The sequence below is a fragment of the Centroberyx affinis genome, unplaced genomic scaffold, assembly GCF_046629955.1.
Source record: "Centroberyx affinis isolate AG114_WGS23_722 - 3 ecotype Tasmania unplaced genomic scaffold, CSIRO-AGI_Caff_v1 ptg002360l_1, whole genome shotgun sequence".
NCBI lineage: Eukaryota > Metazoa > Chordata > Actinopteri > Beryciformes > Berycidae > Centroberyx > Centroberyx affinis.
The window spans coordinates 1-140841 of record NW_027280620.1 but is presented as its reverse complement, the minus strand read 5'-3'; the positions used below and the strand labels follow the sequence as shown (position 1 = coordinate 140841).

The 140841-nt window shown below is 43.4% G+C and overlaps 10 protein-coding genes and 1 long non-coding RNA gene across 17 annotated transcripts; 4 read left to right on the top strand and 7 right to left on the bottom strand.

Moving 5' to 3' along the window:
* Window positions 1–5758: 5758 nt before the first annotated feature.
* Window positions 5759–33334, bottom strand: LOC139655911 (Na(+)/H(+) exchange regulatory cofactor NHE-RF1-like). Its single transcript, XM_071533325.1, has 6 exons — window positions 32403–33334; window positions 14998–15168; window positions 12891–13044; window positions 10055–10098; window positions 8011–8130; window positions 5759–7576 (listed from the first exon to the last, which is right to left on the bottom strand). The coding sequence occupies exons 1-6, from the start codon at window positions 32949–32951 to the stop codon at window positions 7439–7441; spliced, it is 1176 nt and encodes a 391-aa protein (XP_071389426.1). The 5' UTR covers window positions 32952–33334; the 3' UTR covers window positions 5759–7438.
* Window positions 33335–35311: 1977 nt separating this feature from the next.
* LOC139655901 (ras-related protein Rab-37-like) lies at window positions 35312–45388 on the bottom strand. 2 transcript variants are annotated; one of them, XM_071533309.1, is made up of 9 exons: window positions 44731–45387; window positions 43317–43427; window positions 40985–41026; window positions 40298–40364; window positions 39981–40033; window positions 39370–39435; window positions 38548–38604; window positions 38350–38426; window positions 35312–36638 (listed from the first exon to the last, which is right to left on the bottom strand). In XM_071533309.1, exons 1-9 carry the CDS (start codon window positions 44839–44841, stop codon window positions 36533–36535), a joined length of 690 nt encoding a protein of 229 aa, XP_071389410.1. In that variant the 5' UTR covers window positions 44842–45387; the 3' UTR covers window positions 35312–36532. The 2 variants fall into 2 exon arrangements, with proteins under 2 accessions (XP_071389410.1, XP_071389412.1); XM_071533311.1 differs by lacking the exon at window positions 43317–43427 and having other exon boundaries at window positions 44731–45388.
* Window positions 45389–52810: 7422 nt separating this feature from the next.
* Window positions 52811–74668, bottom strand: LOC139655908 (xylosyltransferase 2-like). Of its 2 annotated transcripts, XM_071533323.1 has the most exons (12): window positions 74536–74667; window positions 66131–66227; window positions 65684–66064; window positions 64918–65093; window positions 62340–62542; window positions 61390–61470; window positions 60818–61034; window positions 60179–60355; window positions 59704–59960; window positions 59376–59571; window positions 55327–55660; window positions 52811–55120 (listed from the first exon to the last, which is right to left on the bottom strand). In XM_071533323.1, the coding sequence occupies exons 1-12, from the start codon at window positions 74665–74667 to the stop codon at window positions 54798–54800; spliced, it is 2574 nt and encodes an 857-aa protein (XP_071389424.1). In that variant the 3' UTR covers window positions 52811–54797. The 2 variants fall into 2 exon arrangements, with proteins under 2 accessions (XP_071389424.1, XP_071389423.1); XM_071533322.1 differs by having other exon boundaries at window positions 65684–66227; window positions 74536–74668.
* A 1204-nt stretch (window positions 74669–75872) lies between these two features.
* On the top strand, window positions 75873–81470 carry LOC139655907 (uncharacterized). The gene is made up of 5 exons (XM_071533321.1): window positions 75873–76052; window positions 76764–76873; window positions 79349–79441; window positions 79723–79896; window positions 81276–81470. Exons 1-5 carry the CDS (start codon window positions 75911–75913, stop codon window positions 81468–81470), a joined length of 714 nt encoding a protein of 237 aa, XP_071389422.1. The 5' UTR covers window positions 75873–75910.
* A 2532-nt stretch (window positions 81471–84002) lies between these two features.
* LOC139655942 (butyrophilin subfamily 3 member A3-like) lies at window positions 84003–89835 on the top strand. Of its 2 annotated transcripts, none has more exons than XM_071533366.1 (10): window positions 84003–84071; window positions 85762–85844; window positions 86343–86441; window positions 86804–86905; window positions 87134–87268; window positions 87381–87518; window positions 87642–87693; window positions 87799–87825; window positions 88793–88819; window positions 88915–89835. In XM_071533366.1, the coding sequence occupies exons 2-10, from the start codon at window positions 85785–85787 to the stop codon at window positions 89472–89474; spliced, it is 1200 nt and encodes a 399-aa protein (XP_071389467.1). In that variant the 5' UTR covers window positions 84003–84071; window positions 85762–85784; the 3' UTR covers window positions 89475–89835. The 2 variants fall into 2 exon arrangements, with proteins under 2 accessions (XP_071389467.1, XP_071389466.1); XM_071533365.1 differs by lacking the exon at window positions 84003–84071 and adding an exon at window positions 84073–84193.
* A 1308-nt stretch (window positions 89836–91143) lies between these two features.
* Window positions 91144–103425, top strand: LOC139655927 (ATP-dependent DNA helicase Q5-like). Its single transcript, XM_071533350.1, has 19 exons — window positions 91144–91237; window positions 91471–91592; window positions 91690–92211; window positions 92868–92967; window positions 93051–93162; window positions 93263–93425; window positions 93525–93607; window positions 98103–98324; window positions 98471–98567; window positions 99380–99416; window positions 99553–99611; window positions 100265–100335; window positions 100463–100553; window positions 100665–100844; window positions 101123–101763; window positions 101850–101895; window positions 101975–102202; window positions 102317–102389; window positions 102476–103425. The coding sequence occupies exons 1-19, from the start codon at window positions 91144–91146 to the stop codon at window positions 102598–102600; spliced, it is 3066 nt and encodes a 1021-aa protein (XP_071389451.1). The 3' UTR covers window positions 102601–103425.
* Window positions 93743–96969, bottom strand: LOC139655947 (uncharacterized). Its single transcript, XR_011696084.1, has 3 exons — window positions 96681–96969; window positions 94898–95016; window positions 93743–94763 (listed from the first exon to the last, which is right to left on the bottom strand). It is a non-coding gene; the product is annotated as an uncharacterized lncRNA (long non-coding RNA).
* A 1014-nt stretch (window positions 103426–104439) lies between the features above and the next one.
* LOC139655918 (cerebellar degeneration-related protein 2-like) lies at window positions 104440–111624 on the top strand. Of its 2 annotated transcripts, XM_071533337.1 has the most exons (6): window positions 104440–104518; window positions 108851–108963; window positions 109708–109856; window positions 110206–110370; window positions 110662–111403; window positions 111443–111624. In XM_071533337.1, exons 1-6 carry the CDS (start codon window positions 104440–104442, stop codon window positions 111596–111598), a joined length of 1404 nt encoding a protein of 467 aa, XP_071389438.1. In that variant the 3' UTR covers window positions 111599–111624. The 2 variants fall into 2 exon arrangements, with proteins under 2 accessions (XP_071389438.1, XP_071389437.1); XM_071533336.1 differs by having other exon boundaries at window positions 110662–111624.
* Window positions 111625–112945: 1321 nt separating this feature from the next.
* Window positions 112946–128968, bottom strand: LOC139655919 (rho GDP-dissociation inhibitor 1-like). 2 transcript variants are annotated; one of them, XM_071533339.1, is made up of 6 exons: window positions 128914–128968; window positions 118352–118547; window positions 116325–116408; window positions 115535–115611; window positions 115319–115382; window positions 112946–114890 (listed from the first exon to the last, which is right to left on the bottom strand). In XM_071533339.1, exons 2-6 carry the CDS (start codon window positions 118539–118541, stop codon window positions 114688–114690), a joined length of 618 nt encoding a protein of 205 aa, XP_071389440.1. In that variant the 5' UTR covers window positions 118542–118547; window positions 128914–128968; the 3' UTR covers window positions 112946–114687. The 2 variants fall into 2 exon arrangements, with proteins under 2 accessions (XP_071389440.1, XP_071389439.1); XM_071533338.1 differs by lacking the exon at window positions 128914–128968 and adding an exon at window positions 124106–124126.
* Window positions 128969–130717: 1749 nt separating this feature from the next.
* On the bottom strand, window positions 130718–133832 carry LOC139655917 (THO complex subunit 4-like). Its single transcript, XM_071533334.1, has 6 exons — window positions 133476–133832; window positions 131835–131984; window positions 131557–131704; window positions 131403–131466; window positions 131131–131323; window positions 130718–131035 (listed from the first exon to the last, which is right to left on the bottom strand). The coding sequence occupies exons 1-6, from the start codon at window positions 133713–133715 to the stop codon at window positions 131021–131023; spliced, it is 810 nt and encodes a 269-aa protein (XP_071389435.1). The 5' UTR covers window positions 133716–133832; the 3' UTR covers window positions 130718–131020.
* A 380-nt stretch (window positions 133833–134212) lies between these two features.
* On the bottom strand, window positions 134213–138548 carry LOC139655938 (mapk-regulated corepressor-interacting protein 1). Of its 2 annotated transcripts, none has more exons than XM_071533361.1 (5): window positions 138461–138548; window positions 137644–137742; window positions 135600–135718; window positions 135120–135224; window positions 134213–135018 (listed from the first exon to the last, which is right to left on the bottom strand). In XM_071533361.1, exons 2-5 carry the CDS (start codon window positions 137649–137651, stop codon window positions 134954–134956), a joined length of 297 nt encoding a protein of 98 aa, XP_071389462.1. In that variant the 5' UTR covers window positions 137652–137742; window positions 138461–138548; the 3' UTR covers window positions 134213–134953. The 2 variants fall into 2 exon arrangements, with proteins under 2 accessions (XP_071389462.1, XP_071389463.1); XM_071533362.1 differs by having other exon boundaries at window positions 137644–137704; window positions 138461–138526.
* Window positions 138549–140841: the final 2293 nt, after the last annotated feature.

Here is a 140841-nt window from a genome sequence, read left to right as displayed (position 1 = left end):
CTAGTCTTCAATTTTTGGACACTACTTGACCTTGCACCCAGCTTGAAGTGTTATACTTTTATTTGAGCTGTGCACACAAGTTCTAGTTTGCAATGTGAAAAACCCTCCTCACTTGCACTCCACCCTCCCTTCATCTCAACCACTAACCATGGATTGGAAATGTGAAACTATGCAATGATAGCTATTGCAGTAGAGACTATTATATTCCAGATCCTGTGTGTGAATTTACTCCCCTCTCCTGCCATCCCAACAATCTCTCGCCTGAACTCTCCCTGTTCTGTGTTCCTCCGGCGGCCCGTGATGCCTGTCCTTCTCCCGCACGCGTGTCATCACTCTGCCGCCACGCGCCCCTCAAACCGGCCCTGGAGGCTCACCAAGGCCAGACACACACTAACCCTCTCAAGTAAGTGTGTCCCTGGGCGAGGACACACTCCATGCTCTCGTGTTGCTGCGTTATGTCACCAAATCTCAGACTGACTCCCCCCCCTCCACCCTCTGTGTCTCAGTGAGCGGTAAAGTTTCCTCCAAGGAGACGTTAGAACCTGATAACGGGCCACTTCCTCCTCTCAGCATCTGTCTGTGCTTTGCCATGAAGCAGAGCCAACATGACCCAGGAAATGCACGCGCGCACACACACACACACACACACTCTGCAGCTTGTCTCCAAGATCTGTGTTGTGGTCTTGTTTACAAATGCCTGTCCAGTCTCTTTAACACTTTACTTATGACGTAAAACTATGACTCACTGCAGTGATCATGTACGAGCCATTTACATCTCTGAACAGACTTTGTGCTTAGCGTTTGTTATGTCTCCTTATGAAGTATGGAAACTAGTCTATCATGCTATCATGGCTGTAATTTAGTCTAGTTAGTGATACACGGTACTGTGAGCAACTGTGTGTTTTAATAATGCCACATCTATACTGTAAGGTAAGTACATTGATAGATAGATCTTTTATTATTAGATCTTATTTTCTAGATGAGTCTTTTAAAATGTTATCCATTCTTCCAGAAAATGAGAAAGCAAAAGGCGATAAAGACAGATAATTTATATCAGAATTCACAGGAAAAAGGAAAGCAGTTGCTGCTTTACTTTGTCTGCAGTGAACTAGTTGCTTCAAGACCAAGGGCCAACTATTTGAAAATCATTTCATTGATGATGGATACAGGTCTCAGTGTTGCCCTGCCACAGTGAACAGTAAGTGTTTTAACTATCCTGAACTCAACTCACTGGCTGCCATTGATGAGAGAGTTCAATGCACTGAAGAAAATCATTATGCTAATTAGCTACTGAGCATACCTGTCTAACTCTCCTAGGTGTGCACCAGTGTGTGCATGCGTGTGTGTGTGTGTGTGTGTGTGTGTGTGTGTGTGTGTGTGAGAAGCCCTCTGGCCCTTGCTGCATCTCTCAGTGGCAGGTTAGTTCGAGGAGCTTGGCATTCCTTGGGTTTCAGAGTATATTTAACCCTGTGGCTCCCCGGCCGGATGGCCCCGCCATATACGGGCCTGCGATGGTGCAGGGACACACACACAGGCCCGGAGAAACAGTAGCGATGACAGGATGACGGATGAGTGGCGGTCGAGATGGAGCGACTCCACCATGAAGAAGTTGAGAGATGGAGGCGAAGGGTTCGGAGGACAGGAGAGCGAGAGAGCGGCCATCAGTGTTTCAGTTGGGTTGTGAACTCTTTTATCATTTCCTCTCTCGTTTGTCGTCAGCCTGCTACAAGTGTGTTAAGTCTCTCCGGCCTATTTATTTCCTTAGCAGCTAAAGTGTTTTCAGAATGGAAAACACAGACTGAAAACTGGTCAGCTACCTGACAAAGTGATGAACAGTATTGACAGACGTACCAGCTGCAGCTGAAATGGACTTGCATTTGACTAGAGGCTTTTCTCTATTTCAAGCCTACAAACAGACACAGTCCACTGTAACACAAGAAACACAAACTTTGTCTCTCTTTCCTCTCTCTCTCAATCTCTCTTCTCTCTCTCCACACACATAGAAAGAGAGAGAGAGAAAGTGAGTGAGAGAGAGAGAGAGGCATATAGAGGCCTTGATAACTCAACAGGAAGGCGTAGGTCCCATTCTTTATGCTCAGTTTATTATCATACAACAGTTCATAGCACACACACACACACACACACACACAGGCCACAAAGAAGCTGTTTTCAGTATGGCCAGTGTTAGAAAAACAAGTGGAACACTGTCCATGTGAGAGAATATAGAAATGTGACCTTGCAGACACAAGTGTCAACATTTCTGAGCATGTCACAGTATGTTCAAGTGTGTGAGAGAGACAGACAGACGGACAGACGGACAGACAGACAGACAGAGTGTATGGTATGCGTCAGACAGGTGTGTGTTTGTGCATGCAAGTGTGTGTGTGTGTGTGTGAGCGTGCACACGCACATGCACGTGTGTGTGACAGGTGTTTAGCTGGAATGGTGCTAAGCTTTAAGTGCTGTCCCAAGCCCTATTCCTGGGGTATTGAGCTGCTGGAGTGTGCGTGCGCGCACACACACACACACACACACACACACACACCATAAATAATAATCATCAATAACTCTATGATAAGCTGAAACTTAACTTAACTTAACTTAATGATCCCTGTATGGAAATGTATTAATAAATTGGGTAATTATTCTTATTCTCATTCGTATCATTATCTTATTTGTAGATAGATTCTAGAAATAGATTCAACAAAAGCATACAAAAGCAAGTGCACACACACTCACACACTCACACACACACATGCACACATTTAGATAACAAACTGTCACAACATACTCAGCCACCATCAGTTAGAGCAGTTTTGCAGTGCGGTGCTCAAACAAAATTTGAAACTTTTTTGATAAAAGAAAAATTAAAAAACATAATCTTTCAGCTAGCTGTATAATGGTTAGCTCCAGATGAAGCATGGTATTTAGTGTATTTACATGCAGTAGCTCACTGGTTACTGTTTTAAAAAGGATAGTCTGCTTACTCTATATGCATATGAATATCCCAATCATAAATAATTCAGTATTTACTGTCAGATCTTAAAAACCAATGGTGAATGACTTAAGGTGTGTACATGCCTATTGCCTTTGTACCTGAGCTAACCCTGCACACTGTAAAATCAAGGTATTCTCTCATAACTAGGATAAAAACTCATCTGGGTAATTGTAAACAAGACACACTGCACATGTGCCACTTCAGAAACAGAATTCTTATCAGAATTCCTATATAGCATATTGAAAGACGTTTCCATGCAGTCAGTGTGTAACAGCAGTGGGGTGGCTGAGGGCAGGCCCGCTGCACGGCGACCCCAGGGCCTATAAATCACCTGCAGTATGCACGGAGTTCGCTTACCACTCCACAGCCCAGCCAAAAGAGATGATTGCTGAAAGAGGAGCCAAGTAAATAATATAACACTGATTCCATCACTGCAACTCTGGAGCAATTCTCTGGAGGAGCGCATGTTGGCCGCGCAGAGCCTAAAACAATGGCCAGACCCTTGGAAGAAGAGAGTTGATTTTTTTTTTTTTTTTTTAAGCTAAAATACATTTTCATTTTTGTTTGTGAAAGTAGGAATGTCATGTCCACTGAATATGGTACAAAACATTTCATATTTGTGTTTTTTGGGGGGGATTTATTAGACAAATTTAGTTGAAAAGAGGTAGTTAGAATGAAGTCTTGAAGCTGACTAGGGTTATATATACAGTATATATGTATAGTCACTTTTAATGCTCTTTTTGTAGTATTACAAGTATTTTTCTTCTTGGAAAAATTGAAGTAATTGACAATGGAAGGGGTCACGGCTACAAAGGACCGCAAAAATAGTTAGCTACACAGAAGGTCCCATTTCTCCAGAGCCAGTTGACAACACTCCCTAATAATAGTGAGGGTTGTCCTTGGGTATTTTTATAAAAGGAGATGGTGTGTGTGTGTGTGTGTGTGTGTGTGTGTGTGTGTGTGAGTGTATGCGTGTGCGTGAGAAAGTAAGGGAGAAGGGGATGAGGATTTCCCAGAGAAGACAGAGGGAAAAAGCTCGTATTACAGCAGCCTTCTGCACCACTTGGCTCCTGCATCAGACGCTTTCATCCCTTCAGCCGTTTTGCTTTCTTTCTCTTTCTCCAACTCTTCTCCATCCTCCCCATGTTCTTATTGTCACTTGTTCCATTATATCTCTGTTTTTGTCTCTGTCATTTTCTCCACTGTCTATCTCTCTCTCTCTCTCTCTCTCTCTCACACACACACACACTCTTGTGGTTTATTTTTAGCCTGTGTGGAGTTTGAAGGTAGAGCTCTGTCGACCCCTTGTCTCACCCCAGCTCCAGGCCTTACAAGGACCCCCCGATGGACACGGTTGCCTAGCAACCGGCCGTGTTTGCACCTAAGCTGTGAAGGTCCAGCGCACGACCCGCACCTGCCCTTCATCATCCTAATTATCACCGTTATCATCTCCTCATCTTCCTCCTCCTCCTCCTCCTCATCGCTCAGCGTGCTAATGCAGCTCCTCGCAACATGGATAGAAGCAAAGTTGAGTGTCTTCATCTGTCAGCGATGTAATGACAGATCTGGGTGGAGCGCAGTTCTGAAATACTGAGCATCACAGATTTGAGCTGCCAGCTGGCTAAACTGTTATGTGGCTCTGCTTTCTGTCTTTTTAAAATATTTAACCCCTAAAGGTTCTTTAAAACAAATAAAAACACACAGGAATAAATAACATTCAAATATGTGGATAACTAAATTTTTTGATAAATCAAGAGAGTAAAGGTTGCAGAAGCAGACCTGTATCAAGGAAAGTATACAAGGAACACCAACTTTTATCGCTATTTAATCAAAGGAAATATTTCATTATCATCACTACAATCATCACTGTAGTTACTATCACCATCATTATTATCACCTTCAACACCGCAATCATCATCACTGTTCCTGCAGTCATCCTGACCATCATGTTCATCATAACCACAATTAACATCATCACCATCGCTCGTCATCATCACCATCATCATTCTATGCAGTGTCACCGTTTTTAGCGTTTATCTATTATTATCACATGGTCAAATTAGGTTATTATAGGTCATAACTATCCCAAAGAGAAAAAGAGAGTGTGACAACGAGCTGTGATAATGACGGCAAGGCCAGAAGGGGAAGAAAGGAGAAGAAAGGTCGAGGCCATTAGTAAGAAACAGCTGCTGGAGACACGGTGACAGGCTGGAGGACGAGACGGAGCAGCAGCACTGACAGCTCCGTCACAAGGAGGAGCCTCGCTGTGTCGTTACAGCAGATACAACAAAGTGTTGGGACTAGCAGGAACATCTGATGAAGTACGAGAGATTAACGCAGGAAATCTGTGCTAGCAGTGTGTCGACACGGATGGAGATGTTTCTGAACCAGCTTAAGTATCTGAATTGTATAAAGAAATTGTTACACTACTTAACAAGGAACCAACAAGCTGATGTTCATCACTGATGTTGATACTCTTCGATGTCAGATTACCAACTGATTACGGTTCCAATCTGGTCTAATCTGCTGATAAAATGCTTTTAATTAACCAATATATAGTTACATTGCTGCATATTTTATTCCATTGATAAAAAGAAACTAAGGCTTTTATATAATGGATCATTGGCAAATTGTGTTGAAGAATGTCAGTGGTGCATTCTGTAATCTGTCATTTTCTCTCTATCATATTTCATTCCTATTTTGACATAACTAACCAGTTGACTGTTTTTCATGAGGAACTGAGCATGAAAACTCCCTGATTGACCAAATGAAAGCAGATTACTGGTCATACTGTTTTAATGTAGGCAGCTTTTTGGGGGGTTTGTACAAGGGAACAAGGGAAATGATTTGCATTTGTTTTCACAATGTGAATATAAATCAACATAATAGGACAATGTTGTTGAGATGACCAATTTATTACAGTATAGAAATCGCATACTGCTTACACAAGCTACAAAACCTCTCCATATAATTCAATAATATCAATCATTTTGAAACTCATCACCGTTCTCAATACTGGACAAATGCACAAAATCTAGTGAAGCACAGACATTCGTTTAGACATACATGGTATCAAAGTTACATACTTATGTTTTTAAGATATCTATAGAAATGTGTAAAAATCTCATAAATCATTTTGCCAGTAGCAATAAAAATATTGAACACGCTAGAAATGTGAACAGAACAGCCATTTACAAGGGTCATGATGGCAATGCTATAGTGTGGACGGTATAAGTTACTTACATATTTCACATTTAATCAAAGACTGGTATGGAGAAAATGCACCAACTGATAGCATCTATCCAGACGAAGCATGGATACAAAGCGGTTGGCATTGTTGTGACATACAGTGTCAAAGTTCAATTCACTTTCAAGAGTTTAAAAAAAATATACAGCATGAAGGGTTTCATTCCAAAGCGCTATACATCCATTTTGCTATCTTAAAGTCATAAATCAATATTTCAAAAACGCAGATGATTATATTCTCAAAAATATAACTATTTTATAATCAAAGGCCTTGGAATGACTTATGTGCTTTACTTTCATGCCAGAAACAATTTTGTAAGAATAGGCAATGGTGGATATCATATTTTGGAATGAACCTTATATAATTTATTCAAAATATTATGAAAATATATTGCTGTAACATTCAATCTGTAAAGAAGTTAATGAGAATGGACGCTCTAGCCATATGAAGTCCTTTTGAAATGGATGAACTGAAAGTGAATTGAACCCCGTCCTGAGTCAGATGTTCGATCCCTACAAACTGATAGATAATAAGGTAAACTAGAGCTAAGTGACGGACTGATTGTCAGGCTGGTTTAATGTGGCTGGTCCCATTGTCATTCTAATAGAAGACACTTTAATGTTAGTATGCACAAGACAGGAGGAGGAGTGCGTCATTAAAACTAGCATGACGACCAACCGCTCCTCGTTTCCACAGGCACCAGACTCTGGCCAGCAGGGACTGTCAGGGTCCACTGAGCACACACACACACACACACACATGCACACACGCACGCACACACACGCACACACACACACACACACACACACTCACACACACACACACGCACACACACTCACAAGTTTTTAATCTGGTCTAGTTCTCTTTCCAACATTGGCATATGCGTCTTTCTTTGTTAGTAGCACATCATATATAGCATCTGGAATATAATAATACGAATATGAAAAATAATATGAATAAGAATACTATATTTTACAGTCTTGAATTTCTCTCTTGCCAATAGTTAAACTGATCTTTTAATGCGCAAATGAGTCATGAAAAATACGAGGCTTATAAAAACATCTTCCCTCTGATGTCTATGTAAGTATCGCTACAATAAAGATGCATGTGTCTGTGTGTGTGAGTGTATGTGTGTGTGTGAGAGAGAGTGTATGTGTGTGTGTGTGTGTGTGTGTCAAGTGAGCTGAGGTGCCTTATAGGTTGCTGAAGAGTTCATTTTTCTTGGTCCAGTCCATGGGCGGGGCTCTCTTGTTGGAGCGTTTCTGGTGAGCGCGCTCTTTGACCTGCTGCAGGGTCAGGTTCAGGGCCGGGATGGCCTCCGCGGTCACCTGCTCCGACTCCTTAAGAGCGGAAAAGAGAGAGAAAAGATGGAACGAGAGAAAAAGAGTTTTGTGTCTAATTGTTAAGTGCAATTCAGCAGGAACAGCAACAGAGTTCCTACACATTGATTTGATTGACACATTTGATTGAAAGTTCAACGCTTTTTCCAGACAGTGATACATTTTGGTCCGTGTTCAACATACTATAATATACGCCAATAGTGGCAGGACATTACGACTATCAACTGTGTGAAATACCAGTGTCTCTATTACGTTATAAAATATGTAGTCATGTGTGTACTGGAGCTGAACAACAGGTTCCCTGCCACACTTTTCCAGACGTTTTGTGCAATTTCAAAGGTGTTTGAGATGTGGAAATGATCAAGTTCGTTTTCAGTCTTTTCAGATGCATGCAGGACCCAGTGAAACAGTGTTAAAGGACGCACCTCAGGAGGGGTGTTAGTGGTCGGGGTTATGAGCGAGGTGTTGGAGGAGGCGTTGGACGGAGATGGACTGACTGACAGCTTCGAGTCCCTCTCTGCCTCTTTGGCCACTCTGCCATTCACCTGGGAACAGAAACACTCGTCACTTAACACTCATTAACATCGCTTAATTACATTTGCTGACAGATTACAAATGATATTGATATGATAATGATAATAATGATAGACAGCAACGCTTAATTAGGATTGGCCTTGTCGTGACACCAATGCTGAACTCTTCACAAATAAAACAGAGGATATAAAAACAGAGCAGCAAGGGAGATACATTTCAACAAGTGTGAGTGGGGCTTTAAACTATAATCTCTTTCTTTGCAGCCTTGGTGCAGTATTACACCTAACCACATGGGGGCAGCCTTGCCTATGAGTTTGTCTTTCTTCTGTACCTCAGTCTATGTTAAACCGCCTGTTAAGTGACATCACCAACAGTTTAAACATTATCAAACATGACTTTTCCAGAACATAATTGGCTTAAAGGGCAACATGTTGGAAACAGCTTGTTCCTGCCCATTAAAACAGGTACAGCTGTGCATCTGAACCTCATTTTGCCTGGGAATGTGACTGGTGGAGGTGCAGTAATTACACATCACTTTATCAAATAAGCACTTTTAATAGTGTTTAGCAATTTGAATGCGATGACCAGGTCACAGGAGGAGGCCTTTAAGGTCCTGCAGGCTCAGTGGAAGCAGCTGCAGCTTAATGAACATAAGCCTGCTGGACCTGTTGGGCTCAAGGAATTAAAGGCGACTCCCCCTGTCCTCTGGTGACAGCATCTCTCACCTCAGAGACACCTTCTGCCTGACCTGCCGCCCCCCTCTCACCCCTTCAGACTTGTGTTACGCAACAAATGGAAAAAGTCGAACTTTTGCTGCTACATATACAGTCATTAGCTGATCAGAGGCTTGGATCAGGCTTCATTTTGCATATTTGGCAAAGCTCCCAAGCTGTAGGGAGCCGCAGCAGACACAGTAGTCTTTTAGTTTGTGTTCCGGTGTCTTTATACCGGCCTGAATTTATCTTATCAACACTGATTTACACGTCTCGTCTGTTCACCTCAAAACTATACACTCTGGTAACCTGAGAGACCCTTGAAAACAATGAGCATCCTTGTGATGCCACTGACAACAGCAAGGACAGCGTTAGCATCTCTTTAGTGTCTTTATTTTTTAGAAAGCATATATTGTAGTCACACATACAACTCATACTTTTATAAGAGTATAAGTGTGTGTGTGTGTGTGTGTGTGTGTGTGTGCCTCTTACAGTAAGTGTTGGCCAGTCTGTCCCTTTGGGATTATTCCCAAATACTTCAGTAGGATTAAAATGAAGCTCAGTGTGTGGCTTCTAGCCTAAAACTATTCCCCAAAATCCCTGACCTTCTATATAAACTGTGGGTCAATTCACCTCATCTATTGGAAGACTTTTATTTTTAATAAGCAGTCCGTTCACAGCCGACCTTGGTCAAGTAGTTTCAAATAATTCAAAGCTAATGGAGTTGTAGCTGGGTGGGGTTTTCTACACAGCACCATACAATGAACCAAGACAATCACAGGAAAGAGTCAGAAAGTCAATTCAGTACACTTTTCTGTGATTAATAACTTACTTTATGAGCATCTGAATTCTCTGATGTGGTAAACCCCACCCATCTGGTATGCCAAGCAGCTTAAGCAAAGGCTAAGCATTATTTGCAAACACTGTTTGACCCTGGCCTGCTTGGTGGCAGTCTACACCAAACTGGGAGTAACAGAGTATCAAAGCGGGAGGCTGAACTATTATTGACCTCCGCTGTGCCAGGAAGGAGAGACTACACCAGTGAAGAGGGAAGCTGCCGCTGCGGGAGACCGACAGCTCTTCCCACACTTCCCCAGCTCGTCCCTGCCAGGATGTCTCCTAAGGATTTCAAAGCCAAATTGTAACTCAAATTATAATGTAGAGTGTGATTCTGTCTTTCTCGCTCTCTCTCTGTGAGATATTTGCTATTGGTGAATCTTACCTTCTCCTCCATATCTCCATTAATGACAGGGTCAGGCAGTGGACCTGTAAGGAAAATAACACAATGATCAGTCATGGCCTCTACAAAAACAGTTGTCTTTCCAATTAAAAGAAAACATGACTTCTGCCTTTGTATCTCCGCTTACAGTGCGGTAAGAAGGAACACACACACTTACAGATGAAGATGAAGATGAAGAGAAGACCACTAACACACCAGCACTCCTACTTACAAGTCTCCACGTTATCAATGCCCCAGATATATCCTGTGTGCTCACCACTGAGCTTACTGTATCATGCTACAGTCCTTCAGTCCCACTTTAGACTAGTCCGCTCCACTGCAGCTCCTGAACCATCAGAGCAGAGAGCTCCACTCTGCTAGATCAAGAGTCTATCTGCAGCTCACCTTTCATTCCACCAACACCTACTCTATTACATAGCACAGGTATGTGCAGATCATCTATTATTCACACAGGGTTCATCTTCACTGAGATGTTCACTGACCCTGCTTAGCTGCTACTCCTGGTCCACTCTATATCTCAACCCCCCCGCTCCCAATGAATCCACAGGCCTTCTCACCTGCCTATCAAATAGCTGATGGAACGTTTTCCACTAGGCTTTTGTCACAGAAACGCAGGACGTTTAGATTTCCAGAACAACATTTTACCACAGACAATACTTAAATCTCACTTCAACAGGTTCTCAATGTACACTTGAGTCCATATAACCACAAACAGAGCCAGGGGCCATTAGACGCCTGAGGCTCCCCATCATCAGAGGATGGATACATCCCTTACCTTCCATTCCTCTGATCCTCTACCTAGACGTGGAGCAGTCTGGACTGATGACCCGTTATTGCTGTAGATAGCAGTCGGTCCTTCAGTGCTAATCTGCGAGCAGAGTCCTCCTCAGGTCTTTGCTGTGTGTGTTTGTACCCTGACTCTGAGAGGAGCCTCTCCAAGTCCCAATGCAGCTCTAGCTACAGGCTGAGAGGCCACTTGGAGCTAGCGCCTTGGAAACCAAACAAAGGTGCTGGCCAGCCTGGGCGGTGAGAGGGAGGCGGTGTGTGTGTGTGAGTGTGTGTGTGTGTGAGTGTGTGTGTGCTGAAGTTAAGAGTCAGAGCAGGCAGGTGCCCTCTGAGTGGGCAGCACATGAAGTGCAGGCAGTTACCTGGGCAACACCCCACTGGAATCTCTCCCCTGCAGGGTTTTTCTTTTAATCCTGGATTGGAGGACCAGTGTGGAAATATGGGAGTTTATAACAGTTTGAGAAATCACATGAGAACTGCCTCTTGTTCAATGAAACTAATTCAGTGCGTCTTTAAACTTACCATCCTCCTTACAAACTTACCATGAGACAAGAGTAGGCCTACACAAGTGTCACCATGCTCCATTACTAATAGAAATAATTAATTTACTAATAATCAACTGGGAGCCTTTCTGCCAATTCTTCCAAACCATCAAAGCTGCAATAAAATCTCAAAAATGCACGGCTCTCAACAAGAAAAATCCATTTCCTCTGTTCCTGAAATGTTTACTTTGTGGAAATACAAAGTTTCCGCAGGACAATACACTTAATACACACACTCAGTCTTCCTCTCTCACTCTGACTAACACCTCTGTCCCGGATACGGAGGGCAGGGTCTTGCCCCCCTGCCCCGACTGTTGCCATGCCGACAGCTGGCAGCGCCATGTTTATAAGAGAGCTTGCGGGTGCAGAGTGGCACTCAGATGCCCGGCCAAGCTTTGAACACACACCACCTGACTGAGGATCAGCCAGTGTTACTGTGGAAGCAGCTGGGATCTGAAGTGACGGGCCTCAAACACTGAAACCAAAGCACAGACTAGGGCTCCCCCTGGGGACTCTCTTACGTATAACAGCTTTGCTAGTAGCAGGGTGGTGTAGGACAGTGGCTCTCAACCTTTTTGGCTTGTGACCCCTTAAAATGAAGCAATGCCTTCCCCTGTCACAGGCTGCATATGCAGAGTGGTGAACAGTTCAGCCAAAGAATGATTTTCCAATTTTCCTTTTCTTTTCTTTGTTTTATTTGATTATCAGAGGTGGTCTGGAGGCTGAAAACTATTCAGCATATCACAAGAAAAAAAGCAAAAATAAGACAAAAATCAGAAACATGATAATAAACTTGGATGTCAGAAACATGTTTTTTTCCTATCATATAAATCATCTCGCGACCCCCTAAAATGATCTTGAGACCTCCTGGGAGGTCCCGACCCGCAGATTGAGAAGAACTCGTGTGAGACCACCCCTTTCCCTAATTGGATCAATAATGTATCAGATGTATTATTGTTATTATTTGTGACTGGGAAATGACAATGCAAATTTACACTTGAGTGAGAAACAACACTATTATTGAATGGATGCAATCTGGCCCTTATCTATCTAATCTGGTCTATTTCTGTCTAAAAGATTAACTTTCTCCCCAGAGCATCAACATGAGGGGACAGCAAGCTGATGAGCTCAGTGCCTCAGTCTGCCTCTGTCTGTCTGCGTTGCTTGGCAGAGACAGAGGAAGAAGGGAAAGGGAGATAGAGTGAGAGAAAAGAAGAGGAGAGAGAGAGGCAGAGCCAAGCAAACTGTGGAGACAGACTTTGAACGAGGACAGCGAGGAGAGGGAGAGCGGAGACTTCTGAAGAGGGCTATAACAGAAACAGAGGCTGTTGAAGGAGAATGGGATTGGAGTGAATCATTACGAGCTAATTGCGGTCGTTCGCTCGCCCCTCGCCAGACAATTGCGGTTCGAAAAGTGACTCGCATGTCTGACGGTGATTGTGAAAGTGGTCTGTCTGTCTCTCTGTCTGTCTGTCTGTCTGTCATCTCACCGGTGAGGTGGTCCAAGGCGGGGGCCACTCGGCACTTCTTGAAGAAGGCGTCTGTGTCTGGGTCCACCACCAGCAGACGGGTCTCATCCCCGCCCGCTTTAATGACAGCCACTACTTCTGAATGTGTCTTGCCCTCCACCGGCACACCGTTCACCTGGGGAAAAGGAGAGAGCAAGAGAGAGAGAGTGTCCAGATTATGCCTTCTTGGAGCACGACTAGAAATCCTTCAAGGTTAAATCAGCCACCGCTATTTTTTCTTCTTTGATTGTCTGTCATTGTTCCCACAGAGAAGTGAACAAACTGTTTATCACTGTCAGGATTCCTTTCTTAATATTATCACTTCGTCTGCCAGCAGTTCCAGGACGGGAAATCCTGTATGTCCACACACACACACACACACACACACACACACATATACTCACACACAGCTGTTGCTATGCCCGTCGAACAGTACTAGGTTACATAAGAATCTGCATAATATGCTTAATAGCTTACACTCCCCACTAATTTTCATTAAAACCTTTTGATTTCAGCTAGATCAACTATTATGTTGATTATGTTCACTATTATGTTCATGTCTCACATGGTATTTCATGGCGTCCCACTACGACAGCTGTGAGGGGCTTTAACACACAACTCACTGATATATCTCAGCATGTCAGGTGGCCCCCAGACCAGCTGAACATTCTGGGATAAAATCTCCATGGGAAAGCACATGTGAAATGTCTGCAAGGGTGTGTGTGTGTGTGTGTGTCGTGCATGAGTGTATGTTTAGGTCATAGGGTGGACCTGCACGTCTAAGCCAGTCCCACAGAGGAAGCCGGACAATAGCGGCTCGGCCAGTAACAGCAGTAACAATGGCTGTCCGCTTCACACAAAGCCCCGCTCCTCAGTGGGTGGTGAGGCTGCATGGGGCCCTCTGGGGGTCTGGAAAGCCTTCTCCAGACGCCCATACAGACCCCGACTCAAGACTCTACAGTGCTTTCGCTCCCACCGCTCGCTCTTCTTCCTCTCCTCGCTCTATCTCTCACTCCTCACTCCTCTTCTGATTCCTCCTCTTCATTTTTGTCTGTTTCCTATACTATCTCTCTCCTCTCTGTGCTCTCTCATGTCAGGCCACAAAGTTAGTCATTCACTCACCAGAGAACGGACTGTGGGGAGGCGTACAGACTCCTAACCACACAGCCACCCCTCTGCTCTGATTTGAATGTGTTATAAGTATATTGGGCTGAATGAGTCAGCAATGCTCGTTCTTGCTTCTGCTTCTGCTGGCTAACTAAATAGTGGAAGTGCAGCCTAGAGGTCTGGAAAAACATTGTGGTTTAATATCTATGACAGGACAATAAAAACAGGGAAATGAGGTCTGTGGTGGGCCTAGCAGTTGTATCACTGGAAACTCTGACCTCTAAGACATCACTCACACTCACTCACACACACATACACACCTCTCTTCAGGCCAGTCTATACTGGAAGGAGGTGGGCACAGGAGACCACAGACCAGTGACAAAGCTGATTATTCTTAACTACACACTTAACCTTGTTAAAAGACTCGACCACTTCTGAAGGTCTGAGCAGAGCATGTACCCGACCTGGGCGCAAATACTAACTCAAATGTTTCAGGCTGCTGGAGGCACCAGATGGGTGGGGTTTACTTAAGCAGGGTGAGGTGGGCTGTCAGTTACAGAAGAGTACGCTAACTTCATTTTCAATCGCTTTCCTGTGATTGTCTACACTTTCTGACACACATTGCATTGTCTGTGAGGCAAACCCCACCCTTCTGGCACTCCAGACAAATTGAAACAAACACTCTTATTTGCAACTACTATTTGACATAGCTCTACCACAAGGATACAGTGCTTATCAGAGACAAATTATCCCATAGATTAATTATTTGCAAATATTGTATGACCCAGGGCTGAAATGTATTCTATAAAGAATACATCAGACATCAATTTTGGTTCCTTTTTTACTAGGAGAGTGTTTCTAATGGAAAAATCAAGTCGGTAAGAGTGGTAAGTCAGCTGATCTCTTGATCAGCTGACTTACCGCTCTTAACAAAAGAATTTCCGCGCTGCCACTGTGCCAGCATTGACCTTAATTCAGGTACCTGCACTATCCTGTCCTTGGACTTGAGGCCTGCCCTCTCTGCTGGAGAGTCGTCGTCCACAGCTCTGATGTACTGGCCGGGCCGCGCCCTCTCGCTGTGCAGGTTGAAGCCATATCCGTTGGGCCCTCGCCGGATCACACAGAGACGTGGCCGCAGTTCAGTGCACACCTCCTGGGAGAGGACACAGAGAAAAAACAGCTATGTCAATACACTGTACTGTACGTGATGTGGATCAATACATCGGCTCATTCGCTCGTGACAAATACCTCAACCATGGGCCTCTGTTCTGGAAGAACTAGAGGCACAAAGACAACGGAGAGCTCCAGAGAATCGTTGACCATGAATATGCAGCCTAGGTTGAACATGCAGACACAGACACAGTGGGTCCCTGCATGCTGGTGTGTTGTGCAGGATGTGGACAGTTAGGGCCTTTAACAATCATGAGTGAACCAGCGCTGTTTCACACGTGACACCAGTTTCTCGCCAGGAAGGAAGAGGGTCTCGGAGGAGAATGGAAGCATGTGATTGGAGAGGGGAAGGTTGGCAGGAGGCGCTGCTCTGGCCTGAGGAAGGGACCGGTTCCGGTGTGGTCCGCGGCTCCGAGCAGGACAATGGAAGCTGGGCGGTGACCTCTGACCGGCTCCCTGTCTCTGTCCCGTCCCACACTGCTCTGGGATGGCAGGAAGAGTTAGAGCTGTATTGTCATCCAGGAAAAAACTCTACCTCAGTCCCAGAACCTCCCTTCCGCTGTATGGATGAAGCAGTTTCTTAATTTAGCGAAGAGAGCTTTAATGGCTGGGTCATCAAAGAGGTCGAAACATTCTGTGCGGAGCTAAATACGGGAGTTACACAGTGCAGGAGACAGCAAGGAGGCATGGCCATGATAATCAGTGTCACTCTGACCCAGTCTGACCCGATACTCCCAACACATTAGAGCGGCTGTGTGCTTAGCTCTGTGATCCCACCCTTGGTCAATTGAATGGTCTAAAACAATGAATGACTCACTTTCTACATAAAATACAGGCAGTAGGCTGATCGGTTAAATCAATCATCATCAATGGACATATATTGACTGTAAACATTATAATAAAAAAGGCAGTCCAACTTGACCATTCTCACACACAAAAGCACACAACCCTACACTGCCAATGAGTGATTCTCATTTACTGTATTATGTAAACTGATTGTATTCATGTGTAATCAGGCAGTTCTACACAGAAGCAGTCAGCTGGGTGTTGCCTCCCTCATCGTCACTTTGTCTCAGACAGGAAAATGCCTTTTGTTGAAGCAGCAGCCCCCCCACTCTCTCCACCACTAACCTCTCCCTCACTCAGTATGGCATCTGGAGTTTCCTGGAGGCTCAACTTCCCGTTTTCAGGAATGACAGAAGCAAGGCAAAGATATCTTTTCCCCCCATCCACCCTTCAAACCAAGTCAAGTTGATGCAATCTTTGAGAAAACCCTGGTCATTGCCATGTATAGTATGATGAAGTAGATATGGCTACTATTAAAGCTACACTAGGCAACTTTGCACATTGGCGGCTCCAAATAGCAGCAAGCTGTAACTGTTTGAAAATTTTCAAATTGGGAAAAGTTGGCAAAAGTGGGAAAGAGGGCGGGGGGGTTTATATCCGGCACAAGAATTTAATTTGGGAAAATAGGGCAACTCTCAGGGTCTCAATTAGTGGGGATGGGACGCTCTTCTTTATTGCAGCCCCTCTTAGTGATTTAGGCGGGTAAGACAGACATGACATCTTGCAGCTTTAAATTCCCTTTAAAAGCCCTTGAGTTTTCTGCAAAGCTATCTTGTCTAAACCACTTAAACACAAAACATAATGGGAAATACAAAGAGCGTGGCACACACCTCTTGATGATATGATGCATAAAATGTAACAGCAGGTTTGCTAATCATCACAGAACATCAAAGTAGAGTGCTGTTGACTGGCCCATCTTTCCCAGTCAAGAGCCCTGCGGGACAGAGCTGGACGTGGCTAAGAGGCCGCTGAGCAGCAGGACTGTGTGCACATCGTTCACTCTGCTGATCAGGCACGCTCCTGATAAGAGCCCTACACAGTTTGATCATACTGGCAACTGATTATACAAAAACGGTTGTCTTTGATTACTCATCCTTAGCCTTTTCTAGTGTTACGCCCAAACTTAATGTAACACAACCTTGATTATCGATTGTTTTAAGTATGAAAAACACATTCAAGAGCATAACACAATATAGACTACACAGACAAACAGCAAAGCAGCCCTTCCCAGCTTCCCTCTCAGTTAACTACTGAGCTGATGCAGGATTCAATTAGCTCTGAGTGTTTCTTATTACTGCCCTTCCCTCCTCCAGAACCCTGGAATTAACTAACGAAGCCAGTCACAGCGGTTTCTCTGCCTCCTGCCTTTGCTGTGTAATGGCAGAGTTACTGCACCATTTGCATGGAGGCTGATGCTCACCACACAAGAGATTACAAGCCATTTTCCCTTTGTAATCAACAAAACCCATACAGGAACTGAGGCAACACTTGTGTCCACTGATTAAAAATAACAAATATTTGGGGTCATTATAACAATATGCTGTTCAAAAATCGGATGCTGTATTGCATAGAGCTTCCAGAGTAAGCTATGATAAATAATTATCCAGTTAAGCATGTGATGAAAATTGTAAAATAACAGGCCTGTTGAAACAATGAATTCAAGTTTTTGAGACTAGACAGTAACACCGAGTCCCATCAACATTCAGTGAAGCCTTGCCATCAGTATCACTGACTCTCAGCTGCTGTGGCCAACGTTAGGCGTCCCTGCACAGGCAGCGGGTCAGAGGGACTCTGGCAGGGACAACAGAGGAGGGTTTGTGTCAGAGAGGAGTGGAGCGGGGAGGAATCTCCACGCGGGTATGAAATCTGTGGAATCTGCTGAACACACACAAGCCAAGGCCTTCTCCAAGGAGGAGAACCAAGGAGGACACCGTGATTCACTCCTACTACTCCAATATGTATGTGTGTGTGTGTGTGTGTTTGTTTGTGTGTGTGTGTGTGTGTGTGCATGCATGTGTGCATGCATGTGTGCGTGTGTGTCTATATTACACCTATTGCATACAGTGTTTCCCCTAGGATGGAGTTGTAGCAGCGCAGGTGAAGCGAAACATTTTTTTTTTGCACAAAAATGTTTTTGTGCGCTCGCAAAGCGCGCCCTGCCGGGAGGTTTTTATGTGTCTGCCGGCACCAGAAGGGCTCTTGAGGCCTCAGTACAGACAGTACATTTGTGCACAGTAATGAGCAGGGGAAATGTCTGTCTAGCTTACATATGAGGTGTCTCAAGATTTAGGAAAATACACTTTTATTGAACATAATAAAAGTATAATCTTTAAAACATTTATTGACATTTATTGAACAAAAAATATATTATATCAACAACCACCCATATACAGTAAAATCACATAACACAAATACTACAACAATCCAAAAATAATATGTAACGTTAATGTCTCTGTGAGGGAATGTCAGTTGTCTTTGAGATTGACAGCTTTCGTGCGTCACGGTGGCCCTCGCGCATAGTAAGGCCCGCCTCCAGGAAGAAGAAAACAATCAATGTGGAACACCTACTATCTTTGTATCAAGATGGATCTTCCAAATGTTGTTTATTTTCCTTGCGAGATGTCCTGGCCTACACATCATATTCTACAGACTTAAGAAAACATCTTTGTTTGGTACAGATCCCTGCAAAAATCACACCATAATCATTTTAATACGTTTTTCAATGAAAATGAGAATAATGATGTAAAAATGATCATTCCCTCTAATATCGCAAATCATATCGCAATTGCAATATCAGTCAAAATAATCGCAATTAGATATTTTTTCAAAATCGTTCAGCCCTAGTTTGCTGTAACGTTACTGTGCGATGCTCACGTGAAGTTGCAGGACTGTTTTCCCTTCGGCGAATGATAATCCTGAATCCGTGATCAGCATTGCTGCTTCATTGTTGACATCTACCCGGTGCTTGCTGTTATAATCGTTGTGCTGACATTATCAAGTAAGTGCAAAGTTTCTCGTTTATATGCTTTTCTCACAGGTGTGTGAATTGACCTGGATATGAAGTGTCCGTAGCACAAAATAATATAACGTTAGTTTCTAAAGAGATAAGGCGAGCCCTCTCCTCTCCTCTCCTCTCCTCTCCTCTCCTCTCTTAAAAAAAATAATAATTCAGCAGCGGCGGTCATATTTCAGCAGTGGCATAACGCCGCTGCTAGGTGCATATACGTAGGGGAAACACTGTATGTATTTGCATGCTGCATTGATGCCAGTAAAAACAACAAAAACAACAGAAGTCCTCCACAGCACCACAACAGAAAGCAGATCAGTGCAATTGTCAGTTACAATGAGCTGCAGATAGCCTTGGGAACATCAAAGGGACAGCCACAGAACATTCAAAGGACATACTGTATGTTTACAAACTGATATCATAACTCTGAAAACATACATAACTCTTACACATGCAATCAGTTGAGGCTGGGGGGGGGGGGGGGCAGAATGGCACACAGTCCTATCTGCGGTCTAGTGACACACAAAGCTATGATCTAATAGCTCCTCCATTTACACCCAGACTACAACCAAATATTTGCTTCAGACAGGCTTAGCCTTGACCTGAAGGCAATATGAGTCAGGGATATTTGTATATTTCCCCAGATTCTTTATTTTGTTTAGAGTGCTTCCCAGACCCTAAAGCTGGTTATCAGTGCATAATATGTTTAGGATGGAAAACACAGGAAAGTGCATCTACTTCTGCACACATATAATAATATTAATAAATATATAATATATAATAATATAATACCCCAATGCATCTAATTTAGGACAGTATCACCTCGCCTGTGTGAAGGAACCCCTCTTACTTGGGGCTCATGACAGTTTTCCCCCTTCTTCCCTGGCCTCAGGTGACAGGAGGTTACCACGAACCAACAAGCAAATCATTTGCATTCCACTCTATGTGAAGTGATATCTGGTTCCTTCGGTCAATTACTCTTGCCCCCCACATCTCTGTCTTACGTAACATCCCCACTATCGATACTGCTGCCTGATAGTATCAGAGAGAGATTTCGATTGTGTGAACTGATCTCCTTGGCCCAGAAAAGCACTGACAGAGAGCGAGTGTAGCTTTTCAAGATGAACACACTCTCTTGGTGACACAAACTTTCCCTTTGAGGAGGGAAGTGCAGCACAGGAACTGTTGACACATCTTCCCTCAATATGCTTCCCTCTGTGCTAGCTCAACTTCCTGACATAAAAGAGAAATCAATATACAATACGACACGCACACACATACGCACGCGCAAAGTCCTGGAAACAGAGGCTTTCATGACAGTTAACATGGAAAGGGTGAAGTATCTGAAAAAAGCCATTTTCCTCACTCCAGCTTGAAGAGAATGAGATCACCGTGTGTCCTAACTGTATCTGGCACCTACTAAATGAAGCCAGGCGTCAACGAGCCACTCCAAAATGCTGATTAGCAGGACCACAGGGCAAATCTGACAGGGGGATCTGTGCTGTTTTATGGTTAAGAGGATTGCGGGGGAACACACAGGCGCGCACACTCTCCACTGATCTCCCAACATGAGCGTAAGCCATGAGACGCAGCGCAGGGTCTGCTGAGAGAGAGCAGTGCAGACTCATCCCCTCTAAAGCTGAGACTTACTGTAAGACACGAGCTGAATGGAGGGAGGGAGAGGAGGCATGGAGGAATGGAGATTTGAGCAAGGACACACCTGCAAGCACATTTATCTTAACATGGTCATTAGCTTTGGATACCAATTTTATTACTGTTTCATTACTTTTACCAATAATATTACTGTGATATTAGTCCCATACCTCTGCTGCTGTAGATAGGGGCTGGATGGAGGGGAGGAAGGAGGGAAAGAGGGAGGAAAGGATAGTTAGGCGGCAAACCCTGTAGAGGTACTACAAGGAGATCTTGACAAAGTAGCTGAGTTTACAGAGACTGATTTGGTTTCTGCCATGTGAGAAGAACCATTGCATCATTACTGTCTTAACCACCTTTGGCCAGAGACAGACCACAACATGAGGCAAAGTCACACTTTATTTGTACCAACTTAACTACATTCTAAGGCAAGGATGCGAATGTCTGCTACTGTCATATGATATATTCCATTAGTTTCCAAAGTTCAGCTTTCAACTTTTTCTCAGGGTATCCACATTTTCTAAATAATTATTCTTATGGTCCAAAAATGATTTTGCAGCCTATTGTGTAGAGCTAATTTAGCAAAATGTACCCTGTTTTATGCTACTAACTTCTAATTTCTAACTAAAGAGAAGTTTTTATTTATGTTGCACAGATTTTTTGGAAGGCTTTGGCAACTAAAAATAGGCACTTGCTTTGAATACTAATTACAATTTCAGGACCAATTTTATATTGCTGTAACACAATTCTGAGTCCCATGGCTGTCTTGACAGTTTCTCTATCTTCCTCTCTCTTTTTTAAGATACAGACCTTATAGGTGCCCCACCCAGAGGCTGATGTAACCCTATTTTAGACATGATTCTGGCTCTCCTCAGGAAGCAGTGTTAAGCAAGAGATAAGATACCGAGGCCTCTGACGCAGCTGCAGCACCTCAAACCACATATACGGGGAATTGTTCATGTTCCTGCTGAAGATATAACTCTAAACAAATGAAGTGTTGCATTCCAAAATGCTATATACCCATTGTTGGAAAACCTTTGCTTCCTGAAATGCAAGTCAGTATTTAAAAAACAGATCATTCTAGCTTCAAAAACAGCTATTTTGTAACCAAAGATCCTAGTTGACTTGAGAAGTCCTCATGCCAGAATCATTTTTTCCCTGTAGGTGTAATTAAAATAGTGGATCTCATTTTGGAATGACACTCAAACTTAACGGACCATCTAACAAGAGATCAGATTGGCAACTACTATATGTACTGCAGCAAACTAAAACAGCAAAGATTCCAATGAAGAAGTGACAAAAAATGTACAAAAAGCAAAAGTACATCATACTCAGGAAAGCATGGATACTTTCTACAAAGGTTGTGTGTCCTAAATACAACACAATGGTCTTGTCAGATTACTAATTCTCATTTTAGATCAGTGAAACAGACACAAATGAACCCCGATATAAAAGTTTTAGTATAACATTGTCATTACTTGTGCTCACACAACTATTCCTGCGACTTCAGTAAGGCAAAGGAGCAAAGGAGTCCTCTTGTTTTCCACTGAGGTACCCACAGGTAAACAAACGATTGATAGCCAGATTGATTGATTTGCATTTTCTAAACCCTCCCAGGGGGGATAAAAGCATCCAGCAAACTCCATAATAACCATCCATCATGTTAATCACACTTTGACTCAGCCGTTGGTGATTTGCATCAGCCAGGCTCTCCTGCTGATTCTGTTTGACAGAGAAGTGCTGTGGCTGCAAGCGATTCAGTCACTGGCACGGAAAGATCGGCCAGTGTGTGCGCACGTGCATGTGTGTGTGTGTGTGTGTGTGTGTATGTGAGTGTGTGTGTGTGTGTGATGCCAGAGGTTGCAGCTCTGCCACTCTGCCTGCCAGTTGCTTCATATTTTCCCCATGCTAGGCCAGGGGACTGATGTGTAACTACAGGCCTTATAATGGAGCGCATATAGAGGACATCTATTACTGTAGGCGCGTGTCATTCCAGCACAGCTCCAGGTCTCTGACTCAACTACTCTTTTTTTGGACATACCCAGGAAATAAAACATGATCGCATGCTGAAGTTTCCTACTGGAGTACATTTTTATATGATTATGTAAATACCTCACTGCCATCCTGTTAGGCCATTGATATATTTCAACTGTTTTTTTCTAACCAAACTACAGAAGAGCATTAGGGCCATTGTAGGTGACATTTTTTTTTTACCACAGCTGGTGGCAGGGGGAAATTCTGAGATTAAAGAAATTTCAGAGAAAAAACTCAGAATTTCTGATTAAAGTCAGAAATTTGCAAGGAAAAACCTCACAAATTTCTGACCTTAATCTCAGAATTTCAGAGTTTTTTCTGAGAATAGCCCCCTCCTCCCGGCTGCAGTGAAAAAATAAATCTCTTCTGTACCAAACAGCTGCTTTCTGCCACTGATAATATCCACAGGCCTCGTTCTGCTCTGCACATCATCAACTGAAACCTGTCACAGCTGGGCTCTGCATGCAGATATGTCACCTAATACAGTCTTTCATCTCTCCCATCACTCTGTGTCTCTCTCTCCCTCTCTCTCTCCGCCGCTTACTTCCTCCCTCCTGTTGTTCTAGTAAGAGAGAGGGCAGCTCTCCCGTGAGTTGGGGCCCCTTTGATCAGTATAAAGAATAACCACTGAAGTGACACGCTGCCAGGCACCATGATTACTCAGTGAAATATGACAAATCCTTGGCCTCCCAGTCCTTGTGATTGTCATGTGTAATTGTCGACAGAGATTAAAAAACCCCTTTAAAGCCCAGAGGACAGACCTAATAAATGTTTGATGATCTAGCTCGTATAAACCAGGTTCTGTTCTGCCCTCCTGTACGTTGCTGAGTGTTCGGAGCGCACCACTCTCTCAGGCGGGGTGGGGGTGTTGGATTTCAGAGTAGACCATTGAACCAGCTGCGAGGCAGGCAGAGGGGGAACAAAGCACCCTACTGTCCCCCCCCCTTCCATTTGAGGATGGGACGTACTGGGTCTACAATAGACACTAAAGAAAAGTTCTGTGGTTCCCGTTACAATAGAGTCTTTAGGGGGAAGGTCTGAAAATAGAAAACCGATGTCAGTCATCACAGTGGGGATGCAGATGCTGATAAGACTAAATGGAGGGGTCTTGATTACCAGAGAGGCCTATAGCAGACTCTGGAATACCTTTGGAAATGGAGCCAGCAGGTTCTGCCTCTTCTCAACGCTCATCTGTGGTGTCCATCTTCAGCTCGTCCATTCCTCCAGCCATCTGTCTTTATCAGTGTTGCGTTAGACCAGACCAGCACTGGCCACCGGTCTTGTCCAATCACAGACTGGCACTGAGGCGTCAACAGAGTTTATCTCCCCGACCAGTCTTCCTGTCCCTCACCCTCCACCCCTGCTGAGCCGAAGCCCGCATCGGATCAACAAACTGCTCTCAAACACTCACAGAAGGGCATCTCTCTCGCTCTCTCTCTTGTACACACACACACACACAAACACACACCAAACCCAGAGCTATGCAGAGATTAACAATGGTATGAGGAAATGCAATAAGAGACAGAGGGAAAGGAAAAAGAAGAGCGGAAAAGGACCTCATTGTCATATATATGTAACATCAAATAGATGTGACAAAATGCTGTGGTCACACTGAACACTGCATTTATCCAAGTGGCACGAGCAAACATTTTACACAACAGCTGCTCCTTTTACAGCCAGTATTTCCTGTATCTGAATCTCTTTCATCTTTTCAGTCAGGGACCTACAGTACATGAGAAATTCAGTCTCACTCACATAGCCTACTGCTACTCTTGTAATGCAGGGATGACCAGAAGTAGCCCCCCTATTCATTTTGGGTCTTGGTCTATAATTTAAAGGAAAATTCCCCCCTCAGATACTTTTTCACTGCAATATATCATCAATCTGTGATGTTCAGTGCATTCAGGTTATTTTGTGAAGTGTTGCAATTAACTTTTTTATTGTGTCCATATTTCATCCACCTGCCTCGTGTACTTCTACTTCAGTTAGTGATTTCCTAAATTTCCCAGAATGACTTTCGACAACCTCCAGTGAACTCACCTGGACCTTTTTCCTTTTCCGGTTTTATGCATAGCTGGAGAGAGCAATATCAATAGTGACAGTGATAGTAACGACAGGAGAGCAAGAGTTACCAATTGAGAAAAAGGGAGAGCTGTGCCCCTTACTCAAAATGCAACATGTGATGTGGCTGTGTTGCAATATGGACTATTGATGCTACTGTCAGTGGAGAAACTGGTATCTCTCTTCTATGATAGATTTCTCCTGATATGATTGTTGAATGTCGGAGCAAAATGGCGAATCTAGAAAGAAGCTCTTTGATTCTGAGAGACTGACACCAAAACCTGATGTTTACAGTTGATGTTTTTAGATTGTTGTAATTTTCTCCTATTAAACTCCATTGTAGTTGTGCTGGCAAAATCTCAACATGACGTCACATCATTTACACATCATGGGAATAAGAAAAATACACTACCAAACAACCAAATGGACCCAGAAATGCAAAATACATCACCAATAGCTGGTTTTTAACAGTGTTAAAGTGCTTTAGGGTGGATTTCAGATTATTTAATGAGTGGAGCCAGTAGTGCAACCACTCAGCATGAACAGGCACATACGCCATGTATGGCGTCTCTGTCTTGGGCGGTGGACGCTGGTCAGAGGGCGACGGGGGGTGAGTCTATTTCAGGGCGAGCAGAGTCATTTCCCCCCCTCCGCCCCTAGCAGGGCGCGGCCCTCCGGCTCATTGTCAGGCAGGGGTGGTGAACCTTTGGGAGAAAGGAATGGGAAATGGAATGTGGCATTGTAGCTGTCTCCGTCCAGCATCCCATGGGGCCCTCCCACTGCTGGCCCATTCCCCGGGTCCCAATCACAACCCCCCCACCCTGGGTTTAGGGTTGAGCTTCCACCCTCCCTGCTTCTCCCCCTGACCTGGGCCAGAGTCGCCTTGGCCGTGAGGACGGAGAGACAGTGGTGCTGCTGTTTGGGACTGGCGTCACTAATGCCACTAAGAAGCTTCAATCAGGGAGAGCCAAACTTTGCGCGGCAAGACACACACACACACACACACACACACAAACAGCTACTCCAATAAACGCCTTTGGACTTTAACAGAAGCCTGGTATGTGTTTGTGAGTGTATGTAAATGTCTGGTTAGGGCTGGGCGATATGGACAAAATCAAATATCACAGTATTTTTGACCAAATACCTCGATATCGATATTGCGACAATATTGTAGGGATGACTATTGGTGCTTTCACAAAATATTTACACAATGAGATTTTTGATAAATAATCATCAGTAATGTGGATATAATGACTAAGTGGGTAAAGGCAAATAATAGAACAGCTAGAACAGTCTGGTAAGTTCAGAAAATTACATCACTTTACTGTAATGCAGTCTTTAAAACCAGGAAAAGACAACACTTATGTTATGCCATATCACAATATTACGATATCCAAAATCTAAGACGATATCTAGTCTCATATCACGATATTGATATAATTTCGATATATTGCCCAGCCCCTATGTCTGGTAGTTGCTACTTTGCAGGAACACAGTGCCAACCAAAGGGAGACACTCTGGCCACTGCCTGTGGCTCTTCGACTGGTCAAACCGGGTTACGTAACAAACTTGAAATTGTACTTTTGGCTTCTCGTAAACAAATAGGCAGATGGAAACATCTTACACACATAAAGCCATGAATCTTTGAGTTGAAACACAATGAAGCCTGACACTCTCTCCGCAGCCCTCCACCCCGTCTTGTCATGTGGACCATTTCCTTTGGAACACACAGCTCAACAAAGAGGAGGGAAGGGAAGGGTGACTCCCAAACGTTCTTACATGCATGCACACACACACACACACGCACACACACACACACACCAACACATGCACACAGAAAACAAATATACATGCAAACATATGAAGCCCAAACACATGAACAAATGTCAAACAACAGTGTGAGCCTAGTCAAGCCAGTATAGAACGAACCACACAGTCATACAGTATATCCTGTAATACACAATAACGTGAAGTCCATTAGCTACCTAAAGAGAACCTGAACAATACCTTAGGCTTTGCAACACGGATTCAATTCATTTTACTGTTTACTTTGAAACATGATTTAGTTTCTGTTACCTGAATGACCTGCTGCTTTAACCAGTAGGCTATCTGTTACCTTTTATTGTATTATACAGTATATTCCATTTTCAGTTGGTGCTGTTAAGAGTAGGGGTTCAGTGTCTTGCTCAAAGGCACATCTACAGGATAAATAAATCGAACCAGTGAACCAGCTCAGTGGTTTCTCTGCTATGGGCCGCACTGCCACACCTAGTATATCGTGACAGCAACAAAAATTCAGCTGCAGGGACTCTCCCTGGTCAGGAGGGTGAGAAGAGGATCAAGAGGAGGAGGAGGAGGAGGAGGAGGAGGAGGGGGAGGTGTCTGGCTGATTTTGTACCTCCACCAACAACAATGACAGGAAACCAGCATAAGCGTTCTAGGGTCTGTGCGCTGGCCTGGCCGAGGCAGGCCAAGATTCCCACAGACAGCAGCAACCAGCTAGAAACTCTGACCATCTTGGCTCAAAAGCATATTTACTGTAGGTGGGGCCATTCTGTCACTAATACATGACAAATGATCATCAAAAGATGACATTTTTGTTCTATTAATAGCATAACGTTATCCACAGGCTATTTCAGAAGGCATGACATCAAACAAATGAGGACGTGCTAAAGCTAAACGTCAACATTTTAACACTCAACACTGTAAAATCTCAAGCAAAGTTTGTGACCAGACATTGAGAATTGCATGGTGCAAGTACACCCATTGATTTGCCTTGAAATACATAATTATATCCCACTGAATACGTTATAACCCACTAGATAAATAACCAAACCCCGAGTCAAATCATTCCTGCAGAATGCTTAGTAAAGGGCTGCAGCTGTAGCAAGGAAGACGTACATCAGATCCTGTGTGTTAGTAAATGTCTCGACTATAGAAAAACATGCTTAACTTCAGGGCTTGCTGCAGGCTACAGACATATTGACCTGACTGTTTAAGTGCGTTTTTTTGTTCGCTAGCAGCTGATGCATGGCTAGCACATAAAACCAATTAAAAAAGCTATTGTCGACCCATGTACCAAAGGCCATACAGTGGAGGGTAGACTCATTTAGAGAGAATCCTCCCACACAACAGCCAAAGTGGGATTTGCTTAGGGAAACATATTATGCCATGCAGTTAAAACAACCCTCCTTCTATGGAAAGGCAATGGGGGACAAAAAGCCAAGCGTCTGCGGTAAAAGCAGTGGAGGTTTCATGCTCTTTAATAAGCAGCTTTAATATGAATGGGCAGATTAGAGGCTCTGTATCCGACAGAGAAAAGAGAGAGAGAGAGAGAAGTGACGACTGGAAGATTGACATAAAATCGACAATTATTATTAGGTACTGTGGCTGCTAGGTACTGCAGAATCATATATAGAGACTCATATACAGACAAATACAGAGAGGTTTACACATACACAGATAAACACTTGTCTACATAGCAAATCTCATCTAGTCGCAGTCAATTTCATCTGACACAAGAGCCTTTCCCCTCCTGTAATTAGTGCTTAAAGACAGCCTTATGTAAGCAGCCAGCAGTCATTCAGGAAGACTCCCAAGTCCCAAAACCCAGCGCTCAGAGCCTCGCACCCTCACGAGCTCCCACTGGAATCTCAATGAATCACTGCTGAAGTGACTCTTCCTCGCAAGAAAAACAGAGGCAAGAGCAGCAGCGAAGGGAAAGAGAGTTAGAGTATATTAGGTAAATACAGCTGTTGAAAATAAATAAACTTAGAGGGTTTCATCCCAAAATTATGTTTATGTTATGAAAAATTGAGACCCACACTTGCAAAATGTTTGCCGGCCTGATGATAAAGATGACTATGGAACGTTATTGAAGAACCAAACTTAAGACCTTTGCTTAGAAAATAGTAATATTTTAGAGGATCTAATCAGTAGTATTGTTGAAACAATAATCAACAAACATAAGGGAAAAATTAGTTTCCAAAAGAGGTATATAGCATTTTGGCATAAAGTCTTCCACCTGGATGTTCCACAGCCAACTCAAACATGGCTGCATAAAAAACTCAACAAACTCAATAAAACAGCACATATCAAGAGGAAAGTCACAAATGTAAACTTGATCTCACAGGACTTTCTCTGAACGATGTGATGGATCTCAATCTGTAAAACGAGCTTGCTAATATGAGCTGGAGCAATAGAGAGTCACTTACAGAGAGCATCCATCCCTACTTCACTGCGCTGAACAATGGGAGGGTCAAATTGTTACTGCCTGGTAAACAGAAAATGACCTTTGGAACCAGCGATGTGTTTTTGAATGGTTTGTTCCACAGTGACGAGTCAAACACTCCTATTTTTACCCGGGCCTTCCTCCGTGCACACCTCCATTTTTGACCTTCATCAAGGCTCATTCCAGTATTTTTAACACCTCCCCGGCACTCTCTCACTTCGCCTACCGTCATCCTCATACATACATACACACTCCACATGGATTGCACACACGACATCAGCGTAACCATGGCAACCTTGAGCGAGGCTCCTTGGTTTCCGGAGAGGGCGTTTCTCTTCGAACCCTCTTTTGTGTTGCTTCAAAGACGAGGCCAGACAGGCAGCGTACGGACGTCAGTGTGACTGCTAAACCAACAGTGTGTGTGTCTTCCAAGGCTGTATGTGTGTGTGTGTTGCTGTTGTGCTGTGTGCATGCTCGTGTGTGTGTCATTGGCTGGGCCACAGGGCCCGGGCACAGGAATGCCGGACAGGATGTAGGCAGAAAATTCCAGAAACAGTGGAGTTGGAGCAAAACACGCCCTGAGGTGCTTCTGACTGGAACACAGAGAGAGAAACAGTAGACTCTAAATGTGACTTACTGTATCCCTAGAGTCCAATTTACACATTCACAACTCTACTGTGTCTTCTGTCCCTAAGTAATTTGCTTAGCGGGGCCAAGAAATCTTACACAGGTCTTTGTATACATGGTGCAGCGATATAAAACGTAACCTCACATTACATCTGAAAGGGTCACTGCATTGCCTGATATATATTGGATTCTCATTTTTCCATCTGTATATCGAATTCTGGGCGAATGTGAAAATGAGAATCGGAGCGGTGAGAATGAGTTTGTTAGGAGTGCTGTTGTTTGTTTCGACGCCACCATCCTCTGGGTTGCGTGCCAGTGTGAATTGTGCTGCCACAGCTCCATTAGGCCATCTGTGAGAGGTCGAGAGTAAACACAGGAACAATCGCTGTATATTCCTAAAACACACAACATAACCCAGGGTGTTTCGCAGCAGTGCTCAAGTGCTGTTCACCAACATAGCGTGGGGTCTTGCTATTTTCACTTGAAAACAAATTTCTCTTTCTCGTCTACATACCAGAAACATAATTCCTGAGGCACTGCATATTCTGGATATGTGAAAGCTGTAATTACAAAGTTATTATAAAAAAGGCTGTAAGGGTGTAATGAGTACCCAAAACCTTTGACATATGTCTTAAGTCTTTGCTCAGTAGAGCTCCAGGAGTGAGTGACACTGATATTTCGAGTGACGAAACTGGACATTTGTGCTTTGCTTTGAACGCCCGGGTTCATATGAGGACAGAGAGCTTGCAGATAGACAAGCAATCTCAGTATCCTCCTTCATTTTGAATACATTTCACTTTACCTTTAAGTTCACAGAATAAAAGTTAGTCCTGACCTCCCATTTTATTGTGTGGGTTAGGGTTGGAGCGTTGTTAAAATGTTTCTGGATGTGCTGTTGTGGAAGAATCAGCAAAATGTATACTGAACAGCAGCACCAGTGGATATCCTTGTAAACGGATATATCAGTATTATTTTCATGTGGAACTGCTTAATGTGGGGCTTGTTGAACAACAATTAGATTATAAGTACATACATGAGCCAGTATGTCTGCCCGTCACATGAGTGGGTACGTCCGGTCTGAGCTGGACCACACATGGACGCTCAGACTGTTTAGACACCTTGTGAAAGGCTCTCTGACCGCTACAGTATAACATAAAAACACAAACAAGACAGAGGGGGGGAAACACAGCCTGTTCCATGGCCAGAAAGGAACCAGAGAGAGTGAGAGAGAGAGAGAGAGAGAGAGAGAGAGAGAGAGAGAGAGAGAGAGAGAGAGAGAGAGTGTGTAGTTGTGTAAGAGTGAGACAGAAAGAGAAAGACAGAGAAAAGAGAGAGAGAGCAAGGCAGAGTTTTTGCTAGTCATTGCACATATGATGAAATGCCGGGCACTATAGCCTTTACTCCCACCTAGAATAAACCACCAAGGAGGAGAGTCGGACAGAGACAGAAACAGCCTCGAGGGTAAACATCCAGGACACAGCGAGGGGCACAGATGTTCCGGACTGGAGCGACTCTCCTCTCCTCAAGTGCTTTTTAATGAACCCTGGTCCTGAGCAAGTTCTCAGCCAGGCAGGCCGCGCGGACCGAGATAATAAGAGGGATTTTCAGACACTCTGTTTGGGAGCAGCAACAAGTGACCGCTGCAGAGCGAGAATGTGCCCATAATGTTTTTTACAGACAGCTGATGTTCATCAGAGATCAAAGGTCTGAGAACATAATTGAGTGGGTATCGTTTTGGGGAGGAGATTTAAAAAAGACACCAAATCATTTCCTGTTGTTGTTTGTTGTGGCACGTTGAGCAATGTAAAACATTTGTTATCGTTCTTTTCTTTTCAACACAAAGCCATCCTGCCATTTCTTTCTCGGATGTTAAATATCTGTGTCCTTTGTACTAGCGTGCAGCGTGTGCACAGATAGCCATTATTACTGGCTTAATGCTTAAGGCTTAACATTAGAAATAGCGGTGGCGTCACTATGATAACAGAGATTTTCTTAGGCTGTTGTTAAAAACAGAACAGTTTGCCTCACATTCTCAGAGCCTGAACAGGCGGTCGGTCCTTGAGCCAGCAGAGCAGGCCAATATTGTAAGACGGTTGCATGAAAACACAGATGTATACAGTTTTATATCAAATCTGCTGTGTAATTCAAAAGCCCCTACATAGTAATAATATAACCAGTTGTTCGAGAGGAGTGAGAGGGAACAAGAGGGAGAGAAAGAGAGCTGGAGAGAGATAGAGAGAGCATGACAGACAGAGAGAGAGAGAGAGAGAGAGAGAGAGAGAGAGGGGTCCCAGTCCGGTTCTGTCTCTGTTTACTTGATCCCCAGGCTGAACCAGGTTGTTTGTCCTTTTCTCTGTAGCCCTCACCCACTGCAAATGTCCGGCCAACTGACTCGCCTACAGCCTGAGAGCTCTGCAACAAGGACCATGTGGGTGCAGCTGCCCATATTAATGATGTTATTGACACAGAGCACCTATTCTTCCTGGGACATGATACACTCTCCAATAATGCTTTCAGTTAGGCCACTTACTGTCATTACTACACAAGCGTGCATTGAAGGCAGACACTCAAATCTAATTTATGTTGAGAAGCAAACTGTAGCTGGAGAGAAAGAACATCTGAATTGTAGCCTAAACGACTAGTGACTTGAGCACAGATGAATAAAGAAACTACTGTTGAAGTTTTCAGGCCTGCTTTCAGCCCAAACTGACCCAGAAAGTGACACTTTATGTGTCGGTTCACACTCTGCTGAACTCACCTTCTCGGAGCTCATGCTCAGCTTCTTCTCTACGTGGCCGTGGATTTCCCCGTTGCTCTCCGGGACCGGCGTGGACTCCCTCGGTGTCCCGTCCTCCTCCTCCTCCTCCTCCTCCTCCACCACCACCACCTCCTCCACCTCCACCTCCCTCTCCTCCGCCGGGGCATGCCGCTCATCCCCGTTTTCCGACCCTTCGTCCAGCGGCAGCGGGACCCCCTCCGTCACATACTCTTTGAGACACTTCATGCCGTGTTTCTTCAGCAGCTGCTCGGTGTCCGGGTCGACCACGATGAGCTCCAGCCGGCCCGCGGTGGCTCGTATCCGGGACACGACCTGCTGGTGGCTCTCGGTCTCCACGTCCTCCCCGTTCACAAACACCAGCCGGTCCCCCGCGCACAGCCCCGAAGTTTCGGCCGGACTCTCGGGCTCGACTAACCGTATAAACTGCCCGGTCTTACCTTTCTCCCCGTGGAGGTGGAAGCCGTAGCCGTTGCCCCCCTTCTCCAACACGCACAACCTGGGGCGGAGATACTGGCTTTTGCTCGGCATGGTACGGGCTAAACTGGCGGCGCTTTCCCTCGCCCTGCTGCTCAACCTGTTGCTCGCGCACAGTAGAAATGTCTAGAAACCTGTTCGGGATGCTGGTGCTGAGGAAGGGGGGGTGTGAATGAGTGTGGTACCCCTTTAAAAAAAAAAAGCAACCTCCGCCCTCCTGGGGAACTAGTCCGTGGGAATGGTGGTGGTTAGTTTTTGTCCAACTCCCTGCACTCGTTCCTTACTTTTTTTTTTTTTTTTAAACTCTACTTCTGCCGCTTTAGTTGGTTCTCACACCTCCGATAATCCCGGCCGCTCTCTGGCTCTCTCTTCCAGGAAAACTGTGTCCAATCCACGTCCCGACCCGGACTGAGGCGCCAGAGGCTGAAGTTGATACTCCAGTCGCTTTCCTTTGAGGGTGCGACAGAGTAGAAAAGCCACTCAGGAAGAGGGAGGGAGGTACACTCAATGAAAAGCCCAGCCGCCTGCCTCATGCAAAGAGCAGGGGGACACATGGAGGCGCAAACACACTGTGGCTGTCCATGAACATATCAAATAGCCTACTGATGATGAGGCATGATGAGGCCTTTGAGCCGAGCCCCCCCACCCCAGGCCACCCGACCCACATTAACTGTGGCACTTAAGCAATCCTGTTGTACATTCATTATTGGTACAAAGGTGAACTATTAGGAAACCCTAAAGAGAAATCACCATAGTATTCCTTTAATATTAATACTGTAAGTCCTAAGGGGACTTTTACAGTGTGTCTGTGGTACTCAGTAGTGAGTTTATATTATCTGCCATTTTAATCCTATCATTATATTAAAACAAGTCATTTTTTTTTCCTGTGGTGTAGAATCTGCATCCGAGGAGCTTGTTGCAACCAGTGCATGACAATATAATAAGAGGATGTAAAGATGAGTTTCTAGCAGTAATGTGACGGATTTAGTGACACTTGCAGTCAAGGTGGAGTTTATAAGGCTGCTATTATAAGGAAGGTTCAGTAGATGCTTAATGCTATTCAATATGTCGGCTAGGTTTCATGGTAGGGCTGGTGTTAATGTTAGATATAGGGTCAGGATCAGGGTTAGGGTTAGGCTAAGGGTTAGGGTTACTCAGTCTGTAGAGACACACCAAATAGGCAAGTGTCCCCTGATAGTTGGGGGCACTTGGACTATCATTGGACTATCCAAATTGTTTACCCCCCCCCCCCCCATCATTAGTTCATCATTAGTTTAATTAATTCAAATAATCTTAATTTTAAATTTGAAGGATGTATTTTTGTTGTTTGTTTTGTATTTTGAAAATCAAAACAAGACTTTGTCATAGCCCCTCTGCTATGCCAAACCTCAGTTGAGATGAAATTTTAATGATCGCTGAGCTAGAATGGGGAAGTCAGGGGACCCAGAGCTGCCTTGCAGTGCCAGCCACAGACGGGCTTCTGGCTAACTGCTTATTTACCAACAACAATATATCAGTTTCAGATTTAATCCCTTCAATCCTTTGGAAGCAGTTAACCCAGGGGTCTCCCTTGTCCTAGATAAATGAGTGACATCCAGTGTAACAATGAAACTTGGCAGCTACCTGCCTGACCTAAAACATCAGGGAGGGTTCGACTTTTTCAGCTGGGAATGCTGCCAGACACTCAGACTCGGCCCAGCAGGTGTCAGATAAGAGGCGGATCTCTCAACAATCCCCAACTGGGTAATTTAAAGCCACCAGAGGATTGATCAATATGTACAGCTGCATTACACACAACAGTGACGTCTGCTATTGATGGGACGTGATCCAAATGAATTATATGAATTTTTTTTTTTACTATAATGAATAAAGAACGCATTGGTTACTTTGCTTGCTTCTGCGTTATGACTCATCGATGCGGGTGGGAGTGGAGGCAAGCTACATTCCAGGTATACAGCCAAAGACAGTGAATCATGAATGTGCTGCATGTATAATGCCGACCAATCTACCTCCACCCAACGTGTCAAGACAGCCTCATTGTGTCTGTCATTCCTGTCTGTCAGCAACCACAGTAATAACAAAACAATTAACAGCAAGATACAGATATTGAGTATCCTATCAAAAGCTGTATATTACAGTATGAGATACATTAAAACACGCTGTTACAAATATTAATGTGTATGCTGAGTCTACTCCAAACTGTCCAACTGATAAAACCTTATGCTTTACTCTAGGGCCACATGGTAGAGAGTAAGCAAGGTGCTGCCACACAGTGGCTTATTAATCTCAGCACATCCTGACACACCCTGGCTGCTCCGCCCCCCCCTCCTTGAAAACCCCAAGACATACAAAGACAGACAGACGAGACATACTTCAATAAAACAACACCGTGTACATTACAAAATATACTTTTTTATATAATACGATAACAAAGCACTTCTTCATGGCACTTTGTGATCACTGTGACGCCTCAGAAGAGGGACAAATGTGACATCAAGCAAGTTCGACAAGCAAACATTCATAATGAACATCGTACAAAGAAACATGTTACACGATGCGGTCCATGAACAAATACAGCTCCTGTACAGTATAGACAACAACATCCATCATTAAAGGAGAGACAACAATGTTAGGGAGCGCTGTCTTGTTGCCGTGTGTGTGTGTGTGTGTGTGTGTGTGTGTGTGTGTGTGTGTGTGTGTGTGTGTGTGAATGACACATGATAAAAAGCAAGATGCATGCTGAGGAATCTCTGGGCAAGATCCTAGAAAGAAACCACAAATTCTGAAAAATAATCCAGGGTTTGAATACAAAGTAATTTTTATCGTTGACATCCAGAATCTAGCCTGGTGGGATGGATATGCCAATGCGACAGTGGAATGATCCTCCAGCACATTTACATATACAGTACTTTGAATGAAAGTGTCATTGGCCCTGAATAGAATGTACAGAGAGACACACACGGGGCGACCGCCCTCAAAATGTCGGTTTTATTCTATCTAACACCAGTACATATGGAAACAGATGGGAATATTTTAGCTACAACCTGACTGTGAGACCGAAGTCCACTTGGATGTTCTCAAACACACAAAATTCTCAAAGAATAATGATGAAGACTGTAAGGCCAACAGGGATCAGTTCACAGCCTGGTAAAATTGGGATGAAAAACAAACTAAGAGCTCCATGGCAAAATGCTATATCCACATAAACAGTCATATTGATTATTCATATAAAACTGCCATTTATCAAGTCTTGAATGTTAAATCTTGTTGGTTTTTGTCCCTGCAGATGGATATAGCATTTCAGATTGTAACTCCTGACTTGTAGTTTGATACAACTGTCACCACAAAGACCACACATATTTCTACGCATGACATAATAGATTTCAATTCACATTTCAGATAAGGGATGGCCTCCGATCCAGATTCACTCTCATTCGGCTAAAAGCTCACAAGAGAGGAGGATGTCCCCTCCTCAGGTTTGGGGCTGGGATTGGCTTAAAGGACCAGACATTTTAACCTTCCTCTCCCTCTCCCTCTACCTCTCTCTTTCTGTGTGTGTGCGAGTGTGTTTGTGTGTGTGTATGTGTGTGTGTCTCTCTCTCTCTCTGCCTGGTTGGAGCGGTGGTCAGGATCGGCTACATGAGGCCACAGCAGCCAGACTTGTGCTTCTGAGACTCAATGTAGTCGTGTATCTGGAACTTGGGCTCGTTGGGCTGCTGCACCGCTCTGTGCTTCAGCTCCCTGGTGGAGAGGAGAGAGACGGGAGTTAGATGAAGAGGGGGTGGATGTGTGGGATGGAGCACAGACAGGGTGAGCATATCAAGAAAATGAGAAAGGAAGAGAGAGGGAGAGAGCTAGAGAGAGACAGAGAGAGAAACAACCCTCTGTACTGAGATTTAATCAAAATGCCTATGGCATGAATCATCTAATCTAACTTGCACTTAAAATACTCATCACAGGAAGATAGCAAATCACCCAGATCATTTTTATTTTCATTCAAAGCACTGGGAACAGGCTGTGAAAACATAAGTCGTTTTTACACTAAACAATAATCCTTTTCATATTTCATGCCATTCAGTAAGAAATGTATGCAGCCAGGAAACGACTCCAAGATGGAGTTGGAGACCCATGGGGAACCCCGACACAGCCTCAAAACATGCACAATCCCATTATGAATCATCCAAAACAAAACAAACAACAAATTAGCTAATAACCATTAGCCTACATTAGTTGCAATAATCAGAGATAGGCTTGTGAGCATGTCACCTCTACCATTGTGCTCACACAGGCACACGGGCAAGCCAAAGCAAAGTATATAAACCATGTAAGCTAGTGGATAAAACTCAGTGTAAACTCAGATAGCTAGTCTACACCAAAATGTTGGCTGTGTGTCCAGAGGAGAACGGTAACACTAGCCCTTCATGTTGAACCTGGATGTTCATTACAAAAGAAGATGGACCTGTCACACGTGTAACCCACACTAAATTAAAAATGACTTTCTTTTGAGTCTGTACTGGCCTTTCTATTATAAGCAGAGTAAAGCTCTTTTAGCAGGAATTGTGGGGAAATTGATTTTCTAGCTAGGACTCTTTAAAAGGTAAGGTGGTTTTTGGAGCATAACATACTTGTATGTGGGATAACTTAGAGATGGCACTGGAAATGAGAAAAGGACAAATGACTAATTCTATGTATTTTCCCCATGTTTGTATATTTGCCCCCCTTTCTTTTTCTTTTTAGTTTCTTTTTTCTCAGTTGTTTCTCTCATTTGGGTAGGTGGTGCAGCATGAACAAAACTGTAAATGATGATTGTGAGGAGATGTGACTGACTGGTCATACAAGTTTGGAAATACCACTCCTGTCATTCAGGATTTCTTCTTTTGTTGAGCATTATCTGTAACTAATACCTACATTCACAAGAGAATGTTTCATGTGGGATGGGCCACTTGTGACATGATAAATTAAACATTCTTAAAATTCATTCATTCAGTGAGTGGTATTATCACCATGAAATCCATTCTCCATGATGATTTGTAATAACTTTAAATATTTTTCTTTGAATGCAGTATCTCCTCTTGGAAACTGCCGCTGAACACTTCACACTACAAGAACACATGCAGATTTGTCCAGATTCAAAGTCTGAAAATCAAACATGAAATAACAGAGAGCCTGATAGATGTGCAGCTAGATCAAGAGGCTTGAGACTCCTTGCCACTCATGAGTAATTGTGCAGTAATCGTCCCAAAATTTGCCTAGACAGGCACAGACTAATTCCAATTTTCTAATTTTGATTTTTTTTTTTGTGACGATGAATATGGAGCATGAGCATGAATGTATTAAATGTGGAGTAAAATTATTGCTTCTGGAATATTGTAAATTAACTTTGTAATATAAAAATGATGACACAACACAGTAGCATCTGTTAGCATCTGATTATCCACCTCATAAGACTTACTTTGCAATAGCGAGAAAGGCCAGCTCCACATTGACTCCTGTCTTGGCGCTGGTCTCCATAAATGGAACTCCATATTCCTAAGATGGGAAAACATTAGAAGAGCGGCTGGAAGTGGGGGATATATTGAGGATGTGGCCGCATGGAGCCGTCACACAGCATATTACAGAGCGGTTTGTGGCTTGACAGCCGTCCTCCTACCTTAGCCAGCTTCTCTCCGTCCTCCCTCTTGATGACCCTCTCTGCAGCCATGTCTGACTGTGAGCGCAAATGGGAAGAGAAACAGTCACGGCGGAGGTGAAGGGTCACAGATTCACCACGCCATTAGCTACAGTAATGCACCATCACGTCAGCCCACATGTCCTCTATCTGCCAGCCCCGCCGCTAGCTGCCGTTCCCAGGCTGCCTCAGACTGATGGGATGTCAGAATCTCCACCTCCAGCAGAAGAGCGCCGCTCCCAGAGACTAATGCGCCCTGTCCTACTTCTCCCTGCTCTCACAACAAATGATCAGCGCTGCTGCTGGGTGACATGTACGACCCCGGGAGAGGGTGAGTCCTCCCCGAGCCACCAGAGGGAGCTTTCAGACATATTAACAATGACTGCTGTTGGCAATGAGACATGAAAGTTTGGGTTTTTTTTCATCACCACCAGGGTTGTGCTGAAAAGGATTACATGTCCTGGAAATGTAAAGCCTGCAATCAGTAATTTGTTTTGAATATACCCTTCCCAACCACGGCCATCACATGATATGGAGTAATGGTTAGAGTTAAAATAGACTGTGTTGATGTGGAGTTACACACTATCTCACAAGTACTGATTCTGGAAATGGGTTTCAATGGGTGATTTTGTTAAAAGCAGCAAGTGAGCGCTTTGCATTCATGTGTGTACAGTATAATACGCCTTTGCTAGCCTTTAAGCATGCATGCATCTGTCTGAGTGCGATAAGAGTGTGTTAAAATTGCGGTGAGGGACCATTTATCGTTCTGATCTTTTTATAACGCTAAAAGGAAGCTTTGCTCACCTTGTTGCCGAGCAACATGATGACCACATCCTTCTGGGCATACTCATGTATTTCAGTCAGCCAAGCCTTCAAAGTAAAAAAGACAGACAGATACAGGAGAGCGAGAGGAGGAGAGAGGTGGGGAGAGAGAGAGAGAGAGACAGAGAATGAGAGAGAGAAAGAGAGAAGGACAAAGAGAGAGAGAGGGAGAGAGAATTCGGTACAATAGAGACAGATTAGTCTGTAAACAAAACAAATACCACCACTTAAAGACAGCCACTCTTCAACTCCAGATACCCTTTTCCCTGCACTCTTCCGCTGGTATTATTACCACCCTCCAATCAATCACTCATTCTTACCCCTAAACCCATATATTGCTTTTCATTACTGAAACCGGGAGCTGCAACGGTAGTAAACGATAACATCATGTCATTTCCAAAGGGGACCATCAGGAAACGTTGGAAGCCCATATAGTACTTTGCATGTAAATAGCCGGAGTGAACCGTTCGGCTTGAGTGGGTTTAGGAGCGGGAAGTGAAAATGAGGAGGAAGCACAGAGAGGGAGAGAGAGAGAGAGAGAGAGAGAGAGAGAGAGAGACGGAAAGAGAGAAAGTAATTTGAGACGGCCTTACCCTGATATTGTCGAAAGACGGCTTGCTGGTGATGTCATAGAGCAGGAGTAATGCTGGAGAGGAAACAGGAGCAGTTCAGTCGCACCTTTATTGCTATCTGCTCATTCCTTTATGTAAAACACACACACACACACACACACACACACACACACACACACACACACACAGATACACGCCTCGCCCACACATGCTTTCTATGCATACTAATAAAAGTACACAGCAGCCAGATTGTTCCCTCACCTACGCCCCCCACACACACACACACACACACACACACACACAGCACCAGGAAGTGTGTTATAAAAAGCAGAGGTTACCCTGGGCATCTCTGTAGTAGGCGTGCGTTACGCTGCGGAATCTCTCTTGGCCGGCAGTATCCCAGATCTGCGTAACAAACCACATAATTACACAGTGGCTCACATGGGAAAAATGCAAATCCTAAACAATCCTTTCAGCAAATCCTAAACAGTCAATGATTAAAACGGAAACATACTATTATTGAGTCATGCTGAGAGAGAGAGACTATTTTAGAATTAAGCATAGGACTATTTCATGATTGGGGCCTTTGCAAGAGGAGCTGTGGATTTACTACAGCTAGCAGAGGAATCTAATTTTGGCCCCTCCCACGCATAGTGTTGAATGAACAGGTTATGACGGTAGACATGTGTGTGCTCTAGATAAGCGGTGCAAACAACCCTGTAATACTATCACAACATGATGCTGAATGGAAATCAGTGAATTTGGATTGGCAACCAGTGGCAATCATGTGAGTGTAACGCACAACTGGGTCAATTAATATTTGTAAATTACTATTTAGAGTCTGTTGATTCTCCTTTGACTAGTTGAGTTAGCTGCATAGGACAATGACTGCCAGAAAGATGAGACTATTTGAAAATCCACCACCCATTTGGAGCGTCAAGTAAGTTAAAATAAAAGGTAAAAATTATAGTATAATACAATAATACTATTTTGCACAGATCTGGAGTAAAGATCCAAGCTCTCACCTGAAGTTTGACTTTCAAGTTGTCCACAGTCACCACCTTATTCTGAGGAAAAGAGAGGAAGAGTCAACTTAACTGCGGTGGTACACACACGACAGAGAGAGAGAGAGAGAGAGACAGACAATTTACCATATGCCTTAAAGATTGGAGTGCTGTGAAAGCTACGCAGAAACTGAATGATGAACACCACAGCAGACTAAAAAGCCCATAGACACAGCATGTGGCAAAGGAAACATGACAAATAAGAGTGGCTTTGAATGCTGGCAGAGAAAGCAATTTGCAACACCCACACAACAACAAGGTCTTGGGATTAGACTTAATTACACAATAGTGAGAAAGAGGACTGGCAGCATAACAATTTACTCCCCCATTAATTTCCTGTAGTTGTCAGGGGCGCCCTATGATTTCCTGTAAGGCAACGATTGGCCTAAAATAGTTTAAGGCACCCCAGCTGAAAGACTGAATGTTTTCAATGGTGAATGTGGTGAAAGGGAAAAATTGCTGATAAAAATGCTCTTCAAGTCAGTAAAAAAATGGAAGGATTGGGAATAAAGGCTATAATAGAGCATTTCATCATGCATGCTCATCCACAAACAATGGCAAACAAAAGCACTGTCTCTCTCACTCTCTCTTTCTTTCACACTCTGTTTCAGGGCAAACCACATCTCAAGGGTTTATTGGGTGTCTGTCTGTCACCGTGATCCAGCTACAGCAACAAACCCGCTCTCGTTACCATGAACATTTTTTTTTAAACTTTTTTTTAAGAGAGAATTGTGTGGCAACCTTGCACAGCAAAACAAGATCAGAGAGAGGCTGAGACGCAGGCTGACATGAAGGAAGTGTGGGTAGCAACTGTTCTGCATCGCTTCCTGGATCGCTTCATAACTTCTTTATCAGTGACAGGTCATCACAGACAGACCCTGCTTTTCCTGTGAATGCGCAAAAGCATTGAGGAAGCACATGCACGCACAAAAATGCAGCGAGCGTGACACGACAACAAACAATCTCAAGTGTGTGCAAAGTTATCACTCCCTACTAGAATTGCCACCTGCTGAGTCCTCTGCCTCGGCAGAATGGACATGGTTCAACCCCTGCATTAGTTGCTATGGGTTTCCATTTTTCCCCCCCAATTATGACGTGAGAGGAGCCTGCATGCTGAGTAACTGCTACAAGGAAACATGCCGAAAATAGACCGGCCATGTTACAAGCTGCCACAGCAGCCTGCCTGCCTATCCATGCACAGAGCAGAGGCTACGGACAACCTCAGCAAAAGACTCAGTGAGGCTCATATTGACTGAACTGTCTCCTCTAAGCTGCTTTTGTCCTTTTAACAATACAAGCATGAAAACAAGGGGGTGGGCAGTGTTCTTTACACAGAGCAGCTCCTTATGCTAGTAGACATTATTCCCCTTGATGAATAGTTTGATAGTCTCAATAACAAAACTATGTCGCTATCCCTTTAATGCATCTCATGAATGGCTACTGGCCACAGTACCTGTTGCTTTTGCTTGGGGGGGGGGAAATAAAATGTTCATTCTGCTGGATAAACTGCCTCCATACAGCCCCATCTGTCAGACATCCATGCTCCCTAATGCCCACACCACCATCAGAAGAAGACGATATATCACTCTGCCTAATGCAACACAATTTCCTCCTCAAGCCACAACTACTTGACTTGCCATTAGTGTGAGTGTTTTGCCCTGACTGGAGGGAAATGGGAGTTTGGGGGGATCCAGACCGCTCCGGCCAGAGCTGCCACTCCAAACAGTCTGCTCTCATCCTCATCCCAGTAGGGACATCTGCTCCCAATTCAGTGACGAATCTGTGTGTGTGTGTGTGTGTGTGAGAGTGTGTGTCTGCATGTGGTATATATGAGTAGGTAAGAGCTTGTCTGTCAGCAGTGTGACTCCTCCAGGGCCGAGCAGAGATGCAGCCAATCTCTCCAGGAGGCAGGACGTGGGCAGGCATCTGCCAAGACGTTTATGAAGCCGTCCGCACTGCCTAGCAGCACAAGTGGTCTGTGAACTTGACTGATTGGTGAGAGGGTTTGTACATTTGGTGCTACCATCACAGAATGATTAAGTGTTCAGCATGAAAAAAGGGTGATAATTGGCCAGTGCAACTCTTGTGAATGGATCCCTCGTTGTTACGTAAATATCAATAGGCGGTCTTTCAAATGTAAATTATTAATTTCCTCATTAGAGCAAAAACAGTGTAAAACAAATGACAATTCATTAATGGGTACAGAGAATGAATTAACAAGACAATGGGGGCAATTCAATCATTTGATGATCCATTCCGTGAGTGGAGGGCCAGTTTACAGTATCTCTCTCACCCTAAAGTCTATTCCCACGGTGGCTATAAAGTTGCCTCCCAGAAAAGCCCCATCTTTAAAGCGCACCAAGACGCACGTCTTCCCCACGGCCGAGTCTCCCAGCAGCATCACCTAGAGCAAATCCACCACCAGAGAGAGGCAACAGGTTACAGCTGGTCAACAACATGAGAGACAGCCTATACATGATGGGTAGGACAGAACCAGACAAATGTGGAATTGCAATCGCCTGAAGAGGAAACTCCAGCTTCATTAAGGGACGTGCTGCATGTAAAATTTTGCAATACATTCTATGACCTACGAATAAAGAGGAACATTTCACAACTGGCATCAAGACCTTTGAGTCAGATGATGCTATTGCACAATGTCTGATTTGGTCGGTTACATTTGATCCGTCAGGTTTTCCTTATTTCAGGCTATGCCAAATCTTAAAACCTTGTTCTAATGGTATTATATAGTATGTTGGTGCAAACACAACGACACTACAGTAGGCTACAAATACTGTAGTGTTCAACTGTTGATTGGGCTGGCACCAACATCTGACATTCTGCCAATACTGAGGGGGGGACTCAAATGTTTCCATCCAACTCTGTAATTTTGGTCTCATCATTTTACAGAGGGCATCCTTCTTCAAAACTAATCAATATAATTACTACAGTATGGTGTGTAATTATACAATCCTTACTTAAATTCATTGCAGCACCATGTCATGTCAGCCTCCCTAGATGCTGGCTACATAGACAGCCCCAGTGGTTTTACACTGCAACTCCCTATACTATATAATCACACTGTGTAAATGCATACATTTAGTAATATAGCCAAACTTTTTTCCCTTTTAATTCCTTCACTGGGGCTCTATATAAAACAGTTAGCCTACTGGTGTACCTGAACAGATACAGGCGCTTTTTAAAATTACACAATGGGAGGGTTACTAAGGAGCAACAAGTCCACCCTCAGCAAATATTTACATATCAGTAAAGGTCGATGTAACGCAGAGAAGATTTATAGACTAGGAGCTACTTCTTAATACAAACTGAACACATCGACTGGCATGGTGTCTGCAGTGTCATAAATACACAAATATTGAACATTATCCATTACATTTAACTGTAGGTTAAGACACAAAGCCAATCCCATCAGTTAATAATGATAGGGGTTTACTTAGATTGCATTGTCTGGTATTTTAAATTGCGAAAGCCTTTAAATTGTGTTGAGTAGCCTACAGCACATTCTCCAATTGTGAACAGTCAATATTCATCTTTACAGTGTTTTTGCCTCAGGTACACCCAGTTGTTACTGCCAATCATACAGTAAAGACACCTGTTCCGCCAGTGTTTCCTACAGCTGTCAGTAACACCACTACAATTACAAAAAAAACCCATAATCAACACACATATGACAAGATGGCAATACACACCTTGAAGGCAATATCATAATACTCGTTAACAGAGGCGCATCTCTCCAACACATATTTTGATGTTCCGTTTTTAGTCTGCTTATCCGTCAACGATGCCTTTCTTGTGGACATCGCAATGACAAAGGAGTACAACCTGACACCAAACCACAGGATCTCCGAGATCTGTCCAAGAAGCGCACTCTCTCTGCGTGATATCCGTGACTCAGTCCCAGTCACCGCAAGCCTCAAGTCCCTCAGCTCGCATACTGCGTGGCCAAAATATAATCACCAAGCGCCTCGCAAGAAATTACCCTAATATCGCCTGTCAAAAGATGGCAGTGACAGCGTGATCAAAACTTGAAAAGGGATGAGCGCTCGGGAAACGCATCTACATCCACCAGTCAAGGAAATAATAATGACAAATAGGCGGAAACATTTCTCAGTTTTGCGGAGCAGCGGATCCTGGCGTAGGCAGATGATGAACCGAGTCAGCTATGTAAAGACGTCGCCGCTGTTACATTGGTCCATTGCATTTTCCGACGGACTTTCCACCGAGTGAAATACCGGTCTGTCTTTCAGGCTGACATTCTCCGATAACAGCGACAGAGGTCAATCGTGTCTTCATGGGCAACAGGCGCTGATGGCTGACTCATTCGCCACAGGTGGTGCTGGATCATCAAGAGGTTCAGCTACAAGAGCAACATGTCACCTAGTGATAGAACAAGGGTGAACCATGACCTGCAGGCAGAGTCCTCATCACAAGGCCAACAGCCACCAATGTGAACAGAAGCTTTCAGAAAAGCTTTAATTTATGCCCTTTTCCCTTTAAAAGGTCCTATCCTCATTTAACTAACATTAATTTAATACTACTTACTATGACGCATGCTATGAATTTACGTCTTGAAGATGGGTAAACTCTATCCTAAAAAAAAAAAAAAAGTTAAGGTGTGTTTGTCCTCTACATCCCTGAACACACCCAAAACAATATTTTGTTCCTATATCATACCATCCTATATTACCATAAAATATCATGTCCTGTCTTATTTGATAGTTTATTCAACCAGCTTTGTGATTCAAATACTTTTTTCTTTAATGAACCCTCAGCACACTAGTCATCCTTAGCTACATTAATAAATAATCAAACGAAGATTCTTTCCATAAATATCCCAATCCCTTCATTTAATTAACAGGTCATACATGACTAAATGGTTTCACCAAGACTTACAGTATGTGTGAATGTCCCTGTTAAATCTAAAATAAGACTTTTTTTTTCTACAGTGTTTGTCTCCCCCCAGTGTTCAAGACAAGAGAGATAAGCCAGTCTGAGAAAGAGCATCTCCACTATTCTCAATGCTGACATAAAAGTAATGACACAGGTCATGGCTCATTTATGTTACATAACTGGAATGCAATCTCTTCTTCAAATATATGAACTCATCTTTCCATGTCGCTGGCAGCTGCATGCAGCATCTCACCCCATGTCTTTGACAGAGGCAAACACAAACACAGCCTCGATCATTCATTAGCATACCAAACTGACTGAATGGCTGACTGGTTTACTGCTGACTATGATAGAAGTTGGAGTTATTGTGTGTTTGAAGACGCATGGTGAACCAGGTAAGTAGGATTTACTAATTCAGATAATATCAGTTGTCAATCACAGAAAAGCAACAAATTAACTTTTCATATACAGTATGTTCCTAACTTTCTGGCAGTCATTGTATTGTCTTCTATGGCAATTCCCATCAATTTAGCACCTGAAAAGGCCAAAAAACCATTAAAATGTATTTACAAGTCTGTATGAATAGACTATGTCTGTGAAAATGATAATTTTTTCCTGATGGTGAGCAGTGTTCAGATTCTTGGCATGCTACTTCAAACACTGTTTGACCCAGGTCTGACTGACTGAATGTTTAATCTGAGGATCTGAGGAAAAAGCTTTAAATCCAGTGGACCTATTAAAGAGAATAACTTTGGAAACTTTTCCGGGGTCTTTGAACCTCAAAGCATACAGAACCACAAAACCTGCAAAAATCAGAAATGGCAAAGCCAATTTTATGCTTTCACACAAACAGATTTCTGCCTCCTCTATGCTGCTCTAAAGGCGATGACACAAAGCCAAAGTCGTCACTGTCACAGCAGAGAAAATATGATAGTTGGTGCGTCGTACAATAAATGAACCATATATCTCTCATGGTCTGTTCCTCGTCCAGAGTAAAAGCCCCCACGTGTCACGGGGCATAAAATCACCCTTATTTAAAGCATCGTTCTTCGAAACATCCAGCAGCAAACAGCCTGCCGCCATGGCATTCATTAGCGGTGCTCTCTTCACAGTAATTTAATCATAGCAATGGCATCATTAACCATAATAATGTACTCTCTTTCGAGCAACCCCCCACAGAGTGTTAAGGATCATAATGAATGCAGCGCGAAGAGGCAACATCCCACAGTGGAGAACACGGGCTGCTGGTGCTTGTAGCATTAATTCACGCTGCACTTCACTGAGGGAGTTCAACGCTCGATGGGAGAGAAAGAGAGGAGATTTGCTCCGCTCATCTGTTATGTCACAACCAAAGTGCGAGCGGCCTATCACGGTGACATGTGCTGGCTATCACACGGATGAAGTCAGACTTCAACAGCATATCAGGGAGGGGAGGAGGAAGCGGACGAGCAAGCTGTGTGTGTGTGTGTGTGAGAGAGAGAGAGAGAGTATGGGTGAAACAAGAAAAAGTGGAAGAAAGTGGGTGAGTAGGTGAAACGAATTCGGGTGGGACAGAGGCTGGACTCACGGTGAAGCCGATGCCGACGGTGGCAGAGAAGGATCCAGGGATGAACTTGCCCTGGTCGTACTGAACCAGCAGAGAGGTCTTCCCCACCCCGCTGTCTCCCACCAGGATCGTCTGGAGAGAGAGGGAGAGAGACAGAGACAGAGAGAGAGAGAGAGAAAGAGAGAGATGCAGCATCATCCGTCCAGGCTCCACACAGCATCGCTGCCTTTGCTTTTCGCCCGAGGCCGGTAGCCACACTGTGTGGGAACACTGTTACTGTACATGTTCATCTGTTGCGTCGCACATGCCTCTGCCCTGGCCTGATAGAAGTCAGTAATGTAAAGTGATGGGTGGAGGCTGGCTTCATGCCCTCTGGGGGAAGGGGGGGGTATCAGGGCCTGTGGGATTCAGCCAGCTGCAGACGCCGTGTCACTGTATCAGAGATGGCTGCTGCTCAAATCCCAGGCACATGTTCTGCCTTTGTGCTCGCGCCCCAAGGGGAGTATTAGCGACAGCTCTCCTTGCGCGCTCATCTGAAAAACCTCTTGCACAGTAACATAAAGCTCTATCTCTCCCTCTCCCTTTCTCTCTCTCGCTTTCTCTCTCTCATACACACACACACACACACCACACATACTCACCAAACACAAATCAAGCCACACACACACATACACACAAATAAAAACACCCAGTCAGGCCCGGTGTGATAAACATCAGCTCTCATGGCCGAGGGTCATGCGTCATCCCATCAGGTGATCTGAGACGCAGCGCTGGACGTAGGCGTCAATTGGCCTTGTCGCCATGGTTATCGTCACCGTCGGCGGCCGCTGCGTCCGGCCTGCAGCTCCTTGGCAGCAGATGCTTGCCTCTTTTGTTGACATTTATCACCCCCCCCCCCCCCCCCCCCAGCAGGCCGTCCCCGCCGCCTGCCTCTCATCTGCAGTCTCAGAGAGCCCGCATACAGCAGCACAGCGCTACATCATGCGGCACTTTGCAACTCGCAGCGCGTTCACTTTAATCACTGGCATCCGCAGCTTCGTATCCGCCTTTGCCTTGCCGTTAAAAGAAGAAGTTGTTTGTGACATTTTCAGCAGATGCATAGGATGAGAATCAGAGAGGATCATAGGGCTTTGAAGTGGATCGGTGCTCGATTCTTGTTGCAGATGTAGTGGTTTGCCTGCACTCAAGTGCTGAGTTTAGCAGTGACCTTTATACATACAGACAAAGCTTCAGAAGCCCTTTCCGCCAACAGACACTGACCTTTTCAAACAACCTGTACAGGGTAGAAATGATCCTTTCACAGGATGCAGTTTGTTTTCAACTTTGAATAACAGTCATTAACATGCAAAGTTCTACTACAGAGCTTCATCAACAGTGGGAGTGGATATAAGGCAAAAGATGGCCCACAGGTACACAGCAAAAACCGATGCAGACTGGAGGCGCACCTAGGGCTGGGCAATATATTGATATTATATCGTTATCGTGATATGAGACTAGATATCGTCTTAGATTTTGGATATCGTAATATCGTGATATGGCATAAGTGTTGTCTTTTCCTGGTTTTAAAGGCTGCATTACAGTAAAGTGATGTCATTTTCTGAACATACCAGACTGTTCTAGCTGTTTTATTATTTGCCTTTACCCACTCAGTCAATATATCCACATTACTGATGATTATTTATCAAAAATCTCATTGTGTAAATATTTTCGAGGTATTTGGTCAAAAATATTGTGATATTTGATTTTGTCCATATCGCCCAGCCCTACTTACAACTGAACATTTAGCCCACTTCGTAGAAAATACCAAGATATATATCGTGTATCGCTATTCAGCCTAAAATACCGAGATATGATTTTTGGTCCATATCGCCCAGCCCTGGGCGCACCGCTGTGGATGACTCACTGAGTGAAGGGAGTTGTGCAGTGTGTAGATGCAGGCATGTGTGAAACCAACATATTACTATTTCATGCCTTCTTCATCAAATGTTGATGGCAGCATGTAAACGTCTCATGACTAAGTTTGTTGGGAAAACGAGAGGCAGCGGGGGTGGGGGGGTGGGGGGGGGGGGGGTGCGTGCATGTTGGTGTAAGAGTATAATAAGGAGCGGGTGGGGGGTTTACCCTGTTGCAAGGGCCCTGCAGTAGGGGTTAGAGATGCTGGTTATGTTTCCATGGCAACGTGAGATTTCTCATAGCATGCATGAACTCATCCCCTGAGTTGTTTTAGCTAATCAGGAGCGAGCCCCAGAGACGCCTTATAATTATATACTTACTGAGAGACAGGAAAGGTCCATGTGACTGTACCAAGCCCCTGGAAACCCCAGTCGGTCCCTCATGCATGTCACTGTCCAGTGAAGCCAATGCCTGGCAATTTCCTTCACTTAGTAATGAGAATCCCTCCTGAGGGATTTCCTAGTGGGCCAGTAGATAGCTCATTACGCAGCATGTTTACTTAAGTACCAAGTGTTTACCAATACACAGGATAGTAATTATGTGATACTTTATAGATTCCCACTGGGACTTTATAGAGCCCCCCCCCCTTCACAGTCAAGTCAGACTGCAGGGTCAGCTACAAAACATGACCGGTGGAGCTGATGGGGATTCAGTGTCTTGCTCAAGGACACTTCAGCAGGGTGGGTGCCAACAGGGGTGCTGGGTCCTCCAGTTGAAGGGTGCTCTCCCTATTCACTATGCAACCCTACTTCATTTAACTATCCCTTGGTGTTGGGAGGACGGTCTGTCCATATACTGTTAATCAACTGGGAATATTGTGGTCTAACAAGTGTAAACACTCTATTAATATAAGATGTTTTTAGTGCTTTGTATGCAATTGTGGCATTATGAACTATGCAGTATATGAATTAAGGAGAGCATTGATAAGATTAGACTTGTTAAATTCAACATAAAGACTCACCAAATGAAACTGACACTATCTTACTAAATTAATACCTACATTTATAGATATTTAATAAAATGTTACATGACATGGCATTAAACTGGTGATTTTTACTCTAATTTATAATTGAAAATAATAATAATAATAATTTGCAGCCAAATGTATATTTTGTCTGCAATTCCAGGGGAATAACATGCAGGCCCTTAGTCTCATGTATCTCTTATTCCATTTCCATCCATAAAAACCCACCACACACTCACATACTTCCTGCTATTTCCATTAAAAATGCAAATTCCTTTGGAATAACATCTGCATGGATTCCCCTCAAGACAGCACAGAGTACAGCAAGTGTCTTTGTTCTAATCCTTCCAGACAAACCTAATTTAGAGTTGACTTAAGGATGAAGGATGCTGATAACTTATTCAAAGTGAGAATTATTGTTGAATCAAAGGATTGCACTGGAAGCTAGAAGTCCACGGCGACCCAGGTGTATCAAGTTCATACTGTACTTGGATCTGACTTTGGGTGCCAGTTTCTTGCATATTGCATAATTAATTTTTCAAAGAAATTACTAGTTTTGTTTTAATTTCTAGTTTCAGCTCAGGCTTTATTTATGTGTTCATGTAACTTCATGTCTGGTGGGCTTTGAAGGCCAGCCTTTTTTCAAGATTAGCTCCAAACAAAATATTTTACAAAGCTTCTAATCACAACAGCATTTTCTAAGAGATCTGAAAAATATTTTAAGAAATTAGGGCCATTTTGTCCAATTTAGCTTGCAAAAAGATGCAACCATCTGCAATAAGTAAGCTGTTTATGTTCTACCAGTCTGTCACTTGGCAAAACAACAACAAATTGAACAATTGAACAAATTTCAATATTTGAATTAGTGAGGCTTCTGGAGTTTATGTACAGGGATCAAAACCACATAAATAGTTTTAGTTGTAGTAGTAACATCCACAATCTCTCAGTCTGTGGAGCCAAGTTTGTTTCTTGTAGTCATTGTGTTCTTAGATGTGTATATTACTAATAACTGTGAAATGTGTGTGTGTGTGTGTGTGTGTGTGTGTGTGTGTGTACATGTGTCATATGTACATGTGGACTTGTGCATTTGAGTAGCCTACAGATAAAGATATTATTTACTCTATATATAATGTGGAGTACAATTTACTGATTAATAGTCTACTAAGGTATTGAGACTCTGGTGGAGTGAATTACTAAAATTAATTGTATTACCAACAGTTATCCAGATAGATAGAAACCTTTTATATTGGTATTGGCAATTTTCCTATTGACCTCTAGGGTCAACAGTTGATACCTCACTGTGAAGAAGGCATGTGTCTCTCAGTGTACAGTGGAAAAATAAAAAGTAAACACAACCCCAAAATTATGTAAAGCCTGCTGGGATGCATGCGGATGCACAAAGCTGCAGTCAAGGCTCGACGCTGACGGATTACCACTATCACATGATCTAGAGGGGTCACACTTGAAGCAGGTGAAATGTACCTTTACAACTTTACAACTTTAACGTTACTTGACTTTAGAAAAGTGGATGGAAAGTGAAAACCATCAAAGTAATCTGTATAATTGATTGTACATTTTTTTTTCTCTTTGATGGTTTTCAGTTTACTAATGCTCATCAAAAGCAATGCCAAAGTAGTCACCTTATGCAATAGGTCTTCATTATAGGGGAAGGGGGTCGCTGTGGGTGTCTGTCCGTCTTCTGTGTCCGTCTCCACCGCGGATGACCCGTAGGCGCTGTCCGAGTAAACCATCTTCATCTCTCTCTGGCTCTCTGCTTCATAGATATACTCCATCTCCTTCATTCTTGTCTATCGTTAGATATTATTTTCTGACCAAAAGCCGAGTGAGCTCACTCTTAAAATACGCGTTTATACACGTCGCACAACTTTGTCTCCCCCTGTTTGTCCCGTTTTTCGTTTCCCCTCCCTGCCGCTCCTCACCACCGCCCCCTGTCTGACTCTTCACTCTGGGGAGGTTTATATCCAGAGCTAGAATTTAAATTACCTCGAGTTTTGTTTTTTAACCTCAAACTCGGATAAATATTTATATCAAAGAGCTCCGGTTAGAGGCAGACACGGAGGTGTACAGTATTTATGATATGAAATCATGTCAGGCATGTCTACCGTGACAAGGATGTGTTCAGCACCCTGGAGAGCGCCCCTGCAAACAAATTCCATTTCCACCTCCTTCCTCCCTCTGGTTTACTGCTTTAAAGTAGAGAAAAACTAGCTTATAAAACAGCTGAAAACAGCGAATCCATGTCAGCAAGTCAGCATCCATCAGTGACTTTGAAGTCGTCCATGTGGTATAGCTTGATACCATAACAGCAATAGATTCAGTCAAATACAGATGTATGAGATAGGAGGTCACAATAAAATGCAATATCACATGACAAAAATGATCATTAAAGTGTTTTTTATTGAGCCATCAGTCAAGATTCCTTGTCATATGAGCTTTTCCAGAGGCATACTGTGATGGGCTACAGTTCTCTACTCAGATAAGAGAGACAGAGCCCACAATGACTCACCAACCAAGGCTGCTGCTGGTTACTACAGCAGCAGGGACGGAAACCTTAACCTCCCACTGTTTCAAATGACACTGAATGGGCGGAAGATGACTGTCAAATACAATATAAGTAGACAGTAGTTCTTAACAGTACAACAGAGTGGTAGAGATGAACGGACAAGTATTTCCTCTCAAACCGTATAGAAAAATATCAATATCTCTTACGCTGACCGCTCTGCTTTCTTGTATCGATAAAACTGGGGCTTCACTGAAGCAATTGTGCTGTGCAAGGTAAACAAGGTCACTTGAAAACTCATATAGTGGCAGACTATTAAGAACATAAAAGATTGCATAAAACTAGGTAAAAATGATATTGCAAACTAAGACACAGGACGGGGGGCTCATTATTGTCTAAAAAGGCATTAATTGCACATCTCTTGAAGCTATTATTCTATAGTAAACAATTCATCTTACTAACTAAATAAAGGCAGCTTACATTTTCTTGATCAGGCTGAAAGAAAAACCCCAAACGTATAATGTTGGCCATTTTTGGTTGGTGGACTTAAAGTTAAAATGAAACACATCATGACAAATGCTTGTGAACAATAACCATCTGCTAGGTGACAGAGGGCTTTTCACTGTGGCAAACAAAGTATACAAACACACAGGAGTGACAATACTGCATATAAACTGATACAGAAGAGGTATAATACGAGGTCCTTGCATTTGCAGTTTCATCCAATTTAGCATTTGTAGCATTCTTCATAGCCTTTTGTTCATAGAATTTTGTAGTCAAAGGGCAACTTACAAAATAATTTAGAAGAATTTTGAATGCAACCCAACAGTCTAGGCACTTCCTCTGACCCGACAAACAACTCCAAGTGGCTTTGTTTGCAATGATGGACATCAAAGACAATTAAACATCTTACAGCCAGTTCAAGAAACTAACAGACAAAACAAATACATACAAAAAAATCACACATTCAAAAAAATGATATGTCACAGTAAAGAGAACTAATAATGAAAGAAGACACTGAACCTCTAAACTCAACTCTGCTTTTTGACAAGACAGGACTAGTTCCATATTTTTTCCTAAATCCAGGTTACAAGTCCAGGTATTTGTCGATGTGTCTGTGCAATGGTAAGTGACGCTGCAAGTTATTATACCTTAAAGCAGCACTTTAGAGACCTACTGTAAAGTGAAAGGGTGAGGATGTCATCTGACGTGACGTGACCTTATCCATGACTTTTTAACTTCTCCTCCTTACATGGCAACCAAGTGACCTCTGTGTAACATTATAGTCTTACAGTAAAGTGCACTTCATCTGTCTGCTCCCAATGCTCACTTAATAATGCTTCAAAATAAGCACAATAATATGGTTCAGAGGTTCCATTCTCCCCTGAAATGACGATAGAACACAGCAAGGAGCCTGTTGTTGAATTTTGACATCTGCTTTCCGATTTCATAAAGCAGAGGGAAATTGAACATGTGCAGGGGGTTCTTTTCAAAGTCCAACCCAGACAGACCCTGACTGAAAACGTGTGTGCCAGCAAAAAAACAGAACAATGCATCAGGCATCCGTGTATCACTCAGCAACGTTTCCAAACAAACACCACAAAAGTTTTTGCTCTTGCAATCTTGTATGTGCAAATTTCCAGCAGACGCGTCCTCCTCTCTCGAGTCTGTATTGCCATTTCACTGAGAATGTCTAGACTCTTCAGTGTAGGAAGATGCCTCGTTGTTTATGTGCCCTTGGGCTCTGAGCTGTCCTTGGAGACAATATCCCCGTACACACAGGCTCTATAAGAGCTCTCACACTCTAATGTAGGTCCATCTCTCCCTCCAGCTTCCTATGTTCCTGTGTCTGTTGCAGTCCAGAGTCTCTCCTCTCTTGGGGCTACCTGATACGGCCATCACTTTTGACAGGCCCCAGTTCAGACTTGGGGTCTGGGGACAGGGAGCTCCACGAGGATTTGGTGCAGGGTCCCAAGGCTGGGCAGGAGGAGGTCTGTGTGGCACAAAGGTCCCCTGTCACCCAGAAGGCCCCCACGCTGCTGTCCACCCAGGCCTCCAGGAACTTGCCCACCAGCTGGGCCCGGCGCTGGGCTTCCTGCATAGCAGGCTCCTGGGGAGGCAGCTTCAGCACCGAGCTCAGCTGCTGGAAGCTCTGCTCCAGGTACAGGTTACCTGGAGGACCTGCATGGAGCCAGTTGTCCTCTTCTGGAATGGACAGCGAGGGGACGGATGTTTGGAGACAAAGAGAAATTGCAAGGGGAAGACATTTTTAAACATCATTCAAGACCAAAACAAATATTCCTATTTCATGATGAGGGATCACAAATTTAAATTTACTGGAGGAAAACCTTCACTACAGTGAATGACAAGGAAAAAATTGGAAAATCAAATGCTCTAAATCCATGTCTCACCTTTGCGTAGTGGCTCCTTTCCTTTGAAGGCCAAGGGCATGACAAGGAAGCGGACTTCTGCCACGCGCTCCCATTGCCTTAACACCCGTACTGTCCAGGTCCCGGGTCGGAGGGGGCGCTGCAGTGGCGGTTTGTACTGGGTATACTCTGCATCCACATCCACGCTGATGTCATAGGATGCTGCTACCACCTGAGCTGGGTCGATCCACACAATAGTGGCCGTGAGGTTGGGCCCACGAGCCCACTTCTGCACCGCCAGTGGTTCATCCAGAGGACCGATCACCCCACCGAAGTTCCGAAAGATTCTTTCCTTAGGATCCCACTCAGTGCCGATCTGTCAAGAAAATAGACAAAAGGAATCACAGCCTTTGGAGGCAGTCCAGAAATACTGATAGCAGCCTATATAATACAGTGCAGCTAAGCAACGCTTCACATTCTTTATCAGTCTTCAAACTTTCATATTTAATTTGAAGACAAGGTGAATGAATATGTTAACACTTTCTGCACTTGACTTCTTCACAATATTAGGCTGAGCAGCATGCCTGTGATTTCCTGAACTAATTAAAACATTGAAGTTTTGATCAGATCAAGCCCCGATTATGCCGCCCCAATTTAAACATATCAAGGTGAAAGTCTTCAAACACAGTTTTCCTCAGCAGTTTTCTTGGGGTACCTTGATCTTGATCAAAATTTGTCTGGGACAGCAACTTAAATTACAAATATAGCCGCAAGCGGCGATTGTGGGGTCCGAGCACAATTTGATAAGACAGATTACATTACATACATTACATTACAGAAGGTAGAAAGACACACAAAAACTTACATGTTGTGAAGATCGAACATGCAGTCTAACACCGGCTTTTGTGTTGGCCCGTGACTTCTGTCAAGTTAATCTTTTCATTGTAACCACATTGCTGGAGTTGTTCACAACGGCCAAACTTTCTATTATTTGTCCTTGGTGACTAATGACTTTGGAAAAGACAAGTCTGGATTTGATCCCACAACCTTCCACATGAAAGGCTGATGCTTTACCTACTGAGTAAAACGCCTTTTATAGGTTCAGTGAGGAGAAACTAACTAAAGGGAGAAGTAGTGTGATACTGCAACCTATGCTTGTCAGACTGACAGTGCTAATCACTTTATAGAACATTGTAGTGCTCTCCATTAATGAATAAAACAATAGTTAAGTGACATGGGCCAAAAAACTGCTGCTGCACTGCTCTATATGGGTTGAAAGGTCTGGCCACACCCCAATCAGTGATGAAATTCAGGTATTTTGCCATTGACAGATGATGTCAAACAGCTTTGAGTTTTCTGCACTGTGTGATTTAGTGTTGATTTACTTCTCATGAAACTTCAAAATGGTCAAAGTCCATCAGGGACTTTGACAACCTTGTGGTCCAAAGACCTGGGGTCTCATTTATAAAACTGTGCGTGGATTCCACACTAAAAGGTTACGTGCGCACAAAAGAGGAAAAGTACGTACGTACAAAAATAATCGGATTTATAAAACCGTGCGTTCACACACCTGCACGCAATTTCCCCTTTATGAATCACAATCCAACTTAAAATGTTGTACACGTTCACGTTCCTCATACTCCGCCCCTTAACTCCCACAATTAACCATAGATGGTCAATGAAACGCCCTGAATGAATACTGATGTGTATGTAAATATGTTTGTCATTCCATTCTCCCGTGTGAGAAAATGGCAAAGCCGGAGCCAGGCGAAAAAGATACATTTCCCCGGTGGCCTCAGTTCGGGCGTCACCAACCAGAAACAGAAATCTCTCCTCTTGAACGTTACACCTCGATGACGGGGGAAACCCTATTTAGTGGCATTGTGCCAGGAACACAGCGTGATACTGACTTAACATTAGAGAGGAAGATGAGATGCTGCGACTGACCCAGGTATCGTAAATGTGCCTGTGAAAGAGTGAACGTAACTACGCACTCAGCATTACACATTCATTTGATTTGAATAAAAAACGCATAGACAAGTTCTGCGTTCTCGTTTTCTGACTCGGGGATCAGACAGATCAGTGTGTGACCGGGCTGAACAAGAGGACGCTGCGCCCTGTGCGTCATAACGCATCATTATTTATTACCTTGAGACATCCAGTCCAATTGCCTAACACCTTGAATTTGTCAGATTAAATTGTGACAAACTGGGTCTCTGCTAAAAGACTGTAATGTACGTACTTGAAACTAATTCACACCATGTCAGCCTATAATGACATATAGATGCTTTTTGGACAGATGATCGGGTTTGGAACTAAAGCAACAAAGACGCTATTTAGTTGTAGCCTAGACGTTCTACCGACAAGGACTATTATCATTAGAGGGCTTCTAAGTTGATGTGGAGTCGGCCTGGAAATGATCTGAGTGTAAATGCCATTTTTTGCTTTATTTTACTAATTTGCCATCTCGGTCACCGTTTCCCACTGTCTCCAAAATGTTCGTACGCATGGGTCAGAGTTTACATACAGGTGCGCACATTCTCCCGTCAAGTTTGTTTTAATAGATCACAACTTTTGCGTGGGAAGTGGCGTACGCTTCTTTCAGGCCCTGTTTTGTGCGTACACAGCGGTTATAAATGAGACCACTGAGCTTTACCAACTTCCACTTTGATGTGTGCCACAGTGGGGAAACAAAACAAAGGGACAAGTGATAGGTCACAGGTGCTAGTCCAAACCATATTGAAAGCCTCAGAAAGAATATTATAACTGTACTAGCGCGCCACATTCATCAATTTACACATAACTTTACTGACATCATCTTGACAGACCACTCCAGACATCATTTGTATTTAGTTTGATGAAGATTGATCAAACTATCTTGAACATATCACATTGTCAATTTATCAAACTATTTGCAGCTGCACATTTCCATTTACTGTGCGCTCAGTTTTCAAGATATCATTATAATTTTTGGGCTGTTTACTAATTAAGGTATGACGATTTCAAAAATCATGTTGTTTTTTTCCTGTAACGTACGGTTTAGGAGGACAACACTGTGGGATCACAGTCAGTTTTTGCTATAAACAGAGGGGGGGCGACGTCAGAATCGGGGGTAGGCACCAGTGTACGAAAAATTTATCTCACTTCAGCTGACATGTCCTGAAAATTTCAGCTCTCTAGGACATACGGCTGATTTTTAATGAATTTTGGAAGTTTTGACTTTAATACCAATGGAGATTTGGTTATTATGCAATAAGCCACGCCCACTTTCATCATAAAAATCTATGCAGTCAATTATGAGATATTAACTTTTTGCTTTTGTAGCGCCCACTAGTGGTACAGCTCAAAATGCTTTTGTGGGTGTGTTCATGCAACACTTGTCAACGTGTTTAAAATTTTGGCTTGATTAGATGAATGGTTAATGAGTTATGGCCAATTTAGTGTTATGGCGTGTTTCGTTAAAAGTTTATTGGTCGATAAAAGCCAAACCATTTGACCTATCAATAACCTTTATACAACTTTGAAAGAGGACGGTCCCAAGATTCTCCACACGAAGTTTCATGTGAATTGGATGAATGGCCTAGGAGGAGTTGCGAAAAAAAAAAGTTTCTTAAATAATTCAAAATGGCGGACAATGCAATATGGTGGACATTAAAAGTGATACATGGGTTGGACTCTGCACATTCCAAAAAATCTAGGAACACAAGAATTTTCAGTCTATGACACACGGTTAAGAGGTTATTGGCCAAAATGTAAAGTTGCTTGTTATAGCGCCACCATCTGGCCAATGTGCACGGGCTGCCTTGTCTGAGTAGTGGTGGGCCATAGGAGCCCACCTGCCAAATATGGCTGCTGTAGGACTTACGGTTTCTGAGCTGCAGATACTTTTAGCGGAGAAAAAGAAAGAAAGAAAGAAAGAAAGAAAGAAGCGGAATATTTACAGCAAATACAATAGGGTTCCAGCACTATGTGCTTGGACCCCTAATGAAGTACATGCAGTCTTAGACACACACCACTCTAGTCCTTGATCTCCTTTAACACAAGAACAATGACATATACAAAGTAAAAGCTAGTGTTCAAAGTGTACTTACTTCCAAGTTCTTGAGCCTCTCAAACTCCTTAAGGTTGGTCTCCAGGACAAGGGTGGCATGAGGTACCGCCCACATCTCCACTGTTTCCCTGACCTTTGACCCCGGGGTCTGGACTTCCTGACGCACCAGGTACCCCTGGAAACGGTCGTCATAAAAGTACAGGTGTACTGATACAGGGTAGCCTATTGGCTCGAACCTGCAGTGAGGGAAAAAGCACACATAAAAGATCAAAAACAGTGATATATTGCAATTCCTTGGGGATTCAGTTATAGTATGAAAAGGATGTAAACAGACTGTCTGCAGTCTTAGTGTAAACTCAAGGCCTGACCTGCAGGCCTCCACGTTGCTCTGAGCGGTCTCCAGACTCTTGAGGCCGAGGCGAAAGAAAGAGGTGTAAGCAGTGAGGGCCACGTCACTGAGTGAGCCCACCCCATCTAACTGCTCAAACAGGCTCTCCCAGTAGGCCTTGATGGCAACGGTGCCTGGGGCGTAGTGGCCATACAGGTGGGTGTCCAGGATGTCTATGGCCTCCTGGTTCACTGTCGACTCAAACTTACGAGCAAAGAATGTTGGCCGGGTCAATTGCTGTGGATGGGAAGAGGGACACTTAGTTGATGGTGACACAAAATACATCACAAAATAGCACATACTAAGAAGAAATGACGAGTGAAATGTGAGAGATTGGAATACTACTAGATTAAAAAAGGAATCAATCAAGGAAACATTTTTCCTCCCCGCCAGGTCAAACAAAAGCAATCATTAATGAACTGTAGTTCCACACTGCCCCCATCTGGCTGACTCACCTGGATCCGGATGAGGTCTTGAGGTTTGAAATCATTGGGAGAGCAGCCACACCAGTCAACAATGTGCTTGTACTGGCACTTGCAGCCCAGCTTACGATTCCAGTTGGTGACACGCAGGTTATTGTCCACCAGGGTTTCACACATGTGGCTGTTCCCTAGCACCGTATGGAAGAAGGACTGGGAGAAGGGGCAGATAGGTAGAGCAGGTATGTGTAAATACAATACTTCCTTCTAAGCAGTGCAATAAAACAAAGGGTGCGTTGTGTGAGAGTAAATTCACTGTAAACCTCAGAGCCAAATTTCCCCCACAGACATGCCCGAACAGTTTCAACCCACTGACTCTAAATTCCAAGAGGTCACACCTCAACAGCACCACACAACGGCAAACAAATCACTGCACTTCAATTGAGACATTAAACCACACAGACAGATAAACTCTCAGGTGAACTCAGTGGGACCTTGCTTCAGTCTGGCACCTCTGCTGCACTAGGCGCCTGAAAGCTTAAGGTATTACATTTTTTTGCTGCTAGGTTCTCCTCTACCTTGGCAGGGGAGGAGGGCCTGAGACAGACTTGGATATCAAGCTGTCTGTCTCAGCTACAGGAGATAAATGGGCCCCACTGAACAAGGCTTACTTACCTCAGCAGGGAGCAGAGCGTAGGTATAGAACTGCTTCAGCCCTGACACTAGGTCGTCCTGGGACTTGATGACGTATTCTACGAAGCGGCGGGTGAGTGAGAACCAATCAGAGCCTCCCGAGACCTCCAGGCCTTCTGGGATGCTGCGTTCGCCTAGACGCCACATGTGGTTGTCACACTCATGGAAGAGACGGTCAAGGCCCTGCTTCTTAATAAACCTTGAACACAGCACACAACAGGCAAGGTTGGAATTGATGTCTTGAAAGACAATACAGTGATACTTAACAGCATGCATTAAAGTAAATAATCAAGCAAATACTTGTTTGCTAGTGAGCTGCCTTGTATTTAGTAACAGTAAAATGACAACTCTATGAGATCAGCTTGTCATTTCACTTTTTGCCTCTTTCCTGATATCAGAAGTAATAATGCAAGTGTTAACTTCATGAAAATAGAAGTTAAAAAATTCTGAATATTACAAGTGGAGTCAGATTTAATGCACAGCGGCAACCAAATGTGTGTCTTAGCAGGTTGTGAATCAGAGGTCTGTATGTCACAGCTAACATGCTAGCTCACCTGGCATTCTCTCTCCCGTGGGACTTGAGGAAGTTCTTGTCTCTGTGCTGCGTCAAGAACGCCACCAGTTCGTCATTGGTCCTGTAGGAGGGCATTAGGGTGATAATTGAAAGGAGGAAGAGGGACACAAAGACACAAGAAAAAGGTCAGAGGATTAGTTTGGAAGAAAATGCTGGCTGGAGTGTGGTATTGGGTGTGTGTGTGATGATATTCCTGAGTGAAATTAGCTACTCTGGGCAGGATTTGGGAGACATAGGCTTGACTGTGTGTATCCAAGCAGTCCAAGTTATTCCCCTTGGGAAGGTTCAGGAGGATTGGCAATTGCTTTGATAGGGGCTCAGAGCAGCCCCAGAAATCCAGCCAGAACTGATCAACAAGAAAGAAGGCTATTTACTGCTGCCTCTGTGCTTCAGTGACCAAAACAGTCCAGTTAGTGCTGCTACCAGACAAGGCTTTTCATCTGGCAAATGCTGTGGCCCTTCTTCATTATGTTACTATACAAGTCAAAGTCACTGTAGGTCAGAGTAAGTGAATCAAATCCCCACGCACTACTGAAAGGCTAAGCCACCAATGAGAAAGAGACAATCCAGAACTTATCAACTCAAACTAGACAGTTGTGTAAGAGTTGTGCAACTTCAATACACAGCACCAACTAGCACCACAGAAAATAGATGAAAATAGGTGACTGCATATATATATAATTCACTTGACATATTTAAGATACACTTGAACGGAGCTACCACTGTGAACACAATAAAGGTTATACTGCAGCCAATATAACAATACACAGAGATATTTGATAGTTGCTTGAAATTTGTTAGTACTGTTGTGAACTAGGGAGTTATTACAGAAATGCTCAAACTGTAAATGTCACCTCAGAAACTCCTTTAGGATTTAATTCTATCATGCCAGACCCCTGAGTCTTATATTCTGTACATAGGCTAACCAACCTGGTGGGAAAGTCTGTGGCGCTGAGGTTGATGAAAAAATCCCACTTCCAGTCCAGCATGGAGAGCAGGTCCTGCATGCTGTGTAGGTAGGCCTTCAGTAGGCTGGCACCGCCCCAGATGGTCACCATGCGCCAGGGTGTGGCACGCACATTGTCGTACTGCTGGGCTAACTGCAGGACTTCCCGATGCATGTAGCTGGACCGCTGGCAGAGTTCAAAGCAAAGAGTCAGACGATTAAATGAGTGAAAATTGTGTTGCTGCATCACAAATGATAATCTAGTTTTAGCTGTATAACAGTTTCTGCATTAGCCAGATCTGCTGCTGCAACCGTGCCAAGGCAGCCGACCAAAGCTGGCTCATGTTGAAACAGAATGTGATCTGAGCTAGAACAAAAGCCACATGGCACATCTATTTGTAATGTGGGTTACTGTGATTAGAGAAAATGAAAAATAGTTTTTTGTCTTGTAATAAGTTCAAAAACTATATTTCCTTGTCTGAAATGGCAATAGGTATTTTGACAGCAACACACGACTACGAATAAGAGGAACTAAGCTTAGAGGCTACTCTGGAGAAAACTGTCAAGCAGGGATTAAACATTAGGAAGGGAAAAGGATGAGTTGAAAAAGTAACACTAAATGTCATAGAGCCAAACAGCTGTCAGGCTTTATGCCAAGAGACATTAAAGTGATTAGAGACAGAGCTGTGAGAGAGCAAGTGTGAATACTGTCATGGTACCTGCAGGTTTCAAGAAGCCAAACTTAAGACATTTTTTAAATGCTACCTGGAATTGAATTTAAGACCAATAAAAAAAAAAAAAACCTAAAATAAAGAAACAAAACCAACCTATTTCCAATTGAACATAGCTTATAAAAGTTCTGAAACTATAAATGGACAGTATAAGAAAAAGCCCACTGGGAAATTGATTAAGGGACATGAGGTGTGTGTAAGGCAGATATAGGCCCTGTTCTGTATAATAGGTTCACATGCAGTACAAAGAAACCTGTTATTGCATGGTGAAAATAAAGACATCTAATTGTATTTAAACGCACAGTATGTCATTTCTGCCGCTAGAGGTCTCTCAATCAAAACAATAACAAAAGACGTAGTTTGATGACATCGTGACGTAGCGTGGGATCATGGGAGTTTTTTTATGGGGACAGCTCCGGCGACAGAACGCACAGCAAACGGGAATGAATAATCGTGATCCATCACGAGTGAGCAATAAAAACAATAGAATGAAAAAAACAACAGAGTGGCTAGAGTGGCTAGCTAGCTAGTTCACTGACTTCCTTCCTCACTCTCTGACGTATCATCTGGTGTTTCCCGTGTTTCCCTGGAAGTTAGGGGGTAAAGGGGATATGACACCATTGACAGGCGACCAAATGAAACACACCGTTACCTTGAATAAAATTACGGATTTCTCTGGGTTTGAACATTGTTGGAAACATTTGGGATAATGTAAGTACACAACTCAAAAAAATATATAACATAGGTCTAGTCGTTTTTAGATATTTTAATGCGGAAATGTTACATATTATACCTTTAAGGCATTTGAATACTTTTTAAAGCTTTCAAATTAGCCAATTTATTTTAACACTTGTAACAATCCGCAGATACCCTGGTTGTGTTTGGAGAGGAGTCAGCAGCAGGGAAAACGGCTAGAGAATGACAGTCCTAAACTCACAGCCCTCTCAGTCGTCTGCTCAGCAGAAACCAGACAGCAGGAAAAAAAAGGGGTGGCGGGTGGAGGGTAGAGGAGCCAGTGCACTGATTCCAGTACAACCTGACCTGTTTTACAGCCCCATCTCTCAAACAGGCCCTTCCCTCAGAGACAGATGAGGTTAGGTTGGCTGGAGTGTCTGTGGTGACTGTCCCACTGACTTCTCATTCATCACTGCCTTCCTTCCCAGACTCCACGCTTCCACAAAGCCTCTCCATAGTCCCTTGGCAACTGTGCGAGCCAGCTCCCCAGGGCGGAACAACCTTTCCGGCTATACAGGTGCACTGGCGACAGCCACCTGTTTCTCTATTGGCTTCTGTCTCTGTACTATACACACCTGAGGTCTCTACCTCAACGTTACCAGCCAAACATTATTTCTTTGTCTTCCAGCTGAACACTGTAGACCTTTCCTCCACTAAGTCCAACCCCTATAAATAACCACACAAGCCCCTCTATCCAGGCTAATCCCCATTACCACAGTGAAACCCATGGGATAAATTTAACCTTCATAATGCAAGAAGACCCAGCCTGTAAAAACGTTTGTGAGCTCAGAATACACTGCACCAAGCAGATGTGTCGACTAAACCGCTCAATGTTTAGCCTAACTAACAATAAACATTTTGTAGATGCAGAGGTTGAGGGTAATCTTGGCCCTGACACCAAGGTTCACCCCTGAGTCCAATATCAGTTCCAGTAGGTACTGCCAATGAATGAATGCCTTCTATTTGGATATTTCTATCATGATCCATGGACAAATGGTCTGTATGCAAGCAAGTGAGGCCGAATGTATGGAATGTGAGCGTATTACAGGGATGATGTATAGTGGTCGGGGCACAGTCGCCTCCTTCTAGAGCTTACCTTGTCCACATGGATGTAGTAGTAGTGGTCACGGTGGTATATGGCTTTGATGAGGCGCTTGAGCTGCCGTACAGCCCGGCCATGTACCATCAGAACGAAAGCCACCCTGACAGGGTTCTCCACCTTCGACAGACTATTGTCCAGCTCATCACCGGCCTGAACCGGATTGGATACACCTGGAAGAGGGGCAAAGAGAGAGAGGGATATGATAATGAAGGATTGCGGCAAAGAAGATTCAATAGGGTCAGGAGGGTTTCAAGGAATATGGGCTGGGTACTGAGAAACAAGGGGTGGAGGAATAAGTTTAAGCAGAGCCTGGGGTATACTGAGAGGTGCCAGGGGCAAATGAAACTAAACTGCATCTTAAGCAAATACACTACATCATCCTACCCAATATCTGTTGCTGATGAAATCATGGTTGACAGAGAAGTAGCATCACATTCACAGAATCTAGGCTATGTTTAGATAAGAGGCGAAGAGTGAGACAAGGACCCGAACCACAAATTCTATGCAATATTAATGCAAATTTGGTCATGAGAAATGCTTTTATTAAAAATGTATTGGTGAGTGAAAATTGGTCTAATAAATCATTAAGGATCTGAGAGTGTGTGGGCCGCCTGCACATTTAGTCTTCAATCCCGCAAGGAAGGCTACAAATGAGGGAGAGAGCGAGGGAGAGAGCAAGGGAGAGAGAGGGGAGAGAGAGAGAGAGAGAGGAGAGAGAAAGAGAGAGAGAGAAGAGTACACACTGTGTAAGGCTTCTCACCAAGCTGGGGGCAGAACTGAGGCAGTGCATGCGGCATGAGCTGTCCGGCCTGATGCTGGCACACGATGTTGGCGATCTCCTGTCGACACTGCTGCGACCCGGCGCGATGGAGGGCAGACAGCGCGTCCTTGCCCATGATGTCACATTTGGGCACAAAGTCGCTGCTGGGGGCTTGGTGCGCCCCGTCCACGCTGCCCGGCTCCCCTGGTATGGCAGGAGCGGGTAACTTGGCCGCCCCGTCTGTGCCGCCTCGGGTCTCACTGAAATTGCGGCTGCTGGACGGGTCGTGGGGGACTACGCCATCCAGTCCGGCTCCTGTCATTCCCTGCTCCTGAGGATTCTTCAGCCTGATGCTGGGCTTCCCTCCTCGGCGGCTGGTCCCTCTCCTCAGCGCACTGGCGGCTGTACCCCCCGTCCTCTCCAACCTGGTGCTCCATCTGCCCCTGCTCCTCCCCGACAGAGAATTTTGTCTCTCCCAGGGCGCCGCGTCCCTCTTGGGGTCCTGGCTGTTGTGGTCAGGCAGCTTAGACCGTCGCGTCTTTCTCTGAGGAGAGAAAGGAGAGAGGGAGAGAGAGAGAGAGTAAGAATACATTTCAACTCCAGATATGTTGCCAGTCATTCCATAAGAACATCTTGGACAAATGCTGCTGAGAGGAGGGAATGATTCACACTCCAAGAATGACATAAACATAGAGAAAGAAATCCACTAAGACAACAGCAAAAGGAGCCCCAGAGGGAAGGATGTGTTTACTTGGTTTTGTTTTTTCCCTTTCCCTGATCTGGGTTATTTTTAGCTGAGCCTCTGCCTTTTTGTGGAGGTAATCTGGGAAAGACAGAGTCCAGGGAAGGTGCACACTCAAAGACGCATAATGAAGCCAATCATTCACTGTAAGGACCTCAGCAAACCTCAGTCAGTCCCCTGTGGCAAAGAAGTGCAGGCAAAAGGCGTGCAAATGTGTGTGCATGGCACATGAGCACACAGAGACATGTAGGCCTACACACACACAGACACTGGGCATAAGCCTCAGATACTGAGGAGGTTGCAATGAGAACCCTTATCAGACCACTAGTGTGTGTCTTTGTGTGCGTGTGTGCATGAAGTCCTCATAGGACAGTGACAGGTTTGTATGTATTTATGTATGTGCATGTCTGTGCACATGAAATGGACAAGAGTCCACAGAGGAGTAAACACAGGGGGCCGAAAAAGTAATTGCTGAAAAAACGCTCAGCAAGATTTCAAGGCGACTGAGAACCTCGCTGCACTGCAGCATGGCTCGGTAGAGCTGGACTCGTTGGCAGACGGTTGTCAAGTGATCAGCTTTGAGACCAGCCGCTCTGTTTATCCTTGCAATGTATTATTGGTAGATGCAATGCCCTTTTAAGAGTTTCTGTTCCTATAAAGCAGGAGTAGAGAAGGTCGCAGAAGGCCGTGTGACAATATCTATTGAATTAATTCAATTCAACTATCAATGCCATCCATTTATTTGTCAAATTAAAAGTCTTTTCCTGTATTTCATAAATTCATGTATATTTTTAAGCAGGATGTGTTATATAAAGTAAAGCATTAAAACCATCATTAAAAAAGATAATTTTTAGACCGAATGTACCAAATATATTGCATGTCAAAATACATATTTAGTTTCAATAAGAGAATTATGGTTACACCCATATTCCTATCCATCTTGATAGGAAGATGGACTTTATTATTTATATTTAACCTATTTAATATTTAATCTTCAACTGATAATTTCACCCCAATTAATTTCAAAATGGTACCAGAAGGTGTAAATGTCTCAGGATGGCTACAGCAATCCCAATCCCACATTTATCTCGGTAGGAAGGGTGAGCCAGATCGTGCCATGTCTTATCTTTCTGCCTTCATTTGTGTTTTATTGGGATGTGCATGGGTAAGAGTTAAATGTGATTGCCTCTCACTTTCCATTGGATTGCGAGGACGACCAGTTGTAGACATAATTATTTCTGTAAAATAGAATAATTGTTTGGATGAACAGAGAGGCAATCCACAGAGAGCTTACTGTAAGGGTGCGGACAACTTCTTGACCTACAAAAACTTTGGATACGACTTGGCCACAGAGACAGTGTGGGTTGGAGGAATAATACAGAAGATACAACAAGTCTGTGTGCAAATGTCCATTCCAAACATTGTAACAGTCCCACCGCTGCATAGAGCAGGGAAGTGACTGCTGTTGTTAAGATTAGGCTATTAACTTTTGGAACAAATAATAAATGTAACATGGAAAACTGAAATTGAGTTTAGGCTGTAACATCAGGAGAGCATTCAGGACTTATGTTCTCTCTAAGCTGATATTTTGGTGACGTCTAATAATTTATCACACTCACCAAATAATATCTTGTCAGTCGTCAGTAATTGCTCCACTTGCCCATGGATATTTAATGGATATTAACAAGTCTGGAAGTTTTGGTGGCAAATAATAATAGATGCAGGGACTTTGCCATACCTTAGGGTGCAGTGAACTGGCACACCTAGGGTTTTTGAAATGAATTACAATTTAAAATTAAATTAATTAAAATTATTAAAAAAAAAAATAGTCCAATGCCACAACCTTTTTGAATGTCTAACTGAAGTGAGTTCTTGCATGGTGTTGCACATGCGTACATCTCATGTCCGAGCTTAAAGATAACTAGAGATAATGTCATGTTTTCAACCATTTTTACACCACTGAAATGTGGCATGTATAGCATTTTATAAAAGAGCCATTTGTTTGATTGTGTATTTATTTACATTTTACAAATCGCCTTCCTATTATCATTTAGCCTGCTGTTTTGAGCAGGCAATCTACTGACACAGTGGGGAGCTAATGGCTGTTGGTAAGATTAGGCTATAATGTTTTGAACAAATATGAATTCACCTTAGAAAACGGAAATTTGGATTAGGCTATAACTTTGTGAACAAATAATGAATATACTTGGAAAATGGAAATATGGATTATTAAACAACTGGAAATATGGAATGAAAATGAAGGAAATATGGAATGGAAATGAAGGTATAAACTAATATACCATAATTAAATTAATAGCTATATGTGGTGAGTAAATAGGTGGTCACAGTCTAAAAGTGGCCAAAGGAAAATACTTGTCCAAAACAACTGTCTGCAAGACAGCAGTCAGTCAACAAGCCCAGTCAGCTAGCTGGAACAATTTGTATACAAGTAATAAGAAATAAGTTGCCCAGGAAACCAACTGGGGTACTACACCATAATTACAGAGACCTATAAACGGAAGATAGCAGGAGGAGCTGTAGGGCTGGCACGCTCCGAGCTGACCAATAAGATCATTGTCGGAATGGGGCCAAATGGCCTTATCAGCAGCTACCTGACGGTTTCAGTGCGCCTCCACTCTGCACCGAGTCACTAAGACGCCCAATCACAGATCCTGTCACTTCAACTATACAGCAGTGCCCCTCATGTCACTTAGCCCCGGGCTCCCTGGGGAGAAGTGGGGACATTTAACTTGCATCTCTGCATCTCTCTCTGGGACACTACGGTATTTACCAGACTAGGTATGGACAACTGTGATGGATGTGGGGCAGCATTCCCTGTAGGGCTGCACGATTATGGCAAAAATGACAATCATGATTACTTTGCTACATATTGTGATCACAGTTATTAATCCTGATTATTTGTCTTGGTTTCAGGAAACAAAATCTTTTCATTGCACTTTTGCACTTAACATACATTTTCATTTTTTTCAGTGCAGTATTTCTCAAAGTAGCAGCAGCTAGAAAGTCTTGTTTTCATTCTTACTGTCTCTCTTATTTACAATGATCAAATAATTGCTACTTTATTACTTTAGGGTGCAGCGACAACCCTGAGGCAAACTTTGAGTGTCTGTACTAGTTTGTTGTCATCTGGTTTAAAACTATTTACAAATGACACAGGATGATTCACTTTGAGGAACTAAAACATTTTCACATTCAGACTCGGGAGAAGTACTTTTGCTCTCCAACTTTGTTTGGAGAGTGTTTTTTCAAAAATGGGTGTATGTAAGGTTTCTCTCTTTCTTTCCCAACAAAATGGCCTTAACTGTTATTTTGGTCACATGGATACACATTGTGCATTCAAAGGTTGTGATCGGTCACACATAATGGAAGCACTTGCTATACCACATCGGGACTTTCAGGGGATTTGAAAGTATAAAAAAACACTTAAATATCTGCACATTACTTGATTTAATCGTATAGACATAAACTCCAATATACAATTATCTATGATTAATTGTGCAGCCCTACTTCCCTGTAGAATGTTTTATAGATGTGGACGATGTGGATAATTTTGTCTCTGAGACTCAGATAAGGTTGGGTATCATTTGAGTGCAATTCCACTTCTGCTCATTGAATCCGGTTCTTATCAAATCTCTGTTTCAATTCCTATATCTTTTGGAGGAAAAACATAAAATGTTTCATGAACAAAACTGACCTTTTAAGCATATTGTCAACCATGACATGAATTACATCTTTTTCAATCTTAATTTTGGTAAAATAAAGTAAAATAAATATTAGATATTATCTTTTTAGGAATGTTCAACAGAAAAAATAATAAACCAAATATACTGAATAATGGAAAAATACAACACAATGTAACAAAAATAGACACCGCTTTCACCACAAATCTTGTCACTGCTCGGTGACATTCATCTACTCTTCTCCTTTATAGCTAAACTGAAAGGAGTTTCCCTACTAGAGGGTCTCTGAGGATGAACTGTAGATGGAGGGGTACTGCAAAATATGCATTCATTAATAATTATCATTCACATTGCAATACACACGGAATGTCAGCTGTACAGTGTTGTAACTGATAGTGAGGCACTGACATTAAAACAGCTAGCTGTATCTGGGGCGTGAGGACTGGGAGACCACAAAATGTCGAAAACGATGCATTCCTTCAGATTTACGCCATGCTGAAGCAAAAGGTTTGTCATATGGGAGGAGCTTCCTCCGTTGCATGAAATATGCTGTTACATTTTGCAGGATCATTATATGTTTTCGCAAAGCTCCACCAAACTTTCAAGCATTTACTGCGGTCAGCCATGATCCAGCATGAAAACAACTCTGACATGCTTTGTTGATGCACAACCACAGCTAAATAAATATAAAAGAAACCCTGAGGTGGTGTGTGTGTGTGAATGTGCAGCGCACATCTGTGAGACTTAACCACTGTAGTGAACTTATGTGGTGCAATATGCCTGTAATTAACAAAATACCAGCTACCTACTGGGACAATAATGTACGCATAAATTGGTACCAAAAGATGCACAGGGCTAGTAGTTTCACAACATCCTCTGTGTGACTGTCACAGTCTGCAAATTTTGACATAAGACTGGATAAGCTATAGCCCTACCACATATTGCTGATCTTATAATATCTTTAGTAAATGTTCAACAATCATCATGACTCTGATTTGTGTATGACAGATGCATCTTGAAAACAGTGAAAAAGAAATCATCCTCACAGATTTTACAGCCCCCAAACACCTCCCTAAAATGTCAAGACATGATCCTCTTATACCTGCTTTGAAGTAATAAAATCCTTGAAGTATCCCATAGTTAGAATCTTTGGCTGTAACATCCCTAGAGGTGACGTTAAATCCAGAAAGTACATGTCATTTAGTTATGGTTCAGTTAAAATAGGTTAAGGGGAAAGATCAACTCCAAGTATTCTGGTGACCTGTGTGTTCATCCAACAGAAATTTGAGTAAACTAAAATAAGTAAAGTTTATCTTCCTAACAATCGCAAAGTGAGGTTAAAATTAGTTTGGTGTTGGTGTTATTCAACACAAAGGCACTGAGATACTGTATTGATCGGAGGGCCCGATGTGGGCCACCCCACACCCACATCACTGATCTAGGCTACTTCAACATCATATTTCAATGTCCCAAATATACAATTCAATTTCAAAGCAACAGTATGGAGAGAAACAGATCAATAAGTCAATATGTACCTCTGTGAGAGAACTGATCCTGTTCATCTTGTTTTCCTGCACTGGGGATCTGAGGCTGAGGTACAGAAACAAACAGCCTGACAATTGTAACAAATGTAGCTGACAGTTTTCTAAATGCAAAGCTATTCTTATCCCTGGTTTCATTGGCATTATGCTCTTTTCCTCTGTTATTGTATGACATGGCCTTTTAAAAACCAATACGGACTCCTCTGTTGACCCAAAGCATTTTCCTCATGTATAATGGGGACAAAGAGCTCAAACCACCACAGCTCACCACATAGTCTTACTGGAACACAAAACACGCCTCCAAAAATGGAAGGCATTGAAAAAGCAGGACTTGAGCCATTTAGACTTCTTCTGGCCAAGCAACATCACAGCTTTGGCACACTGGATTATTGGATCATACAAAGGGGACTTGAAAATATGCACTTGGGGAAGAGGATGAATAACAGTGAGTGGGCCATGAGCTTTCTGCCTCTGTCAGACGACATGGCAGAATGTGGGCTCTCTCGCCACACGCCGCTGGCACACCAACAGCCTAGAGACTATGGGAACAGAACAGGGGCTGTGGCTGGGGCAGCAGGGTATGACAAGGAGCCAGATAATCCAGTGCCAGTGAGCCAGCTGCCAACCAATACAGCACAGTCAGCTACTGATGCCCAATCGCACTCTAAAACCCATTACAGTAAGAGGCATTGTGGAGCCCAGTAACATACCATTCATTGCAGTGCTGGCTCCTTTGCTGCAAAGAGTCAAGTTAATAGGCAAGCTAAAACAGCATTGAGAATAGAGAGTTTAAGTTAGACAACTGTGTGAAGACCATGTCTTTTAAGCCTATTGTCTGCTAATGTTGATAAAGAGACTCCTAACTTTTAGGCTGCCTGAGTAGATGTTCTCACACAGAAGACAAGCGTGCAGCAAGGCCTAATATTTCCATTTTTCTTATCAGCCGTTTTCACAGCTTTTAATTAACACCATCATGTCAAAAATGTATTGATTCAAAAGCGAGCTAGGCCGCCTCTTTACTTTCCAATTAGAGTCGAGCGAAACCATATCAGCGCTGTCATCTACTGAAGCGGGGAGCAGCAGCGAGCACTCAGCACTGTAGAAGAGAGCGGGCAAGCAGAGGGTGATATGTGGATGACAGAGGAACAGAGTGTGCGGTCTTCTTCTGTCCTCACAAGTCTTTCCCTCTTCTGTGCGAGGGCTTTAATAAAATGCATGTGGCTGTGTTCACACATGCACGGCCAGCCACTGATTAGAGCAGATGCGAGTTTACAGACACCACTGAGCAGGGAGAAATCCAGTCACCCTCACTCATTTCGCCTTGGTGAGTTTCCCTGACTGAACATGAACATAGACTGACATTGTTCAGAGATGAGGTGATGATTAACGTGCATTCTTATGGAATGCACCTGATGAGGGAACAAGCAAGCCTGGGGCGTTATAAAGCAAACAGGTGACAGAGGTCAAAATGAACACCACTTCCTACTTCTTACTACTAGATCACATCATGTTTCCTCTTTACATTGAAGTCTGTCCTAAGGAAATTGATTATTTGCATCTTAGCTGGTGTTATTTATATTAATGGCCAAGCTCTTGCTGAGAATTTATCTTAGTAGGTAGGCTACTGTTTGAACTGGTGCACAGCATTTTCTTGGTGGACACAGGGCATTAAGCACAGATTCATAATGCTCCCTCTATTCCTCACCTTTCTAAAAGGTCCAACTCCTTTCCTCCACCCAGCTGCTTCACTGGAGCCACTGTCATACCCACTGCTGCCTGCCTCACCCTCCAGGCACAGATCTGCTGTGTGCAACGTATTGGTATGGGGGAATGTTATGCACACTCCACGCATGTCACATCATGATAGAGAGACAGCAGGGTTCCCACCTCAGATTTCAGTTCACATTCCTGTGGCTCCCTCTGTATCAATTTGTCTCAAATTGATTACTGAAATGCAAAGACCTCCAGAGGCCATATCTGTTAACAGCTCACAATTACCTTATTTAGAGAAGAACTGGGAGGGTATGGGGCACTGCCCCAAGCTAGTGTTCCAGGTGTGCTTGAGGTATATGGAGGGAAGGTTCCCACAGAGGAGTTGGCTAATGTTAAAACGGTTCAAAGCCTCTCTGGAGTTGCCTCCATCATAAGCCATCCTTAATTTTAGTCTTCATCCCTGGAATATGCTCCCTGAATGTGTTCGGTAAGATTCGAGGCTTGGTGAGGGTCACGCAGCCAAAACAGATCAATTGTGAAAGGCCACTGGCTAACTGAAATATGAAAGATTATGTAGAACAGATGTTGGATAGCCTAGGTCCAGTCAATCAGTATGAATCACAACAGACTTCTTTCTTATTATTCTTCCAAGTTGCATCACTTGATAGAAATCCGTGCTAGCTAGCTGAGTCTACGGTTTAGTTGGATGATCATCTGTTTTCTGCGTCTGTTCCCCATCACCTTTTCTTAGGCTTAGATCATCACTACGCCACGAAACAGTCACTCCAAACGAAATGTATTGGCAGTCGGCACTGTACAACCAGAATTCAACGCTGTCCAAATACCATTTCACTGACACAGTCACTCAGTAACCGTAACTTTATCGTTATTAGCATATAGAGTTGATAACAGTGTACATTGTGATGGGTATAGTGGACAGATAACGTTTCAGTGACAGACGGACAAAACGGGGCTGCTTCGGTTGTGCTGAAATGTTTGGCAAGCGAAGCAGGCTATTTCTTAACTGCTAACGTTAGCTGGCGTTACTGTATAATAACACACAGTGAGCTAAGCTAGGAGCTAACGGCTAGGTATAGAATTAAACCCAACTGAATCATTGTCATGCCAAAAATAAACATAGGGGATGTTTCTCACCTCTGCCTCGCCCTCTTCGAGACTTCTTAGACTCCATACTACAAGCCCTTGAATCAAGAGAATCGTTAATGCGGCGGCAATCGCTAGTTTATACCGTCGGAGGAGCTTTTGCACTCGAGCGCTGGCCACCATTTTTCCGACTCCAGTTTACATGAGCGCGTGCAAGGCGAATTCTGAACAGCGCGCGCACGCAGTGACGCTGCCCATCCTCAGGTTGCTGCAAAGTTTTTCTCAACCCCTCTACTTGTCCTAAAATCACCATAAAACACTGCCTTGAGTGGTTTATTGCTTTTGTAAAAACACAAATGTTCAATACATCTAAATAAATAAACAACACTTTATTAAATGTTATTCTTCCGCCAAGCAATATAGACATTGAACAGTAACCAAACAACGTGGTTGCTAAGCGACACGTACCATACAGTCTATGGTATGAGCGCTGATTTTAAGTCAGTGCATTAATATTTGAATCAGCTGCGGACACATGTGTGCTTTTATCTGGTATTTACAACGGCTTCGAACGTGATTCAGCCAAATCAGAACTGGGCCGGTTTCACAAAGTTATATTGTTGTTTTTTTTAATTTTTAACAGACAGACTAGGCATGGGGCTACATTGTGGAAAGTACTCTGAATGTGTATGGGTGTTGTTTGCCTGAGAAACTAAGTAGACAAGGAAGTCTATGGCTTATTATACGTCTCATCTATGAATACTGATGCTACATTTGGGCTCTTTGTCTCAGCTCCGGACAGGACCCCCAGCATCTCCATGGTAACGTGACTCCAACTCAGGAATCCATTCTCTGTCTGTAGCCTACCGGTCTGGATCCCATAGCGAGTCCGAGTTCTCCAATCAAAAACAGTTACACAGCAGTGTAGTGTTTTTTTTTTTTTGCCGCAGTTATTCCTTTACTGAAATGTCTGATGGGATACCTTAACAGGATTTCTGTCAGCCGTTCAAAATTCGTTAACTATAGGCTGCGGTTTGTATGGGAGTCTTTTCAAGTCAGAAATTTCAGGTTTCTGTGTATAGATTTTTCCCTGAGGCAACCTAACAAAAAAAAATCCATGTCAATTAGCCTAAGTAATCAGTCAGTCGGCCTATGCGAAGTTGCGCCCTTGGTGGCTGCTGCTATCTGCCAGTGCCAATCTATAAAGCAAACCCTGCTGTCCAGTGCAGGACCTGAGCCGGGGCGACGTCACGGGATTTGGAGAGGGCGACAGTGTGCCTTTACGACTCAAACACACTGTGGCATGTTTACCGTGAGCAGAGTTTGACTGATCCGACTTGCAGAGCGCGTATGGTGTCACTCTGTTTGGGATGGGATAGAGAACGACGAGGGGCAACATAGCTGCTCTCCGGTCCTTCTAAATAATATGAGAACCTTTGTGTTACGGCTGGTGAGTTCAGGAGGATCCAAGGGAACAGTTTACACATCAGAAATGTCCACAACAGCAAGTCCAACCATTCCCTCCTCACAGCTGACATCGGATCAACTCACAGTGATCGTTGCATCTTGTAAGTAAAGCCTTTAATCTCTCAAAAATATCAGATTTTATATAAAAGCTTATCTGCCAGATAGGATGGACACATTTAATCTCTGGCATATTTTAATATCTTGTTGCTGGGAGGATCGCCTGCCCTTTAGCCTATTACTTTATATCAGTAGATCTGAGGAAGAAGTTAACTTAGAAAAACATTTTTTTTTTAAAAATGCCTGAAAGTGGTTGATTTTACTTTTTCTGCCCCGTTGTTGGCTTGCTGATGAGTAGTATCTCACTTTATCCAACCATGCTGTAGCAATGTGATAAGGGTTGTACTGGATGATTTGTTTGCCAAACTAGTCACTGTTGATAGCAGCTGATTTGCTTGCCACATGCCACTTGAAGCATTCCATAAATATCATCAATGCCTTCAGAAACAGTCTGTTATCTTCTAGCTGTCATTGTTCTTGATAGACTAAAGAAGAGTATATCAGGAGAGGAATTTCATGATTCCACTTTTTTAAGTTTTTCAAGTGTTGAGACTACAACTGTCAATCAAACTATCCTTGTGCATCACTTTCCTAAAATCAAATTCACAGATTTAAACTGACAATTAAAAGGTCAAAACAGTGTTCATTAACAATATAAAGTTCAACTTCTCTGGTGCTTCTGCATTAGCCAACCATTAGCAAAAAAAATGGTGTGATTACTGAACGTTCCCTTCTCTCCTCCTGTTTCCAAACAGTTTCTTCTCTGGTGTTCTTCGTGGTAATTGTGGTGTTGCTGTCCATTATTTACCGTAAAGATCCTCAGTGCTGCAAAGTCCGTTCCTATCAGGAGTCACATGGAGATATGGTAAGCCCTTAGAAAAACAAATGTGAGAATGTGCCTTTTGTGTTGTGGCTTTGTAGAGTGACCTGTGAGTTCAGTTTTGATCCTGATCCAGCACAGTGGTTCACAGCAGATTGAGTGAACCCGGGCCCAGTGACACCATGCAAACCCAGTGCAGCACCATTAAGAAGTGTCAGATTCAATTTGCATGGCTGTGGGAAAAGGCCTAGAATAAACTTGATATGATCATTGTCAGGCCATGGATATGTCTCGATTGAATTAGCTGATTATCTGCCCTCCAGAAATATCTCTGAGTGCCACAGTAACTCTAATGGAATTGGACAGAATTAGCACTTAGTACACATATTGATGTTAGTTCAGCATCAATGTAATTATATCACCGCAAATCAAATTTTGGCTTATGCATTGGCATCGCAGGTAAAGCAAAACAACATCATCTTTAAACATTTCATAGGGTTATTTTTTGAAGGTAGCATAGACATTTTATATCATTATTGATTTGCTATATGTATGAAATAGAAGCTAAGCCTTAATGCCTGAGTGCTAGTAGCATTGTCTGACCTGGAGGTGCAGGCATCTCTAGTCTTACAAACTGAAGTTAAGTGTTGCTGTAAAGCTGTAGGTAATGGTGCAGGAAACAGAAGAGGAAATGTAAATTCTCCACAGAGGTAACTCTAAAGTGGCTGCCCATTCTCCATGCTTCCTCTTCCTGGTCCGTGTCTCACCTCCATAGGTCCCAGGGGTGAAGTCGGAGCGTTATCTTTGCATTGCAGGGACACAACTCATACCTTCCCTCCCTCGCGGACAGGAAGCTCTGTTTGTCTGTGGTCTTACTGGATAAGTTCTGTTGTCCCATGTTAGGAACTAACTGTTCCACTGGTACGTATCGGCCATGCTGAGCTGTGGCTGTGGCTGCACGCCTGCTTGGTGTGTCAGATAAGACAACACCGGCTAACTGTGTCTAAATGTATTGTCAGCTGGAGAGTCCAGCCTGCATGGTAAACTATAGGAACACATATATAGATATAGAAAACACAGAACACATGACCTCAGGGAGCTCTAGGAAGGAGGTGAAAGACTTGTAGTTTTATGGGGTTATTCATTTATTTCAGAACTATTAGATCTTGTCCTCAAACTTAATCTTATAGTTAATTGAGATGTGTGTTTGGAAAGAGAAAGGCTGTGTTTGTTATCATCAGAAGCACAGAGAAATTGACGGTCAGACTGTGAGGGAAGCACACCCGAAAACACAACTCTTTCACTGTGTCCCTATGGAACATTTCATGTCTTCTATCAACTTCATAGTCACATACCTCTCCCTGCTTCAGTTTGCAGCATGAATAGTGGCCAGACCCCACTGTGGGTGTTGGGGACACGGGGGACAATGGATCTCCTTTAGGTTGCAGCGGTGAAAAAGGCACGCTGCCGACGGGTCCTCCCCCGATTTCAACACTGATTTTACACGGTTGTGCTTTTTCACACTGGATGAATCAGTGGCAGGAGACAAAAGCACAACTCTCCCTTTTTCTCTTTCCTCAAGACTTTTTTTTTTGCCCCTTAAAAGTACAAACCAGTGAGGGAAAGTGACCTTTGACATTATCTTTTCGGTGTCGTCTCTCTCACTCACATGCTGTAAGGGTTATGGCAAAGGTCATTAGAGTGCGTTACTCTAAGTTTGAGTGATGTCATTGTTTAAGTGGGCCTGGGAAAATGATAGATCTGACATTTTGATGCTATCCAACGTCATTGTATGCTCAGCCTCCAGTTTTGTTGCTTCTTGGTGAGAGCAAATCTCATTGGTAATAGCAGCAACCGTGGTCCTAACATCTCAAATCCCCATGCTGGATTTAAATCTCAGTCAGGCAACAAATTGACTTTGTTGTAACGCCGGCCCAAATGACGTATGAGACCGTTCACTGGAGTGCGCTCGTTAAGAGGTACCTGCTGCAGTAACAAGGGGGATACAGAGACACTGAAAAGACCACACTGTGTGGTTTGTTGCCTAGGGACCCTGATGACACAGTGGGACACTGCATTGTTCTCCAGACAAAGGGGACTCGTTTAGACCCAAGGCAATCACCTAGTTTTCCGGCAGCCTTTTTTCAGGATTCCAGCACCTCATACAGTGGGACCCCGCTGGGTCTTGTTTAAGAAGGGGTGGGACTGGGAGGAGGCACGGAAATCGGAGGGTGGTCGTCTTATTGGTTGGATAATTTATGGTATTGCTAAACCAGCCAGTGTCTACAGTGATTAAATAAGGCATGAAAATTGGCCAATTAGGCTGAAATTAGTGGATTTTTGACTAATTACAGGATTAGGCACCAAGGACCCATGGTGCAGATAACCAAGTAAAGATAGAATTTGATGCTTGGAACTGAAACAATGTAACACAATATTAATACCTGAAGTTCTGCCATGCTGCATCCTTTTAACTCTCACAGATGCACTCATTACTGTCCCTGTGTGTATTTGTACCAGGATGCTCCTCCTCAGTACTACAGCAGCAGACAGACGCTGGTGGGGTCGCCTTGTCTGGAGCAGACTCAGGTCATGAATGACAACAACACTCAGGTGAGAGAGCATAGGCATTATCTGCTATCAACCATGCAATGCAGCAATCTTCCTCTCTGTGTACACATGCTCACAATACCCCCTTTGCATACAACACATACAATACAATACACATATCTGTGGGTAAGACACCCCCCCCCCCCCGAAACAATAGGTGCTACTGTTTAAAGTGAGTATGACAAGGTTTATTTGGACTGTTTCCAACAAATCATTAAACATCAAAGCTTCTGTTTCCCATCCCTTTAACGCCCCCCCTGTATTTTGGCCTGTGTGTGCCTCAGCAGGCGGGTCAGCTGTTCTACGTGGGCCTGCCCTCCAGCTACAGCCTGCCCTCACTCGACGCCCCCCTGCCAAGGCTTCCCTCCTACGAGAGTGTCAGGAAGAAGGACCGCCAGAGGCAGATCCACATGATGATCGCAGACCGCTTTGGCCTCAATGGACCCATTATGACTGAGGTAAGGCAAATTAGGGATTACGACTGTATCACAGCAATTACATGCAGTCCTCAGGCATAAATGACACGGAGACAATGGAGTATTTCAGCTGCCGTGCGACCACAGCAGCTGGTAATAGGAAAGATGTTTTACTCCTATTATACTTTCAAAGAACTTTCAAAGAATCCTAAACCTCATATAACCTCATCTTATTACGGAGGCCCCTCATCTGCAGTTTTCACAATGGAGGGAGATAATGAGAAGTAGGCTGTCTCTATTATGACCATGCTGTCATACAATATTGTAACAAGAGCTTGTTCAAAGATTAGACAGCATTCAGAGTGCTGTAAACAGGATGCACTATCGGCTCATCTAATGTTCGCCGTCGAGGTTGTGCTGGCGGCCGCTTTTCAAGGTTTTACCGTGTTGATCTTTCGCTGAGCTTTTGACTTGCACAACGCTTGAGCAAACAAGGTAATGAGAAAAAGGCACATCAAACATAATTAAAGCCTGCATCCTGAGTGCAAACAGTGCCTGAGAACGCAGCTTTGTGCTCCTGTCTTCTACTGTTTTTTTCTTCTTTGACCTCCCCTCCTTTTCCTTAATTAAACAGTCCCTAGCATGACTGCCCTTCTCCTACGCACACACACGCACGCACACACACACACACACACACACACACACACACACACACACACACACTTTCTACTCACCCTGTCACTAGTCCCTGAAAAGCCCCCTCCCCCCTGTTAGGAGGGTTCAAATGATGCCCCTAAATTTCCCCTGTCTGTCTTGTGGCCTGAGGCAAGATAGTAGTAAAACTTTGTGGCCTGGTATGTGTGTGTGGAGTGTGTATAGGGCAAGGGTAGGGTTGTAGGGTTGGACTTGTCGCCCGAGGGCCCCCAAGCAATTAAAAGATAAGAGGACTCAGTCAGGGAGTGTGCATCTGCCTGATGTGATCAGAGAGATAACGCATTGGAGGAGCACATGTTCAAGGCAGCCAATGTGAAGACAGATTAATCAGTAATGTAAATACAAACATGTTCCAATTATGCTTTGTGTTAGATATCAGGGATCAGGATGCTCTCTAAGCAGCACATTCATCCTGGGAAATACCAGGGCTAATCTTAGTGGAGACACTATCAATTTAACAAGTTTGTTTTTTCACTTTTCTTTCCGTCCTCTGCCAGTGTTTTCATTGTCCTGAGTGGCTTTGCAAAAACAAAGACTTAAAAACACTTGCTCATTGTTGTGCTGGAGGAACCTGACTTCCTTTAGTATACTTTTTCATCAAGTACAATGTGTTAAATTGTCAACAAAATTAAGCATTCAGTCAAAACTAACAGAGTTTGTAAAGCACTAATTCCTAAATCTTTCTTGCTGTTCTGCCTTTCTTACAGCCACCGCCAACATATGAAGAGAGTATCTGCCAATCTGTGGAGCTGCCATACAACGTCCTCTCGTCTCACCTGGACATCTCCCATCCTCAGACTGTCTACCCAGGGCACGCTGACACAGGGCCTGACGCTCAAACTGACACACCTGCTCAGCGCTCCATCCACAGCGATCCCAACAGCACCATTCTCCCCGTGTGATCCTATGGGCGCTCCTCTCATCATGTCGGAAAGTTGTCTGATGAAAGGGACAAACTGTAAAAAAAAAAACAGATAGCTTTCATGCAGGTGAAGCTGCCAAATGAATATGAGATTATAGACTGATTGAGATCGGGTCCTCCTGACTTCTATACAAGCTGATTCAGATACCTCAAGCATGAGTGTATGAGAGCCGGCTAATGTTGCTCATGAGCTGAAGAGTGACCAAAGAGGAGCTGCACACCCTTCGGGGCTGATGCTTCGTGGCACACTTGAATGTCAAAACACTTTGGGACAGTTGCAGATGAATTGGATTCTAGTAGAGAAAACTACTGATTGTTTTTCACCATTTTGAAATAGAAACCGTTCATATTACCTGAGGTGGCTGGTACATCTCAGAGAGGATGCACTGTACCATTAGGGAAAAAGAGACTCTTATGAAAATCATGGACTATGTATTAGTGTGAGCATAAAAATGACCAAAAAGGGAGGGGCTCTTTACTTTGTGGATTAAAGTGATGATGTGGATTATACTGTGTATGTGAACATTGTTAATTTGGCTTCACTGTTTGCTCTCCTCGTTTTTTTCCTGCTGTTTCTGAGCCAGAAACCTAGCTTCATTGACCAGAGGCTCATTGTGTGGCTTGCAACGTTACCACAGGCCTATTTGAATAGGAATTGCTTTAATATGTCTCTGTACCCCGCTGAGGCTGCGCTACAGCTGCAGCTCGCGGTTCAGCTTGGGAGAAGGTGAGTAAATTAAACTACGGTACTTATCCCAAGGTTTTAACTTTATCACAACTTAACTCAAGGTTTCAACAAAAGTAAAGATTTTTCACTTTTCACTTTGCCTCGCTTTATTTCTCTGTGAAGGCTGCTGTACCTCTGTGGTTGATTTCTCACTTCCTTTTCATGTTTTGTATCCATACTTTTCCAGAGTGTATTGGGCCTGCTTTTCTCAAGCTAAGACAGAAAGATGGATTTGTATGTTCTCTTCTCTAAAAAGCACTGCCAGTTGTAAAGCTTCAAGGAGCAGTCACTGAGGTGAAAGTGAAATGAAAACAATGGTGAAATACCAAGTTCCTTGTCAAGACCTGTTTGTTTTTCTGGAACCCATGTTACATTACACCAAGTCACGTATGCCCACATACCAAGTTCTTACCCTTCAGATTCTCATGTATTTATGCAAGTAAAATGAGTTACTGCTCATGATTTCTCTATAAAAAACAATATTGATCGTTATGCGCTGTTGAAATGACACAGTAGTAGGAGATGATGGATTTTCTTTGTGTTTGACAAGAGCAGAGAAATCACGGCTCTTGGATGGCGCTCATAGCAAGGTTGACCTCTGACATCTAGTGGCCACCTGAAGAAATGCAGTCACAGACATAACTTGCCTCTCCCCTCACACTTGGAAATTCAGTGATTAAAAGAGTGAGAGAGAGAGAGAGAAAGAAATCTTCATTTTGGGCAGCATAGCTATACACAGCCTATTAGGAGCCTGCAGGCGGAGCATTGTCCATCAGTCTCCTCTGACTGAAAGAGACACAGATGCCAGTGTTTGCAAATCTCTTAAGTTGTCCTAATAAAAGATGAGCCCCATATCCTTAATTAGCCCACATATCGTTTGATCTCATTAATTACACACCGTGTAGAACGGGGAGCGGGGACCTGGTTTGTTCTTTTCATCATATCTGGCATCATCATCTAATTAAGGAAACAAGTTTAGTATTTAGGGGATACCGCTTGTTACAGACAGGCTTTGATGGAATTAGACTGTCTGCTCACAGATTGTCAGATTGCACATATTGTAATTGGAAATAAGTAGTCAAAGGGTTTTGTTTTCATGTCTTGTTGCCAAAATCCTATGAGCTAAACTTTTTGATTAAAATTAGCTACAGCATGATCCAGGGTTGGGGTCAAGTCATGAATGAACTCATTAACTGGAATTTGAAGAAACCTACAGGAAACAGAATTGGAATTGAATTGGTATTTCAGGAAGATTAAATTAATTCAATGAAATTATGTGAAATTCCATGTTTTGTTTTGTTTTTTCTTACCAGATAGCTGAGATTACAGGTAGTGTTATATATTATCAATACTGAATATTATAAAATGTTAAAGGCACCTTTCAGGTGGTATTTGATGCACAGCATGTAATTGTAATACATACATTGATGACTGAATGTATTTGATGTTGAATTTCATGGAATTTAATGGAATTCCATTCAGTTTCCTGTAATTCAAATTCAATTCCAAATCTGTTTCCTTAGAGCTGGGTGACATTTCAATTCCAACTCCAGGAATTTAATTGGAATTTACCAAACATTCCCAATTCAATTCATGAATGGCCCCAGCCCTGGTATGATCAGTGTAACTCCTAAACCACTCTACATGCAGGCAGCAACACTGTATCTAGATGGCCAACAGCCTAGGTTAATAATAGCAGTGTGCAGACTCTGTCAGGCTGTAATTTAACTCCACATCGGTGTACAGACGGTGTCACTATTACCCCACAAACATGGCCGCGCGCTTGATCCACCAGAGGAGTCGCGTTCGCCAGTGACGGAGACAACCGAACTTCCCCGAACGACCGAAAGACTGGTATGTAAACAAGGTCAGACACTGCAGCATATACAGTACAGTCCAAAGACTTTCTGGGCAAGACCACTGGACTTGTTTGAGCACGAGGACAGCAAAGCTCCCTTACCCCCCTTCTGACAAAGGTAAGCTGTGCATCATATGTTCGTATGACCAACGGTATCATTTGATAGGGGATGCATTTCTGTTATGCAAAACGCACTGCGTGGATTTGAGACATCACATTACATGGCATTAGTATGCATCGTGTGCGCGTGTCGTTCCATGCACAAGTGCAGATTAACAATTTTACGTTTACAATTTTTCGTTCAGCATTATTGCTGCAACACAGGTCTGCAGCAAAGTCACACGGCCAGCCTGTGTTTACCTGGTGCGCAGTAGATCTGTTGGCCTCTAACTGGGTCGCTGTCACTGCAAAAGCTGCATAGTCATGTTTTCCCACGACACACATTATTAAACCAGACCAGCGGAGTAGGCTAATCAGCCTTCTATTGATAGACCTATTACTAACCGATCGATTTTTTTCAGATTCTTGAATGAATGCTATTTGATTTTATCGCATTTTTTCACTTTTTACCCAGGGCAATATTTATTAACATAACATTTTTTATTATATATATATATATATATATATATATATTGGCAGCTGTTTCTTTGTTGCTCAATACGTAGCAACTGAATGATAAACCTCACTCATAGTCCAACAAGGACCATTTATGGCTTTGTTTAGTGAAAGCATAGAAAAACACTAGAACCAAATGAGGCCGAGAGAGAAATATAAGCACAGATATGCATTATTTGGGCCAGTGCATGTACCCCTATCATTCATAGTCTGTGATGACATTAAAACCTGTTTATACTGGTCACCCTAACTGCTTTAGTGCCAACAAAAACACTGACTAAGCTCCTGTGCCATACTGCCCTGCTGCTGGCAGCACAGTAACTGGATTAGCCTGCAGATAAAGGGAAGGAGGTAGAGAGAAAGAGGGGGCGAGAGAGACAGAGAGACAGAAAGACAGTGAGGAAGACAAAGAGAGAGACTACCCAAGGGCACTGTAGCTGTGTGTGGCAGATGAGTCACTGCCTGCTTGTATTGCTTGATTCTAGTCCAGTTAATCATCCCTTGTGCCTCCAGCATGACCTCTAGAAAGACTTAGTGTTATCTCATCCGGAGATAATATGACTTTATTAACTGGGTTAGTTAATAATATATGTATATTTGGCAATGATTGACAAAGCTGAGGATTGTTGTGTTTTGATCCATGAAAGGTGGATTTCTGCATTCCTGGATTTAAGCCTCATGGCCTCATGGTGATGCATTTTCCATCACGTTTGATGATTTACAGTACATGCTGGTGTTTTGGAAGTAAACACTGTGTGCTGAAGAGTGAGGAGAATTTACTGTATTGCTGACAGTCCGTAAGGGAGGTGTATTGAATAAGATGCAACCAGATCAACTCTTGAAGGAAACAAAAATACTAATAATATTAATCCAACATGCAAAAATAAGAGAGCTTACTTATTTATTAATGCAAAACAATCAAGTGTTTTTGCGATTAGAGTGTTATCTTATAGGGAACAATAGATGGTCTGACCGACTTGGAAATACTGTCAGATGGAGACTTGCTGTCAGGACCCTTGTCAAAGTGAATTTCTTAAGTAACTTTATGTTAATCTGTGGTATTCCTTCTAGGATTCCATCACAAACCAGCCAAGATGATGCAGTGTTTCCACTTCATGGTGGAACCGGCCAAGAATATAACGGCCAAGCTCAAGGTAACAGAGTTTCGTCACACGTCCCAAATCCCTCCATGAGTAAAAAAAAAAAGTTTTTTTCTACAAACGTGTTTTGTTCCTGTCAGAAAGACTCAATCACAGCAGAGGGTCACCTTGAAACGTAAGCAGAGGGTTGCCATGACAACACTTTTTATATTATCATGTGGCTGCATGCATTCTCCCTCCCTGGTTTTATTTAGCAGGAGACAGCTATGCAGGCTGTTGTTAGGGAGATGAATACAGGCAGGGAGTCGGGTGGTGGTGTGGGGGGGAGGGGGGCGTCTGTCTTTTTTGCTGACAGTAAAAGAGGCACGATACGCATTTTGATCAGGCCAAGTGACCACCTCCTCTCTAGCTTGACCTTATTACTTTCTAAAGCACTCGTGAAGCATCACTGTTGTCCTTTAAATCTGTCTTTTATTTTGCTGAGTACTCTTTCCTCTCCCTGATTTATCTGTATCTCACAGAAAAAAACCTTTTTTCAATTCCCCCCCACAGGAATCTCACAAGAGGGCAAAGAAGGAGAAGAAGGAGCCTCTGGAGGAGAACCAGCTGTTTGTTGTGGAGCTGGCTAGAGATCTCAGCCGAGTGTGCCAGGTATAGCACATACTGAATAAAATGTCTACACTTTATACACCTGTATGGAAACATCAGTATACACTTTCAGGAATGACTGTAATATGGATCATACAAATGGTTATAGTGAGCTAAAATCAGCTAAAAGAGAAATTGTCACATACTGACTTAATGAACCAATTTAATTAATGAATCAAGCCACAATATTGAGCTGTGAAAATCCCCTTCAAATCATTAAGGTTATTCATTAATATGTCGTCACGACTGATGAGTCCAGTTGGAACAGGATTCCTGGTCTTGTCTACAGTCTTTATTCCTCTGCCTGCCTGCACTCACTACTAACCCCAGTGCCTCACTCTTTTCTGTCTGTCCTGCCGCTGCAGAAGTCAGAAGTCCTGGAAAACATCTGGAACCTGGATGACACCTGGCCCACTCCCCTCTGCAGGGCCTTCATCCTGGAGTGGGCCTCCATGCTAGAGAGCAAGGTGCGTGTCTGAGGAAATGATCCATTGTCACATACTGTGAAATAGGCATCTAGTTATGAACCTGCTGTAAATCAGATTTGATAGAGGTGCTGCAGTGAAATAAGATTAATTTGTACAAGAGCATACAGAGTTTCATATCTCAAATGTTTATGTCATAGAGGGATTTAAAAAAAAGATATAGACCCCTACATGTGTGAATTATGAGACCGTTTCCCCTGTTGTCTGCAGAAGAGGCCAATGCAGACGGATGGCTGGCCAGAGAAGGATGAGGGCAAGCAGCAGGACCTGGCTACTGAGCAGGACCTGCAGCAGGCCAAGACGGTGATCTTCAACTGGATCAAGGACCTGAGAGCCCAGCCGGAGGTGGGAAGTGCAGATATACAGATAGAATTTCCTTTTTTTACCTGGGTTTAACTGTGCTTATCAAGTAAATTATCTGGTTTCTATTCTTAAAGTTGATCATCTTGCATTGCAGCAAAGTGTTTGGCCCGGGGAACCTGTGGCGAAGGCTCTGGAGGACCTACAGTCGGCCTGGCGATGGGGCCGCGTCCCCAATCTGCTGACTGCTATGGAGCTGGTTATGTGGACCTTAATGTCACAGAGGCCAGACAAGGTAAGCATCCATGTTGTCCATTCACATTATATAGCTAACTCCTGATGAGTAGCCTGCAGTTTGTCAATGTAACTGTAATATTTCTCAAGCTAGTATTTCTCAAGCTGTCATGGTTTCCTGCAGGATACCATTCCCCAGCAGTGGCTCATCTGGAAGCAGAGGACTCAGAAGATTGGTGTGTAAACTAGGATTGGATTAATCAATATCTGAATCCGGTTGATTTTGCTTGTATGTCTGAAAACTTTCACTTCTAAATGAGTTTGTTATTATCTCGTTCCAGGTGCTGCACACTACGTTCCTCAGTCAGGTGAGTGATATGGATCAACATATATATTGAAACAGACGTGTTATTTGTAAATTATTTGCAGCCATTATGTGGCTGGTTTCAAAACTACCTATCTTTTAAATCTCAGTATGTAATGTTGAATGATGTATGGTGAGAATTTTGAACATAGCTAAGGGAGTTACCCAATGCTCAATATTAGGTCTGGTCTTGTTCGCTATATACATTAATTACATTGTCAATATACATTTCTTTGCTGGTGGCACGGTTCTCACGGTTTTATGCTGATTCTGCAAAAAAGCCAGCTATGGATCAACGACAAATTTACTTTTAAGACCCACATTGATACCTTGACCAAAAAAAATGTAATTAGTTTCATATAAAAACAGGGTTTGTTTCCCCATGTTCTGTAGACAGGCGATTGTGGAAGCAACTCATCACTGTATTTTATATAAAAACAAATAGGCTGGCCTGTTTATGTGAGAAGAGATCAGCATTGGTTTTTGTTTATCTGAAAAGAGAGTCAGAATTGATCAGAATTGTCAGGACCGGCTGCTGCTCCAGGTTCCTCAGATTAGAACTGTCTTGGGGAAAGTCGGCTTTTAGATTCTGTGCTCCGTATACCAGGAACAAATTGCAGTGTATCCTGAAGCTTGATGTTTTGGTTGCAATGGCACAATTCAGGAATAAAGAAACTGAATGATTGATTGATGGATTTATTGGTCCATTAAGAAATTCATCTTGTGATATATAGATGTCACAGATGACAATACACAGGTACAGATTCACTTTAAATGTGAATGTTTTAGTTGATGATTGTAATTTTTTGTAAATTAGTTGATTGTGTGTCTTTCTCTTGTTTGTGTTTGTCTCTGTGTAAAAAAAGAGATAAATGAAAGGATAAATGAAAATCAAATTTAATTAAATATAGTTGCAACAACACTGTCAGACAAACAAGACTTGTTACTAAACTACTCTCTTCGTTTCACAGTGTGGGAATGGATGTCAGATACTGCAGGTACATCATTCATTTTGTCAACATTTTAGTCACTATAATATTAAAGCTTCACTGAACCTCTGTTGTAATTCAAAACCTCGTTACTCCCCCCCTAGTGGAGGTGACTCTGGACCTGGACACGGCCAACCCTGATCTGCTGATCTCCAACGACGAGAAGAGGATGCGTTGCGGCTTTGAGAGGAAGGACGTGCCTAACTACCACCAGCGCTTCGACGGCTGGTGGTGCGCCGTGGGGGTGGAGGGCTTCAGCTCCGGCCGCCACTACTGGGAGGTGGAGGTGGGCGAGCGGGACTGGCGGCTGGGCGTGGCCAAAGAGTCGGCGCTGAGGAAGGGCTTCAAGTCGCTGAACACCGACACGGGCTACCTGACCCTGCGCCTGGAGCGGGGCACCGAGCTGAAGGCCCTCACCGTGCCCTTCACCGCCCTGCCGCCGGGCCTCATCCCCCGCAAGGTGGGCGTCTACCTGGACTACGACCAGGGCCAGCTGTCCTTCTATGACGTGGACAGCCGCTCCCACATTTACACCTACAACGAGAGCTTCGGCGAGAAGCTGTTCCCCCTGTTTGGTACCGTGGAGATCATCAAGGATCTGGTGATCCGGTCCCCCGTGGTCAAGACCCACTTCCTCTGCCCCACCTCCTGCCTCTGGGGCTGAGCGTCCCTCCTTTACCCCTCCCTGGCGATTCCTCTCTCTCACTACACCGGTAGACATCAGTGCATACAAAAAGCGAGTCCATGTAATCACTGGGAGTAATCAGAGATCCATGACTATAAATGACCATCATTGTGCTATTGAGTAGCTACTCTATGTCACCACTCTCAATGCTGCTGCTTCAATGTGATTGTTTCTGCCTCTTCCTCACTAGAGTTATAGTGCTACTCTTCGCTCACATACATACTGTATTTTCATATATTTAAAAGAGCACTATAGTATTAATGTCATGTATTGTGCAATATTAATCCTGCAGTAAGAATGCACTTTCTGTGAATAATGAATAAACCAAACCCATGTCTTACGTTTTTTGGTCTGTTTATTAGTGCGGTCCTCCACTGTGTGGTGTAACAGAGGGTTATTTTACAAAAAAACAAGAATCACTTCACAATATACACAGTAAATGAAACCTCACAAATAAATACATAAACTATCTATTGACAAAAGGAAATCTGACTTGAAAGAGATTTGATATTCCAGGAAGTTAACTGAACATCTGACAAATGAATCAAGACATCTGAGTAGCACATTAATTGGGAAGTTCCTAATTATCATACGCATAGGAAGGTGTTGATGGTTCTTTTCCTCAGGAGCAACCTTAAAAACAAATACTGTTTTGAACATCATAAATATGTTTACATTTACAATACAGTATGATGACGAGGGAACCATGTCCAGGCTGAAGTGTGAAGGTGAGTATGGGTGTCAGTTCAGAGCCAACCTGCAAAAAACTGCAAATTAAATCCACGATCAGTCAAAGCTGAGGCAGGACTGCATCTGTCAACCTGCTTGACTTGTAATGAATACTGTATGGAGTGTTACACAGGACGAAGAACACAGGTTTATACTTGGTAGAAAATTTAGTCATAGGAACACAATTTAATCTGAACCACCATCACGGTTAGGTTCCACAATATCACATTAAATGTGGTGTGCTAAGGTTACTCTCTCAAGCTCAAGCTGATGATCAGTTTGCCAGTATGAGTCTTACATCACAGCACACAGTATGCACCAGAAGCAGAGGATGCATACGAGTCGCACAGATCCATGAGAATGGCTCCTGAGATAAGGGATATAGGTCAGACTCTTGTGACTTCATTGTTTTAGGTCATTGGTTTAAGTAAGATAAGGCTTTATGGGACTGAGCGTCAGTTGACATCATCTTGATTTCGGGTGAAATGGCTGATCATTGTTTTTGTTTTAGCAACTGAAATAAGCAAACAGAAATCACATGCGGGCAAATAATTGCTGCCCGGGTCTTCTTGCTAAATGACAGACATGACCTGCACGCGCTCAGCTGTGATTAACCACAAGGCGTGTGACAGCTGGTCCAATCAGAGCTGCAACACTGTCACAAAATATGACCACGTGGCTTCTCTTTTTGTCGCGAGGCTGTTTTAGTTTGCAAATCTAAAACAGAAAAGGAAAAGTAAATTAGAGGGAAATCTGACATGGGATCATTAAACTCACAATTTATTAAATGTTGGTCTTCTCGTTTGTGCATTGGCATTCACTTTCAGTTTATTTACGAATGTAGTGATGTCATCGACATGCGACGACGACAGAGAAGTTTGTTTTTAAGCTGCCTATGAGTTCCTCAGTCAGATAGGTGATGACAACCCTAAAACAGGCTTTAAAAACCCACTTTGGGTTCGACAGCTTTAGGTCTAAACTGCAGGAAGACATCGTCAATGCGGTCATCAAAGGTACTGGGCGTTTTATTTGTTTACAATGTTAGCTTATCTCTTTGCTAAGTAACGTTAGCACACGTTAGCTGGCTGACGTCAACTTCATCTGTTGTTCGTCGTTAGGTCTAATCGCATCAGCAAGCTGTCATGTTACTGTAATATGAAACAGAATAGCTGTATTACCACTCACAGCCTGTTGCCAAAGAGTAAATGATGCCACGGTGATAACTGGTGAAGCTGTGCTGTTGCAGGTGACAGGGATGTGTTTGTGTGCATGCCCACTGGAGCAGGGAAGTCCCTCTGCTACCAGCTCCCAGCAGTGCTGGCCGAGGGCATTACCCTGGTTATATCCCCGCTAATTGCTCTCATTCAGGTTAGTGTGTCTCCATCTGTACTATTCCACTTCAGACTGTTCAAGTAACGTTAGACGAAACAATAGCCAATGTCTTGTGTTGCTTCTATACTTCTAGGACCAAGTGGATCACCTCAGGGAGCTGAACATCCCTGCTTGCTCCATCAACTCCAAGCTCCCTGTGGGCGAGCGCCGCATGATCCTGGCTGACTTGGAGAGCGAGAGCCCAAAGCTGAAGTTGCTCTACATCACCCCGGAGATGGTGGCCTCTCCCTCGTTCCAGCCGTGCCTGACGGGCCTGTGCTCCCGCAGCCTTCTCTCCTACCTAGCTGTGGATGAGGCTCACTGCGTCTCCCAGTGGGGCCACGATTTTAGGCCAGACTACCTCAAACTGGGCAACTTGCGTGCCCGCATGCCGGGGGTGCCGTGTGTGGCGCTGACGGCTACAGCGCCCAAGAACGTGCAAGAGGACATTCTTCAGTCCCTGAGGCTGCGCTCGCCACTGTGCTATTCTACACCAGTTTTCCGCAAGAACCTGCACTACGATGTGATCTATAGGGAGCTGCTGCAGGACCCTTACACCCACCTCCATGCCTTCATTAAAGAGGCTCTGGCGCTGGGCAGCGGGCCCGAGGGACAGGTTAGTAGACTGGACTTTGTGTGGTGCAGGGATACTGTTTGTGGCACTGCTCCTCTGCTCTGGCCCTCATCAGTCTCTATCAAGTTGGTGGAATGATAGATCTCCTCCTTGCTGGCCCTGATTGCTTGGGTCTTGCACTTAATCTTTCTATTCTTTGATATATTAGAGAAATGGAGAAAGAAGAGGGGATACAATGGATTTTGAGTCCGATTCCAATATTTTCCAACCCATATCTGCCGATACCGATATGCATTTTTGTAAGAATGCTGGTACAAATACGGGTGCAAAATGGGTTAAGCCTTTCAGACATGCCTAACTTAAAATAATTAAGTGGTTTTAAACAAAAGACCATGTTAGTTTTATTCTGTTGCTAATTTGACGGTTATATTAAGTGACACACTCCACTAGAAAAAAGGTCACAACAATGTCAATTCCACAATAGGCTAAATACTGGCAGTAAAAATAATATCAGACCGATATTGCTTTTTAAAGCTTATATATCGGTGCATCCCTAGAAAGAACAGCTTAGTTGAAAGGATAAAAGTATCTGTATTCTTTAATGTGTAAAATACAGACGGAACAGTACCGAATGCCTATGGACAGTGATAGTAAGGTTTCCACTCTACCATTTCCTAAAACTGTGTGATGTTTGTGAGCAGGGTTGTGGGATTGTGTACTGCCGCACCAGAGAAGGCTGTGAAACAGTGGCTTACCAACTGACTAAGCTTGGAGTCTTGGCCAAGCCTTATCATGCAGGTAAGACAGTGTTTTTTTAAGTTCACTGGTGTAGGATTTGCATTCGCATTTGGGCTCAAGTGCTTGACTCTGTGCTGTTATAGGTTTGAAGGCGGGAGATCGTACAGAGGTGCAGAGTGATTGGATGCAGGGTAAAGTGCTGGTTATTGTAGCCACCATCAGCTTTGGTATGGGTGTGGACAAGGCCAACGTCAGGTAAGGCAGTGAATCTGGGTTTTTTGCAGTATTTTCATAAACTAGGACTTTTATTTGAGTTTGGGTTTGCACATGTTAACATTTTTTGTAAATTCCACAGGTTTGTAGCCCATTGGAACCTTGCTAAGTCCCTGGCCAGTTACTACCAAGAGTCTGGGCGAGCAGGGAGGGATGGACTGCCTTCCTCCTGTCGAACCTACTACTCCCCAAGAGACAAGGAGCAGATGAACTTCCTCATCCGCAAGGAGGTCGCCCGCAAACAGGTCAGCACCACATCAGGCAGCGGAATATCATCATAAGGAGATCCTATGATACTCTGCATCATTTAAAGGCTTGTGAACATCTTTTGGACTTGTCTGTAGGAGAAGCGCGGCTCTGCAAAAGAGGCGGACAAAGCGGCCATCACAGACTTTGAAGCCATGGTGTTATTTTGTGAACAAGAAGGGTAAGTGAAGCACACACACACAAAGTGTAATGTCACTTTTTGTTTATTGCATACCATTCCAAGTGAATGGTATATTCTGTGGGCTTCAAATCACCAATTCTATTCAGAAAATATAGAATCATATAGTACACCATTGTTTCTCAGGTAAACATCATTTCATGCAATCATCAATTATTTTTTTTCCTTGTATATAGAAAATATACAGTTCTGTACAACATAACTTTAATTATATACAGTATATACCAAGCATTTTTTTTAATCATGGTCCATTTCTGTTTTTGTACAGCAGAGGGCAGACTTGATCTCTCTTTCAGGCTTTTTGTTTTCAAGGAATTTCATTTCAACATATCAAAGTTTGGTAATGGTAAGCTCTTCCCCTTTAGGAGGCTTTTACTCAGTCTAAACTTGACTGCCATTGTCATCCCTTACAAATATAGCAGAGGGAGGTTTAGAAAAACACCAACAAACCAACTTGGCTTTCTCTCATATCTCCCTGTGTACTTCCACTCACTGAACACTTTACATTAATTTGTGCACATTTTTTTATTTACATTCCATGTATTTGCCTGCATTATTCAAGATGCTTTGGGGGAGGCCCTGCCCTTTTCTCAGGTCAAAGGCGGCGTTGTTGGTCTGCAGAGTCCAGGGATGCTCTGAGGAATGTTGATACTCCTGAAAGCCTGGACGCTTTAGCGGGTGTGTTTGGCAGCCTGTCAGGACATCCTCCTCTGTGTTTGTCAGGTGCCGTGTTATTCAAGGGCTGGGCCCCTCTAGAGCCACTTCACACACCCTGTATGAGGCCCCGTCGCTCACTGAGCTAGAGGTCTACAATGCCTGTCTATGAAGGACTTGACCGTGTCTCCCTTGTGTGAATTTTCACTCGCTCTGCAGGACTCCTCATGCCTGACAGAGCTGCAGAGAATGCCTGTTTTGTGTATATAGAGGACCTTTGCAGCATTTCCGGCCACCTGAGTTGTGTCTCCTGTGTACGGGGCCTGATTTGTTTGAGAGTTAGACGTCCAGAGAGTGCCTGTCTAAAGATTTCTCTTTGTGTGGAAGAGTACGTTTGCTCAGATGTGGGGCCCCTTGGTCCTGGCCTTGCGACAGCAGCAGCAGCAACTCACACAGGACAGCACTGCCATGAGCACAACGACCACTATGGGAGAGCACAGTAACAGTATCATTGGTATAATCAATCCGATCTATCACAGTAGATCATTGACAAAGGCACGTGACCAGGTCAGCCACTGAGAATATGAGAGTATTTGGTGTAAATGAGGTGGAACTCACAGATGAAGGTTAAGAGGATGAAGAAGGCCCCCAGCTCTACAGGGTTGGCGTTGGGCAGACCCTGCAGCTTGGTCCATATCTTGTTCAGGAGGTTCAACGTCTCTTCTTTGGCATCCATCCTAGGGAGGCAGAGCAGCACTGAGGTGGATTCATTTGGAATCAAATGGTTATGTTTCAATTTTAGCTGTTTTGCACAGTTGCTCCTCCGTGTTCGTTGTCATCAGGACACAAGGCTTGCTGCTTGCCACTGACTCTTCTGACTGGGTGAGATGATATTGTTGGTATGTTGACACGAGCCAATATACTGGTTATGTGCTTGTTGTTTATCTTTGAATGTGATATAACACTAAATACTTTCCCAATGAACTTGCGGTATCCTAAGAGAGAAAGTGGGAGGATTACTTAGAGAGAGAGAGACAGGATTTTACTGCCTGGGAGTGTGCAGATATAAAGCATGTGGTTTTTCTGGCCAAGTGTGTGTGTGTCTGAGAGTGAGTCTGTGTACCTGTAATAATATAGGGGAGGTTTCAGCATAACTAACTAACTCTCTCTGTTGAACTGTGGGAGAAGAGAAGGCTTTCCTGATCTCACTGTCTTGGAGGACAGACATTTGCTTCATTGTGTGTTTAGGTGTATAGCCTCATATGTATTTTGTTACTTTACCGGGTGGTGTTTGAGTGTCAAGTGATACAACATTATTTACTTTCCTCTGGGTTGCTGGCAGTATTGGTGTGCTCTACGGTAAATTAAATAGCACGGGGTGTGACAGCTTTTGGTGCCTGGACAAGATCCTGCTCATGTAAATTACCTGCTGATCACTCTTTATTTCCCAGGCTCCCCTCCCATCAGTATCTATATCTGGATCCACCCCTTTCTATTTATTGCTAGAACTGATAGACTACATGTTTAGACATATTATACCAGGCCTACTCATTTTACTTTTCTGTCATGCAAACATGATTTTTATTGCATGTTAGTTTCTCCCTTTAAATAGCTGAAAAACACTCTGATTGTGCCACTACTGTAATCAACTCAACAATTTGGGCTACTCATCAAGAGAAAGATGAGTTCAATTGACAATAGGACTGTACTGGTGGGTGTGAAGTGTAAACAACAGATGCCAGACAGTAGATTTAGTCAATAGCTCTCTCCTGTCATCAACTTGCATTCTTTAATTTGAAATATTGAATTCCCACTCATCCTGTATGCATTGAATTGTGAAGACAAAATTTACTCTTTTTTTTTTGTATCTCACTTTTTTTTTGGTTGTTATTTTCCCCTAAGGTAGACTTCTGTCCCATTAACTCATTGACATTTCTGACGTCCATGCAGTGATAGGATTAGTACTCAGTTCTGTCTCCGGTTGCATGTCTAACATTATCATTTACAGCCAGTCTACCCACAGTGAGAAACTTCTTAGACATCCAGCCGTTAGAAATGTCATTAGAATAATAACTACAGCGTATCCCCCCCTCTCACCTTAGTGTCAGCTAGTTTCCTACCTAACAAGTCTGCTACATATGCTGATCTGACTTTTAAATGCATTCCTCACATTCTTCTGGTCATAGGTTAGCATGCTGTACCTCTCCTATGCTCTGTCTCTCAAACTCTGCTTGCACGGACACGGACACATTCGCAATGAATCCACTCACCTGTGAGAGTCTTTGTAGTTTTCGTACACTCAACCAAGCCTGGGCCGATTTTAAAGAAATGACAACAGCACTCTCAGAAGTAAGCAGACCAGTCGGTGAGGAGGAGACGCAATAAACACGGCATATCTTACCTGAGGGAGTGAGCCTGAGAGTTGTCTTCTCAGAGAGCGTCTGTCTGTGTGTGTGTGTGTGTGTGTGTGTGTGTTTGTTGTCTGAGCCTGCAGTACGTCATCCAGAGGAGGTGTCCTCAGACTCTGTCTCAGCCCAGCAGTCAGGTCAAGATTAGGGTTAGCAGGGATAATTCCTACAGCCGTCTTGCAGTGAAACCTTTCCAGCTGTCCCTCCTTCAGGCCCCTTTTACTCTTTCCTTTCTTTGTGTCTTCTCATCTTGTCTGTTCTTTTCTTCAAGTGTGCTCTTCAGCTTTGTTGTCCTGTTTTTTTTTGTGCCAGTGATGGCTGTTAATGGTGAAACACAGCTATGAATATCTTCGTTTAGAAAGGACCCCTGCTGTGGTTTCGTGCCATTTGACTGTTATGCCTTAGTTTAGTTTGTCTACTACCAAGGCTGGTTTACAATCCTCCTTGGGAGTGACTGTTGCTTCAGAGTGTCTGTGTGTGCCTCTCTCTGTCTGCGACTCTGTCTTTCCCCTCCTCCTTTGGTGAAACTGCACCCCCTTTCATAGCTGTAGACACTGTGTTTCCATTTCCAGCGAGGTAGTTAGTATTGGTGTGTTGTTGAAGTGGCTTGTCTAATGGGCTACTCCCTAGAGAGACCATGTGTGTGCCTGTGTGAATATAGGCTGTTACATAATATTGGATCTGATACAGCAGCTAGGCCTGTTTATGAGGAGGAATCACAACAATCACATCAGGCATGTGATCAGGAACACAAAAGGCAGGAAGACGGTGATCTTCCATTAGAAATGCATTGGAGTTATTTGTCCAAAACCCCTGAAAACAAAACAGAAAAATTGAATTCGCTTTGATATCCTCTTGATATCAGTCAAGGCCACACAGTTCTAGATTAGTGCCTCAGTTTCTGTAAATTACCCCAACGAGTCTGTCAGAACGTCTTGTTCTCTCATCATCAGACTAGTCCCTCAATATGCAAAAAAGCCTCTGTGCATCAGTCTAATGTCCTCACACTCCTGTATCTCTTAGAATCAGCAGGGTGATTGTCAGAGAACTTTTTGATTTCATGTGACTGGGGAGCCTTGTTTGACTTATTTGACAACAGAGAAGCATTGATCATGGTAAAGGGGGATGGTTACACAATAGCTCATCGATCAATGATGCACTAGATGGTGTATCCAAATAACACCCTGTGTATGATGGTGGGATATTTGCTATGTGCCCAAAAACATTATAAGGCTTGACCTTTCTTTTAAATACAGAATGTCAACTGCTGGACTGTAGGTCACATTGGCTCCAAACAGCTCCATAGTGTACTGAGCCTCTTTCCATCTGTTTTGCTCGTTTATTCTATGTAGCCTGGAACGGTACTTGCCCATGTGTGTGTACATGTTAATAACCGTCTCTTACCGTCCCATCAGCTGCCGCCATGCTACCATCTCCAAGTTCTTTGGGAACCAGGCGCCAAACTGTGCCGGTGCCTGTGACTTCTGCCGTAACCCCAAAGCGGTTCGGGCCCAGCTGGAGAAGGCGGCTGTCCTCAGCACCAAGACCGGAGCGGCTCAGAGCAAAGAGCCCAGGGGGCCGTTCGGCTTCGACCGCGACCTCTACGCAGGAGGAAGGAAGGGCTACGGGTTCGAGAGGTACGGGAACTTCGGCGAAATGGTCTGAATTTATCTGGAGTTGATTTGATTTGTCCCATTGGGAGTTTATGTTTTTGTAGCGTTGTTGATTCAATCCTGATTGGTCATGATAAGTCTGTAGAATAATGCCAGAATCACGCCTTTAGGTATGATGAAGAGGAGGGTGGAAGTGGCAGTGGTGAGGATGATAAGAGGAAGAAGGACTTTAGCGACCTCTTCAAGAAGCAGATGAACATGCGGAAGGTGAATCATCATCATCATCAACACACACAAACTCTTGAGTTCTTCCCTTCAGAAATGTATATTCTCCTGAAGTCGACTAATCTCAGTGGAAAAACAAACTCCATCCTAGTGTTTCTGTTTTCTCTCTACATCTGGCAGCCAGCTGTGGGCAGGCAGGAAGGCAGGGGTGTTTGGGGCCCCTGTAAGTAAAGCTTGTGGTAAATCACTCCCACATGTGCAATGGAATTGGCACAATGCTGTAGGAAAAAAAAAAAAACGGTGATAAATATTATTCAGCAGGGCCAGGTGGAGCTTGCCCAAAATGCATATAACACTGATCAATACCAGTGCTTGTTAAACCATAGCCTGGAGAGCAAAGCATCTCTCCGAGCAACAACATGCAAAAAAAGCCACATAAATGTTTTTAATTGTGTGGCATAAACAACAAATAAGTGCTAGTTAGCCCTTCTAGGCCTGTGATGGGAACGAGGCCGGTGTTGCCCCAATCCCCCACCACTCACACCCTTATTTAAATCTCCGTAAGTAATCATGACAACAAAAAACGTGTTGAATTGATCTACTGCGTTAAAAAGGGTTGATTTGACAGTCAAGGGGTTTGTGTCTGGGGGTGGAGGTGAACACCGAAGCACACAGAAGGTGAGAGGTGAGGCTCGAGAGGGGAAAAGCTGGAGTAAAATATTCTAGAATGTCTCTCCTCTTTAACAACGCTGCCGACACAAAGACTGCTTCCACTGATGTGTGCAAATTCTGTTGTTTCAATGACTATATGAATACCAATAGTGCCGTTTCTTTCTCTTCTGTTGTTTCTTTAGGGAGGTGAAAGTCACAAGGAGGACTTTGTCCCCCCAGGTAGGCCCTACATTTTGCAATTAAACTGCAGAAAAAAAATGTACAGACTGAGTAAAAGTTATTCTAGATTACCAGCCGGCTCATGTTTGAGTTCACGGGCACTGCGTTCTCATGCAACTGCTGTTCTGATGTGCAGATGATGCCTGTCCGCTCAGAGAGGCGAGCAGCCAGAGGATCCCCAGGCTCACTGTGAAGGTACACATGGCACTTTAATACTGCAAACACATTCCTCATGCTGGTGATATCAATTAACACATCCGTAGGAATTCAGTGACTCGAGCATCATGAGATGTTGATGGACACAGTGTGGCCATCATTTCAGCTGAGCAATAAAACAACAATGATTCTAAATTGGTTGTTATACCGCTACAAAGAAAAGACTCAGACTAGTTTCAAATAATATGCTGCCACCGTGTGGCTCATCTGTGTATCACAAATTAATATATTTTGTACAGTAGAACCTAGGAAACAGCCTGTTCACCAAGTGAGCATAATGAGCTGAAAAAGAACAATAGAGATTTTCAAAAGATATTTTCTATTGATTGTGCTTTGTTGGTGGAATTATCTTGATAATACATAAAACCAAAAAAACATTTTAATTTAAGTATAGAATTTGTCTGAATTGAGGTGAATACACATTTTAGATCTTTGTGGAATTTCACTAATTTTCAGACGTTTCTACTAATTTCCAAATGACCTGTGTTCCTTAAGGGTTTGAATACATATGGTTCTTCTGCTATTAATAAATCTATGCATGGTAATATGTTTTGACGCATTTGGACACTTTTATTAATAAACATTAATTTGGCAGTTATTAAATTGTAAATCACATTTTCATCATATTTCAGGCCAGGGAGCACTGTCTGTCCCTCCTGCAGGAGGCACTACACGGCCACCAGGGGGCAGAAGACACATTCAAGTATTGACACACACACACAACTCAAATACTATATGTTGATACATTGTTGAGTTTATTGCAGACATAAATAATGTTTCCCCACACTCACTGTACTTTGTCCTTCATCTCCTCCTCCTCACCCTCTCAGTGACACGCTCTCCTTGGCAGTGGATCTTGAACATGAAGTCTTCAAGAGAAACAAGTCCTCCAACTTGTACAGAGCTGCTGTCCTAAAGAAGGTACCTACGGACTCTTCTGCCCTTCACAGTGTTATCTATATTATCCTATACAGTGAGAACAGGAAGATGTTATGGTAAAGACAGTCGCCTAACTCGTCTCTTGTTCTGAAGGTAACAGAGATGAAGAAAGGAGCACCTGCTTCAACAGGAGGAGGAGGAGAGGATGGGACCAGCAGCAACTCCAGCAAGACCAGAGAGACGGAGTCAAAACCCAAAGAGGAAGCAGCCTCCTCTTCCTCCTCATTTACTGAGGAGCTGCAGGGGTTCACATCTGCATCCCAGATCTACTCAGTAAGCTGATGAAAGGGGGTGAAAGGGGCTCTTGGGCCGCCTGCTGTATGAAACACTCACTGACCTTTACACTGAGCTAAGCAGTTGACCATACACAAAATACATCATCCTCCATTGAGACCCAGTTTCCCCATGGGGATCATTAAAGTTTCATCTAATCTAATATTAGTAAAATGCAAGCAGTAATTCATATCAGGTGAATTCTTGGAGCTGTGGGCCGTGCGCTATCATTCGTATCGTACATGTGAACATGTATTTTATTCCTATTTCCCCACCAGATGAAGCGTAAGAGAGTAGGGGCAGGCCTGAGGGGCTCCTCCAACCCCTTCCAGACTGCCAAGGAGCTGCTTAACTCCTCCAACGGGGAGAGTGCGTCCAACAGAGGGACGGAGAGCGGCGGGTTCCACCCGGACGGCCCAGGAGGCTCTCGAGAGTCCGCTAGTGAGGCGAAGAGGGAGAGGAGAACGGAGACGAACGCGGACGCGTCCTCAGCTGTCACGTCATCCATCAGAGCCAGAGCGAATGCCGTCGCCGCCTCCCTGAACAGCCCGACCAAGGGAGGCAGAGCCCTGAGCAAGAAGCAGCAGAAGCTGGCGGAGGCGGCCAAGAACTCCCGCAACATTTCCCTGTACTTCGGGAAGAAGCAGACAACGGAGAAAAGCCTGGAGCTGGAGACGCCGAAGGGACTCGACGCCGACTCTTCTCCGACTCCTGTGGGAATCCAGCAACACTCACCCGCCGCTATGGATGCAGCTTCTGTAGAGACCAGCTCTGTAGAATCAGTTACTGAGGACACGATCCAAGCAGAAATTAAAACAGAAGTCATAGTTATACAAGATGATGATGATGAAGGGGAGAAAGCTGTGAAGCTGGAGCTGGTTCAAGAGAAATCTGAACCAGATATGAAGTCCACCACAGAGTAAGAGGCCGTTAGCGCACCAGTTTATAAAAACATTGTCAATCTTCTTTTCTTACCCTAATAGCATTTTTTCCTCTCTCACACAGACAAATCGTACTTGAGGAAGAAGCTAAACCACCTCTAATAGAAAGGGTAGGTGTTTCCTGTCTGTAAATACTAAAAGAAAACAATATTTCCTTCACTGTGACTGACGTAAATAATGTGTGTCCAGCTGACAGATGAGGTGAAAGCGGACAGGGAGTCGTCCCCTCCGGCCAAGCGCAGCCGCCCGCCTAAGGAGCAGGGGAGCAGGAGGAGGGTGACCTTTAACCCCAACGTACAGGAGAGCATACTGCACTCTGTCAGCGAGCCACCGAAGCCTGTGACACTGAAGGAGGTGGCTGATATTGTGGTGCGCTGTCTGGATCCGTTTTACACTCAGGGAAAGTTTGCCACCAAGGTGAGAGAGGCACAAACTGTAGAAACTCATGATGTTATTGTCCCTCATGCAATGTTGTTAATGATTTATTGTGTAATATAACTAGTGTTGACCTGTTCCTTTTTCGGGTCGTAGGAGCTGTTCAAGTCATTTGCCCGCTACTTGTCTCACCTTCTTGCAGAGGGCAGGAGTCGGGGAAGAGGCCAAGGTAAGTAGGGAATAACAAAACGCTGAAACTTGTATATTGTTGGGTGTGATGGGCTGTATTCTAATGCATTGTGTTTGTGTCCACAGTCAAGGCGGAGGCCAAGGCTCTGATTAAGAAGTTCTTCAGCAGAGTGAAGCGCTGTGAGAGCGAGGCGGACTGGAAGCAGCTTAAAGGACCTCACAGCTCCGACGCCACCGAGAAACAGGAGTGACGGGAAGGGAATCATAGCCATTTCAGGGGTCAGAGACCCTCCTCTTTGTCAGTGCCTGTGCTTCCCTCGTTCCTGTGATCTCACCGTACAAGGCTTCGCCACAGAGCCTCCGATGACCCAGCTGATTTGCTGCTAGACTTCCACTCTTTCCAGCCTCATTGCTGCTACAGTAGTGCATCTCAATAACGAAGCAATAAAACATGTGTACTATATACAGCCTGACTGCTGAGCAGAATGAGCCCTCCGTTCACACTTAACGCTGGACATAAACCAGCCGCTTCTGTGTTTGGCGGGTTAGATGGCGGCCAAGACCCAAAATAAGGATTGTTTCAAATCCTTTTACTGCTGCTATATTGTCTTGGGCTGCTGGACTGCGGAACAGAGAGCAAGCTAATCCTACAAGAGCTATAGACATGATGTAAAACTGTCTAGTCTGTTTGTCTTGTCTTTAATTTCAAAACTGTAACTGAATGCCCTTTTATCTTTTTATGTTGTCTTGATACTTATTCTCATAGCCTCAGCAATGAGACTGGCAATGACGGAATGTTTGCAGTAGGATGGTTTTTTTTATAAATAGGATAAAAGGTTTACCAACACGGTCTCAAATGAGGGAAATGTTTCTTAGCTGTGTGCCGGCCTGTGTCTGTCGGACATTGTGGTTCACTGTGTGCCTGGTAGGAACAAATGAGAGGCCGTGGTTCTCCGTCTCTACTGAGTCATAACGAAATCCAAAGAGTACTTGAAGCAATTAATTGACACAAAACCCCTACTGTACAGAGATACTGAATAGCAGTACTGTTTGCTCCTAATTGTTTACAATAAAGTCCATGCTGAATATGCACAGACTGGGCCATCCATCCCTTATTGTTGATTTATTAATGCCATCTAATCTCTTTCGAACTGGACAATTAAATGAATCTTATTGGTGCTCAGGGAATCGGAGGGATGGGAAGGGAAGAGATGTCGCCGCCGAGTCCGCTGGTTAAGGGGCGTGTCCGCGAACAGCTGGACGCTACGTAAGCTACAGCGCGCATGGAGAGAATACAATGACGTCACCTCCAGCGGTGCTGCCTTCAGGTGCGCCTCGTATGCTCCTACGTCCGAATGTCGTGAATAGGAGCTGACGCGCATTCAGGTGTTTTTAGTCGGAGGTCGGAAATAATCACAAAATAGACCCTAAAGCAGAAATGAACTGTTTTGGTCGCAGAAGTAAAAGGAGAATTGCTTTTTCTTTTTTATTACCCAAAAGTTGTTGTTAACGTTACTTTTACCATCAGTTGTTGACACAGCCTCCATGCGCTGTCACCCCCCCCCCCCCCCAACCCAAGACGCCCATGTCACATCTCAGCAAATAGGGATAACAGAAATTTCCCACCCACCAGTCTTTTGTCGGGTCGTTCATGTATGCTCCAAATCGTAATTTCAATATTTCCGATAGCACTTGAACGCAGCAACATTTGGCCACTGAGCTACGAGCGAGCCGAGATCCCCCCAGTCTGCAGGCCTAGCTGCACATCAAAGACTGAGGGAAGAAAGAAGAAATATTTTGGCATTCGTCTACAGCTGTTGTTCAAAAGAGGTCTTTGTTGCTGCCAAGCTGTTAGTTATGAACGGGTAGTCTCCACTGGTCTCACAAGGATCAGATGTGCTGATGGTCTGGGAGCAGGTGCGCTGCCACCGGGTTTTGTCTCCCAGGAAATTTCTCCCATCTCCGCTGAAAGGGTTACACCTCAGGAGGCTGCGCCGTTGATGTTTTTTTTTTTGCTCTTCCGGGCGAGCCGTCGGAGAATTAGGAGATCACACCGCCGGTGAACGAGTCCGCCAGCAGACCGAGCATCGATGCTTCGTGCAGGCAGGATGGAGGAGTTTGTAACGGAGGAAGAGGAGCCATGGTACGACCAGCGGGACTTAGAGCAAGGTGAGCGGAGTATCTACACTTGAAGAAAATTGCTATGATATAGTGACATCATTTCTGTTGCTGAGTTTTGTGAGGAGTGATCACATGATGTGACAATAAACACAAAACCCCCTCAAAATCTTCGTCGTTGAACTCTAATTAGCTTGGATTTGGGGTTAAACGGATTAATGCAGAAACTGCAGCAAATCATTAAGAGGAGGAGGTTGTATGCATTAGGAAATATATTTTATGCATGAGTGCACGCACTTTGGAAGAGACACGAGATGGTAAGTATTGTGCATGACCATAGAGGGAGCAATAAAAACACTGCATGTGAGCCTCTCTCTCTCTCTCTCTCTCTCTCTCTGCTAGACCTCCTATTCCTTGAGTCCCGAGTTCCCTGCCCTTCATCTCTGCTCTCTTCCCAATTACTCTGATCTTGTCAGCGATGTTCCCAGAATAGCCCCTGTGTGTCTGAGTGAATTTTGCCTTCCTCTCATCCCAGCCCTCCTCTCTTCTCAGGATTATATATATATATTTATATATATCCACACTGTAGTCACCCTGGTCTCTAAAATGCTGAGTTGTGGGTCTGACTGACATGGAAGGATGTGTGAACAAGTGAGCAGCACCCTGACATCAGCAGCGGTGTGTGTGTGTGTGTCTGTGTGTGTCTATTGTGAGTCAAAACAAGTAGGATGTTCTGGGAGAGAAATGCTGAACATACCCAGAATACCCAGAAGTTTTTGAACAAAGAAAGGACTCATGGGGAAAGGAGGGCAAACTGGGAACTGGACACAGACTCCATGTCCAATTGTCTGTCTGAAGAAATGTGGTAAAAACAGGATTAGAAAGTAAGGATTGCTTTCAAGATGCTGTCACACTGTTATGCCTGTGAGCTTTAACATTCACATGACAGGCACAGGCAGGACATCTATGTGATTCCTTGAAAATGCTACTTCTCTCTATCCACATAGCAATGATTAGATATAGCTAACTCAGTTGAATGTGATTAGTGTTTGCCCTTCACTAACTGATTCATGAGAGAGAGAGAGAAAGAGAGAGATGCTCCACCTCTCAGCCCTTTCATTGATTATTAGTACTGAGTTAGATTACTGAGTGGGTAATTGTTTTATAGTATGATCTTGTACTAGCAGCTGGATTTGATTTGCAAAATGGTTTTATGGTTTTATGTCATGGGTTGTGTGTGTGATCAGCCTCGTTACTAATGACTAAAATGGATGCAATTTCCCAGCATCAGCAGTGCATCTCCTCACTGCCTCTCTGAGGATACATGAGTGTGTGTGTGTGTGTGTGAGAGAGTGTGTGTCCTTGCGTGGCCTGACCTCCACATCACCCCATCTCCTGATTACCTGCTGACCCACAGTAGAAAAGCAGCTTTGTGTCTCATCATCGCACTGTACATGGGCAGAGAGATGAGAGGCAGGTGGGTTCTGCTGTCTGTGTGTGTGTGTGTGTGTGTGTGTGTGTGTGTGTGTGTGTGTGTATCTCATCTCAGCGTTATTCAGTATTGCGCCTGGAATCATTAAGCCTGGCTGATCTGATTAGGGAGCCCCAGACGGAGACCTCCTCAGTGGGGATCAGAGATTTCAGGCTTTGGGGTCAGGCACATTTTCTCTAAATACCCTCAGCGCTTACTGCTCCAAACAAACAGCCTCATACTACAGCGCATTCATATCCACGCGTTGTTTTGCAGTAAGCCCCCCGATCGCACTTTTGCCCCAGAAACGAGGCTGTTACGCAAGATCTCCCATTAGCCGGTCTGTTTTTCGGTGACCCCCGCGTTCATTATCATCTGCCCGGCATATGTACTGTAGTGCGTCTGGGCAGATGGGCTGCTGTGGTGATGTCATGCTTGTCCTGAGTGCTTCAGCTTCACACTCTGCCATCCGACATGAGACTTCACACATCAAAGGGCGTTCGAGAGATGCAGGCTCACACGTGCAGAAAGCTGTGACACACACGCACAAGTCTATACGAGGCCATTGTTGCATGTTGAGTAGATGATGCAGCCGTTTGTGTTCTCCAGGATGAGGAGAAGCTTTGCTGTGTGATGATGATTGAGGGTTTAAGGTTGGTTATGCCTCTCCAACATGATATTTTGTGTCTTTTGCTTTCTTTTGTTTCCTTGTGTTTCATTTGGTTGCATACCGTACTGCATCATTTTATCCTGTGATTGATTGTTGATCAGTTAGATCTAGGTAGGCTCCTTCAATCAATCATCTAGCTCATCTATTTAATGAGCTTGAACTTGATTATTTCCTCCACACAGCCTCTTGCCCGTCTCATCCTTGTGCTGAAATATAGAAAATGGTTGTGTTGTGGTTTTTGAAAAAAAAAAAAAAAAAAAAGCACCGACGTAAGATTACATAACCAAGGCTCGGCTCCAGAGATACTGTCAGTGTGTGTATATGCAGCACGTGTATTCCCTCGGGAATAGGAAGTGTGCTGGGACACAAACACACACACACACACACAGCTCGTTATCACTCAGTAGCCCAGATAAGTGTTCTGTATCAGTCATGCATTGTTGAAACAGGAAATTACAGCCTGTACTTCACTGGCAGTGATGGAGGCAAAAGTAACAACGCAAATGTGTGCAGTATGAGCTAATGAGGCTCGCTACATGTATTAAAGACAAAGCAGGGGAGTTCTTGTTCTATTCAGCCGTTCGGGATTATATGTACTTTACACACAGACACATACACACACACACACACACAGCCAGCCAGCTTCTACCCCAGACAGGCCAACAGTAAATCATATCTGCTCCCTTGTGTTTTTACACCTATGATGAAGCGTTCTGCAGCTAGCCCTCTGTTGTGTGTGTGTGTGTGTGTGTTCCTGTCAGTGCCGACACCATACACTGTGGTGATAAAACGCTGCATTCATGCTCTGTAATGGAGGTCAATGCCTCTCAGTTTCTTCCTGTCTTTCCCCTCCCACTGCTATGTTGTTATGGGCTCCGAGTGGGATGGAGCCAGCAGGACTCTCCTCCTCCTACACAGTCCGGCCGGGCTTTCTCACCAGAGGAGATGAATAATGTATACTTCAAGCTGTGTTGTGAAAAAACAGGAGCCGAGGGTGGCTTCTTCTCTGGTTTTATTGCTGCTCAGGCTCCTGTACAGATGGCTCCAGGTTTGTTGCCCTGTATTGAAGTGATCCACATTCAAGCAGACTGAACACAGAGGGGAAATGTACTGTAGTTGTTGTTAGCTGCGTGGCCAATCATGTTCTGTCAGCATGTTATGCAGCAGCTGGTGCCAAGGGACTTGTAGCTTTGTTTTAGGGCTAGTTTGCTTACTTTGGAGTACATAATATAGGCCTGTAAGCAAGTTTATTTCAACATCCGTGGAAGAGATGATATTTAATCAAAAATTTGACTCACACCACTCATAAACTACCAAGTAAATTCCCTTTTATGTGGGGAAATAGATTTTTTGGACTAAGATATCATGTTTTGTCTGTGGATGCTCATAATGTCCTTACATGACCTGCGTGCCTCTGCTGTGCCTTTTAGTAACAAAACCTCTGCTAACTGGGTCTTTCCTCCAAAGACTCGTTCTCTCATCTTGGCTTTGTTGAGCTTCTTCTTGAGAGAGCGGCTTTAATTAGAAAACAAAGGATTTAAAAAATCTCCTGTACGTTGAATTGAATGAAAGGATTTTCTCTTGTGTTTTACATCATCAGTTAACTTGATATGAAACAAGGAGGTTTAGCTTTCCAATCAGGATGGCCTCATCAAACATTAAGGCCTTTTGGTTTCGATTAACATTGAAAATACAGTTTTAAAGGATAATTGCAGCCCAGGGACTTATTTCCTATTTTTTGCCATTATGCCGATTGTTTGATGGGTTCTGACATGAACGCAGCATCCAAGTACTTGAATGATCTAGTTGCCAAATAGCTTGCACTGGTTAAAATATCTAATACTGCAATATACTGAAGCTTCAGGTCATGGATAATAGGAAAATCAGGTGTAGGCAGGTTTCATTGCAGTGAGTGTTTGGTGAAAGGTTGTGTTTACATTGGCCCTGTGGGTGTGTATTGGAGAGTATTATCCCTTGCAGCTGAGTGGTATGTAAAGTAAGTGACAAAATTTCAGAGCAATCGATCGGCAAAAACAAGGAAAATAAGGCCCAGGCTGAAAATAACTGGAATTATCCTTTAAGGCCAGTTCCTTTTATGTTTCAAGCAACGTAACATCTAAAGAGTGCAGGGCTTCTCCAAATCTTTCTTGGTGAAAACAAAAAGTAACACCACCATACAGTGACCTCCTCCTAGCACTCTCATCACTTTGTCCCATATATCTGACCTCCTTTCTTCCCTCAGATCTGCACCTGGCAGCAGAGCTCGGCAAGACTCTGCTGGAACGCAACAAAGAGCTGGAGGACTCCCTGCAGCAAATGTACATCAACAACGAGGAACAAGTGCAAGAGATAGAGGTATGCTGGTCTCCTCTAACTGAATCCTCTATGTGCATGTGTCTTACTAGTCCATGCAATCCAAATGGATCCAGTAGAACTTGTATAAAACACAAGTCTAAAATACAATTCATTCTCATTGTCCCGAATGGCCAAATCAAGCACCGCACAATGTTTGCGTTTCAAACTCTGAGCAGCAAAGTGCCTCTTGTCTCTGGCACAACCCGACTCCCCTTGATCTCGCATCAAGCCAATTATTGTAAAGCCTTGAGCGCTTTGAGGGGAAAGAAGCGGAGAGGAGAAGACGAGGACTGAATGCAGCTGCAGTAGAAACAGTGTTTACTCTGTGAGCGCAGAGGCAAAGGGGAACGCGCTGACTCCTCTGTCACACAGCCAAGTCTGCCACCTCATTACAGCTCAAAGACTCCACTCCTTATTAGTCAGCAGCCCGACAGCTCTCTGAGGATGAATGTACGCAACAGCAGCCACAGTACACGACTGTGATGTAATCACACCAAACAACGACTGACCGAAAACTACTTTGAGTCTATTACTGTCATAAATGTCTCAGGTGACAGTAATGCCACTTACCTCAAAATTTTACCATTATGTATTCCTTAAGAAATTTCCCAGTCAGTCACTAGCCTGACTATATCTTACAGCCAAGCAGACAACGTTCCATTGTGGTTGTGTCTAGATGAACTAATCAAGATATCTTTAGTCACAAGTCTACTCGTTCTAATCTTGCACCTGTTGGCCCTACAGTACCTTGCCAAGCAGCTGGAGATGCTGAGGGAGATGAACGAGCAGCACGCCAAGGTGTACGAACAGCTGGATGTGACGGCCAGAGAGCTGGAGATCACCAATGAGAAGCTGGTGCTGGAGAGCAAGGCCTCGCAGCAGAAAATAGACAGGTGATCCGGAGCTGCTGCCACACTATACCACCACCCCACCTATAAAGCACTACTGCACTTGTTTTCTCTACAGCAATTTCATAATCATAAATCATAATCAGGGATTGCAGTTAATTTCAGAACATATTGGTCTTACAGCTGGCTAAAAAGATTAGATTTCTTGAATGGTTTCCTCTGTTCATTCTAAACATGCCCCCCCCCCCATTCGTTTGTTCATAACAGTGGCTCACTATAGCTTTAGGAGAAAGGTATGTTGAGAAAAAGAGAATTAACTCACTTTACTGATGACGTAACAAGTATTGAACATACAAGTATTGTAACGTGTGTGTGTGTGTGTGTGTGTGTACAGGTTGACGGGCACCATGGAGACCCTGCAGAGTCAGGTGGACAGTCTGACGGCTCGGGTGGAGGAGCTGCGAACTCTGGAGGAGCTGAGGGTCCGCAGAGAGAAGAGGGAACGCCGCAAGACCGTCCACTCCTTCCCCTGCCTCAAAGAACTCTGCACCGCACCAAGGTTACTGGCTGTCTGCAGCTGATTACTCATGTACAGTATGTATGTATGGTAGAAAAAAAGACACTTGGCCTGAGACTTGGGTTTTGACTCCAAAGCCACATCAGCACAGGTCAAAGGTTTTGTTGTCATTTTATGAGATGAGACATTTTTACAGGTTTTGGTTGAAACGTATGACAGGATAATGAAAAATTTGTATGATTGTGCATTTTAAGTATTTGATAAAATGTGCTTGAAATCCAACTCCCATAGTGGTGTGACACATTTTTTTCTATCAACATTTTTTCATGTCAGGTATGAGGATGGTTTCCTGCTGGCCAACCCAGGCAGCGTGGACCTGGCAGAGCGGCGGCCGGTGGATGAGGAGAACGAGCGGCTGCGGGACATCGTCTCCTCCCTGCGCGCGGCCATGGCGGCGGAGCGGGGCAGGCGGGAGGGCGCGGAGCGGGAGTGCGCCGCCGTGCTGCAGGAGTTCGAGCGTCTGGAGCAGCGGCTCCTCGGGGCGGAGGGCTGCCAGCTGCGGGTTCAGGAGCTCGAGGCCGAGCTGCAGGAGATGCAGCAGCTGAGGAAGTCCCGGGTGTGTCTGATCGGGGGCATGGAGGACGGCCTGGAGACGCTGCTGAACAACGGCCCGGAGACGGACACCCCGGAGGAGGGCGCGGGACCGGAGGAAGGAGGCGAAGGCGGCGGGGAGGCGGCGGGCGCGGGGCAGCAGAGCGGCCCGGTGAGGAAGAGCTGCAGCGACACGGCTCTGAACGCCATCTCGGCCCGCGACGCCTCGGGCAGGCGGCAGGGCAGCTACGCTCTCCACGCCAACGGGGTACGCAAGCGGGGCATGTCCATCCTGAGGGAGGTGGACGAGCAGTACCACGCCCTGCTGGAGAAGTACGAGGAGCTGCTGGGCAAGTGCCGGCGCCACGAGGAGAGCCTGTGCCACGCCGGGGTGCAGACGTCCCGGCCCGTCTCCAGGGACCCCTCCATGAAGGAGTACAGCATGGTCTCCCCCGGGCCCTCCGCGTCGGGGGCCGTCGCCGCCGCCCCTCCCACGCCCCCCCAGACGCCCTCCACCCCGGAGGCCCTGGAGGGGATCAGCAGGCAGGTGGAGCAGGTGGACAAACGGCTGGGCCAGAACACGCCCGAGTACAAGGCCCTCTTCAAAGAGATCTTCTCCCGCCTGCAGAAGACCAAGAGCGACATGAACTCCACCAAGGGAAGGAAGACGGGCAAATGAGACGACGACTGCTACCAACACTACATGCACTGAAAGCAAAGGGTACAAAAGCCACAGACTCCTTTATTTATCTTAATTTATCTCACTGTTTTGATGGCTGCTTGTTAACTGTTTGGTCACTCATGTCTTAATGGCAGGATGCCAGTAGTCATGCAACAGGGTGTTTAATGATGCACAGTCTGCTGCGGATGCCTCCCTTTGCACTTGGAAACTAGCTCAATTCATTTTAAAACTGCCAGATGTTACATATCACTACATGGATGATTGTAAATGTAGTAAATTACTTGCTGGGTGGATAAAATGCCTTTTTTGAGCTACCATAATTGACAAATAATTAGTGCACTAAAGAATTTGTTTAGCCTGTCTTAATTAAGACAATCTAGTATGTGATGTAGTATTTGTAACTGAGAGTGAAGATGTGCTAATGCAGAAATTATATAACTATTGCCAGTGATTTTGTTTTCATTAACAATTTGGAAAACAGTGGTTTTGCCAAGTAATTAATTTCAAAATGAATACAAACGCTGATGTCCACAGACTGAATCTAACTGTGGCATTGAATGAAAGTGGGCATGATGCATGTATCAATCTATTAAAAAAACGCTAAATTGATCTTCAACAGCAGGTAGCAGCAGTACAAACAAAAGCAGTACAAACTTCTGACCTTGAATAAAGGAAATTCAGCTTACAATGTTTAAAGAAGTAACAGAAAAGCTCTTCAAACATTTAGATTGAGTGTGTGTGTGTGTGTGTATATTGGTATTTCTGGATGTGCCATGCCTTCATAAATCAGCTGTTTCGTTGCCAAAATGCACTGCACAGAAATGTTGATTATGTTTGACTTAGATGGAGTTTTTTGTTTTATTTAAATGGGTTACTGTAACGTATTTGTTGATGGCACTGCAGAAGCCCTGTGGCCACAGAGGTGTATTATGTTTGTTTTTTTACAGCATGCATTATTACCTAAGGGGGCTTCAGCTTCCATATTTCTCTATTGCAGGGATTACAGTTGTTTTGATCGTTTTGTAAGTGACATCATACTCCATTAATTCTACACTGTGCTATCTCCATGTCAAAGTTGATAACTTAATTGTACATGTGATTTAATTTAAAATGTTTTCTGTTCAATTAAAATATGCAACGTCTTGACTGTGTGGTCTGCTACGTTTAATGGATCAAAAGTGATTGTTTAAAGCTCCCAGGGCCTCACCATGCAAAGTAACTTGAATATTTGGGAACATATTATCAACCCAATATTTCTTAATTAGTTATGTCTAACCAATTAAGCTGTTATTTGGTTATTATACCTGTAGTACACGAGTCAGAATATAATAAAGGGACATGCAGGCCAGTCTGAACACTTTAATGTGGACAGCGGTGAGCACTAATCTCTAGGTAGCACACATCAAATCAAACCCAACCCATAGAGAAAAACAAGTCCATGAAACATGATCTGAATGAAGCCGTGGAACCAAATAGATCACAGATACATCACAGATTATGGAGTGTACAAAAACATTATGTATCAGGATAATTGTCTAATTGGAAACTCTGGGTCTGCATAGATGGGACCAAATGAAAACAGTCTCACTAGTCTATGTACTGGGTCAAAGGTCAATTATTGATCTTACAGACAACTTTTCACCTTCCGGATGTTGAGCACACATAACCAAAGTGCCCCCATGTCAGCAGAGGTCTACAGAGAGCAGCATGTGGTTGTAAGAGACTAGAGTCAGAGACCAGGCACCGTCAGTATTGGTAATGTAGTCGAGTGATACGAGGTGAGCTGTTTAACAGTCCTTGTGCTAAATACCTCACTTACCACAAAAGAGAAACGCACGGCCCTGGAAATATGGCTTCAGTGTGCAGAGAGATGACACTGGATATTAGAAAGCCATAAAGTATGATCTGGGCCAATGACATTCCTAACAAATATAAATGAAATTAATGGATTTAAAAAACGGTTCCTTTAACAGATCACCGGACATTTACAAGAGTGGAAGGGAAGGAGAAGGTGGTAAAGAGAGTTGATATGGCTGGTATCTACATGCAATGGCTTTCACATGCCATCCAACCTGAAATAAAAAGGCATTACAAGTGCTTAGCCCGAAACTCTGTCCGTGTATCACCGGCATTGTTAGAGCAGGCTCACATGATGGACTGGCAAATATATATTCTGAAGGCAAATGGCTCTACTAAGGTTTGTCTATTTCTTAATCACTTATAAGGGTTTTCTTTAAGGCCACATGGCTGCTAAAAGAACTGCCAGAACACCCTGATAAAGAGAGGGACAGCCGCAGCTACAGCAAGCGGTTACACTGCCTCATATGGGCCAGAGGTAATTAGTATACATTTGGTCCCCCTATTCTCTCAGCAGACTTTATAGGGTGTTAAACCATTTGTAATGGAGATGGCCTGAATTCCAAACAAATTACACAGACTCTGGTACAAATAATCTACTCAAAGGCTTTAGGAGGGCTGAGTCAAAGAGCCGTTTCCAGCAATGATTGCTCAATGGCCTTACAGCCGCCATGCACATACAGCAATGTCCCCTACTCCCTTTACAATGCATTCCAAGGCAGATCATGGTAGTCATATAAAACAACCTGAAAAATAAGAGAAGAAATGAAAAGGGGGGAAAAGTGTGGAAGAAATGAAAGGGGAAGAGGGCAGAGGAGTTCACATAGCTGATCACCTATAACATCGAGCAGTTAACAGATAATATTTTTTCCTTATTATTTTTTTCTTTTATATACAAACAAACCATAACCACAAAATCTTGATTGTGCACAGTGTTTGCTTTCTCCATACATATATTTTCAAGGTTTAAAACTCATTGAGGTGGAACAGAAGAGAAGGAGTGTGTTGGGAGGAGGGATGAAGGGAATGACAAAGTGATTGGAATAAAAAAAAAAGGTAAGACTAATTGTAACAGTGGGGTAGATGGACGGAGAGAGCAAAACCTTAGTCACTTTAACGATGAATACATAATCAAGAAGTCGATCCAAACAGAAATAATGGAATGGTGGTAAGAGAAAGAAAGCGGGACAAAGAGAGGGGGAAGTTGACGGTGGATGGCGAGGGGGAAATCAGTCTTTCCAGTCTTTCTTGATGGTGAGGTTCCACTCCCAGGAGAGAAGGTCGTTCTTGTCGTCGTCAGTGAACTTGGACTTGATGGCGTAGGTGCCGCGGGCCAGCATGCCTTTGGGTGCCTCCTCCAGAGGGGTGAGGAAATCGTACTCCTGGGTTGGTCTGGGCCCATAGCTGCCCACCATGTAATCCGACTTGTCAACTACACATGAGAGAAGGAGAGTGTAAGAATATAATCTGGTAGATCACAACTCCTAAAAGATGTAGCACACATCAAGATTTAGCAAAAGCGCAGATTTCACAACAGAAGAAAGGCTACCTCATATTTTACCGCTTGTTACTGAAGACATGTGCTAAATATTTAGGCCAGTAGAGAAACATAACTAGACATTCATTGACCATGGCCAAAGTAAACAACTCCTCCACAAACCTAAACATACCTGCAGCTATTACCATTCAACAGGAAAGAAGACCACTTGGGGCCTGGGAGAGCCAGGGTAATTTTAAATCCACGGCATGGAATTATTAACGCATTGGCGGCTGCTATTATATGACAGTCACATGCAAAAAACGCCAGAGAGGAGGCGTAGACAAGACAGAAGAGACGATGCAATATTAAGCCAGCCTTACTCCTCACTCCTTTCCTGGATGTTTGCTGGATGTACTTCAGGCCCGAAACGATTTCCCTGTTGACCTGCAAAAGACAACACACGTCACATCCTGTTGAAAACAGTTTCCCATAACAAAGATTGATCATTGCAGCTGGAATAACATCTCCATCTCTACAACAGCCTGAGATACACAAACAGAGGAGTCATGGTTCTGACAAAGACCAGGCTCTCGCACCTTGAAGCTGATCTTTATCCTGTACTCCACTCCTTCCTTCAGCACAAACGACTGCTTCTTATAGGACTCCAGGTCTCCTGGCAGGGCAAAGTAATAGAGCGGGAAAAGGCAAGTCAAGCAAGTGTGAGGACTGCTGGGAGATGCAACCTGGGCTAAGTTTGGAAAAATTTCCAAACATTTTTACCTAGTCTACATAAAAAGAAAAAAACGAACAAATAGTGATTTTATAGTTTAGCTTCACCAATGTGAGAGAAATTACATTTTCAAAGACAGAACTGGGACGGTATTTTCATGTTTTCCAGTACCCTGTAGTAAAGAAACTGGCCACCAGGTGGCGAGCACAACTCTACTGCTCTCTGCCTGTTTCCCTGGCTGTAGTTCAGAATGAGGACCATGGGAGGGCAGGAGTGCCTCATTAACCCACTTACACAAGAATCATGTCATTACTAATTGGCCAACTAACGACCCAGCGGGTCATTTGGTCTATAGTTGCAAACAGAGATGAGAGTGATTACTGTTCATAATTAATGTTGCTATGAGGTCATTCCTCTAGTAAGTCTGCTGTACCAAAAAAGACAAGCCCTTACATGAGGGCTTTCACTCCCGTGCATTCATGTGGAAAATATTACAGGTGCCAACTATCAAAGGTCTCTTTTTACACTAAAATCTGCTCTAGCCTTTCAGTTTTGTCTGGAGTCCAAGCTCAGACAGACCCACAGGTTCATTTTCGGATGCTGGAGAGAAACATGCCTGCTAAATACCAGTGCAACTACCATGCTGCTCTACTCACCCAGCAGGTCAAGGGTCAGGGCATTGGGTGCCGTCTCGCACATCAGGGTCAGTCGCGTCACCTGGACGTTGGCAACGCCAGGATCTAATGAGACACAAATGGCATAGAACATAATTGAAGGGTTGATTTACAAAGCACTAGATCGATTTTTTGGGGGAAAAATCATTATCATAAGTTCAGCATTCAGTAGCACATAAGTGTAGAGGATCCAATTTGAAAAACTGTTACTTTATTGGGCATTGGCTACATGGACAAGACTCATTGCTAATTTTGTTATTTCCGTAGGATTTGTTGACGATAAGAAATGCATTAAAAAACACCAGCCATATCCAAGTATGCTTTAAAAATAACTCTAATTTCAGTGTCCCCCCCCAAATGGTGGATCATAAAACTCACTGATCAATTATAAAGCGGTTTGATAAAGATACAGTAGGTTTACATGGAGGCTGCAACTTGATTACTCTGTGAAGCTGGACTGAAGTGGTTGGACTTTTTGGTTTATGTGTAAGAAAATCACTGACCGACGGTTTGCAATAACACGTGCTTAGTCTGATTGAATCAATGTGCTTTTTATCATTATCCCTTGAAGCTTTTAATTCCAATGACAAATGTCTAAGCACGGAAAAAGACATTCCTCTTCTACCATCAACACACCTTTTGGGTTATTACACAATGAAGTGTATATATTTTGGTGGCTGTAAATATATCACTGTTGGCAAGAAAATGTTAAACATTCAGTTCCTCGCCTTTGGAGTGACAGTTGTGCCCGCACTTCTAGGATTAAATCCCATCGAACCTTTCTCTCCTGTTGTCTCCCTCTCTACTTCCCCACTGTTTGAATAAAACTATACAAAAACAATAAAAGGTGAGTGGACTGCCCACTCTCCTTTAAGAAAACATCTCAATGACTTATGATTATGCTTTGCAGGAAAAATATATATGCAACCCAAAGCAACAAGTCCACAACATCAAAGCCATCTGACAACAGACAGTCCAGTCTACAGATCTCTGTGGGAAATGAGTGGACTGCCATGAGTCTTGATAGCACAGCTCTAACAAAACCCCCTGGCAGTGGCTTGACCTCTTTTCCAGCTCCCACACAGTTTGATGTGGGTGTCAGGCTCTGACCTGCCATCAACAAAGGCAGATGCCCGGGGGCTATGGTCTCTGTCTGAGGAGGCATGACTGTCATTAGGTTGCTAGAGCACAAGGACAGGGTCAACACAGCCAGTCTGATGATATTCAACAGGGTTCCTAGTAGATTTTATCTTTCAAAATCCTATACTTTTTCCAGACTTTCATTTCTTGGCTCCATTTAACGATTGTGTTCAATATGATGTAAAATGATAGTGATTGGATAATATGACTGTCAACAAGGTCATATCACCCTATTACTGAAGATTATTCTACACAAAAGCAATTATTATGACGCTGGATGCAATAACTACATAAAATGTGTGGTCATATGTATTTTGGAACTGAATTTTTTTCCCAAACTTTTCCACGCATTTAGTGTACTTTCCAAACCTTTCAAGACCTATACAGGAAACCTGATCTAACTGTTTTGTCCACCAGTTACAGTGGCAGGTTCAATCATCTATGTGTTGAAGAGAACTGGACCTCCAAATGATTGTTGTTTACCTACCAAAGTGGCTGGCAGAGCAGAGAATCTTAGCAGCCACAGAAACAAAAGTTACAAGCATTTGGCTAATCGCTGGCATTAATATCCCACTTTGGTACACATACACACACTATACTTTCAAAGTCATAATATAAAATGCCTACTGTGTGGTGGAAGAGTAAAACAAGTAGAGGAGAGATAAAAGTAAGCCTACGGTTTTGTAACAGATCAGCGTATTGGTGAAAGAAATGAAAAGATAATGTGTGATTGTGTGCATATCTGTAAGTGTGGATAGTGAATAGCTGAGGATATATGCGCGGATTTAAATGAGACAATGAGACAGACAAGCATTACTTCATGTGTATGTGGGGGGTGTGTGGCTCCATCCATACCACTAATTACTAACCTGTGACCACATCAGTACTGCCCAGTAAGGCCTCCTTGTACTTGCGCAGGCTCTCGTCATCCTTGTCCAGCTCCTGGATCTCCTGTAAGCTCTTCTGGGCTGGGGCTTTGTAGTTGACCCCACCTTCGCTCTCGTCGTTGGCTGCTGCAATGGCTGCCAGCTGCTCTGGAGTAGGATCCTGCTCTGCCATGGTCTGCTGCTCACAGTGAGGAAGAGGCCAAAGAGAGTAAGAGAAAGACGGGAAACGGGAGCGTGCGGGGGCGAGAGATGGAAGATAAATAAGGGAATGAAAGGGGTAAAGCGGAGAGAAATAAAGAGGAGTGATTAGTAAGGATTGAAAGATGGCAGAAGTCCACACAGCAAATCACTTCCCATTATGTTCTTTACTGTGCTTTAATTAAATCTGATCTATGGTGCAGGGCAGCACCTGGTTATTAGACGTCCAGCTGCTTGATGATTATTATGGATTTACATACTTATCCAGAGGGAAACCTCAATGAACTTTCTGCTGTCTCAATGCCTCAGTGTATGCTAACACACACACACACACATGCAGGCACAGACATACAGACCAATACAGACATGATATGCTGGCTCTCACAGTCTAGTCTAGGCTTTGGAGACAGTTTCTATGGAGGCCACACAGCAGAGACAGACAAAATGGGGCAACACTAGAGCTGCAACGATTAATCGATTAATCGATTAGTTGTCAACTATTAAATTAATCGCCAACTATTTTGATAATCGATTAATCGGTTTGAGTAATTTTTTAAGAAAAATAAGTCAAAATTCTCTGATTCCAGCTTCTTAAATGTGAATATTTTCTGGTTTCTTTACTCCTCTATGACAGTAAACTGAATAACTTTGGGTTGTGGACAAAACAAGACATTTGAGGACGGCATCTTGGGCTTTGAGAAACACTGATTGACATTTTTCACCATTTTCTGACATTTTATAGACCAAACAACTAATCGATTAATCGAGACAATAATCGACAGATTAATCGACAATGAAAATAATCGTTAGTTGCAGCCCTAGGCAACACCATGCATGTGAACTGCGAGAGTGAGCCGTGGAGGAAGGTCTAACTGCAGATAATTATCTGAGCTCCAAACTTTACTCTCCTTCTCCGTCTCTCCTTCCTCCCTACCTCTATTGTTTCTGCACCACCAGGGACTGCTGTCAGGCTTCAGTTTTAAGCCAACAGGAAAACAGCTGTGCTAATATGGCTATCTGCACCCAGCTGCACTGTATTACCAGTCGCTACCGATTAGGACTGAGGAAGCTGATGCTACGCAGGAAACGGACAGGATGACATTAGGCGATCATCTTCCTCAATGTCTGAGAACACAGACGGATTGAGAGGAGGGTTACAAAACTTAATCATGAATTGTTCTCATAAAATACTGTGGAAAAACAGCCATTTATAAATAACATCTGGTACACACATGCATGGGCAAAGCTCATATAAAGCTGATGAACACCTGCAAAAGCCAAGAGGCAGCTGGATGGCTGTGCTCTCGTTACACTGGCTCTGTGTGGTCCACTCTCCGTCTGCCTTTATCTCTCTTCTTGTTCTGCCTGCAGAGTGACTTCTCCTTATGTAAACTACACACTGCAACACTGTAAGCTAAAACACACTCTGAAGTCTTCATTGCAGTTGAGCTACCTAAAATAATTATTTTGTGCCTGTCAATACAAGTGTTGTTAGTCTGTCTTACGTAAGCAAAAATCAATAGGAGTCATAAATTTCTTTAAAAGGAGAAGTGATACTAGTGGTGAGAATAATCAGGAAATAAAACAGCATTTATGGGATGAGTTAAATTTTGATTTGTTCAATTCAAAATGGAAATATAATATGAAATTATTTTGCCAATGACAGAACATTTCTCTCAATTAATAGGCAACTAGGCTCTCAAACCGCTCATCCCAAATGTTTTCAACATGTAAATTTCGAAGGAAATCTACTTCCTGATTTTAAGTGAACCCAACCCAGCCATACCGTCAAACTGCCCTAACTTCACTTTTGTTGAAGAACCTAGACAGACCTTTACAGGAACACAGCAGAACAAAGCTAGACTGGGGATGATGTGATCAAGTCTGTGCACAGGAAACCACATACACAACAATGAGACAGGAAACCTATAGGCCAGGCAAGGCTACATCACACATTATGTAGGCCTATATGGGCAGAGTTAGGCTCAACGTGGCACAACAATTGTTTCCTCATAAAAATCTACTTATAATCCCTTCATATTTGTTAGCTACAAATATCCTAGTAGTGCAAATTAGGGTTGCAAAGGGGTGGAAAATTTCCGGTAAATTTCCGGAAAGTTTCCGGTAAATTTCCATGGGAAGTTAAGCTGGGGAATTTTGGAAATATTCCAAATTGGAAACTTTCCATGGGAATTATGGGAATTTATGGGAATTTATGGGAATTAATGGGAATTTATGGGAATTAACTGGGAATTAACTGGGAATTGAGGGTAATTTAATGGAAAGGTATCATATCCAAGCATAAATATTTGTTTTGTTATAAGCAGACATCCGTCCAAAATAATACAATTAAAACAGATTTATTTGTAAGTAGAACTTTATCAAGTGTTAAATATTTTATTGAACAATCAATTCTTTCATTGAAGAACAAAAACATGAATGTTGAGTTAAATATTACTCATCCCCCCGACCCAACCCATTCAAAAATTAACAAAAATGCACAGGAATGCACAGTGCATGTAGGGGGCGTGGTCTCAATAGCCCTGCAGTAAGCAGTGTGCTATGTGTGCATGTGATTGAGGAATAGCATAGATATTCAACTGTACTTGCATGATATCTGGTTGTTTTAGTCAGGATTATGCTAAAATATATTTTCCCCAACTATATTTAAGTTCCCTGTTAAGAGCATACCTTCAATTTAGTAAATTCCTGGTTTATTCCCGTTTATTCCCATAAATTCCCGTTAATTCCCATAAATTCCCGTTAATTCCCATGGAAAGTTTCCAACTTTGAAAATTCCTGGAATTTTGCAACCCTAGTGCAAATCAATGTTAACGTGAGTGATATATGTCACAATAAAACAGGCTAGGCAAGCTGAGAAGCACTGTAGAAGATAAATGTTTTAGGGAAAGGTTAACATAACCGACAAATGCAAACTCACAGGCCTACTACTAGATGGGAGAAATAGACTGATAACTACTGATACATCGTAAGGGAGGCTTCAGATATTGAACACAGATGTTACTATCCCACTATCACAACTCACTGTAAATCACAACTCAACACACTATCAGCAATCATTGCAACACAGTAAATCACACCACTGCAAACAGAAATTCAAGGCAACTCTCAACCCACATGTCCCTTGCCTTCAGCTTCAACAAACCACACACAAACTGGTTTGACACTCTGTCCAACCTTTTTCTCTGTTGTATTGTGCCTTGCATATACAGTTGGGCATTAGCCAGGCAGGAACTGAGAGCACAGCACCATTTTTCCAAACGGAGCCTCTGCACTCCCATAAAAGCAGAAATTCCTTTTCTGCCAATAGTGTGTTTTGGCAGGTCAGCTGTGAGTGAATGTCTCTGGTCGGCGAGAACGAGTGAGGGGCTCCCCACTGGAGTGAGAGGGGAAAACAGGACCAGATAACTAGGGTTGGGCATCATTTGGATTTTAACGATTCTGATTCTGCTTATTGATTCCGGTTCTTAACGATTCTCGATTACGATTCTTTGAGGGGCAGGGTCAAAACAGGTCACATGCTTATTTCACAGGAAAAATTTTTAATATGACTTTACACAAGTCATATTCAGAAACTTCTAACTTGTACGCACATTTAAAAAAATAATAAAGACCCGGGTATTTTTCAAAGTCTTTGTAAGAGTCACAGTTCTCACTCTGACTCCGGTATGGCCGGTATGAAGAAAGGTATGTATGTTGTCTGTCTCTGGAGCTGTATGTGCGTGTGTACAGTTCAATCCTACCGCACTTGAAGTAGGTGTGGAATATGTGTTCCTTAGTTCACAGTCTTCTTACTGCAGACAACAGGTTCTGTATCTTGTGGGCTGGGCTCGCCATCCAGTGCTGGATCAGTTCAGAGAGCTAATAATTTAGTAAAACTTGATTGCAGCTAGCGGACTTCTAGATCGCTAACTCTTTCAGCATAACTCAATGGAGTTGAACATAGCGAAAATTAGCATCACGGCTAGTGGACTTTTAGATCACTAACGCTTTTAGCATAACTAAACTAATCTGCATAACTAAGAAACAGGAAACTTCTTCTTCTTCTTCGTTGGTTTTACTGGCGAACTACAAACCAAAGGTGCATGCCGCCACCACGGAAACTGAAATTAGCGCGAGTGAAATTTGTTTAGGAACCGATAAGCAGAATCGAAATTAAAATGATTCCTTTGGAACCGGAATTTTGGAACCGGTTCTAATTTGGAACCGGTTCTCGATGCCCAACCCTATAGATAACACAAACTTGCCCTCATATCATTTTTCCAGTGTCCATTAAGTATTCTTTCTTTCTCTATTCTGGTCCTTGTGGTACGAGCCCTCTCCCATCCTAAGGTGCAGTGTGGAAAGGACGATGAGGTGGAGTGACAGAGCGGCACTGTGACATATAAGAGGGACATTTACTTTGGGAAGAGTGCTGTGACTCTGTGCTGCTGCTTTCATACAAACACGCAAACTAATATGGCTACAGCTGGTGTAGATAGAGCATCTAGTAGGCTTATGCTACATTTCAGCTACATCAAGTACAAAAAGATAGGACTTGGAGACAGAGTGGATAATAGTAACTTCATGAGAACTTGGATGATAAGCTACATTACTATAACAAAAAATGCAAAAAATCATTTCAGTGATGATTGTGATTGCCAGGTTGCAAAACTACAATGGATTGCATAAAGCAATCTTGAATGTAGCTAAAAGAACTAACACAGTGTTTGTATGATGGTCCATCATATAGGCTAGCTATATCCACTGCTTAGCATAGTGCAGCTTCCCTGCACCAATCTTCCACTGACAATGTCATCACGCTTATCAACACGACCAATGGTGGACTTGACTGTGCATTAGCAATTTAAGTACAAGCTGTTTATACGTGGCATATTCATTGTCTGCACATTGCCACATCACTCAGAAATGCCATCTTAACCAAGCATGAAATTGCTGATCAGGTAAATTAAAGGCCCGTGGGCTCAATAAAATAGATTAGTTTTAACAATATCAACATTACCACCTTCATAATAATACATTCTTTCTCTGGCTGACTCTGCACAAACACAGGCTGCGACTAACTCACCACATACTAAGCTGACAGAAATAGGCCTAGCCATTGTTTGCTCCTGATGACTGCCAGGAGGACAACACCGAGGTCATGAGATCATGACAAGACTGGACCTTCTGTTGAACCTCTCAACCTCTGTATCCTAACCTTTACCTGCACAGTGTTGCATATAACTAGCTCCTATGGGAGGATAATCTGTTCGTTTGATAGGGCTCAGCAGCACAGCTTTACAAACACACTAGGCTTGGGAGCAGCTGAGACTTGAGATTAGGCCCGTTCCTTAGCAACACCGCTAGAGCAGTAAGATTATGGAAGGTAGGATTATGACTAATGAGGCGTCTGGGGACAGCAGAGGAAAGTGTTTGGAAATGTGATTGGTGACATATCAAGAGGATACTCCTGACAAAAGTCATTAGTGTCTTTGAGACGTTTAAAGATTATTCATTGTCAAGTTCAGCGAGGACCTGGGAAGCCTCCTGAGACATACAGTAAGCCTTCTTGGAGTGGAGGGGGTTGGACAGGTGGTGAACAGGGGGACTGCTCCTTAAGGACAGTTTGTAAAAGAGACAACCCATCTGCATACATGTTGAATCTGTCTTAAACTCATAAATCCACATAGATACATAGCTGTAGACCTACATTCTCTCATCTGACCTCTGTCTTGTAGCCTACTGTTGGTCATACACTGTAGGCTACAGGCCAGGCTCTCACAGGGAGGAATACATAGGGAGGAACAAAAAACAACACGGCACAGGGTCAAGCAATAGCAACAAGTAGCCTAGTTTGTGTGTTACGTTGTCATCCAATACTGCAAATCTTGGCCAGTAGCCCTCCTCAGCAGCGACACAGCTCACAATCCAGCAAGGAAATGGATCATATTTTTCCCATAACACAAGACGGAATATGGCAGCAGCCAGGAGTAGAAAAAGATGATAATAGAGGCTTTGTACTTGCATCAGAAATCTCAAGTAACCAAGCTGGCGCCATCTTGAATGTCCATGGGAGAACTTATCATGTGCAAATAATTGATAAATATATAACAACCGGGCTACAACAAGAGAGATACCTGAAAAGATACAATTTCGTTTGTGGACATACAATAAAATTATAGCTAAAGTGAAAGGTCTCATATGGTAGATTTTGTGACACAGTAAACTATTTTGCATTTTGCCTTTTAACCCTCATCCCTGCACCACAGCACTATGGGCTGTAGCCTGATTAGTCTCAGCTCAGTTAACTATTCAGCAGACTAACTTAGCGAACTAACATATGGACCTCCAATATGGCCGCCAGAGGGCGAGTTGTGTCACCTGAGTCACCTTAACTGAGAAATGGTGAACTGTAACTCTCACAACTCCTGATTAACACCCTGAGCCACTGTTACTAGGAACGTAGCACATATTAACTCAGAGACAATGGACATGCGGATTAGATTAATGTTGCTTTGCTAAAAACCCTGACTGAATTGGCAACTGTTGTGAAGCGCCATTTAGCTCTTGGCTTCACCTCCCTACTGAGATGTCACTCACAGATCTATGGCTGCTTTGATCCTCTCTGGTCTCTGTCGGTCTCTCTCATGCAACACTCAGTGAGAGTGCCTGAACCTTTGCATTTGTCCCTTTTCTCCACTGGATTCCCTCTTTGATGTGTCCTTGTGATGTTGCTTATAGAGCTGGGCGATATGAATTGTCTGGCTTAAGCTGTGTGGAAATTGGGTTAGTACATTCCCTGGCAATGTACCAACCCAGCAAATGTACCAACTCAGAAATAATTTGGTGCAACCCTGTACATCTATAGAAAACGCTCTGCATTTGATTGTATCTCCATCCTTTACAAAATATTTTTCATGCAAAGCTTGTATACAACTTGATCCAAATCCAGCTAGCTTTCCAATATCATCTGACTTGAATCCAAACTGCCAAGCAGCTCCAGTAGACAATTTTTCTTCATTCAGTACTTAGTTCTGTGGTTCCTGATTATTGAAAGTGTGCGTAATGCAGAATTGTTGAAGGAGTAGCCTAGTTATACGCACATCACGTAGGTGCAAGGCTATCAGAAGAACTGTGTCAATGAATAAAAGGAGTAACGCCTGCACACTTGCACACTGGTTTTGAGATCCTCCTTGGATCTTCGTCAGGTCAAAAAACTTTTTTGACCTGACGAAGATCCAAGGAGGATCGAAACGTTGTCACCAGTAAACTTTTGTGGCATGGAGCAAGTGTGCAGGCGTTACTCCTTGTATTCATTAATGCAGAATTGTGTCATGAAATCAGAGCAAAATTTAAATTTATGTACTTTGCAACATTTCTGTTTACTCTCAACTCCCTGTCAAGCCTACAAATGGCTTTTTTGGAGATATTTTAACTCAGTTTGGACTTGCCGTTTCAACCAACAGCAGACTCAGGATCCCATTGTCTGCGGGTCCAAGTACTATAGGTATGTAAGAGACAAATTATATAGCCTATAGGTCCAAAATTGCAGAACTTATCCTTTAACAGAAAAGGAACATAGATGACTGAATGTGATACCTTGAACTTTTTCAAATACCTTTTAATCTGAGCACTACTAGCTGAGTTCAAGAGTGCTCTGCAGTAGCAGGCTGCCATTAGACCTGCTTCTCTGTCTAGAGATGACTGCAAGCTTCCTTCTTCTAGTGAGAGCTTGATGACTCATATCCTTTAGAGCGCTAAAACCATAATCTGCCATGTTGAAGCTCAGGTCATCCTCTTAACTTTACCTATGAGGCTTTTTCAACCTGATCAAGTTTCAGGGATATTAACTTTCTATAAATTAAAGGGACAACACTGGCTTGATGTAATATCAGCAGACAGACCCATGCTGGGTCCAAGTAAGCTGAGGACGCAGCATTAACACATACCAGTGGTTTGAGGAAGTGTTGCACCAGGAACTCCTGTGCAGAGCTGATGCAATGCAGAGGAACTCAAACCCCACAGAAACAGGGAAGGGAGTATAGAGACGAACTAAACAGAAAAAGAAAATAAATGAGACTGAGAAAACTGGAGTAAGAGAGGGATATAGAGACAGGGAGACAGAGAGAGAGAGAGAGAGAGAAAGGCGGCTCCAAGAGAAAAAAGAAACAAAACACGATTCTATCCCAGGAAAGACCAGAACAAATAGGAAGCATTAAAAATAGCTGGTGAGAAATCCCTGTGTGTAGCAGCAGGAAGCCGGGAGTGAATGGTAGAGCCAAGGTGCCAGCTGAAAGGTCAGGGCTTCTTCCCCTGCTCTGTGCGGGTTTCAGTGACATGCCCAGATTCTGTCTGCCTCCCCTGGCAACAGCCCCGGTAGAGGTGGTGGACACCGGGCAATGCAGGATTACAGCTGTATAATGGTTCCGTTCAATGATGCCACCAAACTGATAGCATACAACGGCCGGTATGAGCGTGTTACATGTGAATTCAAAAGGTCCAGCACCCGAGCTTTAGGCCTAAAAATCGCTGGCAAAAATGAAAGCACATGCTTATTTTAAACCTCATAGCTAAGGACTACCAAAATATCTGTAAGAGGAGGCGCTTATGAAGGCCGCCGTTCCCCGAGGGGCGACTGTTGTTCCGGCTGAGGAGGACTGCACAATGTGAAGGAACAGCAAAGAAAGGCTAATCATTACTAGCCAACACTGGTCTGTGTGTGGGGCGGCTGGCTAGCCTCCCTGTAGCTATTCCCCCCGTGAGCCTGAGCTAAAACAGAAGGGGGCCGCTCCATGGCAGGCTTGGAGAGGTCAACAAAACAGACCGAGCCAGAGACAGATAGGGTTGGCTCGCACAGAAAAGGAGTTATCCGTACTCCTGTGTATTGTCAGTGGTAAAGTACTGAGATTCTTCATTAAAAGTCTCCACGCATCTATCATGTCCCCCTCTCTCCTATAAATCTCATTCGCTTCCATTCTTGCACTCATACCTTCACTTCAAATCTTAGCTCTTGTCTTCTTTAAAAAAATATATATAATGCCTTTTCTGCTTGGCTCTTATTTCTTTAATTGTGCATTCTAACTACACACCAGTATGTGTAACATTTTATAGTCTGTGGCTTTGACCCTTGCACTCCTCACTATCGGTTGCTTGTAATGTTGGCAAAGATGATGGAGGAATTTAAATTTATTGTACCAATGCACTCTGTCGGCTGAATGGCTACAATAAGACCATAAAACCTTGGTGATTTCTAGACCTACTTCGTTCCTGAGACAGCCAAGACAGCCCACTCAAATCAATCAGCTCAAATCACAGAGATAGAAACTGCAAAATGAGACACATGGCTCCTGTTGCAAAGCTGCCATTTCATAGCTACGCATCTTGAAATGCTGGAGCAAATGTAGAGATCATGATAAAAAAAAAAGTAGGCTACTTCCTTAAAGTTGTCTATTTTCCGAAGGGGGAAGAAAGATCCTCCAGGTCATTCATCACACACAGGAAGCAAAGGGAGGCTTCGCAGACAGGCTCTCACAGGGAGGAATACATACACTGGTACTGAAACATTTCTCAAATATTAATCCAAGCGCATATATATCAGAGAGAGGCTAAGTAAAAGTGACTGTCACATCAAGCATCTTTGATCTCAGTGCCGACCTGTCTCTACTTCAAATGTTGAAAAGAGTGAATTTGTCTGAGATTCGGTCGGAGCCATCCGGTCTACCGTTACAGTACATTTCAAATCTCGAACAGACCTTTGAGATCCAGGAAGTGACAGAAAAATGTCTTATCCCACATGACAGACTCTTGTCATACATTTACTGAAGTTGGTATAAGTGCCGAACTGTTGATTTTTATCCATAGGTCAACACATACAGGTACTGTGTGGATATAAATAAACAATACTTAATCAATTCCGCGGATGCCTTGACATTACCTGACGGTCAAGACTCGCAGCACAGATCACGGAGATCAACTCCCGGTAGTTAACGGCTAACGATAGCTGCTACACACTTCATAACTTTGCAACTACTAACAGGCTAGTAACGTTAGGTGAATAGTTTGATACACCAATTCAACCACTACCGCAATACAATAAAGATAGTCTAAAAGATACAACAACCATCGCTGTTGGAAGTTGTTCGTCGGTTTTCTAACAAGTTGCTGTGGCACCTTTTACAAAACGGATGCACGCCTAGGTGGCAAGGTTAGTTCATATCTACCTTCTCAACTATTGCAATTTGTCCACCAAACTGTCCTACGAAGCCGTAAAAGCTCTGAGATGTATGCTATCCAATCAAAAAGTATTATTTGAAGAGTTTATGAACTGTTTTATCATCTCTTACCGTTGCTGCTGGTGCTGGGATATGCGCCTCTGAATAGCGGTGAGAGGGAGTAAAGCGGCAGCGAAATCTGAGTAAAGCTACCAAGAATAGCGGAGCCAACTTCCTGTACACTGCTTTCAAAATAAAAGTGTTTATATGGCTTTTTACATGAGATGAATGGGGAATTTCAAGTACTAGAAGAGATACTTGCCCTTATTACCACGCAAATTGTTCTTATATGATGATAGATTGGTATTTTCATCTTTTAATACATACATGATAATACATGTTTCATGTAATATCATTTGGCAGCAAAACATCCAAACCTACTTCCATCAATCAGATTTCTGGGGATAAATGGAGCAATAAGTGATGACCGACAAAATATTTTTATTTGGTTGATATGATCGATGAAACCCATTATATTGTAAGTGCTACCATATATGGCTGAAATTGCACTTCCTGCACTGTTCAAGACACAAAAGCACAATTCAAACCAAATTAAGTGAAGGTATTACCCAATTCAGGAAAAGAAATACAAGAATTAAAGTGTTCCAACAATGTCAAAATTGTTATTCTTGAACCATATTTTGTGTGAACTTATATTGCACTGCCAATGTACATACATTTAAAATGGAAAGTATTCAAAGCAAATGTCACATCCTGCTATCCAGGAGTATTGATAGAGTACAAAGTATGTGAATTTAAAGCTTTTACCAGGTCAAAAGGGGTCAAAGGGCTCCAAAAGGTCACCAAAATGTAACGGTGGCCTACATAACATTATTTGCAAGATAAAAATGTGATTCACGCTTTAATTTTGAAGAAACAATTCCTAAACCGGAAACTGCGTTCGTTTGAAGTATTGGTAACTGCACAGAATTTGAGTTGGGTTGGTTGGGTTCCGTAAAGTCACAACACGCTTCCGGGAAAAATGACGCGTACGACACTCGTGGGCATGGGGGCGCAGTCCATGCATGGTGGACTACAGGTGGGCACTGCTCACACTGCCGTTGACCCTCACATTAGCATGAGCTGTGATCTACACGTTTTAAAATGATCGATTAGTCAAAGTTTTAGCACTCTCTCCTATCTGAAATCCTCACTCAGGTGCTTCTGTGGCAGCCTATGAGCGACAACAGAAGGGCATTATTCACTACTGAGACAGCGAAGGAGGTATGCAGTGAATCCGTTGATTGATTTATGTTGCACGCAAGTATTTAGAACAAAAACATTTCCAAATATTTGATGTTCAAACTTAGTTGAATAGTCTTGTTACAGACTAGGAGGACATCTAGTGGTCAAACTGGGGTACTACATTTTCTTCTACATAATGTGTAGCGCTATTGTCTATGGCACTACTCAACTATTTAATAGCTAGTGAGCTCAGGATATTTCCGTCTTTAACCAATAATAGCTTCTAACTTATGTACAACTCACTCTGAGGTAATTCCTTAATACATTTCATTAACAATCAGGTGCTGTCTTTCTCTCCTTTATGTGTAGGCTGACAAATCACCCTATTTTTCAGCAACACCCTGCCACCAACACAATTACCCAAAATTACACCTAAAGGCCTACGACCGATTTCTATGGGAAGCACTTAACATGAATAGGTTCTAATAAGACAATTCTATTGGAAGCCACACACCTATGAATATTTGAATTATCAGCACCTTCAGTCCAAGAAAAAAAAAAAAATCCAAAACCCATAGGTCAAACCATAATCCTTACCCATAGACTCACTGCTTAAGATCCCATCAGTACATTTGCCCCTCAACTACTGTACACAACATATAAATGACAAATAGGAAGAGACATCATATGGTTAATATGCACTGCAGGTTTTATTACACTGAACTACAGGGAAAAGGAATAGACAACAGGGAAAACCCAATTCCCGTCAACCTACAGTCAAAACCATTTTTCCTCAAAAAGAAAAAAAAAAAAAAAAAAATACTGGTAAAAAACACTTCGGAGAATTTAAAAGAAGAGATTGGTACATGAATTTCAATCACATTAGAAGACATCCAAGTGTAAAATATCCTGCACATTTCAATTCTGTAACAACTGCAACTGCCCTTCTGTGCAGACAGGAGGGGAAGACAACCAGGAAGACTGGCTTCGGTTCTTAGCTGGTGTCCATCTGAGGAGACAAAACAAAGACATCGTAATCAGACGGCTGCCAACATTAAAAGCTTAATTGATAACAGATAACGTGCTATTGACTGCTGAACTTACCCTGGCATTGTAGGCGTCTAACTGGGCATCTAGCTCCTCTGCAGAGAGCTGCTGCTTGCTGCCCGCCCCGCGGCCGCCACCACCTCGCCCCCGGCCTCTGGCTCCGCCCGCCCCGCGGCCCCCGCGTCCTCTCTGCATGCCTCCGAAGCCACTGACGCGATTTCTGTTCATGCCTCCACCGCCTCTGTTCAGGCTGAAACAAGAGTGTCCATCACACATTCTGTCCACAACATTAACTGTGTGTGAAGTTCAAGATGGCTGCACTCACTTACCCCTGCATAGGTCGCCTTTGTGTGTCGATCTGTGAGGTGACGAGCTGTATGTTCATGGGGCGTCCTGAAAAGATAAATTGTTGTCATTAACCCACAAACTTGGGGAGGAGGGTTCAAAGCAAGCAGATGTGTCAAAATTATGCTTTGGACATACCATCAAGTGGGATACCATTATACTGTTTCATGGCCTTGAGAGCATCTGCTCTCCTTTCGAAGTGGACATCTGCGGTGCCCAAACTCCTTCCAGACCGGTCGTAATGAACTGCAGCCTTCTTCAGAGTCCCAAATTCAGCAAAAAGTTCCTGAAAAGGAAGAAAACGATGAGCTGTCTCACTTTGCTGCAACCTCTCCACTCTGTTATTATGCCAGCCCAATGGCAACATGCTCATCTCAGGTCATTGCCAACACCTGGTGATATGAATTGGTAAGTACCTGAATGTCTGCGTCTGAGACACCAAAGTCGAGATTGGAGACAAGGAGCTTCCCTCCAGTTTCCACACCAGCTCCGCCGCCGCCCCCGGCGCTGGCATTGAAGCCATTGTCGAACATGTCATGCTGCCACTTATCCGGAAGCTGCTTAGGCTGCAACAGATGAAAGAGAACGCACCTGCTGACTTCAGGATCCCCTGCCTCTGTCAATCACAGAGTCCACACGGCTGGGTGTTGGGGCAAGCAGGGGCTCCACTTCCAACAGGGCCAGGGTGCTCAGCTCCCCCATGAAGGTCCCCAAAGTTCCCTGCCCACCCCATCACTACAAGCAAGTAAATCAGTTCAGACAGAAAAGGAAATTGAACACACGGGACAAGCATCTAAAAACTATTCCAGCACAAACTTTTGTCAAGGGGTTTGAATTGTGTTCTGCGCTATACATAATTTAAAATGTAATTAAAACATTTAAGGTGGTTAAGCTTAGTGACATCTGCTGAGACTTGATATAGCCATTTAATATTGACTTTAAAGCCACTGTACACAGCTGATCCACATTTACTTGTTATTGCCCGCAAAATCCCCACAATCTCTATACTAAACCCTAAACATCTGAGCCCACCCCGGCTAGCTACCAATATTGCCCACTGTTCTCTTGCCATCTGCGCCTCCACCAAGGCTCTCCAGACGGCCATCTCGAGGGGAAATGATCCTCAGGTGCACAGGTCGCTCTCTGAAGCAGCGGTGCCTCCGGCGTTGCGTGAGGTTCCTGGCCCGCCCAAGAGTTCTTTACAAGCCAAGAAAAGGCTTGCATGGAAGAAGTGTCCATGAGATTGGGATGGAGCAGAAATGCAACTAGAAAGGCCAACTATCCATTCTATGCAATGGTGGTTATCTGAGCGTCCATTTTGAAACCACGCCATTTTGATTGGGGCTTGGGTGTCTAGTTACTCATTCACACTTAAGAGTGAAGGTATGCCTTAAAAGAACACTATCAGGGGGGTTAAAGTCCACTGCTCCATCCACAAATAATAGCCACACTGGTTGAAAGCCACCGAGATGGCATTGTTGTGTAAACCCGCCAGCCACTCCCAAACAAAGGCCGCCAAGCCACAGCACCGGGACAGCACGCGATGGATCAGAACTACGCTCCCAAAAGTGATGGAAAAATCTTCACTTGCAGATGTATTTGTCGATGAGGTGGTTTCCTTTCGCCATCATTTCAACACTGAGGTGGAAAGCACTGCTATTGACCGATGACTACCACTAATTTGATGGTTTGTGGATGCTGGATTCAAAATGGCGCTGCCAAGGCCTTGAAGATTAAAACAGACGATCCAACTTTAGCTAGTTAGCCAACATGGCTAGCGCACTAGCTCACTCCAACAGCCTCTTCTTCAAAAATGGTGCAACACATATGGGTTGGGAGAAAGGACACACTATGTATACAACTTCCATTAATGCTTAACCGCAAATTAGAGAGCTCTCCTCTTTGAGGAAAACTCGACGGTTAGCCATATATTTGACTAGCTGGCTAGCTAGAGGGTAGCTAGCAAGCCTATTGAAGATTAGAAGGATGTCACCCAGGCATTTTCAGGTTGCCACGGGTTTTTCCTTTTTCTGCTCATTCCTCTAACTTTCTCATACCCTGCTGTAAGGCGTCGGTCTGCCTCTACCGCGACTCAGGTTCTGTCGGCTCCTCATGGGGCCGGATCCGCCGCCTCGGCCTCCAAATCCTCCCCCGGTGCCTCCAAGACGCCCAACACCACCTCCTCGGCCCCCGCCTGAGCCTCCGCGGCCACGGCCTCTTCCACCACGGCCTCCACCTCTCTGCTGCCTGTTCTGTTTGATAATGTCGTCTAGAGACATATCCATTTTATCGGTCATTATGCTGCTCCAATAATGCTAAACTTTAAACGAAATATAAAAAATACACCCTAGCCTGGATTGGTCCCACTCACTGCCCTTCTAAATCGCGAAGGTCTGCCTCGACGGAAAAACACAATGAACTAGTCAGCAGGATATAGGGAAAACAACTCGTACGTACTGTACGTAAGTATGACGACATCCCGCAGTGGTCCGTGGCTCCACCTCTAAGTAATATCCTACTTGATCTGTTTACATATCTGTGGACCTTCAGTTTGCTCCCATCCACCATACCAACTCCTTTTAATATGAAGGCCCTTTTTCTTAAAACACTGGATTTCTGAACATCATTTCATCATTACAATTTTTTTTTTTTCAAAACACAGACAATGAGGTGATGGTAAAATGCATGTTTCGTAAATGTACAGTGGCATTCAGCAGTGTCTATGGATGTGTCCACAGTGACATTCAGTCTGGTCAATGTCTATGCAAGATCAATGCAAGTAGGAATATTGTAAAAGTCTTTTATTCAATGTTTTGTTTCAAGGCTGGGGAGTCAATCAAGGGCAGCATACTTGGGGAGGTCTCTACTTAAAGTCCATTTCAGGGCGAGAGGAATTCATATTAAAAATATTGGCGTTCTACATTGCATTTGGCTTCCAAAACTTGCCCATAAAGTGTGATTTCAATATGACCATTCCAACACTTCTACAACTCATCTATCAAACTATCTTTCAAAAAACAAACAAACAAAAAAATAGAAGTCAGCCCTTCAGCATTCTCCTCCAAGGTCATATTAGTAGATTTGTAAAGAAACAGGGTTTGTATTTAAGACTGCAGTCTTTTGTGTCCTGTGGAGGGTGTTTGTGAACAGTTTGTACCTCAGCATCAGATGTCAGCAAATTTTGATGAAAGTTTGCATTAGTCCCGTTCAAATAAAAAATAATGTATCTGAAGAATTCATGACTTGGAAAAAAAAACATGGACCAAAAGAGGGGAGAATTTCTGTTCCTTGAAATCCCAGTTCTTTCCTTCTTAATCGGATGGGGAGAAAAAAGGAGTGGGGAAGAGAGAGAGGGAGAGGTAGAGAGAGAGAAGGAGGGGAGGTTGCTATGGTCCAGAGTTTAGAAAGGAAATTGGCATTCTGAGCTAGACTGGCCAAGAGGGCTGACTTGCTGGCTGACAGAGGGCTGATGGAGGAAAAGTTCCCAAGGATAATGGGTGGAGAAAAAAAAGCTGCTGGACCATCATGAGAAAGACTAGGACTTCTTGGAGTCTTGTGTGTTGCGTTTCTTGAGGTCACTCAGGTCCACTGGTGTGAAAGCTGCAAGAGCAGACAGAAAAAAAAAACTGTTATTTATCCTGTGCCTGATCAATACTAATCCTTTGGTCACAAATACGCCATAATCCACTTCAGGCACTTACAATGTAGGTTAGGATTTGGGTTCTTTTCCACATATTCCTGTGGTCCACGGTCGTTGCGTTCACTGTTTTGCGTTGATCTGATGTCTCTGAGCACACACTGCCAGGCTATGAGAGAGCAAAGGCAACAATGCTTTTGGTTACATTCAAAAAGTCTCATCCTGAACTGGGAATTGTGCTGAGGCTTGTTTGTAAGGACATTAGACAGGCAGGTTGGGGTAGATGGACAAAATAATTTGCATAAAAGCAAGTCTCCAAAAGAGTGTTTTAAGAAGTGATTTAAGTGATACTGATTTGATACTATACAGACAGTATAATTATAGTATAGACTGAAATACAGGCTGGCGCAGATTGAAGGTTCAACTGTACCGTACTGTCCTTTGTTCTACTACAGTCGGCCCATGGTCTTCTCCTATGCACCTGTCTATCTACAGGTGTGCAAAGGTTCTGCTCCTCAACTGTACTGTAGGAGGGCATACTTACTATCATGGATAAAGCGCACATTTTCCTCATGTGCTGGAGTGAAGAGCTCCCCACTGTTAGTAGGAGACCGGGGGCTTGAGGTCCGCTTGTAACTGTTCACCATCCTGGGAGCAGATGAGCTTTACAAACATGAAAATAACAAAGATTAGTAGCTTATAGATAGATAGATAGAATACAGACAAATTAATTTACAGCATATATATGTATATATAGCATGTGCAAAATATGTGTCAGATCCATGTCTACACAAGGCAATGTGTCTAGATGTGCAGATGTGCATTCAAAAAACTATTCAACTATGTAATGTTCAGTAGCATACTTGGATATATGGCAGTCAAATCAACAGAAAGAATTCAAAGTGTATCAATGCCATTTTTTTCTGTGCAGGTAGCCAGGGCTATACAATATAGACAAATTATCATATGGCAATTATTTTGATTGATACTACAGTTGTGACAAGGCTTGTGATATAAAGCTCTAGATCTAAGTTTTATTTCAGTGTAGGGAGATAAAACAAAGGCCCTGCACTGAACAAAAAATATAAAAAGCCAAAATGACATTTTTTTTTTTAAATGAGAGCACAATTGTTTGGTTGGCAACAGTTTCAGTAGTTCTGCAAAGGTAGATTGTAGGAATATATTTCCTTAGGAACTCCCGCTGATTTCCTCAATTGGTCTAGAGTTTCTGGACCTGAGGGGGATATTTCTGCTAGGAAACGTTGCATTACCACTACTGCACACACTGACTGTTATGAAAATGCTCATATCGCAACCTTTGCAATATCTGTATTGTATTATTCAATGTTGCAATACATTGATGAGTTTGTGATATTGTTCACTAATTTTGTGCACAATACTGTCTACTGAGTACTTTCTCTGACATTGAGAATTTTGGAGAAGAAAGTTTTGAAGGAAAATATTCTTCTGAAAATATTCTGCAGACTATAGTAAGAGTCTTAGTAATACGATAAAATTGGATTCTCTCATATTATTTGTCATGTAATTAATGGATAAGTATCAATTCAGCATCATCACATAGCATTATGCTGGTATTTGTTTCTTGGCATCAGTAGTGTTCAATTAATTGATTACCACCTGGTCAATATCTACATTCAGTATTGATGCACTGCTACGAAGTAAGATATTTTTCTTTAAAGGAATAGTTCACCCAAAAATGAAAATTCAGTCATTATCTACTCACCCTCATGCCAGTTGAAACATAGGTGAAGTTTGTTAGTCCATAAAACACACCCGGAGATTGCTAGCACAACTTCGTAGCAGCGTTCTCAAAAAAAACTGAAGTCTTTGGTGACAGATCTTCAGAGTTCCGAAAGAGTGTAGTGAAGATTTGTGCTAAATAATGGCATCAATATCGGTCTTTTCCACTAACTGTGAGATTGTTAGATTCAGGAGATTTGGATTATGCTGCAAGAGCTGTATGGAGTAATTTTATGGATATTTTCTGTTCTTTTTCTCTTTCCGGAACTCTAAAGATCGGTCCCCGCAGACTTCGTTTTTTTCCGAGAACGCTGCTACGAAGTTGTGCTGTCAAGCGCCGGGTGTGTTTTATGGACTAACAAACTTCACCTGTGTTTCAACTTGCATGAGGGTGAGTAGATAATGACTGAATTTTTGTTTTTGGGTGAACTATAAGTTTAATAGTCACATCTGTAGTCTATAGACTTAGATTGTGCAGCTTTATGAACAATAAGCTGTCAAAATCCCAGTTATCTGACACAACAGGCTGCCTACACAAAAATACCACTGCAAGTTCTTCATATTGAGTACTTGCCAATAGCAAGACTGATCTAAGTACTATAACTGATATTCTGGCAGTGCCTTAGGACATAATGAAAAAGGGAGTCTGTGTACAATCTATCACAAAAAGGCCATTTAATACAATGGATCATTACAGCAGCCTCAAAATTGCCTTGTACTATTTCTGGCCTCCTCTAATACCACGTTTCAGTACTTTTGCCTAACATTGGCCCAATATGTGACATAGGTATCTGCATCAACACCTATAACCTGTAAAGGTTTCAGACCTGGTCATTCTGTTTGCAGTCTGCACTCGCTCTTCGCTCCTCTATGGTGAATGGATAGGATCTGAAGAATACAAAGGTTCCAATATCTTCTGTTGAATTCTAGCGATGGACAACAAAGTGACAGCATTAGTAGGCTAATATCCCCACAAGATCAAAGCGGTCAGTTTATGAATGATATAACACAGAATTAGACTAAGATTACAGATAACTATGAGGAGAGTCAACAACTCACAAATCTGGTTAGCTAGCTAGCAGTGTTCAATTTACTACTTGCTAGGTAACGTAGGCTACTTAACCGTAACTGCAAAGCACCCACTTATGATAAGGGGTTAGTAGTACCACAAGGATTGGCGGCTAGCTAGATAATTATAATCTGTTGCGAACGTTTTGTTATAAGGAATACAACACATATGAACAGTGAATGTTGACGTTAGCTAACCAATAGGGCTTTTGTTTACGTTTGAGCTAACACTGGTATGCTACCGAGCCAACCAAAATTGTGGCTAGGTTAGTCAAACTGTGATGTACAAGAAGATAGTATGTATGTTTGTAAAAAGTCTTTATTTCTGCTTGTTTGACATTCCTGTCCCAGTATATTATGGTTCAGGTGACGGCTATAACCTGGCTGACACAATACTGTTAAGTAGTTAGCCAGCTAGCTAGCGACTCATACGATTAGATTGTCTTATCCTAGCTAAAAGCACTAACATGTAACGTAACTAGCGTTAGCGTCGCTAGTCCCAGGTAGTTAGAAAGTAGCTAACCTTAATTATAAGATCTATACAATAGCGTCATAATTTTAAGATATTCCACAAACCTTTTCTTTGATCTTTTCTTTCGCTTTCTTTATTCAGACAGTGTGTACGCTGTTAGGCCTGGCTAAAACGTTGCCAATGCCAACCAATCATTTCCGGGCAAAATACACGGAAGTGAAACTACTCAACTACAAACTTCCCTGATTCTAGATAATACTTACGTGCTCAACTAAGGACCTTTAAAATAATAAATAATAGGCTAACCAATATAAATATTGTCCAACAGAACATACTGGAAATCAGTTACAGAATTAAAATCTTGATTATTTATTGGTGCTGAATAGTATGTTCGAGGTAACGTTAATGATCTTACTACTGGGACCTAACAGATCTGTTCCAAACTCTCAGACAATGCCCGAGTCATTTACTGGTTGTTTTACATAACTTTCAAAACATTTTTTTTCCACCAAAACTTTGTTGCCCTTATCAGTTCTATCTTTTACTTCCAAATACCATATGGACACTTATTTTTATATCCTACACCAAAACTCTGATCTTCTCTACAATAATGCCATCGTCGAGGGGGGAACCAGGACAGGTGTCTCAGCTTAAAGGGGCTAAATGATCAGTTAGGGGGCAGTTGACTTATTTTCATAAGTCATAAAAGGGGCAGATGATGTAAATCCCGCCCCAGGAATACAGCAGCCCTGGTATCATAATTAAGTATTTCCACTGTTGTCACCTACTATTGTCACCTATTGTCACTATATTTAAAAAAAATTCTCCCATTATAAATATAGTTTCTATATCATAACAGGCTATTTTGTTTTGTTTTGATATTTTATGGTATTTGGTTTGTGTAATAAAAATTATAAAAGTGCAGAGTATCAAAATTTCCAAATGGAGCAACACTTAATCAATCCATCAATCAATCAATCAACACTTAATCAAGTCTTTGTATCTATAATATATAATAATGGACAGTAATGCTTGTGTTGAAAAGCTACAGCTCTACTTGAATTGATGATGGCATATGGTGAAATTGCAGGTGTGTAGTGTCCAGTCTGTGTAATACACTATTCCTTATTCTTTAACAGATTACACCACAACAGCTTGGTTGTTTTTATAAAACGTGGCTTTATTTACGAAAACATGTACAAAAATAATTATTGAATTTATAAGACTTTCATTGCTGACATTCATATTGTTTCAGCATACTGTTTTCTAATACAGAAAATAATAACAGCAATACTTGAGAGGCAAAATGGCAGCGTAGCAGTAGAAGTGCATGTATAGCAATAACTTGATGTTTTTATTGATTTCTGGCCTATCAATGAAGTATTAATTTGGATGTTCCTCTCTCTGCCCAGCAGTAAGGACACATAACTCTTCTTATAAGACATGAACGATCCAGCCCAAATTCAAGGTTTTAGATTCAATAATTGACAATAATATGGAAACAGAGGGTCTCAAAGTGCAACCAGCATACTTGCAAATGATTGCTTCACAACACAACACAATTGATAAAATGCTTAAACTGAAAAGCTCATAAGGACAGAAATTAATCTCATTTTGCTTCAGCAGGGAATAGATATTAAGACCTGCACCATGGATTAATTATAAAGATGAAACTTCCAGACACAATGGCACAGTGTTGTGTTGTGCAACATGAGCTGAGAGTGAAAATAAAGAGCTGTTATGGTGAATAGCACATAATGGCAGTAAGATAATGTCACAAAAAAACCAAAGTACCAAATGAAAAAAAATTAAGCAAAGCCCCAGAAAGAGAAAAGCAGCTTAACAATGTATATCTTAAAAGTCTTATGCAAAAAAAATATATATATAAATAAAGCAATTTGTGTCACTCGTATGAAAATAATAAACAGAACCACCTTCTTCTTTCACAGGAGCGGTGGCATGGTCCAAGCCCCGGCTATGCTTTTCCACCCTTGCACATGTTTGTTTGGTATCGTATGCCGTTTGTGTTGTATATTGCTTTCCATTCCCAAAATGGCTGTTCACTCTGTCCCTTCTCGCTGATCCCCCCCCAGGTCCATTTGGTGCATAATCACACACAGCCAGTCTCAAACAGTTTGGCCAGCTCTTGGCAGTCGGGGTCGATGAGGTCTGCAGGCTTCTCTCCGCTCTCATTCTCTGCCTCTGTACTGGCTCCCATGGACAGCAGGTACCTGGGTAGGGCAAGAAGGAGAGTACTATTAACCCACTGGGAGATTCACAAAAATCTATAAAAAAAAAAGTCATAGTTTATGGTGCAACTGATGTCTTTTATCCTCGACATTGGATCTGTTGCATAAGACTTTGAGCAAAGTATTTTTTAATGTTTCACTCTCTCGACTTCATGACCTCAGAATTATAGGGTTCCATATGATTTAATTTTGGTCTAAGATGAATTATTCAGATAATCTAGCTGTATAAATGTGTC

Excerpts from the sequence above, each read along its gene's own strand:
- LOC139655911 (XM_071533325.1), bottom strand. The coding sequence starts at position 32,951 with ATGCCGAGCAAAAGCCAGTATCTCCGCCCCAGGTTGTGCGTGTTGGAG. Across the intron at positions 13,045-14,997 it reads CCAAGGACAGGATAGTGCAG|GTGAACGGTGTGCCGGTGGA; the intron begins GTACCTGAATTA and ends CCTTTTCCCCAG. Across the intron at positions 8,131-10,054 it reads ATGGAGATATGGAGGAGAAG|GTGAATGGCAGAGTGGCCAA; the intron begins GTAAGATTCACC and ends TTCTGTTCCCAG.
- LOC139655901 (XM_071533309.1), bottom strand. The coding sequence starts at position 44,841 with ATGTCCACAAGAAAGGCATCGTTGACGGATAAGCAGACTAAAAACGGA. Across the intron at positions 43,428-44,730 it reads ATTATGATATTGCCTTCAAG|GTGATGCTGCTGGGAGACTC; the intron begins GTGTGTATTGCC and ends GATTTGCTCTAG. Across the intron at positions 38,605-39,369 it reads TCATGTTGCTCGGCAACAAG|TCAGACATGGCTGCAGAGAG; the intron begins GTGAGCAAAGCT and ends TTGCGCTCACAG.
- LOC139655908 (XM_071533322.1), bottom strand. The coding sequence starts at position 74,667 with ATGGTGGCCAGCGCTCGAGTGCAAAAGCTCCTCCGACGGTATAAACTA. Across the intron at positions 61,471-62,339 it reads GCCACAGACTTTCCCACCAG|GACCAATGACGAACTGGTGG; the intron begins GTTGGTTAGCCT and ends GCCCTCCTACAG. Across the intron at positions 55,121-55,326 it reads AAAGGAGCCACTACGCAAAG|AAGAGGACAACTGGCTCCAT; the intron begins GTGAGACATGGA and ends TGTCCATTCCAG.
- LOC139655907 (XM_071533321.1), top strand. The coding sequence starts at position 75,911 with ATGAGAACCTTTGTGTTACGGCTGGTGAGTTCAGGAGGATCCAAGGGA. Across the intron at positions 76,053-76,763 it reads CACAGTGATCGTTGCATCTT|TTTCTTCTCTGGTGTTCTTC; the intron begins GTAAGTAAAGCC and ends GTTTCCAAACAG. Across the intron at positions 79,442-79,722 it reads TGAATGACAACAACACTCAG|CAGGCGGGTCAGCTGTTCTA; the intron begins GTGAGAGAGCAT and ends TGTGTGCCTCAG.
- LOC139655942 (XM_071533366.1), top strand. The coding sequence starts at position 85,785 with ATGATGCAGTGTTTCCACTTCATGGTGGAACCGGCCAAGAATATAACG. Across the intron at positions 87,694-87,798 it reads GCAGAGGACTCAGAAGATTG|GTGCTGCACACTACGTTCCT; the intron begins GTGTGTAAACTA and ends ATCTCGTTCCAG. Across the intron at positions 87,826-88,792 it reads ACACTACGTTCCTCAGTCAG|TGTGGGAATGGATGTCAGAT; the intron begins GTGAGTGATATG and ends TTCGTTTCACAG.
- LOC139655927 (XM_071533350.1), top strand. The coding sequence starts at position 91,144 with ATGACAACCCTAAAACAGGCTTTAAAAACCCACTTTGGGTTCGACAGC. Across the intron at positions 98,568-99,379 it reads AGCAGATGAACATGCGGAAG|GGAGGTGAAAGTCACAAGGA; the intron begins GTGAATCATCAT and ends TTGTTTCTTTAG. Across the intron at positions 102,203-102,316 it reads AGGGAAAGTTTGCCACCAAG|GAGCTGTTCAAGTCATTTGC; the intron begins GTGAGAGAGGCA and ends TTCGGGTCGTAG.
- LOC139655918 (XM_071533336.1), top strand. The coding sequence starts at position 104,440 with ATGCTTCGTGCAGGCAGGATGGAGGAGTTTGTAACGGAGGAAGAGGAG. Across the intron at positions 108,964-109,707 it reads AACAAGTGCAAGAGATAGAG|TACCTTGCCAAGCAGCTGGA; the intron begins GTATGCTGGTCT and ends TTGGCCCTACAG. Across the intron at positions 109,857-110,205 it reads TCGCAGCAGAAAATAGACAG|GTTGACGGGCACCATGGAGA; the intron begins GTGATCCGGAGC and ends GTGTGTGTACAG.
- LOC139655919 (XM_071533338.1), bottom strand. The coding sequence starts at position 124,126 with ATGTCTCAGGAGGCTTCCCAG. Across the intron at positions 116,409-118,351 it reads CAGTACTGATGTGGTCACAG|ATCCTGGCGTTGCCAACGTC; the intron begins GTTAGTAATTAG and ends GTGTCTCATTAG. Across the intron at positions 114,891-115,318 it reads ATCCAGGAAAGGAGTGAGGA|TTGACAAGTCGGATTACATG; the intron begins GTAAGGCTGGCT and ends TCTCATGTGTAG.
- LOC139655917 (XM_071533334.1), bottom strand. The coding sequence starts at position 133,715 with ATGACCGATAAAATGGATATGTCTCTAGACGACATTATCAAACAGAAC. Across the intron at positions 131,985-133,475 it reads GACCGACGCCTTACAGCAGG|CCTAAGCAGCTTCCGGATAA; the intron begins GTATGAGAAAGT and ends CATCTGTTGCAG. Across the intron at positions 131,705-131,834 it reads TCTCAGACGCAGACATTCAG|GAACTTTTTGCTGAATTTGG; the intron begins GTACTTACCAAT and ends CTTCCTTTTCAG.
- LOC139655938 (XM_071533361.1), bottom strand. Across the intron at positions 135,225-135,599 it reads TGTGCGCTTTATCCATGATA|CCTGGCAGTGTGTGCTCAGA; the intron begins GTAAGTATGCCC and ends GCTCTCTCATAG. Across the intron at positions 135,019-135,119 it reads CCCAAATCCTAACCTACATT|CTTTCACACCAGTGGACCTG; the intron begins GTAAGTGCCTGA and ends CTGCTCTTGCAG.